The following is a 105,745-nucleotide window of genomic DNA, read 5'->3' as shown; positions in this document are numbered from 1 at the left end:
AGCAGGGCCTCCCCTCAGAGTAAGCTGCTGGGAGGAGTGAGGTGGCCTGCCCTGCTTCCCTGGCCTCTTGAGCCTCAGAGGCCAGCAGCTGGGGCTCTCAGCCGCCCAGGTGGCTGTGCAAAGTGGGGTGACTGAAGCCAGCAGGCAACAGCTGGGCCCCAGACGGCAGGCAGCAGCTGCAGCACAGAGCTGCCCTCATGTCTTGCAAGCCCCCAGGCTCAGAGCCCTGGGGCCCCAGGAGGGAGCCGGCCCGGCTGGTGGCATGGGGTAGTCCCACATCCAATCAAGGGCACTGGGTCTGGAGCTGCTGGATATCCTGAGGCTCTGAAAGCCAGGTTATCTGTCTGTCAGGCCCACGTGGGACCCCCCCTGTGCCACCGACAGCCCTTTGCCACACTCTCCTCCCTGTGCCCCAGCCCCCTCCAGCCAGCCTAGGCCCTCAAACCTGCCCCAGCTACATCCCAAGTTCTAGTTTCCTGAAATGTTCCATTTCTGATGCCCTTATTACAGGAAATGAGCACGTGTCCACACAGCTCCCATTGGTTAACTCTGTGCTCATCTGGGACCCTGGCTCCTTCCCACATAGCTTCCTCCCCAGAGGAACAGCCCCTCCAGCCCCATCCTATACCTGGGGGTGCCCCTCCTAAAGAGGCATCTGGGCTCTCATTTTCCCAGGCTCCCTTGCAGCTGGCAACGCATGGGAGCCAAGCTCAGCCAGAAGCACATGCACCTGCCGCTCACCTGAGTGGGAGCCAGGAAGCAGGGAGGCAAGAGTAATGCAGAATTCACCCTGGATATGGCCATAGGGGCGGGGAGGGTGGCAGAGAAGGGCAGGTCCCGTGTCCAGGGTCCATGGTCCATGGGACCACTGCAACAAGGCAATTTGGGACACTGTTCCTTGTCCTCGTCCCCCAGCCTGAGTGTCTGCCCACCAGACATTCCATGAGTCCCCTGTGCCAGGAACCTTGGTCTACCTTGGTCCCTGAGGAAAGGCCAGCATGTACCTGAGAGTGATGACATCACTTATCACACGCTCAGGGCCCCTACACATCCCACTTCATTTCATGCCGCCACGACCCTGTGAGACAGGTACAGATGGGGGACCTGAGGCTCAGAGACCCAGCCTTAGGCCCAGAGGGGGCAGGCTGAGGCCCTGCAGGGACAAGCCGGGCACTCGACATCCCCCGTGTGCTGCAGTTGGGGCACAAAACATCCCACATCCCAGCAAGGTTTACAGAGCGGGACCAGCCCACCTCACCCCACCTGGGCACTCCATTCACCTGCCCCCCCAATCGGCTGGTGCCCCGTGTCCAGCCCGCTGGCCATCGCTGGTCTGATACACTGGTGCTTTGGGGGTTTTTGATGGTAAAATTCACACAACGTGAAACTACCCATATAAAGTGTACAGTTCCATGGTGTTTAGTACATTTGCAGTGTTGTGAAACTAACACCGCCATCCATTTGAGAACGTTTCCATCACCCTGAAAAGAAACCCGTCCCATTGGCAATCACTCCCTATCCCTACCCCCAGCCCCTGGCAACCAGCAGTCTGCTTCCTGTCTCTGTGGAGTTGCCCATGCTGGACATTTTATAGAAATGGAATCATACAACGCATGGCCTTTTGTGTCTGGCACATTTCACCGAACGTCATGGTTTTCAGGTCCGTCTATGTTGTCGCCTGTGTCAGAGCCTCAGTCCTCTTTATGCCTAAGTACTATTCCATTGTGTGGCTGGGCCACATTGTGTCTATCCACTCATCCATCGACGGACAGCTGGGCTTCTCCACCTTTTGGTGACTATGAATAGTGATGCTATGAACATTCATGTACAGGCTTTTGTTTGAACACCTGCTTTTCATTCTTTGCAAGACATACTTCAGAGTGGAGCTGCCGGATCATACGGCAGTTCTGTGTGTACCGAATCGAGGAGCCACCACATCGTCGCCATGGCAGCCATGCCAGTTCACTTCCCATGCGCCACGCACGGGTCCCAGCTCTCCACATCCTTGCCAACACTTATTATCTTCCCTGCTTTTGATCACAGCCGTCCGAGTGTGAAATGGTCATTGCTGTTCAACCCAGGGGCCTCCTCCTCTCACTTGTCAGGGCCACAGTGGCTCCACAGTGGCTGGTGGCCCCTGGGCTGGGTGCAGGCAGCCTGGAAGTAGGGGACCAGCTCGAAGGTCCTGCTGTCCTCAGAGACCCCACCAGACTGATTGCGAGAGACTGAGGTGCAGAGGCAAAACTGGCTCCTCGGGGAACGGGTGGAGGGGTTGCAAGGACAGATCCGGTCTATCTGAATCCAGAGGAGGACATGGTGTCTGGGGCATGTGGGAGCTGCTGCCAAAGAAGAGAATGGGGAAGGCGGGACACAGGGCAGGAAGTGCTGGGGAAGGCTGAATTTGAGTGCCTCTTTGCTTCTGCTAGCAGTCTTGAATAAACCCAAACAGGAACTCATTGTGGTCCACTGTGCAGGCGAAATCTCAGTACACTGAATGCCGGGAATATAATATGCATGCCCTTCCCTGGTCCTGGGACTTCACCGGCAGTCAGCGGCTGTGCACATTCACGCATGGGCTCCCATAATCCCTCTGATGGAGGTACGGTCATTGCCCCACTTTAAAGAAGAGGAAACGGGGGCACAGAGAGAGGTCATGGGCCTTGCCCAGGACCTCCCCACCGGGAAACTGCTTAGAGTCAGATCAGTGTGAAGCATAGCCCTCCGCACCCATGCCATCCTGATGGGAGGAGAATTTCCCTGCCTGGGACTTGGAATAACAAGCATAGAGGTAGAGGGTTCTTGGGCAGGTGGGCGGGGGTGGGGAGAACACCTCTGGATGGGACACCTCTGGTCAGCCTCAAACAGGGCCTTTAAACTGACAAGAGTGTGGATTTCCAAATGAACCGAGGTCTGTCTCGCTCTTCTGTCAACTCCTGACTCTCATCGGGAAAATGGGCACTCAGCTGCCGGATGGTACCTGTGGGGAGGACCCACCCTCTCCTGTTCTGAGTGACCCCAGCCCAGGCTGCCCTCCAGGGCGCCTCAGCCTGATCTGACATAACAGCACCTGTTTCTCTCAGATGCTCACAGGACAGCTCTCAAGGGCCCTGTTTGGTCTCCCAGTATGTCCTCCAAGAGCCCAGCCGGAGCAGCCCCCTGGGTGTGGGCAGGGTAGGTGTGTGAAGCTCATCACTCATACTGGGGACAGGAAAGGATAGTGCTCAGGGCCAGAGGGGCCCTGCAACACAGGTGGACTGTGAAGAGGGGGCTGCCTGTAACTTCCTGCTCCAGAGGGGCTGCCGTGCCTCCCAGAGGACACAGCTTCCCCACTGCCCTGAATTAGGAGGGGTCTCAGGAAGGCCTGCCCCAGGTCTGGACCCCTGTCCCAAAAGGCGAGGCCTGTTTCCTGTCTTTAAAATGAGTGTAATGACAGCCATGGGGCTGCAGCTGGGAGGGGAAATGGGGAGAGGTCTACCAAAGTTGTCCCTGGCATTTCATGTGTGTGGAGGGAGAATAAATGCTTTTCTTTCTTTTGTCTCCCCACCCACCGGGTAGAGCCTCCTAAGTAAACACCTGCCTCCCCCATTTTGATTTCTGACAAGGAACCTCCTTCTGTCCCCAGTGAGGTGGCAGGGAAGGTGAGCTGAGCTGATGGGCAGATACAATGGTTAGTGCAGGTCACTGAGCAGACACCAGCCGGCAGCTCTTCTCCATCCTGGCTCCTACCCCAGTGGCCCTGGAGTAGGGAGAGGTTTTGGGGGTCCTCGGAGTGGCAAGCTGCAGCTAGAAGATCCACGGAGGGTAGGGTCCGGGACCCCACCCGAGGCCCACCGACCTCGGTAGGTGACAGGCCCCTCTGGCCCCACGGCATCCGAAGGCCTCCCAGAAGCTGTCCACCCAGGCGCGGGACAGGGCAATTCCCGCATGGAGCCGTGCAGGGGCGCCCAGCCCCTCCATAGCCTGGGTGTCCGCGCCTCGCGCCACACCTGTCCGCTCCTCCGGGAGGCCCCGGGCGCCGCTGCTGCCGGCCCCTCGGCGCGGAGCCCTATGTCCGCCGTCGCTTTGATCCCGGGGGCCCTGCTGGATAAAAGTCCCGGGCGGCTAGGCGCCAGCGTCAGAGGGGGAGGCAGCCAAGCCGGGCGCACCAGCGGGGTGGCGCAGGGCGAGCGACGCCAGGGAGCCGGGGCGCGAGGCCGCGGTGAGCCGGGGTTTTTGAGGCTGCTGGGGTGGAGGGTGCGGACCGGATCGCCCGCCAGCTGCTCTGGGCTGGGCAGCGGGAGTGAGGGGTACCCCGGCGGCTCAGGTGAGCGCTCCCACCCTGCGCCCCCAGCCCGTCGGGCCCCGGGCACCGTGCGGTGGGCGGAGTGCCGCTGGAACGGAAAAGCCCCGCTCCTGCCCCGCCGCCCCGGGGGCGGGGGCAGCGGCGCCGGGCTGGCCGCGGAGCATGGAGCCGCCCGGGCCGCGGGCCGCTCTGCCCCCCCACGGAGCCGGGCCGGGAGCGCCTCCGGCGGCCGCGGCGGGGTAGTCCAGGCCCCTCCGTCAGGCTTGCGGTTTGGGAAGAAAAGGCGATGCCTCCGCCAAGAAAAGAGCGAGCGCGGCCCCCTCCCCCTGCGCCGAGCCCGGGCGGCGGCGGCACATCTGACGCGCGGGCACCCGGGCCGCGGCGGCCCCGCAAACTACGCCCAGGCTCGGCCCCCGCCGCTCATTGGCGCGGGCCGGAGCCAGAGCACCCAGACCCTGCGCTGCACTCGGCCGGCCGCAAGCGCGGAGCCCGAGCTGTCCAGGCCACGGCGCCGGGCCACGAGCGCCTCGACGCCGACCGCCCACGCCTCCTCGGCCCGGCCCAGAGCGGGGAGCAGGGCGAGCGAGCAGGCGCGGCCGGCGCCCCGCCGCTCAGACGCCCCCGGCCCGGCGCCCCCACCGCTGCTGCTGGCTCACGGCCGCCCGCTCTCCGCAGGTGGCCGCGGGCGCGAGCGGCGCGGCCATGGCCCGAGGGGTGCGCGTGCTGCTGCTGCTGGGCCTGCTGCATTGGGCCGGGGGCGGCGAGGGCAGGAAGACCTGGCGGCGCCGTGGCCAGCAGCCGCCCCCGCAGCGGGCCGAGGCGGCGCCGGCGGCCGGACAGCCGGTGGAGAGTTTCCCGCTGGACTTCACGGCCGTGGAGGGCAACATGGACAGCTTCATGGCGCAAGTCAAGAGCCTGGCGCAGTCTCTGTACCCCTGCTCCGCGCAGCAGCTCAACGAGGACCTTCGCCTGCACCTCCTGCTCAACACGTCAGTGACTTGTAACGACGGCAGCCCCGCCGGGTAAGGCCGCACCCGCCTGCCCCGACAGACCTGCACACCCCCGCTAGTGGCCCCCGCCGGGCTCCTGGCCTCCTGGAAGCCAGCGACCCTCGTACATGCCTCCTTCCCGTCCTCTCTCCAATGCACGGAGTCTCTGAGCTGTACCCTCCCTACTGGCCATGGCAGTTCTCCTCCCCAGGGGAGAGGGCTCCCGTCGGGCTCCCGGAGGTGCTGGCTCCGGGAGAGCCTGGCTCCGTGACTCGAAGCGCGGGGGTCTGGGGCAGTGCTTCAAGCACCGGTCCCCGGCCAGCCCGGGCACTGACCCCTTGGCCACCCGTTGCCCAGCCCGCTACTCGCGTCATTTTGTCCCGGGGCGGGGAGATGGCAGTCTGCGAGTGGCCCTGGCTCCAGAAGGAAGAGGCGACACAGTGGGCAGGGAGAGTCCTGCGGTACCCTCACCCCCACCCCAGCTCAACTCAGGGTCTGCTCCCTGCTGCGGGGACTGCCAGGGATGCTGGCCAATGGAGGGCCAAAGAGGGGGCGCAGGTGGGACAGAAAGACCCGGGGTGCAGCAGTCCCCCTCTCCAGCCCTGAAGTAGATAAAGGAAGGATGCGAGGCTGAGGCTTGGGAAAGGGTCCGGGGAGCCCACACTCTCAGCGAATCCACAGCCCAGGAAACGGGATGTTCGGTCGGGCCTCGGTAGGACGGCTGCGACCCCGCCTCGGTGGCGCCCGCGCCCCTTCACACCCGCTGGGTTAGTCCCAGTGTCCCCGCCCCGTGCACACTCCTCTAGCGAGGGCGCTTTGCACGTCCAAGTGCCACTGCACGTCCCAGGAGGATCCTGAGCCCCGACAAAGACAACCCCCCACTCCCCCACCCCCGCCCAGCCGCGGCGCCGAGGTTACAGCTGGTCCCGCGCGGGGCGGGCCGTGGGGATTTTCCACGGACCACACAGCCCCTCGCGGCCCTTCACAGCCCTGCGAGCGCCACCTCCCGGGACCGGCCGCCGCGGGCCCGCCAGCGCGTTCTGCTGGGGCCTGGCCGCCGGCGCCCCCGTGCGGCCGCCGCGCGCCCGGCGACAGGTGGAATGACCCTTTCTTCCCCGGACCTGGGCCCTGCAGCCCCAGCTGACCGCCCCCTTCAACCGCCTTCCTTTGCAGCTACTACCTGAAGGAATCCAAGGGCAGTCGGCGGTGGCTACTCTTTCTGGAAGGTGCGTCCCAGGGGCTGAGGGGGTGGGGTGGGTGGGGGTCCCCTGGGCACGCGGGCCCTGAGGTGGTGTCTGTGCCCGCAGGCGGCTGGTACTGCTTCAACCGGGAGAACTGCGACTCCCGGTACGACACCATGCGGCGCCTCATGAGCTCCAGGGACTGGCCACGGACCCGCACAGGTCAGCAGGGCGCAGACCCGCCCAGGAGGCCCCACCTGGGGAGCTCACACTTTGAGGTCCTGGAAGAAGCTCCCCCTCCCTCCATAGAACCCCAGAGAGGCCCCACCCCATCTATGTTCACGCCCCCTTCTCTGAACTTCCTGAGATTAGGGAGCACAACCTCTCCACCCTTCACTTCTTTTTCCCCAGGTAACTTCCCAGGGCTTAGGAGAGGCTCAGGACGCCAGTCATCCCTAGGTTAAAGCAGCAGGTGGACAGTGAGGGTGGCCGAGGGCCACGTCCAGGTGTCACAGCCTGACTGGGCATCCTGACCATGGTGACTCTGTCCATTCCCCACTTCCCCAGCCACCTGGGTTCCTGCGGCACCACCCTTACATCCCAGACATTCCAGCAGTCCCCATCCCCACATACCCCTCCCCCATCAGAAGGACCCACTGCCTCTGTCCTCCCCACCACAGGCACGGGGATCCTGTCCTCCCAGCCAGAGGAAAACCCCCACTGGTGGAACGCCAACATGGTGTAAGAGGGAGCAAGTGGGTCCTTCCCAGGGGTCCTGTCCTGGGGTATCCTTCCCAGGGAGCGGGGTCCTTCCTGGGGCCGTGGGCAGTGGAGGACCACGGCAGTCTCACAGTGTTCCTGTGTCACAGCTTCATCCCCTACTGCTCCAGTGACGTCTGGAGTGGGGCTTCATCCAAGTCTGACAAGAGTGAGTCCCCTGCCCTCCCCTCTGCCCCTTCTAAGACAGGGCAGGGAGGACTGGGCTTCTGGGGAAACACAGACTTTCAGCCTTGTACTCCTCCCAACCCCTAACAGCCAGTGTGTCCCAGGGTGCCTGCCCCAGCGCCCATTGCCTGCTTGTCTGTGGCCGGCCTAGCCCCTGGGAGGTCCTCATGCCTGGCTCTTCCTTGGGGAAAGTCTCCCAGCATGGCCTTGCGCATCCACAGGACCCACCTCCCTCACTCTACTCAGCACCTGGCCCCAGCCCCAGGCAGACCCTCCAAACCCCAGCTAGAACCCTTCCTCCTTCCAACCTGGCCGTTGGAGGCCTTGCTCTCTGTCCAGGCTCCCTCTTGAAGCCACCCCCCTTCTCTGAGCAGATGAATATGCCTTCATGGGCGCCCTCATCATCCAGGAGGTGGTGCGAGAGCTCCTGGGCAAAGGGCTGAGCGGGGCCAAGGTGCTGCTGCTGGCAGGGAGCAGGTGGGCCATCAGGGGACTGGGGGGAGAGTATGGAAGGGCTGAGGGGGGTGGGGAGTGAGGAGGGGTAGGAGGTGGGGAGTATGGAGGGGTGGAGGGGGAAATATGGAGAGGAGGGAAAGGCGGGCGGAGCCTGGGCACACCCAGGGGCTCCAGCCTGGCAGGCCTGGGCCTGCGGACTGACGCTGTAGCTAGAAGCTGTCCAGAGGACGCTCCTGGGCTCCACAGCTATGCGCATGAGGGAAGCGGGACTGCAGTGCCCCAGTTAGCCGTGGGTCCCACTTACCCTCGAGTCCCAGCAGACAGGGGTCACACTTGTTGGTCACCATCCAAGCAGGCATGCAGAAGACCCTTGGGACATTGGTGGGCTGGATGAAGGAGCCCGAGGCCACAGAGTTCATCTTCATTTTCAGATAAGGAAACTGAGGCAGAAAGTGACAGAGAGGAAGGGAAAGCGGGACAGGTGGCCTGCCACTTAGCTCTGGGTCAGGGCCTGGAGCTCTGTGTCCAGGACCCCGAAAGGCCCATGGGTGTTGCATGTAAATGAGGGATGTGTTGGCAGGTCAGGACATACCAGGATCCTGTCCCTCCATGGGACATGGGCTTGGGGCCAGGCAGGCTCAGGGGGTTGAGTGTCCCTCCCTGTGGCCTGGCCTCATGTCCCACCTTGGTGCAGCGCTGGGGGCACGGGCGTGCTCCTGAACGTGGACCGTGTGGCCGAGAGGCTGGAGGAGCTGGGCTACCCGGCCATCCAGGTGCGGGGCCTGGCTGACTCAGGCTGGTTCCTGGACAACAAGCAATACCTGCGCACGGACTGCCTGGACACTGTCACCTGTGCACCCACAGAGGCCATCCGCCGTGGCATCAGGTGCCCTGGGAGGGAGGGCCTGGCCCTGACACCCAGCTCCCACGCAGAGGACCTGGGGCGGGGTGGCGACTGTGGTGCGAGAGCCTGGGCTTGGGGGCCCAAGGCGGCCTTACTAACTGGCAGCACGTGTCCCAGGTACTGGAACGGCATGGTCCCCGAACGCTGTCGGCGCCAGTTCAAGGAGGGTGAAGAGTGGAACTGCTTCTTTGGCTACAAAGTCTACCCCACCCTGCGCTGTGAGTGGGGCAGCAGAGCACACGGGCGGGGAACTGGGTGGGAGGGACCATCCAGGCTTCCTGCACCTCCTGAAAATCCACCCTGGAGTCCAGCCCCCAGAGGCCGGGTCCAGACCCCTGCCCCGCCTGGGAGCAGGGCCACAAAGCCATCCCAGTCTGCCTGGGACTGTCCCCGTCTTATCACTGAGACCACTGGGTCTCGGGCAGACCAGGACGGGGTCACCTTGCCCACTACCACGGTGAGGAATATGCTATGGAGCTGACACCAGGCTGCTTCTGTGCGGGGCCTTGGCTGTCCCCCCCTCCAGCCCCACATGCTGGGCAGAGGCCATGTCCCATGCAAAGGGATATCATCACCAAATCTCGGTGAACGTGAGTCCCTGGGAGCCAGGCCAAGGTGATGGGGGTGGGGGGGAGCAAGGTACTTCCTTAAGGAAGGGTGGCTGTTAAGGCACAAACTGGGGGGCGGGTGGAGGTTGGCTGCTGGCACCAGAGGGGAAAGGTCAGCTGCTTGTGAGCCTGCAGGGAGCTAGCCCAGACCTTGGGGCTCCTGAGCCTGGGTTGGGGGACAGAGTACGGAAGCGAGGCACAGCTGAGCCGTGCCCCCTAGGCCCGGTGTTTGTGGTGCAGTGGCTGTTCGACGAGGCCCAGCTGACTGTGGACAACGTGCACCTCACGGGCCAGCCCCTGCAGGAGGGCCAGTGGCTGTACGTCCAGAACCTGGGCCGGGAGCTGCGGGACACTCTCAAGGACGTGTCGTGAGTGTGTGGGGCCCCACCAGCCCCGCTCAACACGCAGTAATCACTTCCCTTAAAAACATAGAGGCTCAAAGATAGCACAACAGGAAGCAGCTGAGGTGCCCTTAGTAGGTGACGGATGAATATAGAGTGGTCCCCCCAGACAGTGGGACGTTACCTGGCACTAAAAGGAAAAGCGTGAAAAGACAGGGAGGAACCTTAGGTGCGTATGACTGAGTGAAAGAAGCCCAGCTGAGAAGCTGCATACTGGGTGATTTCCACCCGATGACATTGTAGCACAGACACAACTAAGGAGACAGTAAAAGGGTCAGGGGTTGTCGGCCTGGGGGGGAGGGATCAATGGAGGGGGTACACTTCCAGAGCAGTGAAAATACCCCCCATGACGCTGTAGTGGGGGGTACGTGTCACTCTCCGTTTGTCCAAACCCATAGGATGTACAACACAGAGAATGACCCCAATGTCAGCTACAGACCCTGGGGGATGGCGTGTCAGTGTCGGTCCACGTGCCATCTGGTGGGCGTGTTGATAGTGGGGGAGGGTACGGGAACTCTCTGTACCTCCCCTCAGTTTTGCTGTGAACCTAAAACTGCTCTAAGAATAAAGTCTATTTTTCTAACATTGGTAAAATACTCGCCGGTCCGGGATAGCCCCTCACCACTGCCTGGCCAGCCCTGCCTGGAAGAGGGAGACTGCAGGCAGGTTATAGAAGCAGGAAAGGATGAGGGTGAGCAGGGAGCGTACAGGCTGGTGGGGACAGGCCTGCGCCTGACAGCGAAAGGAAGGAGGTGGGAGCCAGGCAGGGGCAGGCTCCCGGGTACTGGGCTGGGGCTGCCTCCCCTGCGGGCATCCAGGTGGGGTGGGGCTGCTCACAGACGGTCTGCCTCCTCCCCACAGGGCCAGCTTCGCCCCCGCCTGCCTCTCCCACGAGATCATCATCCGAAGGTCAGTGTCCCCATGCCTGGGGACAGCTCGTGTTTGTGCCTCTCGCTCTAACATGCACAGCACCCGCACTTGTCCCCACCCTCCCTCCTCGCCAGGTGCTGTGGGAAGGGTTTCCTGTGTGGCAGGGATTCAGTCTCAGCGGCACCTGCAGAGCAGCAATGTTGTGACTGCTTCGGCCACATCCTGAGTGAGCCCCCCTGGGTTTCTGTCTGTAGCCACTGGACAGATGTCCAGGTGAAGGGGACCTCGCTGCCCCGGGCGCTTCACTGCTGGGACAGAAGCCTCCATGACAGCCACAAGGCCAGCAAAGCCCCTCTGAAGGGCTGCCCCGTCCACCTGGTGGACAGCTGCCCCTGGCCGCACTGCAACCCATCCTGCCCCACCATCCGAGACCGGTTCACAGGGCAGGAGATGAACGTGGCCCAGTTCCTCATGCACATGGGCTTCGATGTGCAGACCATGGCGCAACAGCAGGGCCTGGAGCCCAGTAAACTGCTGGGCATGCTGAGCAGCGGGAGCTAGGGGGTCCCCCAAGGCCACCCAGGCCCTCCTGGCCCTCCCAGGACAGACAGGGCCCCGGCCATCCCCCCTGCAGCCTTCACTGCCCCTCTCCCACTGCGTTCAGGAGGCCCAGTCGGAAGGGTGGACCTGCCGTTTGCCCCAGGGGTGGTCTCAGGGCCCCTGTCCCCCCATTCGCCTCGCCCGCCTCCAGCCCAGGGTGGGGAGCCAGAAGCACTGGATTCCTCAGCCCCTCAGCCCCAGCCTCTCCTGTCCTTTTCTATTATTTTATAAAGTGACTTTTTTATTACTTTAATTTTTTAAAAAAGGAAAATAAGCAAGAAATATATGATGAATGATATTGTTTTGTAACATATTTTTTTTAAATAATGAAAAAAAAGACAACAAACGAGCCTCCCCCTCCAGACGTGTTTATTTGAACGGGCAGTCGCCCACTTTGCACCCCCTCCCCCAACCCCATTGTAGCAGGGAGACTGGGCCACCATTGGGGCCCGCTGACCTTCAACCCCTTCCTGGACACAATGACCTCCGACCCCTTTCTAGACGTGCAGATCCTGTCCCAGGCCCACACCTCACTTCGTGTTCCATTCTAGGCCCTTCCTGAGGAGCTGAGCTTCTGCTCACCCACCCAGCCAACCCTCTGTGGCAAGGCCCTCAAGGCGGACAACAGCTCCACGTCTCCTTGTTTTGTTACTGAGGTGACATTCCCATGATGCACCTGTCGCCATTTGACAGTGCACAACTCTGCATTTGTACCCTCACGATATGTGTCACCACCAGCAACCTTCAGTCAAAACTTTATCACCCCAAAAAAACACTCTGTTCTCAGCTACCATTTTCTTAAAAGTTGGCACTGTGCGTTTTTTTGCTAGGTCACACGGGCACACTGTTCACTGTCTGAAAGATGCAAAGTCCAGCCCAGCCCCTGGCTCTGCATCCAAGAATGAAGGTGTCACAATCTTCCTGTTGGTGGTCCCGAAGGACCCAGACCCCCAGAAAACATGCACACACACGCACATGCACCGCTCTCCCTTCACACACAACGACAGTGCACCACCCATGCTGTGGTCCCTTCACACAGTGCCTTGGGGCCCACGAGAGCTGTGCTGGCCCCACGTGGCGGGTCAGCCGTGGCTTTCGTGCTTCACTCTCTCGTCTGGCACAAAGCAGGCGGCATGGACAAGCCGTGTCGACATCACTGCACGTGGGCCCGTGTACCATATCTGTGGGAGAAGCCCCAGAGCTAGGTTGCTGGAGGCTGCTGGCTGTGCCTCGCTTCCAATAGCCATGGCCGGGGTTTCCTGAGCACACCATGCAGTGAACACGGTGTGGTACTGGCACATCCATCCCTCCAGCTGCCTTGCAGGTGGCTTTGGTTTTAAACCCCTCTGCCCCCTTTAGTGGGGGTTATGGGAACTCTCTGTGAGACCCACAGAGGCTCTGTGATGATTGTAAGGGACAGAGGGAGGACCCGTGCCAGGTCAGCTGGGCTTGGCTCCCGTCCTCCCACCAGAGACATCAGAGCGCCTGCAGCCCTGTTCCCAGAGCTGCGACAATTGCGGGGATCTCGCACCCTCACCCTCCAATAAGACCCAGGGGTGTGTCCCGCGGTCTGACCAGCTCAGCCAACACATCAGGGCAGCCTGGGACCAAGAGGGACAGAACAGAACCCAAGGGTACTGGTGTCAGCTGGACAGCAGCAGCCCTGCCAGGCCCTGCCTAGGGGCCTGGGCCTCATCCCACCCCACCTGGGCCCACTCATCACCAATGTCGCTTCCCTAGGTGGAGCTAAGCGGCCCATCTGTGGTCTCCTCTATGGTCTCCTGGGGGATCCCATGGAACCCCAGTGGGCAAGGGAGACGGTGAGGCCAGGGATGGGGTGGCCAAAGGCTAGAGATGAGCGGAGGCGTGCCTGGGGGTGGCTGCCAGCTTAGGGGAGCAGCCTACTCCCCGGGCCTCGCAGAAGGGCCAGGGACAGAGCTCCCCATGGGAGCAGCGGCTGGGACCACCTAAAAGGGTTCTGCCTGTCACCTACCCGGGAGGACTTTGCTCTGAGGGAAGGGCCCGCCACACCGCGGTCAGAGCTGGGCAGAGGACTGGGAGCTGCAGCCTGGAGACAAACTCTGTGCGGAGAAGGGAGGCAGTGGTGACATTAGCACGATTACATAGGGTGGCACAGACAGTTTGCTCCGTCTGAGGTGGGCTGAAGGCTCAGAGGGCGTCTTTGTGTGTCTTCGGCGTTGCCAGTTCACAGAACATGACACTTGTGGGTTAGGCCCAACGGGATTTCACCAAATGAATAAACTCTTTCTGGCCACAGTCCTGACAAAGGAGGAGGCGCAGCCACCACAGACTTAAGCATTCAGTCCACATGGTGCTTCACTGCAGGGACCAGTGACAAAGTGAGTCCAAGACGCACAAGGACCCTGGACGTCACCAATTCTGCCGTGCTCAGCCAAGTGACCAAGCTCACAGCAGCACTCACGAGTACGTTGAGAGCACGGACTCTGACGTCACTTGATAAGAAGGGCACTTTGCCTCCGTGGTTTTCCTCCCCCAGGCCCACGAGGCCACACTAACCGTGAGAGACACGTCAGACAAATCCCAGCAGAGGGACAGTCTCCAGAACCCCCCCAGCACTGTCAGAACTGCCAAGGTCACCCAGAACAAGGGGCGTCTGAGAGACGTCCCAGCCCAGGGGAGCCTGCGGAGACATGAGGACTGTCATGTGGGATCCTGGAGCAGAAAGGGGACAATAGGTTAAAAACTAGGGAAATAAAGTGTGCACTTCAGTTAATAACAATATATCAATAATGATATATCAGCATTGGCTCATGAATTGTAACAAACATCTCTGAACCAGGAAGATGTTCATCGAGAGGCAGACAGGGGTGTGGGGTGTGTGGGGACTACTCCGTTTCTTTGGACATCTAAAACTGTCCTAAAAAATAAAGTCTTCTGAAAATATTTGTAAACGCGAGTTTTTTAATTCATACAAGAATATAAATCAAGCTATTTTAAAAAAAATTGTAGTAAGATACACTTCATTTATTTTTTTTATTTTTTTCATGTGTTGCCCTTCATTTATTTTTAAATGTATTCTTTTTCCTAGTTCAGAAAGTAATCGCTATTCCTTTTAGAAAATTTGGAAAGCCCAAAGCAACAGCAAAAAGCACCTGCTGCCCCACACCTGGGAGGTCACCACGGGGACAGCTCAGGCCCGCACCCGTCTTCCCGTGGTTCCAGAGGCCTATGTGTCCATGTATTACCTTTGATCTCAGACCAGGGACAGTCTGTGCCTCACAGCCTGGCCACAGCCCATCTCGTTCCCTGGCCCCTGGCCGAGTCCCCCCCCACCCCACCCCCCACGCATTCACAAGGCGATGAAAGGCAGCCTCGTTGCACGGGTGTGCCCTGTCCCTACTGTTGAGCTCTATGTGGTTTCCAGTTAATTCACTTAAAATTGAGTTGCCATTTCTGCAGTGCGAGAAACTGTCGCTCCAGAATCTCCGTGTTTTCGTAATTGTGACAAGGGAGCAAACAAACTTTTATAGGAGAAGGCCACCAAAGGGCGCCTGCCTCACTTACCACACCTGCCACAGGGAACCTGGGAGGCTGCCTCCTACTTGCACAGGTGTACTGGCCAACCCTGAGCACTAGGGACACCCCAAAGTGCTGGCAGTGCCAAGGCCAAGTCTCCGCAAAATGCCCAAGGCTTCAGGCACTAGGAGTTGAACCCCTTTGGTTGGGGGCATGGAGGTAACAGACGCAGAGGACAAGGGCGCTGTGAGGGTGGTGCCCCAGGGACCGTTTGTGCGGTTGGGAAACGTGGCTGGGTTCACTGTTAAGGTTCGCTGAGCTCTGATCTCCAGCTGAAGCATGGCATGTCTGCTTGAGATAAAGCGTCTTCTCCGAGCAGAGCCTTCTTTCCAGCTCCCATGGTCCCGAGGCAGCTGCTACAGACACCTGGAGGGCTGGCACAGAGGACCCTTCCCCAGGCCAAAGTCTGCCTCCTGCGTGTGACAGTGACCTGGTGGCCCCCCAGGGAGTGGGCAGGCCCCCCATGGAAGGTCCACTTTGCGAGGCTTGCTGCCCACTCATCGTGTCCAGACACTGTCCCCGAGGATGGAAGACCTGAAAACCAACGGGAATCCTGACTTTATGATTATGTTCACTGCTCTGGAAACATGTTAGATCAGACATCCGGTACAACTCTGCCTTTCGAGGAGGGGGGTTTCTGTTCATGGAAAACACTGCCCACAGAAGCGTCACAGAAGCTAGGACCCCAGGAGGACGTGAACCAGGGACTCCTCCAGCCAGATGGTCAGGCTGCTCGCACTCTGGACATACCCACCTCACGATTCTCTCAGTGGACACGCCGAGCAGTCCCCATATCTCCCACGGGGGTTTCCTGCCAAGATCATTTTAGCCAGTATCTGACCATGAGGAAACAGTCAGACAACACACACTGAAAGACGATGTAGAAAGCCACTGTCCTGGACTCTCCAAAAAGTCGGTGTTATAAAATACCAAGAAAAGTAGACTCTATTCTAGCATAAAGGAAAGTGGGAGACATGACCGCCCAGTGCAATGCATAATCCTAGTCAGATCCTGGTGCAAAACTTTGAAAAGCTATGAAGTGTATTAGGGGGCTGGGTGGGGAAAACTGAATGAGGACCAGTGTTATTAAATTTCCCAAGTGTCATCATCACGGTCAGGCTCTGTGGGAGGAATCCATGGAAGATGCTAGGGGCCAGCTCTCCTCCGGGTAGCTGAAGAATTGACATTCTTATTAATTATCAATGAGGGGAGCCAGATCACAGACAGAAAAGTATTAGTAATTCTTGAGTCTAGGTGAAAGATAAATGAATGCTCATAGTGCTATTTCGCAACTCTTCTGAGGACTGGGAATTTCTCTAAATGAAAAGTGAGAGGAAATACATCTAATGACACATACGTACACACGAGATGGCCATTGACAGCGGCTGAATCCAGGTGATAGAATCACACAGGCAAGTTTTCTCTCTGTTTCCCTGTACTGCTTGGGCCTAACCTTGTGCTGCTTGTATACTCAGAAAGAAAGTTTTTCATTTGCAGAAACATTTCATACGTTATCAATATTTTAGCCTGAGTTTATTCTAGGTGTTTACATGTCTAGGAGGGACCGATAAAGAGCTCCATAATGATCCCCCCAAAACATAACTAAAACTGTACCCCCAGGGTCAGGTTGGGGGCTGTGAGAAGAATGGGGGCACCTTTGCAAGTGGGGCACAGGGTCTCCATGCTCCACTTCTCTTTCCCACCATCTCCCAGGCATCAGAGCTGAGCATAGGCCCCAGGGACAATGACAACAGGGTCCTGAAACCATCCAAGCTCTGAAGCAAAACACCTTCTGGAACGACTGAAGGGAACCCACTCCTCACCCCGCCCCTTTCCATGACCCCCTGACCCTCTTCCCTTAACCCCCTGCTCTTCTCACCTCCCGGCACCCCTCCCCCAGCTCAGCTGGCCCTGGAGGCTGCCTGAGCTGGTCCTCTCTGCTCTCCTCTCCGTTCCTCCCCACTCCTCCCCTGCCGTAGTGCAGCCAACTGACTGACAGACACAGGTGCAGTGGAGGCAGGGGGGTGCCAGCAGCCAAGGGGTTAATGGTTTTGGCAGGGGCTTGGCATGGGACGCAGGGGTCAGGTGTCCCCCCACAATAGGGACAGGCTGGCCGGCTGCTATTCTGGGGCTCTGATCACGGCCACCTATTTATAGCACTGGGGTGGCCTTGGCCCTCCCCACACAAGCAGCGGAGAAGCTGCCTACTGCAATGTCACTGCCACTGCAGGCTGCCGGCACCTGCCACCACAGCCCAGCTGAAGGAGACAGGGGCTGCAGTCTGACAGGAACCCCAGGACCACCAGGCACTGTGTGAGGCAAGGACGTGGCCGGTCAGATGGGCAGCACCATGGAGCCCCCCGGGGGTGGGTACTTGTACCTGGGCGCTGTGACATCCCCGGTGGGCACAGCCCGAATGCTGCAGCTGGCCTTCGGCTGCACCACCCTCAGCCTGGTGGCACACCGGGGCGGCTTCGAGGACATCCAGGGCACCTTCTGCATGGCCGCCTGGGGCTTCTGCTTTGCCCTCTCGGGCCTGGTGGTGGCCTGTGACTTCACCCGGCTCCATGGCTGCCTGCGCCTCTCCTGGGGCAACTTCACGGCAGCCTTTGCCATGCTGGCCACACTGCTGTCGGCCACGGCCGCTGTCATCTACCCGCTGTACTTCACCCGGTTGCAGTGCCCACCCGAGCCCGAGGGCTGTGTGGCCAGGGACTTCCGCCTGGCCGCCAGCGTCTTCGCCGGGCTCCTGTTTCTGGCCTATGCTGCAGAGGTGGCCCTGACCCGGGCCCGGCCAGGCCAGGTGGCCAGCTACATGGCCACTGTGTCCGGACTGCTCAAAATCGTCCAGGCCTTCGTGGCCTGCATCATCTTTGGAGCGCTGGTCCATGACAGTCGTTACGGGCGCTATGTGGCCACTCAGTGGTGCGTGGCGGTCTACAGCCTGTGCTTCATGGCCACGGTGGCCGTGGTGGCCCTGAGCGTGATGGGCCACATGGGCGGCCTGAGCTGCCCCTTCGACCGCGTGGTGGTGGTGTACACATTCCTGGCTGTGCTCCTCTACCTCAGTGCTGCGGTCATCTGGCCCGTCTTCTGTTTCGACCCCAAGTACGGCATGCCCGGGAGGCCCCCCGATTGCTCTCGGGGCAGCTGCCCCTGGGACAGCCAGCTGGTGGTGGCCATCTTCACCTACGTCAATCTGCTCCTCTATGTCGCCGACCTTGCGTATTCCCAGAGGATCCGCTTTGTGCCCACCCTGTAGCCCAGCAGGCAGCAGCCCGCTCACCTCTGTCCTCCCGCGGCACCAGGCACTATGAGAGTGACCCAGGAGGACCCAGACCCTCTGAGAAAGAGACAGAGGAGGCAACCAGCACAGCCACTCCTGGACTTCTGGCAGCGCTGATAGCTCGGGGACGGGAGGAGTGGGGGACAGAGGGGCAGGAGGCCCTGAGCAGGACATGGTAGGAGACCCTGCCACGCAGCTCCCAGCCTTCTCTGTCTGTCACTCTCTCTCTGTCTCTCTGCCTTCCTCTCTTCTCTATCTCTATCTCTCTTTCTCTCTCTCTCTCTCTAGCTCTATTTCTCCGTCTCTGTCTCTCTCCATTTCCTGGCCCTCTCTGTCTCAGTGATGGTCACTGTAACACCTGAGAAACCTTTGAAGTAGGTGCTGTTGTGACCCATTTTGCAGATGGGGACACTGAGGCTCAGATTTAGGAGGCAGTCCGTGTGTCCATCAGTGTCTGGAGCCCACATTCAGGCTAGGTAACCTATGTAGCGTTGAAAAAGGGACAATTCTCAAAGGTGTGGAAAGAAGCCCAGGAAAGGGCCAGAGCTGGGCGAGTGGAGGGGTTTGGGGGCCGGATCCTCCTCCAGCTTTGAGGGCGGCAGTTCCTGGAACTCTGGACTGACAGCTATCAAAGCAGGACTCTGCTGGGGGGGTCTGTGCTCCCAGAAGAGAAGGAGCTGGGAATCGGAACCTCAGCTCGTCTGCCTTCGAGTGGCCACAGGTTCTGGAGTTGGAGCCAGGACTCCAGCGTGGTGTGGTCACACAGGGCAGCCTCAGAGGGCTGGAAACCGCACAGGTGGCCTGTAGTGGCCGGCAGAGAATGTAGCACGCTGAGGAGACGCTGGGTTCCCTCCCAGACGGGCCGCCCACCATCGACCCCCACTCAGCAGCTTCTGCAATGTCTGCTGTGGGCCCAGGTGACACCGGCCTGGGGCAGCCACTGGGACACGGAGCCTGGGCACCGGGTGCCTCCTGCTGTGCAGGCCCTGACCTCCACGCAAGTGTCTATCTGCCCGGCCACTGACCACCAGGGCCCACTTTCCAGCCAACTTCTGCTTAAGAGCCCATGGACTGGCCAGGGTCTTGAGCAGGAAATAAATGCCAACACTGATTTGCACCCTGGCTCTGGTGAGCAGTCTCTTTCAAGGAGGCAGTGGTCAACTGCACCACCTGGGCCAACCCCCCAGCATGCTCTGAGGAGGAGAGACTAGACCCTTCCGGGCTGAGGGAGGGGACAGCCATGAGGGAGCCTGGCCTACTCTGTGGTAAGGGACAGCCCCCAAGGAAGGGGCAGGCAGTGTCGTCTCCCTCAGTGGGGATGAGCATGGGGGAAGGTGGGTGATGCCGAACTTGTCCTGCCCCCTCCCTTAGCCCCCCCCACCCCTGGTGGGGCTTCCGGGGGAGCCTTGACCACGGTGGTGGACAGAGGCGTGCTACACCCAGGTGGGCAGTCGAGCCCAGGCAGCTTTCAGGCCTGGCTCCGAGGGCTCCCTGTGCTGGCATTGAGCAGAGTGTGAGCCACGGGGCCCCTGCCCGCTAGGGAGGGTGGGGTTTAGGGGACACATTTCCAGGCGACAAAGGAGCATATGGGCCACACCCTTCCCAGCTCACAGAGAGGCCTGGACACCTTTTTTAGCCAAACTTCTGAAACAAGTTATGTCACCAACTTCCCAATTTCCTCACTGTCCGTTGGCCTTCTATCCCCAGCGCTCCACCAACCCTAAATTTCCAAGGTCCAAAGGTGAGACAGAGGAGGGGAATGGATCCCGGGCTCAAGATGAGCCTGGCAGAGGTCCTGGGTGGCTCACGTGGGGACGCTCCTGCTGATACTCCATCCCTAGACCAGGGGACTCTCTTGCTGGATGAGGGAGTTATTTGCTGTTATTACTTAAAAACCAGTACTTTACAGAAGGAGTTCCGTTTTCTGGTTACAGACATGTGAAACACAGCGGGTTTGTGCGGGGGCCACTCCCCTGAGCAGTCCCTCCCTTGGAACATGAGGACTTATCACCAGGACAGACGACAGATGCGGAGGCCTGGAACTCTGCAGTGCACAGTCACCACACAGTGGTCTGGCAGTGGTCGTGGTGGCCGTTTTGTCACAGGAAAGCCACAGCCCTGCTTCTGTACCACAAGCATCCGAGTGATTCTGAAATTGTTTAGGTGTCTTTTAATTTACAGCATTGATGAAACAAAGAAGCTCATGCCTTCCCCAGGTGGGGATGGGTCATCCACAAAGATCACTTCTTACTTTGCCCTTGACCCTACTGCTGACTGGGACCCCAGACTCTGCTGAACCCAAACACAGCTTCAGCTTTGGTAAGCCCTGGGCCGATCCTCAGGGGGAAATGACTGAGGCCAAGTTCTCCCAAAAACTCAGTGCCAAAACCTTCCAGGGATCCTGCAGACAGGATGTCAGGGAACATGGGTTGGGGGTTGGGGGTGCTCTGTGGGAGGGGTGGGCAGTGTAGGTCACTTTCCTCTGTTTACTGGGTGACCACCAACCCCCCAGACGCCTATTGGGTAGGTTAACATAGCAACAGGCCCATGGCTTGAATGCCAGGCAGCTCTCTGAGGGCGCCTGGCCCAGGAGAGATGGTGGGACAGGGCCCAGGTGGACCTCCGGGAATGCTTAGACTCCCAGGTGCCTCCAGAGGCTGAGCTCCTCTCCTATTTCCCAGCCTCCTGATACAAGTTTCAAATGACAAAAGATAGCGTCAAAATAGTAATATTTTTAAAATGTTTCCATTTAGCAAAATGTTTTCACCCGCCCCACCCCATGCAAGCCTGGGTGACACGGGCCTGACATGTTCTTGTCTATGTGGCCCTCTACAGGGCCCTGCGTGGGGAGCCCCTGCGCAGGGCTGCTCCTTGAGGGCCTCACTCCCCCCGTCCCCTTCCCCGGCGTGCTCAGTCCCCACGCGTGTTCTCGGGGGGCGGGGGCGCAGGTCGAGGTGGGGCGCAGATCAAGGGACGACGGCCAAAGGTTGGGGTGCACTTATCCGGGGATCGGAGTGGAGAGTGCAGTTCCAAGCGGTGGAGTTCTGGGGCGAGGTCTCAGTAGGCGCGAATCAGGGTGCGTGGGTTGGGGGCTCTGGGGCGGGGGTCCTGGGGGCGCCGGGAGGCAAGGCTGGGCCTGCGGAGGCGCGAGTCGGACGAGAAGATGATGCAACCGCCCCTCCGCACCGCCCGCGCCCTCCGATTGGCCGGCTCCGGGAGGCCGCGCCGCGGATTGGCCGGGGCGTCGGAGGCGGGACGTACGGGGCGTGGATGCCGCGTGGCTGGCGCCGCGCTGTAAGCGAGGGGAAACCTGTGCTGGTAGCTCGGTAACTGGGCGCGGGGCTGGCCAGGTGGGTGGTGCTTCGGGGCAGGGGTAGATGCGTGTCTGTACCCCCGTCCCCCGGCTTCGGGCGAGGGGTGCTAGGACGGGATGGGCTTGACCCTGAGGTTCAACCCAGCGCTGGATGGTCGTCCCCCGCCCCCAGTCCTTCCCCCCGACCCCTTTCGAAGGCCGGCTCGCTCCGCTCTGCCCTGTGTCTGGGGCCCTGGGGAGCAGGTCCGGGACACCGCTATGGGTGGGAGATCGGAGCAGTTACCCGGCCCGGGGCTGTCGGGCAGCCGAGGGGAAAGTTAGACCAGCTGCAGGGCCGGGCGGGGGGGGGGGGCAGAGGACGCCAGCTGGCGGTGCCGGGCCAAGCCTTGCACTACCCACCTAACTTTTTGCGCAGGATCCTGCCCCATCTCCTCCCGCAGCTGTTCCTGCAGAGCCAGTGCCAGCTGTGGGCGCGCCTTTGGACACCATGAGCGTGGGCTTCATCGGGGCTGGCCAGTTGGCCTTTGCCCTGGCCAAGGGTTTCACAGCAGCAGGTAGGCCCCCTGGCCAGGAGCGGGCCCAGTGCCAGAGGGTGGACCATTACCCTTCTACAGTCTGGGGGATGAAGGTGGGGGTCTGTAGGAAATGGCAGACCCAGATGTTTAGGGTCTTGCCCTGGGTGGTGGGATTTCCACTTTCCTTTCTGGGAGTATGGGAGAGAGAGGCCAGGAGTGGCCTTAATGGAAGAACTGTGTCCCCTGCAGGCGTCCTAGCAGCCCACAAGATAATGGCCAGCTCCCCAGACATGGACCTGGCCACGGTTTCTTCCCTCAGGGTAGGTGCAGGGTGGCCCTGCAGGGGCTGGTCAGTGTGTCTGGGGCAGGTTTGTGACAGCCTTGAACCTGGAGGGCCAGGAGTAGAGGCCCCAGCAGGGGGCACCATGAAACAGCCCCCTACTCCAGCTAGAGGAGGGGCCCTGGGCTGGAGTATCTCACAGACCCTGCTCAGCTCTTGAGACCCTGGTGCATCTGATGGGGAGGGGGTGCTGGTCTGGAATGGGGTGCTGTTGGGGCCAGGCAGGTGGGGGCCAAAGTGTGGGGCCAGGTGAGACACACCCATGGCTGATACAACTTCGGTTTGTTATGGCAGAGTTAGGGCTCTAGATCCAAGGATGGAGACGGGCACCCCAGCTTGAGACTGCCACCCACACCCAGAAAGTAGAGGGTCTGAGGCCGCAGCCCAAAGTGGGTTGGGCCAAGGCTGTGGCATGGATGCAGTATCCCTTTTCTGTCTGCAGAAGGGGCACATTCCAGAGCGGAATGCTTCCGCTTCTAGGTGGGAATGGCAGTTGGGGGTATCAGAGCCCTTTGCCCCGAGCCTCAGCCGGCCATGCCCACACTCCCAGCAGCCTCAGTCCTGTTCCACACTGGGGCTCCTGGTTTGGGGGAGGGATCCTGCGGGTGCAGCCAGCCTGCGCACTCCCTGCAGAAGATGGGGGTGAACCTGACACCCCACAACAAGGAGACTGTGCGGCACAGCGATGTGCTGTTCCTGGCCGTCAAGCCACACATCATCCCCTTCATCCTGGACGAGATTGGTGCTGACATCGAGGCCCGGCACATGGTGGTGTCCTGTGCGGCTGGAGTCACCATCAGCTCCATCGAGAAGGTGGGCACTGCAGGTCCAGGCCCAGTGGGGCTGGGGGAGGGGTAGAAGTGTGCACTCTGGTCAGGAGTTCTGGCCCTCTCAGCCCTCCATCTGTGAAATGGGTTTGTTGGCCCAGTGCACAGTGAGAACTCAGGAATGGCTCAGGGCTCAGGGCCCAGGGTCCTGATGGATACACAGCCCATTTTTTCTCCAGAAGCTGATGGCATTCCAGCCGGCCCCCAAAGTCATCCGCTGCATGACCAACACGCCGGTTGTGGTGCGGGAGGGAGCCACGGTATATGCCACTGGCACCCATGCCCAGGTGGAGGATGGCAGGCTCCTGGAGCAGCTCATGGGCAGTGTGGGCTTCTGCACGGAGGTGGAGGAGGACCTGATTGACGCCGTTACGGGGCTCAGCGGCAGTGGCCCAGCTTATGTGAGCACTGGGGATGGGTGGGCGGCAGCTAGCAGCCGTGGGCTGAACCTCAGGGCACATCTGCCCAACCTTCACCCTCTTCCCTGCTCCGGACACTGTGGGCAGAGCTGCTGGACCAACCAACCGTTGCCCGGAGGAGAAGAGGCCTGGGACAGTGGCTTAGGCACCTTCTCCCTGCAGGCCTTCACAGCTCTAGATGCCCTGGCTGATGGGGGCGTGAAGATGGGGCTTCCCAGGCGCCTGGCAGTCCGCCTCGGGGCCCAGGCTCTGCTGGTCAGTATTTCTTCTGACCCTCTGTTGAGGGCCACTCCTTGCTAGGCAAGAGGCTGGTGCATGGGGATGGATGGGTGGAGAGTCAGTGGGTCCCACAGTGGCTGGGGCTGGGGGCAGCGCCCTGTGGACGGGGCTAGGGGCAGCGCCCTGTGGTGGGGGCTGGGTGCCCTCACAGCAATCAGCCTGTCTTCTCTGGCTGCAGGGGGCTGCCAAGATGCTACTGGACTCAGAACAACACCCCGGCCAGCTCAAGGACAATGTCTGCTCTCCTGGAGGGGCCACCATCCACGCCCTGCACGTGCTAGAGAGTGGGGGTTTCCGCTCCCTGCTCATCAACGCTGTGGAGGCCTCCTGCATCCGCACACGGTGGGCCCCTGCTGCTGCTGCTGCCCGCGCCCGGGCCTCCCGCCCAGTGCATCAGAGCCCTCAGCCTCACTCGCATCTGCTCAGTCATCCACTCAGTGGATGTTTATCGACCTCGGGCCTGGCTGTGGGCAGGGCACGGGGAGCCCCGAGGTTCCCTGGCATATGGTTTGCAGTGCCCATCGTCCTGCCTGGAGGGGCAGCCCTCTGGGTGCTCACTCTGCTCCCCATGTGGTTTCATCACCTGTGGCCGTCAGACTGGGGTGATCATCCAAGCTGGGGAGGTGGGCCCCGGGGAACCAGGAGGAATCTCTGTGAGCCTGACAATAACACCTTTCTCCCAGCCTGGCTGGGGAGGTTAAGCAAGTTAGACGAGCAGGACGCAGTGCAGTGTGCTGGCACGATGGCAGCTCATGAGAGCTGCCAGAAAAACCAAAGAGCACAGACAGACACAGTTTGGTGTCTCGGCTTGGAGTCACTGTCCCTCATTCAGGTCTGAGGATGAACAGGCATCATCCTCAGCCCCTGCCTGCCCTCCAGTCTAACCCCCCAGGCTTCTCCGAGTGCCACCACATGACAACAGGCCAGAACACAGTGCTGCCCTGCTGGCCCCAACCCGCAGGGGAGACAGACGAGAGGCACACGTCCTGTGCTCAGGACAGTGAGGGCTCAGAGTTTGGGGGCCTGACACCAGATTTGGTGACTGAGCCGATTTGAATGAGGTGAGAGGGAGCCAGACAGCAGTCTAGGGGAGGGTAGCTGGCAGATGGAACTGCAGGTGCAAGGGCCCTGAAGGGGGTATGACAGCACGGCAGCACCCTGGGATGGCAGGTGCCGGGAGCTGTGGGCCTTGACCCCTCTTCCCTCATGGGCACATGGGCTCAGGAAGGAGGCGGAGCCCTGGACCCAACCCTTACTGCCTCCCTAGGGAGCTGCAATCCATGGCTGACCGTGAGAAGGTCTCGCCAGCTGCCATCAAGAAGACTGTCCTGGACAAGGTGAAGCTTGACTCCCCTCCGAGGGCCCTGCTGGCTCCTTCTGGCCACGCCAAGCTGCTTCCCCGAAGCATGGCCCCGACCGGCAAGAAAGACTGAAGTATCTCACCTGCCTGCCAGGCTGCCCGCCACCTTCTCTCTCCTGGCTCAGAGTTCCTGTGCTGGGTGTCTAGCCCCGGGCCACATAGGGTGGCCCACTGCCCACGACTTTGGTCACCTGGGGTCAGCCAGCATCATAGCCAGGGAGAGGCCATATCACTTGCCAGTGGGATCTCCACAGTCCCCAAATGCTTCCTGGCCCAGAAAAGGGATGGACTCTGACCTCAAACCTGTACTTCCTCTGCCCCAAACCAAATCAGGACCACCATTCAGGAGCTCAGGAAGCGGGGGGTTGGGGGCTTCACCTTTCAACGTTAGCTGGTTTGAGGCTTGGCCTGAGCACAAAGGTCAAGGTTCCCCCTGGCCCCTGTGAAGGTCTAGCTAAAGGGGGGAGCCCCGCCCCACATCTGCTACTTCCCTAACCTCCACTCATGGTGGGGGCGGGGGGAACACCTCCTTCCTCAGTGTGGGAAGCACCAGAGGATCCCAGGCATCCTGAGTCCAATGGGAGGGACCACAGTTCTAAGCCAGCTGCCAATCACCCCTCATCCCCATTTGACATTTGAGAAAAGGGCTCCTCAGACAGTTGGCCTTCCAAGGCCACCAGCACTTTCAGGCCACTGTCCCCTATTCCTGACCTGAACCACAGACACTGTCACTTCTCTCCCTGACCTTTTAGGTTAAATAAATTGGTTTCCAGCCCAGTGCCCTAACTTCTGGCTTTGTCAGCACGTGTGGAGGGTGGCCCCCAGCTGCCACAGGGGGTCAGTGCTGTTGGGTGTACTAGTAAAGGCTGAACCAGTAGTCCCCGGGCCCAGAGCCCTTCGTTCCAAGGCAGCCAGGCTGCCGGGGTTGGAGTCTCCCAGTGAACAGAGGGGAGGGAGCCTCCAGGGAAGGGCATAGCTCCTCAAGCCCTAGTCGCCAGAAGTGTTGCTGGAAGCCGGCACCACAGGCTGGGCTTGCTCTGCTCCCCACTGGGGGGCACCTCCGGGCTTAGTGGGAGCATCTGTCGCCCCTCCCCCCCCAGGCAGAGGCAGTTGGAGTGGGAGGGCCATAGGGAGCTAGGTTAGGGTTCTCCAGAGAAACAGAAGCAGTAGGACACGGAGATAGGTATTAAGTTATATATAAGGAAGATTTAGCCACAACTCTGGAGGCTGGCAAGTCCAGTCTGCAGGGTGAGGTGTCAGGCTGGAGACCCAGGCAGCCGACGTTCCAACTCAAAGGACAACAGGCAGAGAGAGCCACAAGGCAGGGAACTTCTCACACCAGCGAGGGTCGGTCTTTTCATTCTATTTGGGCTTTCAACTGGTTGGTTGAGGCCCATTCACATTACCGAAGGCAATCTGTTAACATCTACCGATTTAAATGTTAATCTCATGCCAAAACACCCTCACTGAAACAGCCAGAATAATATTTGACCAAATATCTGGTCACCGTGTCCCGGTCAATTTGACACAAAATTAACCATCGCAAGATGAGAGGATTGACGGTGCGAACACTTGATGGAGCCAGAGTGCTTGCATTTGACGCCTCGAAAAGCAGTTACAGAGCAGGAAGACAGTAGGAGGAGGCCCCTTGCCTCGGAGGTTGACACCACTTACACCCACCCCTGCTCTGGTGGGTTAGGGGAGCTGGTCTGGGCAGATAGGATGTGCCAGGGGCGCTCAGAACAAGAGGTGGGGTCCCCCAAAGGGCAGGAGGGTGGTGGGGATCACGAGAGCTCCTGAGCGGGGGTTTTCAAGGAACAACATTGGCAGTGTCTCATCTCCAATTCTCCCCTCCTCCTGGGCCCACTCAGAACCAAGACCCCGTGCACGTAGGTGGGCAGAGGAGACACTTTGGGGACAAGGAATAGCCCTCCAAACGTAAAGGGAGACAGGAGGCACAGAAGAAAACGCACGACCGAGAAAACCAGCGGCAGGGCTGCGTTCCCGTGTCCGCCAGGGTGGCCTCGACGGGCCTGGTCCCTCCCCACGTACCCACTACGGCGACCAGTGCTGGGCCCGGAGTCCATGCCGGGCCCGCCTAAGGAGTGAGCCCCGGCAGAGACCCCCACCCTGGGCAGGTAGAAGCGGGCCTCTCGGACACATGGACTTTGAAAGTGTCAGCACACAAGGGTCAGGAAAGCGGCCGAACCGGCCCCAAGGCCCCACCTGGAAGGCCGGTGGGGGCGTGGCCGCCGGGGAGCGCGCGCCCGAGCCAGTGCCGCGAGACCCCGCCCGGGCAGGGGGCGGTGCGCGTTGCCGGGGCGACGGCGCCCGGGCACGCAGGCGCAGTCTGAGCGCGCTCCGCCTCCGCCGCCGCCGCCGCCGTCGCGCCTTCCCCTTTAAGCCCCGGCGGGTCGCGTCGCCGCTTCATGAATGGAGCCCACGTGACCAAACATCATGTGACGTCTGTGGAGCGGCGGCGGCGGCGGCGGCGGCGGCGGCGGCGGATACCGAGCCTGGTCCGGCCCAGCCTTCCCAGCGCGCACGGCCCGGCCCGCGCAGGCGGCGAGCCCCCACCCCGGGCCCGGAGCCCCCGCGCGGCCCAGCCCCGCGCGGCCTCGGAGCGCCCGCCGCCCCTCGCCCCGGCCTCGGCCCGCCCGGGCCCGCAGTGTGGTGGGTGAGTGCGGCGCGGGCCGGGCGCTCCTGGGTTCGGGTCTGCCCCGCGCGCCGCTGGCGGCCCGTGCCTCGATTTCCCCATCGGGCAGGGCCCTGCTGGCCCCCTCGCCCGGGTTCTGGGGGTGGGCCGCGGGGCGGCGAAGGGCGGGCGGGGCGTGCACGGGGCTCTCTCAGTGGAGGGAGGGGCGGCCGGGGCGGCGGGAGGAAAGGGTGGGGTCGAACTGGGCGCCCAGGGCTCCGAGGAGGAGCCCGGCGGCCCGGGCCCGACTGCTGATTCATCAGGTGTGTGTCGCCGCCTCCCCAGGTGCAGGGGTCCTTGGCGGGCCCGGGGAGGGCTGGCGTGGGGGCGCTGGGAAGACCCTGCTCGCGTCGCTTTCGCTCCGTCACACGCGGGCCAGAGCCCCGAGGGAGACTTGCTGAGTCATCAGCATGAGGTCACTCGATGCTCATCCCGGTGCCCGGGGGATCTGAGCTAGGGGCCTGGGGCCTGAAAGGCGGGGAAACGAGGGGTGGAAGGGAACGTGGGGACATGGCGAAGGAGCCGGGCCCAAGGGCTGGGGCGGCTTTTTAAGTTTGGCCTGAGGTGCGAGTTGAAGGTGGGGTGGTGGGGAGGAGCTGGAGGGGCCAGTGCGCGGTAGAAGGTGAAGCCCCGGGCCCGTCCATCCCTCCCAGGCTTGCTCTTCTCCAGCGGCTGGTTCCCGACCCAAGGCTGGGACAGTTCTAACCGGGAAATAGTTCTCTGAGTGAGAGGAGGGGAGGAGCTTAGGGGGGCCGTGCTAGGGGGCGGGAAGCAGGCTTTCCGTGGGACTCGTCTGGTCCGCCAGTCTGGGTGCCCCTGGGCAGGGAGCAGAGGGGTACACAGGCCAGACAGGGAGGCAGTGGGGCCTCCTGGAAGGAGGGGCAACGGGGGTGGGGTGGGAGGAAAGGGTGGGGTCGAGCCAGAAGCCAGGCCTCCCCCAGTGAGCCCAGTGTAGCACAGCCTGTACTGGAGTCCCTGGGTGACAGTGGACCGGGAAGGGGGCAAGCAGGCGCAGCTCTACCAGGAGACTGCACATGAGAGGGAGCTGCAGGACGTGGGCACTGGGGAGCAAGGTGTCTGGTGAGCAGGCCCTGCCCCCTCTTTGCAGCCCAGCCTTGGAATCTGGGTGGAGGCTCTGGGTGGTGGTAGCGTGGTGGGTGCCTAGCCTGCAGAGCACAGCAGGTGGGCTGGGGTGGAAGAGTGCAGTTCCCAGTCACCCCGAGCTGCCTCACTTGAGGTTGGGGCCCAGTGTTGTGCAGGTTAGCGGAGAACGTGGCCCTGATGGGTTCTGGGCCAGGTGATGGTGACTGTTGGGAAGTGACCACTTGAGGGTCGTGTGGCCTGGGCCACCTCTCCTGGGTGTGTGGGTGATTGCTGGCTCAAGGGGTAGGGCAGTGTTTCGTCTAGACCAGAGCTGACCCTTCTTGCCTCAGGTTCATGGCCAGGCTAGGCTGGCCTTGTGGTTTGTTCTCAGAGTCACACACACACAGTCAGCCCTGGGCTTAGAGATGCCAGATGTTTTAACGCTTCAGCTGATCTTTTGGCTGGAATTTTATGCCCTAGAAAAGTGCAGATTTCTGGAGGGGTGTTGCATTAAGTCTTCTCAGTACATTAGGCTTCGGTGGAAGTTAAGTTTTAGACTTTTTTCTAAGAGTGACTTTTAGTGGCTGGAGGCTTCTGGAGGAGGTGGTCTGATGGGCAGGGTGGGAGTGAGGCCCGGCTAGGTCGGGGTGCCAGAGTGCCCAAGGCCATGCCTGCCTGGAAGGTTTGGCCACTGGGGTTTGCAGGCCAGGACAAAGAGCAGAGGCTGGTTGTCTTGCCTCCTCCAGGGGAAGGGGCTGGAGCTGCCCAGACCTCTTGCCCCTTCCTGACTGGCTCCCGGCCTGAGTGGGTGGTCCAGGGTACCTTGGTGGATTCGGGCCATTTGGGCCTTCTCCACAAGGTGGACCCAGCCTGTGGGGGAGCTGAGGAAGGAGGATGACCGAGCCCCAGCTCTGGTCCAGCCTTCGGGATGGGGAGGAGAGTTGTGGGGGGCAGTTTCTTGATTTGGCCTCTAGGATCCCCTCCGCCTGGCTTCTAGGGGTGCCCTGAGCCATCATTCCCATGCCACCCCATCTCCAAAGCTGTCTCTGTCCCATCAGTGTGTGTCTGCTGGGCGAGGCCAGACCAGGAGGCTGGAAGCACTGGCTTTCCTGAGACCTGCCCCCCCTCCCCCCTGCTCACACACACCTTTGATTAGGAGGCAATTGGCTGCACTGTGCTGAGTTCAGGCCTTCTGCGGAGGGTGAAATCTGTTGAGGAAGCACTTTTCTGTGTGATCTCTTCAGGAAGTCACCGCTGTGCTCAGCACTCAGGGGTGGAGGGAGCATGGGGGTGGGAAAAGCTGGTGCTGGGGCTTTTCCTTTGGGCCGACAGTGGTAGGACGCAGAACAGGGCCCCTACACCCCAGCTTGTGCGCTGCCGAGAGGGCCTGGCCCAGGCTGGGCGTGGAGCCCTGAGGGCTTCCTCACCTCCAGCTGTGGTCTGCTCAGCCTCCTCTCTGGAAGACCTGGGCTCCCGGGCCTGCCTGAGTCCCTGGGCGGCCTGGCTGTGGGGAGACGCCTGTGGCCTCCTTCCTGCAGCCTCGCTTCCGGATGCAAGGCTGGGTAGGTGCGGTCCACCCTGGAGCCCACTCGCACCTCTACCTCCCCAGCCCACACTTTAGCTCCAGTGAGGGTAAGAAGGCGACCTGGCCCAGAGTTACCTGAAGTGCTCCTCCAGGAGGGAGGACACAATCTGTCTTAGCCCTGCATCCAACCTGGAAAATGGGGGGCACGGTGTGGCGGCAGCCATTGTAGCCAGGATCCCAGGACTAGGGGTACAAAATGTTTTTGGTGGGGTTTCAGGAAGCAGAAAGTGAGGGTGGGGTATGGGAACGGTGACCAAGCGGGAGGGAGGGGGCCCTGTGGCGCTGACCCTGGGCAGGGGGCTAGAGGGCCGTCCTTGGCCCAGAAGGAGTTGAGCAGGCCCGAGGGTGGCGGATTGTGGGCGCTCTTGTGAAATATCCTAGACAGGGAGGGCAGGGGCATGAGATGCTGCAACCCAAAGCCACAGGATGGTTACTCCATCGGCTGCAGCCGCGGCTCACCGAGGAGGGTAGGGGGACTCGTGCCAGAGCTAGTTGGAGGACCCATTTGCCACTCTTCAAAGTGAGAAGTCTCCGGGAGAATTGGGACTGCCCCACATCCTGCCTCTCCCTGAGTCCTCAGTGGGGTGGACCCCTAAGCCTTCATAGGAGCAGGGCTTTGTCCTGGGCGGTGGTAGGGGAGGTAGCTTTAGGAGACGGGAGACACAGGCGCAGGGTCGCTGGCCCTGGCCCTCACCTGCTGTTGGCCGGCTGGCCTTTCTGGCCCCGGCAGCTTTCTGCTCTGGCTGCTGGTCCCCTGGGGCTGTGTTGGCTGGCGGCCTGGGGAGTGCCAGGCCAGTGAGGGAGCGGGAGCAATGTGCTGAGTCAGCATGACTCGCCAGGAACAGCCGCTCTGGGGCTCGGGTGCGCACCGGCGTTCTTTTTAAAGCTCCAGGCTTCCTTCTAGGTTGGCCCCTCCAGCATTCTTCTAATCTCTCCCCCAGCCCCTTCTCTTGCCTCTGCCTAACAGCCCTTCAGTTCCCCTTCCCCCCTCAAACCCTCCTGACCCCCCCATCTGGTTCCCTCGGGCGGGGTAGACCGGGAGCAGCCCACCTCAGGAGAGGCAAGGGTGAAGGGAGGTCCTGAGGCCAGGTAACAGGAATGGGCAGGTGAGGGGCGTGACTCGGTGCAGAGGGAAAGGGGGGTGTTCTCCAGGGTTCTGACCTCTGCTCCCTGTCTCGCAGAGTGCCTGCTTGCTGTGCCCCCGGGTTATGACGACCCCCAATAAAGGAAACAAGGCCTTGAAGGTGAGCAGACAGGGTGGGCCGTGTCTCGGGGCTGCGGTGGTACAGGGATGGGCGTCACATTAGCCCGTGACCTCGTGCGCTGTGCCGCCCCCAGGTGAAGCGGGAGCCGGGCGAGAATGGCACCAGCCTGACCGATGAGGAGCTGGTGACCATGTCGGTGCGGGAGCTGAACCAGCACCTGCGGGGCCTGTCCAAGGAAGAGATCATCCAGCTGAAGCAGCGTCGGCGCACGCTCAAGAACCGCGGCTACGCCGCCAGCTGCCGCGTGAAGCGCGTGACGCAGAAGGAGGAGCTGGAGAAGCAGAAGGCGGAGCTGCAGCAGGAGGTGGAGAAGCTGGCGTCAGAAAACGCCAGCATGAAGCTGGAGTTGGACGCGCTGCGCTCCAAGTACGAGGCCCTGCAGAACTTCGCCAGGACCGTGGCCCGCAGCCCCGTGGCGCCAGCTCGGGGCCCCCTTGCTGCCGGCCTGGGGCCCCTCGTCCCCGGCAAGGTGGCTGCCACCAGCGTCATCACAATAGTAAAGTCCAAGACGGACGCCAGGTCGTAGGGACGTGCGCTTGCCCAGGCGGGTCTTCGAGGGGCCACTAGGCGCATGGCGAATTTGGCAGCCCTGTCCCCCTCTTTCTCCTCTCCTCCCCTCTTCCTCTCCTACCTCCTCCCTTCCCTGCAAAGCACAACCTGCACCCCAGGGGCACCGGGCTGAGCCCCTTGATCTCGTCGTTGTCATCATGTGTTTTGTATGTTGGGATTGGTCAGTTCGGTGGTGACGTGGGGCCGCCCCAGCCCTTTATACCAAGGCCATGTGGGCTTGGAGTCCAGAGTGGTCCTGTGCGAATGGGCAGAAAGATCGAGCAAACACTAGGGGCTCAAGGATCCCTGAGCAGGGGGCGTGCTAAGCTGAGTGGCCCACAGGCCCTGGCGGCCGCCTGCACTGGCAGGGGCCTGGGTAGTTCACAGCTCGGCCAGAGGTATAGATGGGCTCTGCTCTGAGGAGGGTGTCCTTGAGGACCCTGGACAGACAGTCCACCAGCCTAGGTGCGTGGGCGATGGAGGGTCGTGCGGCTATGGGTCCGGGGCCTCCGCACTCTCGCCTGACGCATTGCACTGAACAAGACCAAACCACTGGTTGTGAGCGTACGTGAAGGGTGTGTCCAGTGTCCTGCGATGGGTCCCGTGTCACTGTTTACATGACCTATTTGTGTGGTTACATAGCCCTTTATTTAAAAGAGAGAAGTTCCTTTTACGAAGTTATTAAATTATATGTTTAAAAGCTAAAGAAAAAAAAAAGAGCTGCAGAGTATTTATAAAACTGTCTTTTTAAAAAAAACAAAAAACAAGCAAGAACATTTGACCATATAAATGGAAAAGGGAAGAAAGTATAATAGAAACTGCTAGTTTAAAAAAAGAAAAAAAAAATCCCTTTCTTGTAAACTTACAGACAAGTCTTTGTGGCTGTTGGAGTTTAGTTTTTATATACACAGAGTTATCAGATGTTATTTATAAAACTTAGTTTAAAAAAAAGACAAAAAAAAAAGCCAAGCCGCGAGCGACCAGAAGGCACGTCCTGACGTCCTCTTTGCTCTCTCTTTTGCAATTGTACCGAAAGTGACTTACTCCTTTGCCCTTCCTGCTTCCGTCTCCTGTCTCCTGCCGGTGCAGTGGTGTCGTCCGTGCCTGGTGAGGTGTTGTGCAGCGTCACGTGCTGGTGCTTCTGGTGACCTTTGACCTGTGGGTGTCACTTCTCGTGTCTATTTTCTTGTGTTTGTTTTGGATTTGGTTGTGTTTTGCTTCTGCTGGCTTGCCAGGCTCAGGCTGGGGTGCCAGGCGGTACGTGCTGCAGCAGAGCTGGGGAGGGGGTTGGTGCCCACCAGCCTGGCCTCTTCTGCCTCAGTGTCTGCCCCAGACCTCCAGGAGGTCAGATTTCGGGCTCTGCCACTCCTATCCCCACTCCCCTTTGACCCTTGGCTTCGCATGTGTGTCTCAGGCGTGGGCTGACCCACTGGCAGGGTAGGTGAAACTGGGGGCCATCCCGGGGGCTCCCCATGCTGCTTCTGTGCCCACCGCCTCTGGCCCTGGGTGGGGGATTTGCAGGGACCAAGGAGTCACTGTAGGTGCCCACAGGGCCACGGCCAAGCTGTCCCCACCGTCTTCCTTCTGGTATCCAGTCACCGTGCTTGGGCTCTGGCCACTGACCCCAGCTTTGTTCTTCTAGGCTTCACAGGGGCCTCAGCAGGGGAACCCCAGGGGCCCACATAGGGGTCCGAGACCTGCTGCCCAGTTGTCCCAGGACTGTTTCCATGCTGCGGGTGGTGCTTCCCAGGCAAAACCAGGTGGTTTCGGGGCCCACCTGGGGCGGTCCTTTCTGCCTGCCTGAGGGCCTGGGGGTCTCCACCAGTGCCAGACAAGGGCTAGTGTCCAGGGCCGGTCCTGCCCCTCCTCGCCCCTGAATGTGCTGGCAGCTCTCGGCTTTGGGCCTTCTTCCGCCTCCCTTTGGGTCTGTGTCTTCCAGGGATCCACTGCCCAGCTTATGGAGGTGCTTCTCTTGGACTGAGCCCACACTCACCCCCATCCCAGCCACTCGGCAGACGCAGCCAGTCTCCCAGACTCGGGTGGGAAACTCCTCATAGGCACGTGACGGGCTGCCTGTGGCGTCCCTCCAGGAGGCTAGTGCCCCGTCTCCAGTCACATGGGCCTCATTTGGCCTCTCCTTGGGGTTGTGGTTGGCTTCTCTGGGGGCCCTGACCCCCTGAAAAGCACAGAAGTGCATCAGTGCTGCCTGGCAGGGTTTAACCTCCTGGGCAGCAGGATTTTCATCCCAGAGTTTGGCCCAGTGTGCCCATGGGATGGGAGTAGGATGTGCTGTCAACTTCTGCCATCTCGATGGGCTTCCGTGGACCCTAACTGCTCAGAGACGTTCCTAGTTGTACCGGAGTCAGCCTGCAATGGAGCTGTTGACTGTTGACTCCAGATCACGTAGTGGCTTCCTCCCCCTCCATTCTGTCTGTTTCGCAGGCTCCAGACGAGAGTTGTCAATGGTTGTAGCAGCAGTGAGTTGGAATTGCATCATAACAGTCCCTAAAGAGAGGTCATGTTCTGCCCTGGTGGTGGGAGGAACAGACCCTCCATGTCCATTTATGGTCCCGCTTTTGTCCTGGCTGGGAGGTCGTTGTCCATTTCGGCACACCCCTGCCAGGCTGTAGACCTGGAGAGTAGAGGGAGGAGGTGGGTGAGGAGGGTGAGAGGAGGGTTTGAGGGCAGGCATGTGCTAACACATATTGCAAGGCCTTGGTTTGGTTTACAGAAGCTTCTGGAGTTAGTGACGCCATGGTTTCTTTCAGGATTTTTGGATTTGGAACAACTGCTCCTTGGGTCTGGGGGAGCTTCCAGGTCCCATCAAGCCAGGCCTGCAGGGCCACTCCACCCCTTTCCCTCCCCTTAGTTTCTTGACAGTAGACTGTGTCCACATGTGACTGGTTGGTGTCTTTCTGATTCTTGTTAATTCGGTTTTCCTACTGTGAGGGTGTTGTGTCCCCTCTCTCCCCTCCACTTTTCTGACACAGCAAATCGAGGGCTTCGGCCAAAGCCAGGTCTCCCAAAGTTGTCCGCTAAGTAAACCACAACGTGCACCTTCGCTCCCACTGTGTCCTCGCCCCACTCCTCCCTGTCCCAACATGGACATTTCGATTTCAGAGAACCCTGTGGGAACAGGTCAGCTCCTTCCCAGAGTACGGCCCCAGGGAGAACTCCCCACAGCCCCTGGCTGCTGCTCCGGTGGCACTGCCCTTTGTACAGGTGAGAAGATGTGGCCGCTGCATGGCAGCTGGCGAGTGTGCTGGTTTCTGACGGGCTTTCCTCCTGTTGGTCCATTTTTCCGGTCTGTGTGCACAACCCTGACCGTCAGCAACAGCCTCAGTGGTCAGTGCCCGGCCCACAGCTCTGATCTATAGCCTGCTTTGGGACGGGTGGTCAGGCCCCATCCAGTCCCCGCTGCCTCCATCTCTGGAGTGGCCGCTTGGCCAAAGCTCCCGTCCACAGCTGGAAAGCCTGAGCCACAGGCTGCAGTGCTGTTTCCGCTCTGGGATCTTGTAAGTTACTTTTTTAGGCTGTGGTTTGGTGAAAGGAACCAACACATTAACGATTTTTTTCCCCAGAAGCCACTGAATAATTCTTTTTGGCGCGCTTTTGCCTTCCTGTTGGCTGTCTGGTTTTGGAGCAGATGGGGACAGAGAGCGGAGGACACACAGAGGCAGGGGTGTGCCCTCGAGACTGAAGGCCTGCCCTGCTTCTGGCCTGTCCTGGCCGTGTGCTGTACCTGTTGGGCCAGTCGCATACATTTCCACCCCAGCCTTGGTATGTGGGTGTCCCCAGTGAACTATGAGGAGCGACCCTTCCAGCAACCTCCTGTCCCAGCACCTCCCTTCTTCCCCGCCCCTCAATCTGCTCGTCCCGGAAGCCTTTAACCAAACGGGAGTGGGTACAGAAAGCCTTCTCCTGGCATCTTAGGGCCACAGGACAAGGGCTGCCAGTGTGTCCAGCGCTGCTGCTGTCCTGGCGCTGAGAGGCTGGGTCCAGGCAGAGGTGATCAGACCCTGCCTGTCCTGCCCAGGGCTGGAGTCCGGGAGGTGGGGGCGTCCTGGGAGCTGCCCGCGCGGCGGGGATCGTCGAAGCTCCAGGTGGGGAGGGGCCTCGCTGGGGCGGCCCGCTTAGGCGCCCACCCTGCCCTGTGCAGTATTTATTGCTAAATTATTGTCCAGGAGGGGCGGCACTGGGCCGGGCCCCGGGTATTTATTGCTGTACATAGTGTATGTTTGTGATATATAAGGTTTTCTTTATTTTGTATATGATCAATAAACACCTTTTAAAGAGACTTGGCAGGTGCTTAAATTGGGGCGGTGCGGGCGGGGCCGGAAGGGCGGGGCCGGGCCCAGCGCGCATGTGCCGGCGCGCGGCCTGCCGGGAGGCGGAAGCGGAAGCGTGCATCTCCTCGGGAGCGATGGCAGCCGGGGGTCTGAGTCGCTCGGAGCGCAAGGCGGCCGAGCGGGTCCGGAGGCTGCGGGAGGAGCAGCAGCGGGAGCGCCTCCGCCAGGTATGTCGCGTCCCGCCCCGCCCCGCGTCCCCGCCTCGCGTCGCCCTCCTCACCTGCCCCGCGCCCGCAGGTGTCGCGCATCCTGAGGAAGGCGGCGGCCGAGCGCAGCGCAGAGGAGGGCCGGCTCCTGGCCGAGAGCGAGGACCTGGTGACCGAGCTGCAGGGCCGGAGCAGGCGGCGCGAGGGCCTGAAGCGGCGGCAGGAGGAGGCGAGTCCCGCGCGGCGCCGGGCCTGCGGGCGGCTCGGCGGCAGGGGGCGGGGCTGACGGCCGGCCTGGGTGTCTCGGCAGGTGTGCGACGAGCCGGAGGAGCTGCGGGGCAAAGTCCGGGAGCTGGCGGCGGCCGTGCGCGACGCCAAGTACCTGGTCGTCTACACGGGCGCGGGCATCAGCACGGTAGGGCCCGGTGACTCCCGGGGCGCGGGGCGCGGGGCGCGCGCGCCGAGCACAGGGCTGCACCCTGAGCTGAGGGAAACCGCCGATTCGCCCAAAAACTCCCTTTCAAAGCCCCTCTGAGGGTCTTTCCTTTCTTCGAAAGGCTGACAGTGGCCCAATTTGAAACGTCACCAAGTAGATACGCCGTTTTTACAGATTGAAGTCTGTGTTACACCCAGTTAGAGACGAGAAACGACAAGGAATGAAAATGGGACGTAGTAGCTTAGTCCTCGCGGGCACCTCTTCGTTTAAGCTAAGCAGGTTCATTTACCGTCCCCAAGTCACGTGGGCAGAGGTAAGCCCCACGCCGCGTCCCGATCCCCCGTGCATTGTTTTTCTGAACGTTGAAGCGAGGTACCGTAGAAAGCAAGGCAGTAATGATTAAAGTACACCAGGCAAAGAAGGGAACCGTGTTGGGTTTTGAAAAGTTCCATCGAGATGTTCTCCGGGCCGTGGAGTGTGTATGACCTGCTTTGGCTACGTGGGTGGCACGTTACTTGTCTGTGTGATAGCGAGGATTGAGTGTGACCTGCGTGCAGGCCCCGCAGAGGTGAACACAGGATTTCCATCCTGGAGAAGCCCACAGATGACGTGATGAGGCGTATAGCATATAGCTGTCGTGTGAAGCTGGCTGTGTCAGGTCAACAACGGAAATCCAGACACACCCCTGTGGTCTCAGCTGGGAAATCACCCCAGCTGGGATTTTGTAGGAGGTGACGCTGAGTCTGGGCCTCCAAGTGTGGATAAGGTTTTACGGCTGAAGGTGAGATAAGACAGGAATGACTGCGGGGGCAGTAGCTAGAATGTGTTGGGTGGGCTGACGCGTGTGACTTACGGACCCTCTGGAGCCCTGGCAATCTGGTCTCCTCCCTCCACATTCACGGGTGAACTCCCATCGTGTGATTATTTAAAAGCAATAATAATACCCCTTAAAGAGCTTCAGGTGCCTACTTAAAGGTGTGTGCCGCTCATTAATTTGGTGTGAGTGTTGCTGTTTGAGCTTCCCCTTTGTGATGTGAGTCGGAACCATGGGTCAGGGTGGGCACTTTTCAGAGCATAAGCAGCAGGGAGGAGACGGGGCTCCACAGAAGGAGCACAGAACACCTGGATCCTGGCACACTCTCTCTCTCTGTCTTGGGTGGCTTTGTGCCACTGGATTGGGAACTTGGGCGATTCAGTGGTGTTTATCTCTCACCTGGAGAGGTTGGCCTGTCTTGGTGAAGGTAGGGCAGGAAGCACAGCATCAAGATGGAAGAATTTGGACAGAGGAGGGATCCCACCTAGGGGATCACCGCTGCATCTTTCTTGTGTGCTGGCTAGGCCCAGGGGACACACAGGTGAGGCTGACCAGTCCCACCCTCAGTGTGGAGGACAGGTGTGGCTGCAGAGCCAGGCTGTACTGAGGAAGGCTCCCAGAGGAAGTGTGGCTGGAAGGATGAGCTGGGACCAGGTGAGAGCGGGAGTCCAGGCAGAGGGAAGGAGCCACATGGGCTACTCTCCATCTGGGTTCAGGCAGGTTAGACTAGGAAATGCTGAGCCTGTGGAATGAATAGAGGCCGGTCTGCGGGTCAGCCTGCAACATGCTGGGAGAAACATACGCTTTTCATTCTTGGGAATTCTGCCAGTACCTTCTGTGATGCCTTTTCACCAGGCTTATCTTCTTTCTGAACATGCAGGCAGCCTCTATCCCAGATTACCGGGGTCCTAATGGAGTGTGGACACTGCTTCAGAAAGGGAGAAGTGTTAGGTAAGCAGTCTACACAGCCTTGCCACCAAGGTGAGCAGGGCAGCAGGGGCCTGACCGCTAAGCTCCCTTCACCTGTACTCCCTTTCACCTGGCAGTGCTGTCGACCTGAGTGAGGCCGAGCCGACCCTCACCCACATGAGCATCGCCCGCTTACATGAGCAGAAGCTGGTAAGAGCCCTGTGTAGCCAGCTGGTGTGCTTGCTGTGTCCACAGCGTGGGACCTGGAGCACCATTTTGGTGCTATAGTGGCAACTGCATCCTACTTCTGTTGGCCAGTGGACCCCCGTAATGAGTGCCCACCAAGCAGTTTAGAGTCCTGGTTTGAGCCTCCCTCTGATCCTCTGAGCTTTCTCTTCAAGAGGGCAGCTTCCCCTCTAAGTCATCACAATTAGAACTCATAGGAAATCTCTGGAGACCCTCTGCTGAGCACCTCCAACCAAGTGGGGAAGGGTTGATCCTCCTGGGCCTTCAGGGACCTGAAACTGACCCAAGAGGGCATCAGCCTGGGTCCGAGCCCCTTCCAGCCGAGGCTCACCCTCCTGGCCACTCCCAGTGTGTCAGCCTTTGTTGGGGGCGGGCCTTGCTGAGCCCTGCTCGGACCAGCCTGCTGCCCTAGTCTTGCCTTCGAGGCTTCATGTGAGGTTGGACTTGCCTCTGGTTTGGGGGTGCTGGGCTGGACTCAGGACAGGCCAGTGGTGCTGCTGAGTGGGTGCTGCTTCCCACGGCCGTCCTGCCAACTACCGCCCGCCTCCCCCAGGTGCAGCACGTGGTGTCTCAGAATTGCGATGGGCTCCACCTGCGGAGCGGGCTGCCACGCTCAGCTATCTCGGAGCTCCACGGAAACATGTACATTGAAGTGAGCACTTCCTCCGGGACTTGGGGGTGCCGCAGGCCAGTGCCTCCTGCTCACAGTGCCCTCCTCCTCAGGTCTGCACGGCCTGCACCCCCAACAGGGAGTACGTGCGGGTATTCGACGTGACGGAACGCACCGCCCTGCACCGACACCAGACTGGCCGGGTCTGCCACAAGTGTGGGGCCCAGCTCCGGGACACCATCGTGCACTTTGGGGAGCGGGGGACCCTGGGGCAGCCCCTGAACTGGGAGGCAGCCACCCAGGCTGCTAGCAAAGCGGATACGATCCTGTGTTTAGGCTCCAGCTTAAAGGTACACAGCCGGCACTGTGGCTGGGCTGGGAGTAGCCTGCTGGCAGCTTCCTATAGCCTTGTTCCCCGGGTGTGTGGTCTGTGTCCGTCTGTTCCCGCAGGTTCTGAAGAAATACCCGCGCCTCTGGTGCATGACTAAGCCTCCCAGCCGGCGGCCCAAGCTCTACATTGTGAACTTGCAGGTAACTCGGCGCTCAGAGCTGCCTCCTGAGACCTGAGCCTTAGGAGGCCCTACGACGTTCTGTCCTGAACTCATGCACCTTGGGGGGCTGGCCAAGCAGAGCCCAGGTCGCAGGGCATTAGGAAGGAGTGAGGTGCTGTCCTCATTCACCTTCCCTGTCCCCAGTGGACCCCAAAGGATGACTGGGCTGCCCTGAAGCTCCACGGGAGGTGTGATGACGTCATGCAGCTCCTCATGGATGAGCTGGGCCTGGAGATACCCTCGTATAGCAGGTGAGGGGGCGTGGGCCCGTCGCCCTGCTGCCCGTGTGGATGGGCCGTGTCTGTCTGCTCTCGGGAGCTAAGCGCAGAAAGCTCCGAGGTATCGAGAACTATCGGGCGTGACTGCAGTGTGCTGGCCTCTGCAGGGGCTGGCCAAAGCGCACTGATTGACGGGACTCCTGTGCAGAGAGGGAGTCCGCTAGAGTTGTGCCTGGAGGTCCGTCCCCCTTTGCTTCAGATGGCCTGGAGGGGAAGGTCCCTTAAGGGACATGCGCTTGGCAGTGCTGGGCAAACAGACTTCAGTGCATTTGGTTTGGGGAGCTGGCAAACTCGGGGGGAGCTTAAACTGCCTTAATACAGAATTTGTGATAATTTAGACGTGGTGTATGTATTGAGTAAAAAGTTTACACTTTCTCTCTCTGTGAATTTTCAGGGTCTTATAGGGGAAATCAATAACTTCTTTTAATCAAAGGGTTCGAGAATTAAGGATTCCTTCACCTTCTGGGCCTGGCAATTCTTGTATGTTATGTTTGTGGTGTTCTGTAATGTGGGCCTATCGTGTACTGTACTTTTTTTTTACATTAACTTAGCTCATTTTCCTTATCAGTGCTTATCTGTATCTTAAGTTGATAACATGTGCTTCTACATCTCAGTCCGACACATGATCTCTCACCCGGTAGCCTGTAGTCAGCTGGCCTTGCCTTTCATCAAGTGTCACAGTCTGGGATGGGGGAGAGGGTCTGGTCCACCTGCCCCTGGCCATACAAGTGAGGTGGGGCCCAGACTTGCTAGTGACTCGTCCCTGCGGAGGCTCCTGCCACCCCACTGTGTATGCCCGGCCGTTCACTCTCCGACGAGGACACAGCTCTGCCGAGGCCAAGCTAGTCTGAGAGCGTACCCCTCTTACAGCTGTTCTGTAGCACAGGAACAGTGGGGCTACCACTGAGCAAAGCCCACCACGGCCAAGATACGGGGAGGGAGCAGGGTCGCCTCCTCAGTCAGCCTTCCCATCCTGGGGCGCGTTGTGACCGAGAGGCTCCAGGCGCGCCCGACCCAGCTTTCCCTTTTTGGTAGGTGGCAGGACCCCATCTTCTCCCTGGCAACTCCCCTGCGTGCGGGTGAAGAAGGCAGCCACAGTCGGAAGTCGCTGTGCAGAAGCCAAGAGGAGCCTCCACCCAGGGACCGGGATGCGGCCCTCAGCTCAGCCCCCATCCTAGGCGGCTGGTTCGGCAGGGGCTGCAGCAAACGCACGAAAAGGAAGAAAGTGACATAACCTGGAGCTTGACTGAGAACAACAATCGGCACTTTGCAGATGGCTGGGACTTACTCAGGGGCTGGTGGCACCGAGAAGGCCAGCTGCCCCACAGGGTCTAGTGGGCATTCTCGGGGGTGATACTTGTCTGTGCGGGAAGCCCCTTGCACTACTGTGGTGCCCTGGCGTGGGCCTGAGTGTTGAGGACGCCTGGCCCACGGGCCTCTTGCTAGAGGTGGCGGCCACGCCTTCCGTGAGGACAGGACTCGGGCTGATTTCACCGCTGGCACCTGGCCGGCCAGGAGGAAGCACGCGCTGCCTTACCTTTCAGCAGGCTAGTCTCAGGGGCCTCCACGCTCTTTCTACTTCTTGCTAAAAATGTTAAGTTTGTAGGAACCTTTTTCAGTGTTGGTGTGCGGCAATACGTGCCGGCGTGATTGAGCCTTGGCTCTCAGCAGAAATGGTTACTGATATTAAATATCTCTGCGCTGTCTTTTCCACGTCCCCGAGCGACTCCTGGCGCTGTCTGTGGGAGCGGGTCCGCAGCTAGGCTGGCGGGCGGGACCTGCCCCTCAGGTGCGGGCGCAGGGCGACGCGTGCACGCCATTGGTCGCGCGTGCGCGGGGGAGGCGGGCCTCGGTTCTGCCAAGGCCGGTCGCCCGCGCTATTGGCCGCGCGCGGTGGGTGGGCGGGGCGCCGCTCGCCATTGGTTGGGTGCGGCCGGTGATGGCGCGTGCGCAGGGGAGGCTGACGCCTGCAGCTCGGAGTCGCGGAGCTGGCCGAGCCGCGCCGCCGCTGGGGCGACATGATCCGAAACGGGCACGGGGCGTTGGGCGGCGCGGAGCGGCCGGGCCCGGGAGGCAGACGTGACGTGCGGGTGTGGTGCGACGGCTGGTGAGCGCGGCGGGCGTTGGCGGGTGGGGGGCCGCCGCCTGCAGCCGGAGCCGCCCGTGGGCCGGCCTTCCCCGGGCCGGCAGAGGCGGTCGATGGCGGGGCGTTAGGGGCGCAGCAGGCGGCGGGCTCGGCCTGCCTGGGTCCGGAGGGCTCCTGGGACTAGGGATCACCCCCACCGGCCGCTGCCCATCGTGGGGGTCCCACGCCGGAGGCCGGGCCTGCTGGCCCGGCACAGGGGACTCTGGAGAGCAGCCTTTCCCTAAGGCGCTCCCTCCCTGACGTGCGCCACTGAGCCGCGCAGCCCAGCTCCTGGGAGGCCTGGGAGGCGCTGGCGATGCTTCTGTGCCCCTCGGCTGATGAGCTGACTTAACCGTTTCAGTGCCATCAGGACCGCTCTCCCTCGGAAGGAGCCGGGCACCCAAGTGTCTTCCTGGTGCCAGGCCCCTCAGCCTGCCCAGCACAAGACCAGAGAGGTGCTCTCGGGCGTCCAGGCAGTGTCCGCGCCCAGGAATTGCCTCTCCAGGACCCTCAGTGAAGCCCACAGCTCCTGGGACCCCCCACCCCCACCCCGCCCGGAGGGTTACATGCCCATCGCCCTGTTTCTGACAAGCCAGACAGCGGGAGTTGTTTGAAGATGGGTCGGGCTGCCAACTGATAACTTGTCACTTTCCATGCTTTCTCAGACCTTTACTTGAGGGAAGCAGAGAAAGAAACCAATTCCTGGACAGCCCAGGGCTTCAGAGGAGAGCACACGAGGCTGTGCCTGAATTACCTTGGGGAGAGGAAGCCTGGCTTCGTGTCAGTGGACTCTGACCTTGGCCCTGGTCAGGCCGCAGCCATAAGGCCACGGTGACTGGGACACACCCTGGACCCAGTGCCACCCTGCCTTCTGTGCAGCCCCTGGCCCAGCCCATCCATTGGGCACAGGGGTCAGCCTGGCTGCTGGATTTAGACTTCCCTCTTTCCTTATCCCAGGGCCGGGGCCCTCTGACCCGCAGCCTTCTCTGCTGGGGCCTGCTGTGCTGAGATAGGGGTAACAGATGGTGGTGAATAGGACGGCTCTGTACACCCAATGGCCTGGGTCCCCTGGAGAAGCAGGGACAGCTTTGCCCACTCAGAAGGGGCAGAGCGAGGACGGCCCATCTTGGAGCCTGCAGAGAAGTGTGTGGGTTCTCCCCAGGGCACATAGAGTACGTGGGAACCCACACTGCACACTGGGTTAAGTTCACCCTTAACCAGGCCTGATTTGAGGATAGAGGCTCTAGAACCAGGGGGCAGGGAGTGGCTGTTGGCCCCTGACAGTACGTGTCACTGAGTTTCTGGAGGCCGCAGCGGGTGAGCAGGATTTCCAAAGCTAGTGATTACCGTTGCTCATTGGCTGGACTTTGCTTCGTGTTGGCCCCAGGGACTGTCCACCTGTTTTCAGGGCAGTAAAGCATTTAGCCCACCCCTGAATTAATGCTAAATTAACACAGTTTCTTCTACAGCTTAAAGGGACTCCCTGTGGTGCTTTGCATGGGGGGTGGGAGCAGGGCGGCTACAGGCGAGCGCCATCCCCTGTGCTGTCCAGCCGTTGGATCCTCAGGCCTTGGCACTGGGCGCAGCCAGATGCCCGCCACGCTTGCTGAATCTGGCCCTGGGCCCAGGGAACAGTGGTAGGACAACTTAAGTGCCCGCCTCCCCGCTGAAAGCCCAGGCCCAGCCGGACCTGCGGAACAGTTCCCAGGGGCTGCTTCTCAGAGCTCTTAAGCTGCAGACGAGCCAGGCTGTGCCCTCTAGCTGCCCCGAGACTGACCCCGCCCTCTCCACAGCTATGACATGGTGCATTATGGCCACTCGAACCAGCTGCGCCAGGCACGGGCCATGGGCGACTACCTCATCGTGGGCGTGCACACTGACGGTAAGCTGGGGCTGCTTCGCCCACCCTCCGCCCCCCATGCCCACCTGGGGGCTGCCCTGCTGACTGAGACCCTGCAGGGCCTAGTTGTCAGAGGGAACCCTCAACCTGGAACTCTGGTTGGTGATGGGACTGTGTGGTTATCCAGCAAACTCGTACCGAGTGGCTGTGCTGGACCACGGACAGGGCGGTGGCCACTCGAGTGTGGGAGAGTGTTGCTAAGATGGGGCTGTAGCCCTGCCCTCCGTGGGTCACCGTTTCATTCTCGCCCTCTTCCCTGGCCCTAGAGGAGATCTCCAAGCATAAGGGGCCCCCAGTATTCACGCAGGAGGAGAGGTACAAGATGGTGCAGGCCATCAAGTGGGTGGACGAGGTGGTGCCAGCAGCTCCCTACGTCACCACGCTGGAAACGCTGGACAAGTACAGCTGCAACTTCTGTGTCCATGGCAGTGAGTGGGCCGGGCTGGGGCTCCAGAGGTCTGGGCACTCAGGGCGGACTCAGGATCAGACCGAAGTGCTGGGCCTCTACACGTTGGGGAGCACTGAGCCCTTTGGGGACCTGAAAACATTCTGGGTTCTTCCCCAGAAACGAGCCCACGTCCCTGGGGCAGACCTGAGATGTGGGCCCTGAGGGGCTTGGTGGCTTTGAGTTAACAATGCTTGTTTCTGCGTCGTGTCACCCCTTAGATGACATCACACTGACTGTGGACGGCCGTGATACCTATGAGGAAGTGAAGCAGGCTGGGAGGTACAGGTGAGCCCCACCACGGCCCCCTTTCTGAGCAGTGCGACTCAACGCTCCCCTCGAGCTTCTTCTGCTCCTTGTGACCATGGCTGGCACTGGGGGGCACTGCGCTACGTGGCGTTGGAGATGTGTGCTGTCTGTGTGGTGGCCTTGGGCCTCGGGCGGCTGGCCAGCAACAGAAAAGTAAGGATGCGACCAGAGCTGGGTTTTACTTTATTAACTTGAACTTAAAAAGCCAGTGTGGCCAGAGGCTCCTGCATGGGACAGTGCAGCCTGGAAGTCCCTTGGCAGAGAACATACAGTGGGGCTGGACCTGGGTGTCAGACAGTGGGCAGAAGGGGGACCAGCACCACCACCACCCCAACACTGCACGCTTGGGTAAAGCAATGCTTTCCCTTTGTCCGTCATTTCCTTTAGTTGATAAAAGGTTGGTGGCTGGCCCCACCCTCCTGATCCCGGTTTCCGTCGGAGCCGAGAGCAGTGAGGAGAAGCAGGCCTGTGCACAGCACAGCCGGGGCCTGGGTTGCCCTTACAAGGGGTCAGCTGAGAGCTCTGATCACACCAGTCACCACCTCTGTCCCCAGAGAGTGCAAACGCACCCAGGGTGTGTCCACCACCGACCTTGTCGGCCGCATGCTGCTGATGACCAAAGCCCATCACCGTGGCCAAGTGAGTGACAGGACAGGGGCAGGGTCTCTAAAGTCCCAGCCTGAGGACACTTGGGAGAGAAGGTGAGAGCACCCACCCTGCCTGCCTTTGCCCCTTCTGTGCAGGAGATGTCCTCAGAGTACCGGGAGTACGCAGACAGCTTTGGCAAGGTGAGTGTTGCCCAAGCCGCACCTACCACCGCGCTTCCTGCCTTCCGGGGGCTGACCAGGTACAGACAGCAAGGTTTGGCCGGCAGACCAATCCCAGCAGCCACTGCCCGGAAGTGGAGCAAGGACTGCCCACCTGGTTACAGGTGGTCTCTAACCAGGTGGCCTAACCCTCTCTCCCTTTTTAGCCCCCTCACCTGATACCTGCCAGGGAGACACTTTTCTCAGAAGGCTCCTCCCAGGTGACCACACAGTGGCCTCGGTGCGGGATCCCCCTGAGGGAGGGCTGTGTCCACTGGCCTTCCTCCTGGCAGGCCAGAGGCTGGACCAGGGTGCTGGTGGCTGCAGTGCCTGCTATGGCCACGGGGTGGAGCCACAGCCCCACCCAGCCTGGTGGTGGTGTGGACCCGGCAGGCACTGCCACCCAGCTCTTGGTGTCCCTGCCAGAGTCACTTGCCCTGACACACCACAAGCGAGTGAGGGAGTGAGTTGGCAGGCCGCAGCCTGGGGTGAAGAGTGCTGGCCTGTGACCCCGCACCTGCTCCCTGTCCCACACCGTGTCTGCCCAAGCAGACGGACAGGCCTGTGCAGGCAGCCCCAGGCTGAGAAGAGGGGCTCTGGAGTGGGCGCTGGTGAGGGCCGTGCTGACCTGACCTCTTGGCTTACAGTGTCCAGGGGGGCGGAACCCCTGGACGGGGGTGTCCCAGTTTCTGCAGACATCCCAGAAGATCATCCAGTTTGCTTCTGGGAAGGAGCCCCAGCCAGGCGACACCATCATTTATGTGGCCGGAGCCTTTGACCTGTTCCGTATCCTCCAGAACTGGGGGTGTCGCCCCAGACCTTTCCTCTCCATGTCCATACCTGCCCCAGAGGGCTGTGGGCCGGCGGGGCCCCGGGACAGCAGCGCGTGCAAGGGCACAGCCATTGGAAGGGGGGCTGCGGCAGGCGGGTGGAGGGCGGCTGCTCCTGTCCGATTACTTGCTCCTGAACCCAGACACAGACATCGGGCACGTGGACTTCCTGGAAAAGGTGCATGGCCTGGCTGAGAGGCCCTATGTCATCGCTGGCTTACATTTTGACCAGGTCTCAGCCCCCTCCCCGGGCAGCTGGTCATGGGGCCTCGGGGCTCCTCAGGTTGAGGGTGGGCACAGGTGGCCCTGGGGACGAGCCCCGGATGCTGACAGGCAGAGGAGATGAGCTGCAGCCTCTTCCTGGGGCAGGCTGGTACCGTCTGGGGCTTCCCCACGCTGGCGGGGGTCCCGCGAGGAACTGCTGGGAGGGTACCTGCTGACCTGTCCCCACTCTGGCCTTAGGAGGTCAACCACTATAAAGGAAAGAACTACCCCATCATGAACCTGCACGAGCGGACGCTGAGCGTGCTGGCCTGCCGGGTGAGCGCTGGGCGGCTGGGTGGGTGGGCAGCGGGGCAGGAGACAGCCGGCCCGCCATGCTACCTCGCAGAGTCTCTTCTGCACTGGCAGCCTTGGCTGGCGTTTAGGGTCATGTCCCACACTGTGCAGCCTGCTCGGGTCCTGGCTAACCTGCTGTGTTCCCTGTCCCCACAGTACGTGTCGGAAGTGGTGATTGGGGCCCCATACTCAGTCACAGCAGAGCTCCTGGATCACTTCAAGGTGAGACTCCTGATGGCTGGCCCCAGGGAGGGCTGGGCTGAGCCAGACGCCAGGCAGTGGACAGTGCCTCTGGTTGCCTCCTTGGTGGGGCCCTCTAAGGGGAAGAGCCATGTGGGGTGCGGGGAGGGCTCCTTTACCCCTACTTCCTCTGCAGGTGGACCTGGTGTGTCATGGGAAGACGGAAATCGTGCCTGACAAAGACGGCTCAGACCCCTACCAGGTGGGCATGCTGGGCCCGAGCCACTGGCACCTGTTGTCTGGGAAATGGTCTCAGGAGGCATGCTGCTGACGAGCGGGAGTAACTGCCCCACCGCCCCGGGATGGGGACCCAATGGGCCAGGGCAGCCAGGCAGTGTCCTTGGGGTCTGGAGGAGCGCCGTCATCTCCCCCTCCTCCCCGGCCTCCAGGAGCCCAAGAGAAGGGGCGTCTTCTGTCAGATCGACAGTGGGAACGACCTCACCACCGACCTCATCGTGCAGCGTATCATCAAAAACAGGTGAGGTGCCCTGGGCCGTGGGGCATGTGGAGCTGAGGCCCTGGGTGGGGCGCACAGCTCACCCTACACCCGGCCCCCAGGCTGGAGTACGAGGCTCGGAACCAGAAGAAGGAGGCGAAGGAGCTGGCCTTCCTGGAGGCCATGAGGCAGCAGGAGTCGCAGCCCGAGAGGGAGAGCGACGGCGACTTCTGAGTTCTGGCGGAGGGGGCCTGTCAGCAGGAGCCCTGGAGCGTGGCCCTCCCTGCTCTGCTTCCTGCCAGTGCATCCAGAGTTCGGCTCACGTGGTTTTGAACGGAGCTGCAGTGTCCCCTCTCTAACCAGCCTGGCCTTGGAGGGACTCACGTGGAGTACACCGCCTCCCACCCCTGCCTACGAGGCACCTGGCCTGCAGCGCCCTCACCCCCTTCCCGCTAAGTTGCGCAGGAGTGCAGCACTGGAGCAGCCCAGAGGGCAGGGTGAGCAGAGGCTCCTCCGAACAGAGGACGCCGCCCTGCGTGCCAGGGAAGGCCCTGCTTCCATCCTGGCCCCACTGTTTCTCCCCCAGTCTGCCCCCTGGGAGGCTCCTGCTGACCAGGATACCCCCTGCCACCTGGCACTGGGTGGCACTTCCTGCCCATCCAGCTTGGGGGGAGCCCATTTCAGGGAAACTGATTCGAAGGCCCCACATTTCCTCCTCAGGGTTCAGACCAGGCCGCCTCCTGCACGGGCACCCTCTGCCACACAGTGTGTTCCTGGTGCCCCAGGGCCTGGCTCCAGGACCCTGCACCCTTGTGCCCAGGCCAGCCTCGTGCTCTCCCCACAGACTCTTCTCGATTTCGTACATAACTGGCTGGTGTACAACTGAATAAACCTGGTGGTTGGCACTCTGTGTCAGGCGGTCATCCCTGCTCATGACCAGGGAACCCACTTCCTTGGCCCCTGCTCCCCACCACTCACCCAACAGCAAGGGCATCGGCAGACAGCCAGGCCGTGAGGAAGCACCCTGGTCTAAACCCCTGAGCCCCTCAGGCCTGAGTCTGTCACCAGGAGGATGAGGGGCTCCCGCACAGAAATCAGCCTGCATGGAACAGCCCTGCAGCTGTGTGGGGTTGACCCAGTCCCCTTGCGGGGTGGGGCAGGCAACGGCTGGGTTGGCCTCCTGTTCAGAAGTGAGGATTGCGCTGGTGTTTGTCAGCCCCTCCTCCTCCCCTGCAGAGTGGTCTCTGCCCTTCAGCTCCTGGGTCGGGCATCCGTAGCCTGGTCCTGGGGAGCCCAGGGCCAGCGTTCTCTCTGGTGTGATGTGGGCCTGTTCTTTCCGTTTCACTGTTCTGGAGGTTGAACTGAGAACCCTTGCGGGAAACTGAAGCAAGGAGCCCAGGAAGGTTGACACATCCTCCTACTGGGCGGCCACCACCCACTTTCCTGTCCTCCCTCCAAAGTTGGGGGCGCTACACTGTGAGGCTCAGGGCTCTCCCTGCAACCTGCCCCATCTGGGCTCCCAAACCTCAGGAAGCCTGTGCTGCAGGACCTGCCCACACTCAGACCCCTGTGCTGAGGGACCAGCCAGTCCCCCAGAGACTCATGGGGGAGGAGGAGGAGCAGCCAGCAGGCTCCTCATGATGCTAGTCAGCCCTAGCCCTGCTGGGTGGTACCCCGAGGCAGGGACTGCCCCCAAGCAGCAGCCAGTGAGCCCCGGCTGGGCCACAGGTGGAAGAGGTACGGGGCCAGGGGGTCTGAGAGGTCATCGCCCCAGGACACACATCTACCCAGGTGCAATGGACACACATCTACCCACAGCTGCTGAGCACAGGGCTCCCCCAGGCCCAGCTGGCCTTTGCTCCATGGGGTGCGTGGACACCCCGGCAGACAGGCCTGGGACCTCTGGGACCAGGGCTCCAGCTATCAACTAGCTGTTTGCCAGAGGGAAACTCAGAGGCGGCCTGGGTGGGGGTGGGGTGGGGCGGGGCAAGGATAACAGTAATTAGCCTGAGGTGGGGCCCAGTGCTGGGAGTGGTGGCCCACACAGCCCACCGCCCTCCTCCAGGCCGGGCAGCACCAAAGTTGTGGGGAGGGAGGAACACAGAGCTCCCAGGAGGCCCGCTGCTTGGCACCAGCTGCATCCAGCTTTGTCAGTTAGCAGGAGGGCCTCTGGGCAGCTCCTGCTCATCTTGGAGCTGCACCACTGGCTGCCCCTCCTGCCTGGCCCAGCTGGTTCACTGGGCACCACACCCAATGCATTGGGCTCTGCACAGTATTTTGAGGTAGTGTGGGGGGTGGGGGGGGTGTCCAAGAAAGAGGGACCCCAGGAGCTGTCCCTCTAGTAAGGGAGAGCTTTGGCCTCAAGAAACCTGGATTTGAGGCTGGGGGAGGCACCTGCATGGGGTGGTTAGGGGGTCACCTGTAGCAGGACAGAAGCTGGAGCTGGCTGAGTAAAATCGTGGCTAGTGGGGACAGGGACGGGACTGGAGAGGTCGGATGGAGAGCAGCCTCTGGCCGACGGGGTGGGGGCTCTAGAAAGCTTCCAGAGCGAGGTGAGGCTGGGGACCAAAGAACGTTCGCAGCAGCATTTCCGGAGCAGTGGGGTTTGGGGTGCTCCTGTGCAGGGTGTTTCAGGCGAGCTCCAGGCCCGGTAGGGGCCAGGCCCTGTGGTTTGGGGGCAGACTCGTTGTAGAGACTGACAGGGCCCTGCCCCCTCCAGCAGCGCCCACACTCAAGCCTGGGGCACTAGGCATTTATTCATTCAGCCATTTACTGTGGAGATGGGGTGGGCAGCGCTGGGCGCCATCTCGAGCCCCAGGGGGTTCTGAGGGTGCCGGGGATACCCGCAGGGAGACAAGCGACGTCCAGGTGTCAGGTGGCGCCTCACGCGCTGCGACAGTCCGCGGCTCGTAGCGACAGGAGGACGTCCGCCTTGCACTGGAAGGTGGCTCGTCCGTCGGGGAGCGGCTGGCAGCTACGCAGGTTGGGGGTAACGTCCTTGACGCAGACGGTCTGCGGGCAGAAGGACGCTGAGGGGCGGCGCGCACGCCCCACCGCTCACCCGCCAGCGCCCCGCGCTGCCTGTGTCCCCTTTCCCACCCTCCCGCACTCTGCCCCGCATCCTACCGTCCGCATCCCACCCTCCAATGCCCCGCGCTCCCGCACCCGCACTCACGGGGCTCCGCAGGCTGGGGCGCAGCTCCGGGAAGGCGCCGGCCCGGCCCACGGGGGGCTCCGAGCGCCGCGCGTACTGGGACCCACGGAAGCCGGACAGCAGCCCCGCAGCGCGGCCTACCGAGTAGGACTTGGGTCCCGCCGCCTGCTTGTACCACGCGAGGGTGGGCGGCGCCAGAAGCAGGCACAGCGCCAGGGCGGCAGCCACCAGCGTCGCGAGTCGGGCCATGGGGACGCAGCGGCACGGGCGTCGCGGCTCGGAGCTGCGGCTACGGCAGCCGTAGCCGGGGCGCCTTATACCTGCGGTGGGGACGGGGCGGGGCGGCAGGGGGGGCGCGGGGGCGGGGCCGCGCCGGACCGTCGGCCTCCCCAGGCCACTGCCCGAGGCGCGGGTGAGTCCAGCGCTTAGTGGGGGCCGGCCTCCCCATGCCCCCACCCCCGCCAACTGTCCTGTTTCCAGCCCTGTCTGCGCTACTAGGAGGGGGCGCCCAGGCCGCTCCCACCGCTCCCGGCCTGGTACCTGGGGCCTCAGAGCAAGGGCGAGTGGGGCTGCACGGAACCCTCAACCACCCCGAGGGCGCCCCAGCCCCAAGGGTCACCACTCAGAGGTCCCCAGGGCTCATGAAGCTGGAGAACCACTGACTACACTGTGCCCGGGGGACAATTTCTCCCATCCTAAAGTGGAGCTGACCCCAAGGGCGGGGCGTCTGGAGAAGAATCAGTGTGGGCTGGCCTGGGGGCCACAGTGCTTCACACCCAAGGGGGAAAGTTCTATCAACAGGGCTGCTGCTGGCAGGGGGGGAGCGAGGGTTGGGGGGCAGCAAGGCCAGGCCCAACCTCTGGAAACTGAGTCAAGGGGTGGCCCAGGAGATCCAAGGTCCCTGGGGTGGGTAGCCTCAGCAGCTTGGGGCCCCTCTGCATTCACCCCACACACTGGTCCACACTCCGGGACTGGCCTCAGGGAAGGAACATGTCACTGCCCGGCAGCAGCTCATTTACTGAAACTCCACTATGCGCCAGCATCCAGATGAACTGGACCCAAGTCCTGACTGAAGCCACAGCTGGGTGGGAGGACGGAGCTGGTGGCAGGGTAGGCAGGATGGCTCACTGGGGGACAAGGAGGGGAGGCCACGGGAGCGGTCTACAAAGGTGGGTGGTGTGACCCTGTCCTCTGGGGAGGGCGCTTCCTGGGAGAAGATAGATGGCTGGACTCGGTGTGTGTAGGGCCTGCTGGGGGCTGTGTCCAGCTCAAGGGCACCAAGCTGGCCCTGAGACCGGGCTGGAACCCAGGGAAGTTCTGAGGAGTCCCAGTGCAGGAAGTGGGGGTTGCCCCCAAGAGGACGCTGTGACCTGGGGCAGGCTAGGAACCCCTCAGGGCTGAGCACCTATCCCAAAGGGTGAGTGAAAAGCTGGGGAGGCTGGATCCCCATGGGCACCTCCTAGCCCAGGAATTCCCCAGGGAAGGCGGAAGTGCAGGGGGGCAGGGCAGGATGAGGTCGGAAAGCCGCAGCCACCCAGTGGGGTCCCCTGCAGCCCTGGCCTACCTCCCTCTCCTGAACCCCTAGTGACTCCCCAGATCTGGACACACTGTAGACAGAAAGGCTCAGAAGAGAGTGGCCGCCAGCTGCCCCTCAGCAGCTCACTCAGGCGCCCTTCCTCACGCTCCCCATATGTCCTGGTCACAAGGTGTCTTCCTTTGGGTGTGTCCTGCCCAGGACAGCAACCAGCAAGGGGACCCTGCAGCTGGGTTTCTGGACAAGGGGCACTTCACCTCAGGGTTCCGTGAGGGCCTCCTTTCCTCCGAGTACAACGTCCAGGCAGGAGGTAGGGCCTGCCCCTCCAATGAACTGCCCTCTCTTCTGTCCTGGCTGCTCAGGACAGGCGGCAGAAGGGATTACCATGGGGCACAGGGCAGCAACCCCAGAGGGCCATGGACAACGGACATGCTCACAGGACACGCAGCCTACAGCAGTCTCCCCCCAGAAGATGCCTGCCCAATTTGTGGGGCTGAGCCTGTGGCCGCCCCAGGGGGCTCCTCCCCACGTCCCCACGGCGCTGTGGACGGGCGCCTCCCAAGGGCTGTCCTTCCCAAGGCATCCTCACAGCCTGTGGCCTCAGCACGACCAGCGCCTGCTCTGGGCCGGCCTTCTGGCAGGAGGAACTGCGGGCAGTGGCTGCCAGCCGCGCCAGCCAGGGCCCCACAGACCAGCCTGGGGGGCGGTCCCCGGGGCCCCCACCTGGCTTCCATCAGGTGAGAAGCTGGCCGACGGGCCGTGGGTCTCCGCACCGTGGTTCCTTCGCTGTCCCCTTGGCTGAACATGGCGGGGCCTTTGCACGCCAGGCCGCCCAGCCCCCTGCGCAGGCAGCCACGCCTGCCCCAGGCTCTTCCGGTGGACCCTGCGCTCCTTCTCCTCCCACAGCGTGACTCAGACATGTTTATTCATGAGTTTTCAAATCAACGCACAGCACACACGGAGGCCACGTCAGCGCCGAGGCGACGGGCCTCGGGCGAGGCTGGGCAGTTTACTGAGTTTAATGAGCTTTACTTATTGGATGAGCGGCGGCGGTGGCAGCGGCGGCGGCGGTGGCGGCGGGCCTCTTCTCAGGGCGGGCGCGCTCACTCCTTGAACTTCCACTCCTGCCGGCACATGGGGCAGTGCTGCTGCACCTGCTGCGCGTTGAGCCACTTCAGGATGCAGTGCATGTGGAAGCAGTGCGAGCACTGGCCCCACACCAGCGGGCAGTCGTCGCCGGGCACCTTGCCTGCACGGGGACAGGGACAGGGCCACGGGGCTCACACACAGCCCGGGGCTGGCCCGGCCGCGCCTCCGCAAGGCCTCCCCGGGGGCGCAGCTCAGGGCGCCCAGTGGCAGGGGCAGCGCTGGCCTGCCTGCTCCTGGGCCACTTGACCTGTGATGCCAAGAAGGCTGCACTGTCACTGTCATGTTGCGGTGCCTGCTGAGGACACGCACACCTCAGCTCACTACTTCTCTTGATCAAGAGCAAGAGGGCCAAGAGGGCTGGGGCCTCAGGCCCGAGAAGGTTCCGTCCCCAGGCAGCAAGACACAGGAGTGGGCTGCACACACTGGTGTCTATGGCCTGGCCTGTGACAGGCTGGCTGCGAGCACAGCGCTACCTTCCATCCCTCAGCCGGTCCCACCTCCAAGGCCCAGACACACGCTGCCGGCACCTGGGAGCGCTGCATCTATGGACCGGACATGCCACACGGCCCGTGCTCCAGACACGAGAGTCTCTCTGATTTCCCAGATTCTAGAAAACCCTGTCAGTCAGAGGTGCCAGCGGCGCACAGTGACCTCCCCAGGTCCCCCGAGCAGGGTCCCCTCGGACATCCAGGAGCTGACGCTCGCTGCTTCCACCCTGTCCTGGGGTGCCTTTCCCCCAGGTCACTGCCTTGGGGGCCCTCTACACTTAGCGAGCGCTAGCTCCATCCAGAGGTCACTGCTGCACAAACACAAGGGACCTCAGAGACAAGCCAGGCCCAGTGAGCAGGGTCGTCTTCTCCAGGCAGCAGCTCCATTTGCAACACGTGTCTTAGGTGCAGAGGACAGAAACTGTCTTTGGACCCGTGACCACAGGGCCAGGCCTGGGCCGCCACTCTTGACACGGAACACGGGGTTGCGTCATCCTGCAGCACGTTCAAGAAATAACACTACGGCCGGGCCATCCAACAATGCTCTCGAAACCCCACTTAGCGACGGCTTGCACAGAACAAGGGGCTAGGAACACGGCCTGCACTGTCCTCCAGCCTCTCAGCACTCTGCAGCCTCCATGCACCCCATCTCAGACAGGCGGCTAGGGTGGGTGCTGGGTCAGGGAGAAACGGCTCCTAAGTACGCCGTGGCGTCTGCTGAGCACGCACAGTTCCCCACCCAAAGGGCACAGCCATCCACCAAGTCACGAGGGAGAGTGGCCACCGCTCCACCTTCTCATTCACTTGTTCAGGCCAGTGGGCCAGTGGTTCTCAACCTTTTAAAAATCCTTTCTATAACAAAAATGTCCCTTGCTTCCTGAGCTTTTATGGCAAAACCACCAGAAAATGATGTGCTCAGCAAATACAAAACATGTCACTCACTCTCCTTCCCAGGCCTGTGCCAGGAGCCCACAGTGTCTGACACCTGATTTAGATTAGTTCCCACCACCCGCCCCCCACGCCTTTCCAACCTCAGAAGAAAGAACGCCCCTTGGAATCACCGTATACAAATTAGAGTCCCTTACAAATAGAGGATGGAAAACCATGAGCAGGAGCATGCTAGCCGCCTGGTGGGGCACCCGGCCACCCAGCCACTGCTGCAGAGCACGTGATGAGCACACGAGCACCAGGTCGGTGACTCCCCCAAGGGCCTGCTCGTGTCTTGATGGAAGTCCTTTCGAGTTAAAACACTCCTCAACAAGACTTACTCCCAGAGCCCTCAGGGACACGGGTTGGGTTTATCAGAGGCTCAGAGGCTGTCGTTCCCCACAGGAGTTCCACTTCAGCCACAGAAACCCAGTGCCTCCTCATCTGTACAGAAAGCACCTCATGCTCATCAGGCGCCTTGGACTTTACCACTGGCTCACTCCACAGGGTGCAAGGATCAGACTCTGAACCCCTACTTCGCAGCTGGCAGGCCCACATGTGGACACGCCCAGCCACAGGCCCCGCTGGAGGAGTACTGGCAGGCTCCTCGGGCAGTGTGGGCCCAGTGGTGCCATCTTCACACAGGCTCACCAGCTCACACCCACCAAGGGCACGGCCACAAAAATGCTCTTGAGGCCTTTTCTGAAAGTAACAATCTGTTGCATAGAAAGGTGCAAGGATTGGCTCCTTCAGGCTCCCACTGCCTCTGTGGTCCCCTCAGGAAGGGCGTTTTAAAAACAGATTAAACCAAACCAAACCTTGTGCATCGCTGTTCTCATTAAGTGAAACTTGGTCAAGTTGAGCCAATCAATGATTTCCTAAGATTAAGTGCCACCCACTTGATTAAATCAGGATGGATCATTCCTGGGTAATGAGATCTCCTTTCATGCAAAGCAGATATAAAGATTAAGCCTAGAAGAAAAAAGTATTTGCACTCAAAGCCCGTGGTTTACATTTCACTGTAAGAAGCAGAGCACTGTTACTGTTCTGGGCACTCACGTAGCCCCACGAAGGCCTGGTCATTCACAGGGCAGTGAGGAGCGCCTCAGGAGCCCAGGCCCCCGTTTCCTCTTGGGACCGCCCTTGGACCCTAGACCAAGCCTTGACTCTTGCTTCTGCTTTGGGTTCACTTGGGTCTGACTGAAATACTCAATTCATTGGTGCAAAAATCTGCTTTTGACCTAAATATATAATCAAACATTTCTACTTCACGGAACATACTGACGACAAAGGAACAGGGCAAAACACATCACAAAGAAGAAATCCAACAAAACTTGATGGCAGGCACTCTGCAAGGTAACACGTGGGTTTCCTAAAGGAGTCAGGTGTCTTCAAAGGGGACAGAGGGGCGGGGGAAGGGCTGTTCTAAATAGCTAAGGAGCAGAGTAATGAAATGGGGAGTCCTGGTTCAGACCACTTGGGGAAGAAGACATTTGGGGACAACCGGAGAAATCTGAATGTGGACTAGGAATGGACACAGGTGACACTAAGGAATTCTTAGGTTGTCTGATGTGACAACAGTAGCGTTACATTTAAAGGCGACGGAGTGAGTGGGGGGAGGCACCGCACGCAGCGAACACGGAAACGTTATTGACTGTTACTCCGTGTGCTCCATGCAGGGAGTATCCTTCCAATATTCCTTTTCTTGTTGGCGAGTTTTCAAATGGAAAGTTTTAATGCATCTCTTTGTCCCCCGAGTTTCCCAGCCCACTTTGACCATGATAAAAGGCTGCACTGTTTCTCCTTAGAAGACTTTTGATGGTGTCTTTATACAAATTTGGGCCCCAACCGCCTCCCTTTTCTCTGCCAACTTGTCTTGAGAAAAGGGAAACCAAACCCCAGGGACTCTGTGCGGCTATTTCCGGGGGAGACAGCACTGCCAGGCGAGCAAACAGCTCAAGAGGCAGCGAGCACAGGGGACACTCACAGTCCGGGCAGCAGCCATTGAAGGCCATCCGGCAGATGCCGCAATTCTCGTCGTTGGCCACCCAGAGCCAAGTGGCCACGCCGTTCCAGCACTTAATCTTCACCTTCATGACGGCGGAGCCTGCGGGCGAGGGGAAGAGATCGCCTGCTGCCCTGGGTCTGCAGAGCGACAGCACTCAGACACCACACGGGGGACGCTGCCCGAGGCAGAGGGTCGGCTCCGCGGGGAAAGGCGGCCATCGGGGTCGCCCGTGGGAGGACCGGAGCGCCGGATGCTCGCCACGCACTCAGGGCAGCTGCAAAGACCCGCCAAAGGGCGCGCGGGCTTCCGTCACTAAGTGCCAAAACGCGCCACACAGCACTTCTTGAAGGAGGGGACCGGCTTGGGGGGACGGACAGAGACTCGAACCTCGCTCGCCGTGCGTTCCCGCGGGAAAGGACCACCCAGCCGAGTCGCCCGAGGGGAGGGGCGACGAGCCCCCTTCCGCCACGCCCCCGCGCCCAAGCGGATTTAATCGCGCGCAGCACCGCCCGCCTTCAGTTGGCAGAGCCGGAGCCCGCGCGCGAAGGTGCAAAAACCACCGCGGCCGCGGCCCGGGACCTGGTGGTGGAGCCCGCTGAGCCCCGCGTCCCAGCGCGCACGCGCCGCCCCGGCCCCCCCCCGCTCCGCCTGCCTGCAGCCAATCGGCGGCCGCTCCGAGAACGCGGCACCGGAAGGCCCCGCGCGGCGCCGGAAGTGACGCGCCGGCGTGCTGACGCGCGGGCTCGAGCCGAGGCCGATTCCGCGCCCGCCATGGCCGACAAAATGGACATGTCTCTGGACGACATCATTAAGCTGAACCGGAGCCAGCGAGGCGGCCGCGGCGGGGGCCGGGGCCGCGGCCGGGCTGGCTCGCAGGGAGGCCGCGGCGGCGGAGCACAGGCCGCCGCGCGAGTGAGTCGGGGTGGCGGTCCCATGCGGAACCGGCCGGCCCTCGCCCGCGGCGCGGCGGGCGGCGGTGGCAGGAACCGACCGGCGCCCTACAGCAGGGTGAGTGCGGGGGCCGCCGGCGGGCCGCGGCGGGGCAGCGGGGCGGCGCGCGGCCGAGCGGGCACGGCCGGGCCGGGCGGGTGGGCGCGGGCGCTGGGCCGGGCGGGAGGGCGCGCGCCGGCCGGGCCCGGAGGCGGACACCCTCCCGGCCTTTGTCTGGCCGCCGAGCCTCGTGGCGGCAGGGACTGCGGGGACGTTGTCCGCGGCCACACCGGCGGCCACGAGTTAGTGGGAAAAGTCGCGGAACGTGGGCCCCGCGGGCTCGGCGGCGGCTCGGCGCGGGCGGGGAGCGGAGGGCTCAGCCCCTCGCCCCGGCCCGGCCCGGCCCGGCCCCGGCGGGAGAGGGTCCTCCAGGGGCGGTGAGGGCCGGGACGGCCTGGAACGAGACTCACGGGTCCGCTCGTGCTGTGCTTTCCCCCTTCAGCCGAAACAACTTCCCGACAAGTGGCAGCATGACCTTTTCGACAGCGGCTTCGGGGGTGGTGCCGGCGTGGAGACCGGCGGGAAACTGCTGGTGTCCAACCTGGACTTCGGCGTGTCCGACGCCGACATACAGGTGAGACGCAGGCTGCGGCCGGTCGGTACTTGGCCCGCGCGGAACCGGTGCTGTTTGGGATGTGGCCCCGAATCCCTTCCCACCTGAGGACACGAGCCCTGCCAGACCCCCGGGGCTCGCCACTGTCCCCTGTCGGGCTGCTCGAGCGGAGAGCCAGGTCACGCGAGCGCTACCCTGCAAGGAGTAGGTCCGCTCGCGCTGGAAACGGGCCCCAGCTCAGTGTGAGGGCCGCTGCCCTCCCTGCTAAAACCTGTTCCGTGAGTGACGTCCTCTGCCAGAGCTTCCCGTTTCTAACAGGAAAAGACTGGTCAGACTCGCGTGGTGCCTGTGTTACTGATGGAGCTGGGCTGCTTGCTTGCTTTACTCTGTGCTCGTTCTCATGATCTGTTGAGAGGAGAAAGCCCTCCCTCTGTAGAGGTGGCAGCACAGAAGCAGGCCAGCGCGTCCTTCTGGCCGTCGGCCCTGAGCCCTGTGTCTGCTTAGTGTGTCGTTCCACTCACCACCACCCCCCAGGTCTTGTTAGCATGGTTCGCCAACCCGTCTTTGGTTGAAGCCTCCTCCGCCCCCCCCTTTTTCTTTTTCTTTTTTTTTTGATTGAACCTCAAAGGCATTTAAACCTATTTTCTGGTTAAATGACAACATCTTGGGGGTCAGTCCTGGAGATGGCCGGGTCAGGGTTCTGGGCCTTCCTGGGTTCAATTTCCCAGAGCCCAGCTGTGGGAGGACAGAGCAAGGCTGGTGAGCACTCACAGTGTCTCAACACTTTTTTTAAGGTGGTTTCTGGCATCCACTGGAAACCGCTTTTGGTGAACTCCACTTCCCGCTGTGTGCCTGCGGCCGGAGTAGCCCCACACTCTGGGTTCCCTCTCCAACTCCCAGCCTGCCTGAGGTCAGGGCAGTTTCCATGGCAGCGCTTGACTTCAGACTTTGCGGCAGGCTTGAGTAGGAGGAGAGGGAAAGGTGAGCCAGAATCTGCCCTGGGGGAGGGGCTGGGTCAGGGCTCCCGAGTCAGGGCCCTTGGAGCTGGTCCACATGTCAGACGGCGCCCCTTGAGCTGTGGTCTTGGCCTTTGCTGTTTGTTGGCACAGTCCTTGGGTGTGTTGTACACTTTCCTTTGCTGAAGGAGATAGTGACCTCATCTCGTGCCCTTCACTGATGGGCTTTGCAGTCCTTCACCTGCATCGTGGTACAGATGTCAGGTCCCCGAGTTGGCAGGAGCCCTCAGGCCCAGCTGCTCCTGGAGGGCGCTGTCCCACCTGCCCCATCCTTGCCCCCATTTCCCACTACCACTGCCCTGCCCCCAGGGAGATCCCCTCAAAGTAGCTCACACTTCCAGGGACTGTCCCTGGGCCGGCAGAAGGAAAGGAGCTCGCTGACAGTTGCTTTTCCGACTCCCAGGAACTCTTTGCTGAGTTTGGCACTCTGAAGAAAGCGGCCGTGCACTACGACCGCTCCGGCCGCAGTCTGGGGACAGCCGACGTGCACTTTGAACGGAAGGCAGACGCCCTGAAAGCCATGAAGCAGTACAACGGCGTCCCTCTGGATGGTGCGTTTGGGATCGGACCCAAGAAGACTGAGGGGCCACGCCCGGTTTGTGGAGTTGGGGCTGGCACCCGTCCATGCAGGAATATGGCTCTCCCCTCTGGCTGAGGACACTTTGCACTCGCCCCTTTGTCTCTCTCCCACTCTGCCACTTCTCACGCTGCCCCATACATGTGGACCAACCTCTTGTGAACCCCCACCAGCAAGCTACATCCCTCCCCTCGTTCAGCTCCTTCGGAAGACTCACTCCTGTGAAGCCTTCTCAGCCGCCAGAGTACACCTCTGAGTGCGGGGCTGTAGTCGTAAACAAAGGTACCAGCTCTCCTCCTGGCAGGGCGCCCACACCGTTCCACCCATGAGCAGCCTGGACACCTGACCAGACACCCTCCTAAGCTGGACTGAGGAGCGAGGAGGTGGTGGTGGGTTGTCGTCGTTGCCGTCTCTTGTCGCGAGCGATCGAGACACGCACGGCCCCTCCCAGTGCCTGCATGGAGACCGGGGCGTGATGCCCTGGGTGGGCGTCAGAGGTCTCTAACAGGAACGTGCCCTCTTGTATTCTTTGCCACAGGCCGCCCCATGAACATTCAGCTCGTCACGTCACAGATTGACACACAACGGAGACCGATACAGAGGTGAGTTCTGGGGCCTCGGGGCCGGGGTTGGCCTGTGGTGTGATCGCTCAGCCTGCGGGCCTGGCCACGTGTGTGAAGGAGTCTCCTTTCCCTCGCTAGTGTGAACAGAGGCGGGATGACTAGGAACCGTGGTTCTGGAGGATTTGGCGGCGGTGGCGCTCGGCGAGGCGCCCGTGGAGGCAGCCGGGGTAGAGGCAGAGGCACGGGCAGGAGTTCAAAGCAGCAGCTTTCCGCAGAGGAGTTGGACGCCCAGCTGGACGCTTACAATGCGAGAGTAAGTCCTGGACGGGCCAGAGTGTGGGCCAGCCAAGACTGGGAGGGGTGACTGGGACTTCCTTTTGAGCAAGAACCTCTTTCCTCTGTTTCAGATGGACACCAGTTAAACAGACCAGCAAGCCTGTGCACAGGACAGGCTCCAGGCGGCTCGTCCATGCTCCCTGGCGGGAGGGGCTGGCGGGCTGGGGCTGTGTGGCCAATGATGAAGTTTTCTCTTATGTTTTAAAATAGGATTTAAAACTCATGTAAAGGTTTTTTTTCCCCCCCTTTTTTTTTTTTTTTAAATTCTGAAACAGACCTGTTTTGTACTGAGTTATTTTTGGGATAAATTTTACTGGTTGCTGTTGTGGAGAAGGTGGCATTTTCGCCTTCGCCATAATAAAGTAGAAGTGTGTGTAGAACTGGAACCGTCCGATTTGTCCTGTTGGAGTTCTTGTCTAGGCCAAAACTTTGGTGTCGTCCCAGGCAGGAGACAGGCACGTGGGACTTGGGGGGTGGGGACCAGCCCCGCCTGGCATCTGGCGTCCTGGCATGGGGGTTGGCGTTAGTGCTCCAGAGATGGTGGCTGCCTCTGTGTCTGCCTGCTGATCCTCTGACCTGACAGGTAAGGGACACAGAGTGCAGTCCCTCTGCCTGCTCACTGGACCATGAGGTGAGGGGAAGGGCACCTCGTGTTGCCACCCGCTTGCTTTCAAGCGACCCTTTCCTCTGGCTCTTGGTTCCCAGAAGCCTGGCTTCAGCAACTGACGGCAGCATGCGGCGTCACATGCTCAACCTTTCTGTGGGCATGGAAGGAGCAGGCGGAGGGTGTGCTCTTCACTGTGCTGAGATCACTTTGGAAGCTCTGGCAGAGAACCGGAGGAGCTTGTGGTCACATCTGCCCATGTGGACAATCGAGCAAGCTAGGGCCACACGCGGGGTGCAGTTCAGGAGGGGCCGACAGCCCTGTGGGAGTCTGGGCTTATAGAGACCCACCTGAAGTCTCCTTGGTCTCCCGTCTCCCGCTCTAGAGGGCGAGCCTGGGGCCACTCACTTTTACCTACTGCCCAGCCAGAGCCAAGGGTCCTACTCTGGCTCCTGCACATTGCACAGCCTCGCTTCCAAGGAGGCAGTCCATGTGGGGCTCCCAAGTCCACCTCCACATTTGGGACAGGGACAGAATGAGTGACCCAGGAGGGGTGTGACAAACGGGTGGCCTTCTGTCAGTTCCAAAGCTGGCACTTGTGTGGCCTGTGCTATGCTAGGCACTGAAGGGTACGGTGAACAAGATGACTCATTTCGGTCCTCGGAGGAGCCCAGTCCAGCAGGCGAAGGGACCATCAGATCCTGCCAGTGGCCTGAGGGATAGATGTGACAGGTCGGATCCCTGAGGAGGTGGTCTTGGGCTGAGCAGGCACAGGCCAGCTGGGAAGCCTGGCTCCTGGAGAGTTGACAGGAGAGGCGGGTCACCCTCACTGCTGTCCAGAACCTAAAGAGTACCTGATGGGAGGGTTAGGTCAGCCCAGTCCAGAGGCCGTTGTGCTGGACTCCCAGCCACTCGGATGCAATGGCCAGGACTCAGCTCGCTGGGCAGTATGAAGGGCCAGGCGGGCGGATGTCATTGGTGCAAAGGGCCCAAGAAGAAACAAAGGGGAAGGGGCCACACGCTGTGTCGGGTGTCGGCGGCAGGTGGGCTTCTAGAGCCTGGCCCATGGGGGTTGGAATCTGATTTGCCTGTTGGTACGTGGAGACTAGCAAAGTGGAAGTGGGTGATGCTGAGTCGCAGGGAATGTCGGAGGGGACAGAAGGAGGGCAGGGTGATAGTCACGAGGACCCAGTGGTGAGCGGGATGGCTGCGTAGGAAAACCCCATGATTTGGCCAGCAAGTCTGGTGCGGTGGGTGGACCAGGTGTCCCTGGGCTCCTGGGGGAGGGCTCTCCAGCGTTCTCAGCTTCCTCCGGTTTGTGAAACAGTGTCCCGTTACTTCCAGGGCTAGAGGACCCTGTAGTGTAATGTCCACACTGGGGCGGCTTCGAGAGGGAAATGGGGTGGAAGCTGTCGAGTACAGAGATGACACCCATCATCCCAGGCAAGCCGGGCATCTGGGCCCCTGGAGGGTGGCACTGGGCATCCCTGCGGGTGGCCAGCACTGCTTGTCCCCCAAATACTGCCTGAGTGAGTGAAAGGGTGGAGTGCTACTTGGTTTGGCACGTTTCTGTCCTGCATGTTCTTTGCTCAGATGCTGAGTCGCAGGGCCCGTCTCCATCCGGCGGGTGACTGGGCGGCTGTGGTCTGAATGGATGTGCGGTGACCCCAGTGCCCTTTGACATCCTCTAATGTGCTGTGTCTGTGTTCAGCACCGCGGCTTCTAAGTGAGTGTGGATTTGTTCTGCTCTCAAAGCTGACAGTCTGATACCGGAATCAGACAAGAAACTAAGACCATCTCACAAGTACAGTGGGAGGAAGTCAAGCGGGACAGAGATTGCTTTTCTGTCACTGGCTGCAGAGTAGTCAAACACCCCCTCCCTCGTAAGTGTCCTGCTAGGTCTCGTTTCCTCCCGAGCATACTGAGGTAATCTGTACACTTCAGAGTTTAAAGAAAACGATGTTTGTTTACTCACCTGACAAACGTGAGTGCCTGCTACGTGACAGGCACCGTTTTCAGGTGCCAGAGGAAATAGCCACCAGCAAAACCAAGTCCCTGTCCGTGTAGAATGAGCAGTTCGATGGGGGCGTCAGATGGAGGAAAACGGTGGTGAGGACCGGGGAGGGGCCCTGCTGAGGAGGCAGAGGGTGGGAGCAGGAGCCTTGATATTTGCGGGGAAAGCTCTCCTGGCCAAGAACAGCAAGTGCAGAGGTCCTGTGGTGAGAACACTGGCTCGAACAAGCCAGGACCCCACTGTGGCTGGGCAGAGGGGCAGATGATGAAGGAACCCTGTGGGCGCATCAGCCAGAGGTGCAGCCTGGCCTGGGGAAGGGCTGCTAGGGCCCGGCATCTGGGGACACGGGGGGTGTTCATAGATAGCGGGCAAAAGGCAGACGATGGAGTGGGCTCTTGGCCTTGTTTCAGTGGTGTATGGAATGTGAAGTGCTTGTTTAACAACACTAGTTTTTAAGTTGGAAAACAAGCACATTCAATCAACACAAAAGGCGGACGACACTCGGGATTGCTTTCGCAGCAGTGGTCAGAGGAAACCCTTGTCGCCACAGGTGTTTACAAATGAGCACGTTGCTGAGGTGCGACATACTATGAAGTTTACCCAGTTAGTGTACAATGCAGTGATTTTACTAGATTTGCTGTCACACCCACCACCACATTGAAGTTCCAGAATCTCCTCATCACCCCAAGAAGAAGCCCACGGGGAGCTACTCCCCATGTCCTCCCTCCCCTGGCACGCGCCAGGCTGCCTTCTGTGTCTGCATCTGCCTATCCTGGACATTTCGTGTACACGTAATAGGACGATACATGACCTTTTGTGTCTGGCTTCGTTAGCATAGCGTTTTTGAAGCTCATCCATTTTCTAGCACAAATCAGTCCTTTTTTTTGCCAAATATTCTGTGATGAACACATCACATTTTGTGGATCCACTCATCAGTTCATGGACACTTGGGCCTCCACTTGGGGCTGTTAGAACAGCGCTGCCATGAGCAGCACTTACCACATTTTCGTGTGAGCGTGTTTTCAGTTCTCTGAAAGCAGAGTGGAATGGCTGGGTCCCAGGGCACCTTGGAGTTCGGGTTTTGAGGGACCGCCACTCTGTTTCCCCAACGGCTTCCCTATCATACATGCCCACTGGCCGCAGCCGGGCATAAGGACCTGATGTTTCCACGGCCTCGCTGCTTGTGTGTATTGACGAAAAATCACATCTCACCTCCTTTCAGATTGCCTTGGATTATTTACATTTTATAGAAGTACTCAATAATTTTAAATCTTCCTGAAATTGATACAGCTATCATCTTCCCTTATTTCTATTAAGGTCAGCCTACTTACTTAAATGTCGTGTCATTTTGTCATTTTGATATTCAGATTTATGGAAGAGACCAGTACACACCATTCCTGCCCGTTCCTCAGCTGACTCCCCAGGTGTTAACATCCCACCAGATCTTTGTTATTCTGTGTTTTTCTGAATGGATTGAGAGTAATTACAGCATGATACCACTTACCCCTAAGCCCCTCCACGTATATTTCTGTAAAAGCAAGGACAGCGTCTTACCTAATCAGACACGAACACTGATGCAATCCCACTGTCCCGCCTCATGCAGTATAGTCACACAACAGCCTAGCCAACTGTCCCTTCATGTCTTTCCTTAAGGAAAGAAGAGTTTGTGAGATTGTGCCTTTCTAGGACTCTGTTCCATCCTTGTGTTTACACCTTATGTCTCTCTGTCTGGTCCCCAAAAGATGGTTTGCAGCCAAAGACAGGTAAGATATCTCACGGGAGATACAACCTAAGCCAGGCGGAAACGAGTGGGGACCCCAAAGAGCTGCCTTGGACAGGTATGGGAAGGGGCCTTGCCTCCCCTTCCCCCGGCCTGGGAAAGTCTGTTGCCGGCTCTGGCTTTCCCCTTGTACCTGTTTCCATTTCTCTCAACGGAGTTGTTACAATGTGAAAGACTTGATCCTGAAAAGGTACATACTTTAGGTAAAAACATCCTGGGATCTTGTGCTTCTGCTGTTAACAGACAAAGGGTAATTGGAATAAACATTTTTCTGTTATGAGGTCTGAGCCTCACAGACCATGTAAGAAACAATGTTGCTTTCTTGTAGTTGTAGACCTATCACTAAAAACCTCCAGCTGGCTTTATTCTGGGCTCCAGTCCTCTGAGACTGAGAGACCCCTGGCCTCTGAGAGATTTAACTGCATTAAGTCTCCGGTTGTTTCTTGCTTAAAAACTTAACCCAAACTGCCCCTTCTCGCAGTCTCACTGCCCTTGTCGCGCGGGACGGCAATGCAGGGTTAGCCAACTGTCCTTGTCACCTGTGCTATGAGTACTTGTCTAGCCCACCTGAAAGGGGAGAGCCTCGTCCCGCTCGTGGACCCATCCTACACTGGCAGAGCTTTAGCCTCTGCGTGTCATGACCTTGGCACTTCTGAAGGTCAATTCCATTGGGAATTACCTCACTATGATTAGACCAGAGTTGGGTATTCTTGGCAAGTATACAGCAGTTGGCATGTTTCCATCTCCATCCGTCCCACAGGGTCCTTGATGGCGGTCGGTCTGTCTCGCAACTGGCCACGTGACTTGGCTCACTTACCTCAGGTTTCTCTACTGTAAAGTGGCTGTTCTCCCCTTCGTAACCCATAATGTCTTGGGGGAGAAACTTGGAGACGAAGTTCATACCAGTTTTGCCCGTCAGTTTTAGCTTCCTGTGATAGTAATTATTGTGGACTCCGTGGTGAGTGTTCACGTGTCCCTCAATCCTTCGACAGTAATTAGAATTCTCTTCTGGGAAAGAGCCATCCCTTGCCCCCCACCTATCCAGCCAGTTATGTCAGTGTGGACTCGTGGCTATTTGACTCTGAGTCAGAATCGGGTAACTGATTTTGTTGCTCAGACTATTTTAGCTTTGGCCGTTGGGAACTTTGAGGGTCCCTCCTATGCCCTTTTGACATGCCGGGTCCTTTTGAAAGCATTTCCTGACTTTCTGGTGCCAGGAGAGGCTCCAAGTTCACCTATTCCCCAGCTCCTTTCATGGGCACTGGTGTGCTGGGTGTGCTCACTGTCACCGGGCCCCTGGGGACAGAGCTAGGAAATGCACACACTAGCTCCTGTGCACACATCTGCGTTCATTTCTGTACCTCTCAGGCTGAAGAGATGCATGAAAAAACCGTGAGTTCACTGCGGTCTGACTCCAAGCCCGCAGCCCAGTCATTCTCTCCTCCCCTTGTTTGTAACGTTTTTCTCTGGCAGTATTCTCACTGCTCCCATCACCTACAGGATGTTTGCCTACATGTCGGCAATCGTTTAGGTGTCCACCTCACCTAGTCGCAGAACCACTGACCTATCCCCCGCGGGAGACCTCTCCTGACCAGGGCACAGCATTGGGTTCCGTTATTTCTGTGTCGGGCCATGGAGTCCCGGGGTGGTGCTGGTGCCCAAAATGTGAGTCCCTTTCTCCTCTTCCACCCGCTTCACTGTTAGTTGTGTCATTTGTACTGTACTTAGTTTGTCCTTACTGTTTATATTCCATGGTGGCTTCCCCAACACACCCTGCTGAGGTTTTTTGTTGTTACTTTTTATTGTTTTTTAATTTGCATATATTAGTTATTATGGAATTACATATGGTTGTGTAATTTTCATAAATGTTTATATGATTTACATTAATTAGCTGCTATTATGAGTCACCCTGGGATTAGTCACCCTGGGATTAACTGACTATTTGGGAGAAATTAGCAAGAAAGAATGTATCATTAAAGATTTTCATGTAAAAATAAAACCATGAGAGTACCAGGAGGTAATCTCATTAATTTTAAATACATCAACGTGTCTGTGGTCATTTACCCTAAACTAGACAGTTAGTTTGTATGTTACGTATGCAGGTTGTTGAAACAAATTATAAAATGTTTTAGCACATTCTTGAATTGTAAGATAACATCTATATGTAAAAATTAATGTGAGCATACCAGTTTCTTAGATGTACAAATCCATCATAAACAAGCCACTCAAGTTACCAGCAGTGATTTCAGAGACAAACTTTTTGTCCTCATTGAGGGTGGGGACTCCTTGGGCACGAAACGATTCATTCTGAAAATTGGCAAATGAAAGGAACAAATTTATAATCTCTTTTTGTTTTCGATACAAACTTTATTTCGAAGGGATTAAATCACTGACGGGGAGAGCTTTTTAAAAAAGAATTCCAAACAGTATGGAGGTATCTCAGGAATCTGAAAATGGAACTACCCTATGATCCAGTAATTCCACTCCTAGGCATCTACCCGGAGAAATCCAAAACTCCAATTCAAAAATCTGTATGCACTCCTATGTTTATTGCAGCACTTTACACAATAGCCAAGATATGGAAACAACCGAAATGCCCATCGGTAGATGACTGGATTAAGAAGCTGTGGTACATTTATACAATGGAGTATTACGCAGCCATAAAGAAGAAAGAAATCTTATCATTTGCAGCAACATGGATGGATCTAGAGAACATTATGTTAAGTGAAATAAGTCAGAAAGAGAAAGACAAGTACCATATGATCTCACTTATATATGGAATCTAAAGAAAAGACTATGCGAATGAACTAATCAGAGACAGTTTTGGGGACGCGGAGAAAAAACCGAGAGTGGTTAGATGGGTGTGTGGGAGGCGGTTGGGGATAAGGGGAAAGGTGAAGGGATTTGGAGGCAGCTGGTGACCACAAGATGGCCTCGGGGTTTTTTTTGTTTGTTTGTTTGTTTTTGTTTTTTTTTTTTTGTTTGTTTTTGAAAATTAATTTGGGGAAGGTATTCTATAATGTTGTGGAGATTTTGTTGGGTATCCGATGGGCATGCGTCCTGTTTGGGAGACCACCTCAGGGATGCTGTGGATACCTGATCATGGCATTGGACACCAGAGGCTGGACATTAATGAATGCCAACTATAATTTTATATATATAATGTGATGGTTCGGTGTGGGGTCGGAGGGATGGTGGATGGGGGGGGGGTTCACAGTGTGAGGGATATGGATGATGAACGTCTAAGTATTACCTTGTTTTGTACACCTGAAACTAATAAATAAATAAATTTATGAAAAAAAAAAATAAAATAAAATAAAATAAAAAAAAAAAAAAAAAAAGAATTCCAGCTAAGCAGTGCTGGCATATTAGGAAGTGACCACTTTGCAATGCCTGATGAAATACGCCTGCTGAGAATAATGCTGAGGGCGGCACAGCAGGCCAGCCTGCCAGCCTGCCATCCGGAGCCCATGGCACCTCTGAAAATTGACCTGAGGTTTGTCCAGCCTGAGACGTAGGACAGCACACCAAGAGGGCGGAGGCAGGCAAATCCGGAAGTGCTGGCAAGGGAAGTCTCAACCACAGTTGTCCCAGTTTCCTCTGCACCTGAGGGCATAAGCACAGAAAACTGACCATGGCACAATCAAGGTAGATTGGGCCTTTGTCCCCAGTCCTAGCCCAGAGTTCCAGCACTAGGAATGTCCTGACAGGAGTGGCTTTTGTTATCGTAACCAGTCCCTTTCAACCACAAGCAGTTTATAGTAATGAGATGATGACTCTGGGTGGTGTCAAGATGGATGCTGGTCACCAGAAAGACTAGGCATCATTAGAGGGCGGGCACTCTCAGCCCGGTCCCCTGACCTCTGGGAGGGGACAGGGCTGGAGGTTGAGTTAATCACCAATGATGATTTCATCAGTCTTGCCTTTTAATGAAGCCTCCATAAAAGCCCCTAAACAGTAGGGTTTGAAGAGGTTCCAGGTGGTGAACAGGGGTAAGTGCTGGGAGGGTGGAGCTCTACGGACTCCTCCCCCCCCCCACACACACACCTTTCCTGTCCGTTTCTTGCATCTAGCTGGTCCTGAATTGAGTCCTTTATAATAAACCGGTGATCACGGATGAAGAGCTTTTCTGAGTTCTGTGAATTGTTCTAGCGCATTTTTCAACCTGAGGGGGTGATCGTGGGGACCTTCAAATTTGTAGTCTGCCAGCAAAAATGTAAGTAACAGGCCTGGCTGAGCTCACTGGGCCCACAGGACAGGAGAGAGCAGGGACCCTGCTCTGAGCCTGTCCATGTGGAGTGATTGTCACGTAGTGGAGGACACCTGGACAGGTGTGGCTCATTTATCCAAAAAAAGAATCCTTTTCCTTAGGAATAAACACACGCTGAAATCCACATGGTGTAAACCACATGTGAGATTTGCTTCAAGCTGTGTGTGGGGAGGAAGAGGGACAGGTCAAATGGGACTGGCTGCCAGGGAAAGCCACTGAAGCCGCGTGGAAGGTCCATCGGGGTTCATGACACCACGCTTTCTACTTTGGTGTGCGGTGGGCCACCTCCTGGCACTCACACCCTGCAGTCCCATACTTCGCTGGACCAGGACAGATGTGCGTGCCGGTATAGTAGGGCAGAGTGATGGCGTGACACTTCTGAGATGACGTCGTAACAGGCGCTGCGGCTTCATCTGACTGCTTGCTGTCCCCCTTCTCTGTTCTGTCTGCCTCTGCCTGTCCATCTGTCTGTCTCTGAGGCCTCACTTGCAGGAAGCCACCTGCCCTGTGTGATCAGCTCTATGGAGGGGCCGGGACGGGAGCTATAGGTCGCAGGGAACTAAATCCTCAGGCCATCAGCCCATCGGTGAGGAACCGAGGGCCCACGCACGTGTGTGAACTTGGAATTCCAGCAGGTCTTGGAGACCGTGGCCCTACTCCACAGCTTGATCACAGCCTCATGAGAGACCTGGAGCCGGAACCGTGAACCACACTGCTACGCTGCTTCCCGATCCTCAGAAACCATGGGAAATACGTGTGGGGTGTTTTGAGCTGCTGAATTCCAGGCTACATGTCTACACAGCAAGAGATTACTAATACACGTGTTTAAGTTTTCTATAACAGAGTTTCGGTTTTCTTTTTAAGGTATGTGGGTCATCTGAAAGCAGATTTGTCCTCGAGCCGTGACTCAGGTGGCTGTGCAGCGGGATGGTCCCCGGTGAGATGCCTCAGAAGCAACACAGTGAACACCAATTAGGACGCTCTGCCTTTGGCCAAACTTTCTGCATATAAAGTTAATAGCACAACTTTCAGTTACAGAAAACTTGCAAATACACCTCAAAAAGGGAGAGAGATCTTTCCCAAACACACTGAGGTCAGTATTATGCATTTTCCTATCGCCCCAAATGCCCTCCTGCACACAGTGCAGAGGTGTGTGTGCGATGACTTCTGTCAGCCTGGGTTCCCTGCCAGGCAGCGTAGAGCAGACAGAAGGGCCCTACCGCCCTGGAGTTGACCCATCATTAAAGGAGGCATGTGTCCACTGTCATGTGATTACAATTTTACAAGTGCTTACAAGTGCTGGGGGGGTGAAGGTGGGGAGGCGCACCGCCCAGGTGGGGCATTTAGGGGTCTGGACCCCACGGGGAGGAGTGCAGGGCGAGGTTTTGGGTACTGCAGGCTCTGTATGAGGCCCCTGGGGCTACAGAATGTTTGTTTGGTGTGTGGACAAAGCTCTGAAATCCACACAGCTAGAACCCACAAAGGGAAATGCTGGGGTCTGTGGGAAAGAGGCGACTGAAGCAACTGTGGCATCTGTGCCAGCAGCTTCCTCAGTGACCAGCTCCCCTGAAGTACTGCTGCCAAGGTAGCCGAGTGTGCTGGGCCCCAAAATACTCCTTCAGCCTGGAGGGGACCGTGCCGGCACAGGACGGTGGCCAGACCCGTCCAGGCGGGCCCTGGCCACTGAGCCCCGTTCATCTCGGGATGGCAGGGCAGCGGGTCCCGTGCACAGGCTGCAAGCGAGGCGTGCGGGAAGAAGAGAGGACTCAGAAGGCAGGTCCTACAGTCAAGCCGACAAAAGCGGTTCGGTGCAAACGAGCTGAGCGTGAGGAGTGGGTTTCATTTAACCAGCCCGAGGGGGCACCTCAGCTTTGGAGCTTCCGACTTGCGCGTGGATGCCTGGAAATACGTCTGGATCCCACCGCCAGCCGCGGAAGGGCTCGGAAGCGTCCCCAGGGCCAAACCAGCGACACCGGCAAGGCTGTCACCCCAGGCCGGGCCTCCCGGCCGCTGCTTCCCGGAGAGCCGCGGCGTTCCTTCCTCCGAGCCCTCGGCGTCGCCGGCCCGCAGGTCCTCGGCCAGGCGCATCCCCCTGTACCCGATTCCAGCCGGAGCCTCCCGACGGGGCGCGGGGCGCGCGCGGCACCGGGAGATGCCCCGCCCCGACTTGGACAGGACGGGGACCCAAGGACGGGACCCTGCGAGGGCGGCTGTGAGGTCCACGGGCATCCGTGGGAACTTCCAGGAGGGGAGGCCACGGCCAGGGGCCGACGGGCCGGCTCACTCGGGAGAGCGGCCGCAGCGGACCTGGGGGCCCCGGGCCCCGGCGCGTGGGACCGGGCCTGCGCCGGCGGCGAGAGCGAGGCCCGCCGGGCCCGACGTGGGCCGCGCGTTGCAGACGGCGGCACAAACGCACGACGTCCCGGTGGGTGCACGCAAGACGGCGACACTGCCCCGTCCAGTCCGAGTTCGCGGGCTGAGCCCCGGGGACGCCCGAGCTGAAAAATGCCCGCAGCCAGGGGCGCAGAAGCACCCACCACACCGGCCTCCGCGGGCAAACCGGCCTCGCGAGCCGCCCACGCGGGACGCGCCCACGAGGCTGGCCCCGCAAGATGGCGGCCGCGCGCTCCCGGCAGCCCCCTCGCTGCGCATGCGCCCTCCGTCGGCCCGCCCGGCCTGAGCGGAAATCGCGTGACCCCGGAAGTGGCCGGCAGGGCGCGCGCGGGCGGGGCGCCGACGTTCGTCATTTCGTGCGGGAGGGAGCGCGAGCGCGGCGCGGTCGAGCCTCCGGTGAGCGCCAGGGGCGGCGGCGGAGGCGGCGGAGGCGGCGGAGCTGGGAGGGGGCGGGGGCCGAGTCTCTGTCCGCCCCTCCCGCCGGGGGCATCTGCGTGGGGCGGGGGCACCAGTGACAGCGGGCGGCGGCCGGGGCGCAGGGCGGGTCCCGGGCGCACGGCGTCCACGTGCGGGCGGGGGGCGCAGGCCCGGGGCGCGGCCGGTGCAGGCGCCTTTGTGGCCGCCGTTCGTGCGCGGCGCCCCCTCGCCGGTGCGCCCGTCCCGACGCCCGTCCCCTGCGGAAGGCGCGCCCTGCCCCCGGCGGTCTCCGGGCTCCGCTCGCCTCCCCTCCCCTCCCCTCCCCTCCCCTCCCGTCCCCTCCCCTCCCCTCCCGTCCCCTCCCCTCCCCTCCCCTCCCTTCCGCCGGCCCTGATTGCGGGTCCTGCGGCCCTGCGGCCGCCCGCGGTGCGCTTGGAGGGCCCTTCGCCCGCGTCCGCACTTGCTGGCGTCAGGGCGTGAGCTTTCTAGAGGAATTCCAGAGGAAGCGCCTGGGAGGCCTGGAAGAACTGGCGGCCCCACCCCGCCCCAGGCGGCCGGCCGGCCCAGAGAGGCCCAGCGGCCCTTTGTGGGATCTGGTTCCCGGGCAGATCCCGGCTGCCAGGCGTTGTTTCTCATCCCGTGGCAACTTGAGGTCCGGGGTCAGCTGGCCCTGACCCACCTCCCACGCAACGAGAGGGCTCTGCGGGGGTTTCACAGACACCGTCGGGGCTCCTAGGGGGTGCTATAAGGATCCCTAGCCACCTGCACTGTTCTGTTCCTGCTCCAACAGTGTTGCTCCAGGCTCTTCTAGACGAGGGTCCTGAGAATACCCAGGAGCTGCAGCAGCTCCCAACTCGAGGTCACAAACCATCACAGCGGGACAGAATGTGGGCAAACACTTAAGAGTTCCCCATGCGCTTTTGGGACCTACCTGTGGGATTTAGGCTGGGCTAGCTCTAGGAGAGCCCTGTGTTTGCAGGGTGAGGCAGAACTGACCTGTGTCGTGCATAGAGGTCTTGCATTCTGGCCAGGACAGGGCCAACGGGTGTCCCTGGTCAGAGCAGCTCCCGGAACCAGCGGGAGGGGTACCTTGGGGTGAGGACCTGTGCACCTCAGAGCAGCAGAACTTGAGGTGACTAAGTCGGGCCCTGCCAGTCCAGCCTGGGGTTGGTGCCACCCCCTGGGGATGCCTAGTCCCCTGAGATGGGCAAGGCAAGTTAGTGAGGCCCCTCTTGGCCCCAGGAGCCTGTGTCTAGGCCCTTTGCAAAGGTCTGCCTGCAGCTGCCCTCCCACTCTAGAAGGTGCATCACCCCTTGGCTGCAGCTACAGGGTCTGGCCACCTGCAAAGATGCCTTCAACACAGCCCCCCTGCTGCCAGGCAGCGGGAGGGGGAAGGGGAGACACTGGGTCCCTCCAGCTGGCCACAGCCCCTTCCACCCCCCTACAGGTGTTCCGGACCCAGCTAGAGGTGAGCATGGCAGAGCAGGAGCCCACAGCTGAGCAGCTGGCGCAGATTGCAGCTGAGAACGAGGAGGATGAGCATTCAGTCAACTACAAGCCCCCGGCTCAGAAGAGCATCCAGGAGATCCAGGAGCTGGACAAGGACGACGAGAGCCTGCGCAAGTACAAGGAGGCCCTGCTGGGCCGCGTGGCCGTCTCAGCTGGTGAGTGGATGGGACGGCACTGAGACTGAGGGGACACCTGTGACTCTTCTGAGTTCCCAGTGCTGCTCCCTCACCCCAGGCAGCAAGTTGTGTGCTTGAGGTGGGACGCCAAGGGATGGAGCTCTAACCTGCTGTCACTCCACAGACCCCAATGTCCCCAACGTTGTTGTGACCCGCCTGACCCTGGTGTGTAGCACTGCCCCAGGCCCCCTGGAGCTGGACCTGACAGGTGAGTGGCGCCTCTGAGGTCCCTGGCTGAGGCTGTCTGACACCTTGTTGCTGCCCCTAAAAGTGGTTTCCTGGAGACCGAGCGCCCTCTCGTGGGGAGCACAGGAAGGGCCGCCCAGTGGTCAAGGCTCTGGCTGTGTGTGTGGGGGGGGTGATGCAGTCTCAATGGGGTTGCCCAGGAGCGGCTTTCCCTGGCTGAGCCTCCTAGCCCAGTGTCTTCCTGAACACAGGCGACCTGGAGAGCTTCAAGAAGCAGTCATTTGTGCTGAAGGAGGGAGTGGAGTACCGGATAAAGATCTCTTTCCGGGTAAGGTGGGGGCCCTGGGAGCGAGGTGCTAGGAGGGGCTGGGGCTGGAGAGCCCAGTTGAGTTCCGCTTGGGGTCCTTCCCTGCAGGTGAACCGAGAGATCGTGTCTGGCATGAAGTACATCCAGCACACATACCGGAAAGGCGTCAAGAGTGAGTGAGGATGGGCGCCAGACCCCGGCCCCAGAGGGAGGTGGCCCCCGGGGCCAGGATCGGGAGGGAGGGAGGAAAGGCTCCCTGACGGCCGCCTGCCTGCTCTGCAGTTGACAAGACTGACTACATGGTGGGGAGCTACGGGCCCCGGGCGGAGGAGTACGAGTTCCTGACCCCCGTGGAGGAGGCGCCCAAGGGCATGCTGGCACGTGGCAGCTACAACGTCAAGTCCCGCTTCACAGACGACGACAAAACTGACCACCTGTCCTGGGAGTGGAACCTCACCATCAAAAAGGAGTGGAAGGACTGAGCCCGGCCTGGGAGGCGGGCAGGGCGATGGACGGAGGGATGTATGCTCCCCACCCCACCCCCACCCCCACCCGACCCCATACCAAAGTGCTGACAGGGCCCCTGCCCACGCTGCCATCTCCCCTGGTTTGCCTCCTGGCCGGCCCGGCCCGCCCCAGCCCGCAGGCCCCAGCCTCCCGGTGATGTAGTGTCATTGCTGCTTCAGCCTGTGCTGTGGGGGAGGGAAGCTGAGCCCAGGCCTCCGCCTCCCCCTTGGTTCCTTCAGACCGCCCCCCCCCCAGCTCTAAGCCAACTTGAGGCCCTGGCTTCTCCAAGGGAGTGGGGCATTGAATGGGGTCTCGGGGTGCTCAGGTCCCCCAGGGCCTTTTCAGTTGCCCTGACTCTGCTCGTCTCCCCCGGTGGGGTGGGGTGGGGTGCACGATGCAGGGCCTAGGAGCAGATCATCTCCAGCCGTCACCCCTCCCTGGTCAGTTCATCTGTCGCTGTCACTGTCTAACCATGATGCCTTAACATGCGGAACGTGTGTTCTGGGGTCGTCACTAACCTCTGACCCTGTGTCTGCATGAGCATGTGGTCTCCCCAGCCCCCGCCCCACCCGCAGTCCCTGGGGCCCAGGGCAGTGGGATGCTGCTGCTGCTTCCCGGCCTGCCAGGGCCTGGCCAACCCCCCCACCCCCGCCCCAGCCAGGGCTGTGGGGACAGCTCCAGGGGCTTGGAGAAAGCCAAATTGCCAAAACTCCAGTCATCTCCAGTCCCATCTGCGAGGCTGGGAGTCCTCATGCCTCGCCTTGTCTGTCATTTATCTCAGCGGGCAACACCCAGACCCAGTGCCCACAGCCCCCCCAGAGCCCTCGGCAGACAAAGCCAGCGGCCGAGCCTTACTTGGCCCACGTGGGCCTGCCAGCCTGGAGTGGCATGCCTGGCCTGTCAGTATTTATTGCCTCCACATGTGCCGTCCTCTGGGCCTACTGGCCTGCCATCTCTGCCCCCAGGCTCGGTGCCACCATCCCTGGCAGGCCCTCCCCAGACCCAGCCAGGACAACTGTGGGACCAAGCGTGCACAGCTGGAGCCGACCCCTGTGCCTCCCCTCCTTGCCCCTCCCTGGTCGGGCCCTGGGCTGGACCGCACAGGAACCTGTCCCTGCTTCTCCTTTTCTGACCAGGAAATAAACTTCCCTGAAGGAGCCAGGGTGTCTGCTGCTTGTCTCAGTGGGGAGGAGGGCTGGGCCCATTCCTCTGCTGCCCCCAGGAGCCAGGTGTGATCCCCAGCGTCCTGCAACTGTTGAACAGATATAAAATCCTGGCCCAGCCTGTGTGGCCAGTGTTGGCCTGTGCAGAACTCAGACGTCCCAAAGGACCTCCAGTTGGTGTCCTGCTGTCTGCAGTGCGCCCCCTGGCGTCTGCCTGGTCTGTCCCCACATGGCCACTGTCCAGCCTTGAGGAAATGCCCGGACTCTAAAGAAAGAACCTTGAGCTGTGCCTGAGGCATTACATGGGAAACCAAAGAAATGACAGTCAGAGACATCCCGGGGACAACGTCCCCAGGCTGTGGGTCCACTGGGTATGTGGGTGAGCCTGAGGTGGGGTACCGGCGTGGAGGGGAAGGCTAGGCCAATGGAGAGGGCGGTGTGAAAGGCAGGCCAAGCTCCAGCATCCAGCAGGGCCAGTGGTCCAAAGGTGGAACCAGCAAGGTGGGGCAGAGGGGAAGTGCCAGAGTTCAGAGGAGCCCTCAAGGGCAGCCAGGGGCCAGGCGCACTTGACTGCCAGTCCCTCTGACCAGCAGGGTCTCTGCAAGACCTCAGGCTGCCAGGGAGAGCACTGCTTGCTCTCTGCACCACCCTCCAGGCACCCAGTAAATGCGCCCCCTTCCCAGCCCTGTAGCCCTGGGATGGGGAAGAGCACGTGGATAACCCAAGCTCTAGGTCAGTTCCAGAAACCCCTTTTTCTGGACTGATACGGGTTTTGAAACGTGTCCTCTGTGGTCTGAGCCCCTTAAAGTGGTTATGTGTCATGTAGGCATTGGGGGCAGGACACTGCTGTCCAGGAGCCCCCACCCCACCCCCTGACTATCAGTGGAGGCCTGCTATTGTGCCCAGCGCTTATCCGCAGGGTGTGCCCTGCCCTCTGGGGTGGACCAGGAGATGCCCTCTTGCCCCCCAGGGCAGTGATCACTTGTCCTTGTCAAGACAGCTCCTACAGGGCTGGTCACCCCCTCAACCCTCCTTACCAGGTCCCTGGGGCATCCTGGAGGCTGGGCCCTGTGCTGGATGACAGGATGATGGCCCAGACACAGATCCAAGAGCCTGGGAAGCAGCCTGGGCTCTCAGCTCCCCACTGCACTGGGGCAAAGACCCTATCCGGACACTCCCAGGACCAGTTGTCCCACACTGAGAACGACAGCTCAGGCAGGGAAGGCAGTGAGATCGCGCAGCCCAGGATCCAAGGCCCCGGCCTTTCCCACTGAACTTAGGGCAGCCACCTCTGAACCACATCCCTGCTGGTGAAGCCAGGCTCTCCAGCAGCCGGCCTGTTGCAGCCACTCCAGCACTCCCATTCACTTCCTAAAGGTCCTGTGAACATCATGAAGGGGCAGCCTGTTCTGTCAGCAGTTCAGTTTGCTGGGCAAGGGCGTTCTCACGCTCCTGCTGCTTTCGCTCGTGGATTTCCCCAGCTGTAGTTTCACATGTGAACTCGGACCCTGAGTGCCAAGTTGTATAGGCACACTGCCAACAGCCCGGACTTTGATCTGGCTCCTCCCCGGTGAAGGGTAGCATGAGGTGGCACCTGCAGGAGCTCCATGACGTGCCTCTCGGGTCCCAAGTCTAACCTGATCCTTCTGGTCCCACCCCAAACCCCTCTGTAGAGCCGGGTGCTCCTGAGCCTGGCTTCCCCACCCCAGTGAGCCAGAGCTTGCAGTCCCCTCCACTCCCCTCCCTGTCCATGACCCCCAGTCATCTCCCAGCTTGTCTCCTCATCCACCCACAGATGGACCCTTCTTCCACTGCAGGGGCAGAACCTTTCACGTGACCACCTAATCACCAGTCACTGATTTACAAGAATCTGCTCCATGCATAGCGCTGACCCACTCGTCGTCAGGGTCCACGTCTGTCCACTGGGGCCACACTCACCACAGCGCCTGTGTCCCAGTCCTGCTGTCGCCTGTGCCCAAGCTCGCCCACGTGTTGGCTGCATGGCCCATGGCACAGCCCTCCATCCCTTATCCCCACTGCTACTCGGCAGTGGGGACCTGCAGTCAGGAGTTGGCCTTCAGCGGCCACATGAGCACTTCCCAGGTGTCCACGAGCTCGCTGTTCACCCCTCAACACCTCCAACCCAGGTGGGAAGGAGCTGTTTTATTCTGGGGACTCTTTTTTTTTTTTTAAACCTTATCTATTTGTGTTTTTCCAGGATCCATCAGCTCCAAGTCAAGTAGTTGTTTCAATCTAGTTGGGGAGGGCGCAGCTCAAATGGCCTATGTGGGGATCGAACCGGCAACCCTGTTAAGAGCATCACGCTCTAACCAACTTAGCTATCCGGCCGCCCCCTCTGAGAACTCTATTTTTGAGAATAGTATTTATCAAAACATTTAATCAGTAGCTCAACCGATGCTTAATGGGCACCTTCTCCAAGCAAGAGAGACTCCTGGATGACGTCCTGAAACAGTTATGTGGGTCCAGATGTCGCAGCCAAAAGGGCGGGCGGCCCTGACCTCCAAGGGAAACTCCAAATCAGGGCCGGGTCAGCAGGCCTCCCCGAGGGCTGAGGCTGCAGAGGTGTTCAGTGAACCCGGCCTGTGTTGTGGGGGGCTGGATGCACCCTACAACCTCCCTCACCCAGCCTCTGACCAACCCGAGACGGGGTCTCAGGCCAACCCCAAGCCAGGCTTCCCCCCAGCTTTGCTGCTTCCGCATGGTAAGTGCGCGAGGTCAATTCAAGACGGGCAGAGCGGCCTTGAGAAGGCACATCAGTACAGCCAAGGCGTCAAAATGCCATGACCCCTCCAAGCTCAAGCCCTGCTCAGGCCCTGGTTTTCACAGAATGATGAGTTGTTGGCTGTGGCCACCTGGGCTGCAGAACAGTGGCTTGTTGTCGTCTGCATCGGGGCATGACAACTGCCCTCAACATCTGGCCATGGAGGCCCAGACGCACCAGAGTGAGGCTAAGCACAGCCAGCAGCTTGGGTCCCCGACTGGTCTGCTCCCCCGTTGGTCCCCATGTTCTCATCTTTGTAGATACTCTGTGCTCTGGGGCTACACTGCCTCCAAACCATCACAAACTAATCAGCAGCATGTGTCACAAATCCCTTCACTCTGTCCCCATCAGCCAAAAAAGCTCAAGCCCCAATACTTAGGCATCTGAACTCTGAGCTCATGCGCTCCTCTGAAGTCTAGATGTGGTTCAAATGTCCCTTGTCTCAGGTCCCTAATGATGGTCTATAGAACAGGGTCATGGCAACTATAAATGGTGGGGGTTAGGGTAGTAGACATGAGGCAACCCCGTCCTCAGAGAGCAGAAGGGACTGTATCTGCAAAATTACCAGTTATTAAGAGCGAGCACCCAGGCCAGGGCCCCCCGTGGGGGTGGAAGTGGGCACCTGCTGAGGCAGGTTTGCAGCCTTTCTATGCAGCAAGTCCCAGCTCCTATAAGGTCACCCCAGTGAAGCAGACAGGTGCCCCAGCAGGTAAAACCACCTCTGATTGACCCTTGCTCTACTGGAAGTGAGGGAGGCACACCGAGAACCTGGTCATGACCTTCAGGTGTTCATATTCTAGTCGGAGTCCCCCGTAGCAGAGATGAGAAAACATGCCTTCAAGAGCAAACTAACAGATGCAAACTCTCCAAAGTACACAAGCACCTTTTTTCTGCGTCTCACCATTTCTGGAATCAGGATGTCATTTGCCGACGTGTACATTTAATGGGGGAGTGTTTCCCTGTTCCCTGCCAAGTTATTAAATTGACCAGTCTTCAATTCTGTGGTGGTGCCATTTCAAATAAGGAAGTGAACACAAATGAAGAGGACCGGGGGCGGGGGCGCAGAAGAAAGGAGTGTTGAAGTCCGGGTGGGGAGGGCGGCTGGGGGAAGGCAGAGGTTGTGGAGGCACTGAGCAGTGACACGGAGCTGATCCCTCCAGAGCCACGTGTTACTTAAAATCTTCTAGGAGCCACGTTAAAAAAACTCAAAAAGAAACAAGTGAAATTAACTTCAGTATTTGTACTTAACCCAAGGTATTTCATGTTTTTAGCCCAAAATACTGGACCATGTGAAAACATCGTACATCCTTTTGCCCGTATTCTTGGTTTTGAGTCGGTGGGTGTTACCCTCAGGGCCCGTTTGAGCAGCGCCAGCCGAACTTCAAGCGCTCGGCAGCCTCGGGGGCAGCCAGGGACCACCGGGTGCGCGGCGCGGGCCTGGAGCTGCGTGGGCTCGGGGACTCTTTCGTGGCTGCTACCCAGCGCCTGAGAAGCATCGCACAGCTTCGTGCGATCCGGCAACCACGGGGAAGGGCCAGCGTCGCCGCTGGGGCCCTTCGCTCGGGCGGGTGCCCGGGCGTCCTCCCGGGCCGCGGCCGGCTCCAGCCCTTACGCAACGTCTGCGTGGGGCCCTGGGTCTGTTTCCTCGTTTCTGGACCTTGAGGTGGATCCGCCCAACCTCCCCTTTCTCGGCCCCACTCCGCGCAGGCTCCCGCGCTGAAGCCCGGGGCTCTCCATTCCCAGGACCAGCTCCCGCAGCGCTCCCCGCGAGCTTTCCCGGCCCCATCGCATCCTCCCCGGGCCCCTAACGACCCACCGGCTGCCGCTGGGAGCACCCCAGCCCACGAGCCGCCCACCGCTCCCCAAGCCAGACCCCGGGGAGGTGCGGCACGAACCTCACGCGCACCGGAAGTTGCGTCATCCCAGATTCCGCCCCGCGAGCCGGGAGGGTGGTGCCAGCTACGGGTACGCGGCCCAGTCAGAATGCAACACGAGGGGTTTCGGAGGCGCAGACGCAGCTCCGCCCCTCGGCTGGGGACTCCTCCCCACTGCCACGTTCGACGAAGGATTGCGCGGGGGGTGCGGGCATCTCTTGGCCAATCAGGAGCCGCAGAGCTCGGGCCTCCGAAGGTGGCAGCCATTCCTGACCCGCAGAAAGTGTGGGAGAAAGCCACCAGTTACAAGTCGAGGGAGAGAAAGTTCTTCGCCGGAAGCCAATGAGAGGCTGGGGAAGAGTGCGAGCGCGAGCTCCTCGGCCAATCCCGGGAGAGGGCGAAGGTGGCCTCCGTAGCTATTCTGAGTCGGGGGCCGGGGCTAGTGTGGACATCCAATCCGAGTGCGGCGGAGGCGAGCCCCAGAGTCCATCGGCCAATCAGGGGCGGACGCGGGCGGGCGCGCGCGCGGCGGCCGGGTTTATAAGGGCGGGGCGGACTGCGCGCGCTCTCGTGGCCTCGCTGTCCGGCGGCGCCGATCGACGCGCCGCGCCCGCATCCGACATGCTGCGCCGCGTTCTGCTCTGTCTGGCCCTGGCCTCGCTGGCTCGCGCGGGCGCCGACCCCGACGAGGAGGACCATGTCCTGGTGCTCCACAAGGGCAACTTCGAGGAGGCGCTGGCGGCTCATAAGTACCTACTGGTGGAGTTCTGTGAGTGCTGCCTGGGCCTCGCCGCCGCCGCGGGGTGGGGACGGGGACCGGGACAGAGGGGCGCAGGGGGCGGCGGGTCCAGGGGACGGAGGGTTCGGGGCGCGGGAGAACAGGGCGGGACGGAGGGGGCGCAGGGGGGCAGAGTGGGGACTGAGGGGGGCCAGGGGACAGAGGGCCGCGCTCCCCTTTCCACCCTACCTCCCCTGAGCCCCGCAGCAGGTTGGGGGCCTCAGGGCTGTCAGCGTGCCGGCCACCTGCGGATACGCTGACTCCTAACCCCTAGGGAGGCTCATCCTGCGCTGAAACAGCCCACAGACTTGCTGTCAGTGTCCCTGCACTGCCTGCGTTCTGGAGACGCCCTTCCTGAGGGAGCTGCATCCTAGGGTGACCGTGGGCTGAGACCCAGGGCTGATTTTCTGCCCGATGTCCACATGGCAGGGTTCCTCTGTTAGCCTCAGAAAGGCCGGGTTGATTGTATGAGCTGCCACAAATAGAAGGAAGGGGCCAGGGGCCAGCCCCCTAAGTGCGCCCCAGAGCGTCCTGCTTCTGCCTGCACCACCTCCAACCCAGGACAGCCACCTCCTGGCGATAGTGTTGCCCACCAGCATCCCAAGCTTGGTGTTTATGAGTGTTTAAGCCCTGACCGTCTGGGCTGAAAAGTCTTAGGCCCGACGCAGCTGCTAACCTTGGTGAGAGATAGTCTTGTTCCCACAGTGTAGAGAACAAGTTTTAATGAGTTGCAGGACGGATGTGTGTCCCCTGTGACTAGGTCTATCTGAATGCGAGGGCATTGGCTTGTTCTCGGCCTTCCTAAAGTGAAGCCCCAGGGACAAGGCCCTGATGGCCTGCATGCAGGTAATAGGAAGTTGCTAATCATTAAAGAGCTTGTCTTCCTGTGCTGAGTGGTGACAGAGCTCGGTAGGAGGTGGTGCTGCTTTGTCACTTGTGCCCTCCCGTGCTGAGATTGCCCAAGAGCACCAAGCTATCAGCTCAGCCTGTGCGTTCAGAGGGTTATCTTGGAGAATAGATAAGTGTTTCAGGAAGGCAAGCACCCAAGCAGAAGGGGAGGGGAGCTGGGGCCAGTGCTGCTTTCTAACATCTCGCCTTCCTTTTCAGATGCCCCTTGGTGTGGCCACTGCAAGGCTCTGGCGCCTGAGTATGCCAAAGCAGCTGGGAAACTGAAGGCGGAAGGCTCGGAGATCAGACTGGCAAAGGTGGACGCCACAGAGGAGTCTGACCTGGCCCAGCAGTATGGCGTCCGTGGATACCCCACCATCAAATTTTTCAAGAATGGAGACACGGCTTCCCCCAGAGAGTATACAGGTACGACTGCAGCTCTGCCCTCCACCAGCCGGCAGACGGGTTTGCTTGTAGCCCCTGGAGGATAATGTGTGGGGAGGCCCATTTTTAGAGGCGTGCGGGGGGGAACCATTCCTTGGGCTTCATTCTCGGTCTAGTAAAGCCTCTTAGGGTCATGGGAGGAAAGTTGTCATTCCGGAAGAACTTCTCAAATGGGGAGGGACATCTGCGGGTGGGTAACAGGCTGAAGTTTATCCTCAGACTGAGCAGCGACACCACGTGCGCTGGCCGCTGTCAGCTGTGCTGGCCACCAGGCTGAGTGCTGAGGGCTTCCACGTGCAAGGGCTGAGGCTGAGAGCCGAGTCACACAGCTGTCATGGCAGAGCTTGAGTTCCAGGCCAGCTCTGTGTGCTCCACAGCTCTCAGCAGCCATGTGCTCACACCGAGGCTGCTTTCATGGGGCTGGGCCCCTTTGGAGGCTGGGCAGTACCTGTGACCAAAGGAGAATCTTTTGTCTGAAACCGGTTCCGTGGCTCGTCTCTCACAATCCGCTTGAGCAGCCTGTCATGTTAATTCTGACGTCACAGCCTTGGTCTGCTCACTTGGCTGCTGTTTTCGTTATTCCCATTTTTCTTGTGTTCACTTTGGGAGCAGGAAGCGCCTTGTCCAAAGCTACCAGGATCCTGTCACTAAGCCGTAGGTTCTGTAGGTGAGACTGTTCTCAGTTCCACCTGTGACTGGTGTTTCAGTTTTCTGCTGTCATTTGGCAGAATATCTTAAACGTGAGGTTTGGCAGCCTTTCCCACATTGGACCAGTCAGTGAGACCCTGTGAGGGGCGAGTCCTCGGCCTGCAGCAGGAGTGGGCGTCTTCCTGTTCATTCATTGTCTGCTTTGGGCGGTGCGCAGGTGCTGACCTGGCGTCTTACTAGTCTAGGTGGTGCGAAGGCCAGGGCTGCTGACCGGCTTGGGCACGGGAGGCAGGGCAGAGTTGGGCCTGTTTCACTGGGAACATTGGCACCGAGGTCCACTTACTGACCAGCTTTTCTTTTTTCATGTTACCACATCTCCGATTAAGACAAAGCCTAGTGTGAGGGGGAGTGTGTGTGTTTAATGAATGCAAACATCAAGGAAAACTTAGGAAATACAAAGGGCTTAGATGGGAAAAGGGAGTCTTTATCCTATCCCCAAGAGGTTACCACTGCCCTTCCTCTGCTTTAACACGACCACAGTCTCCCCCACACAGAAAGACTGTTGTAGCTTGGAATTCAGACAGGTACGTGGACAAGGTGGCCTTTCTGTAGCACGAGGCTGTCTTGGGGTGGCTTTGGTGGAGAGCTTCGATGGGGATGGGCAGGGAGGGTGTGCCCTGGTTTCAAGTGGCCCCTGCCTGTGTTCGGGTGCAGCTGGCAGAGAAGCTGACGACATTGTGAACTGGCTGAAGAAACGCACGGGCCCCGCTGCCACCACGCTGGCCGACGTGGCTGCTGCAGAGGCTTTGGTGGAGTCCAGCGACGTGACGGTCATCGGCTTCTTCAAGGTAAAGGCTTCGGGGTTCATTCGGGTCCTGCCCGGCTACTGGGGGACAGGTGACCGTGGCCCGGGCACTGGTGTGCCCTGCTGCTGAGCCGGACAGGGCTCCTGGGTGGTAGGCTGTGTACCACCTGTGGCTCTTCTCTCCAGGACGCGGAGTCAGACTTTGCCAAGCAGTTCCTGCTGGCAGCAGAGGCCACTGATGACATACCCTTTGGAATGACGTCTGCCAGTGACGTGTTCTCCAAGTACCAGCTGGACAAGGATGGGGTTGTCCTCTTTAAGAAGGTGAGTGGCCCTCGGCTGCTCAGCTCGCTCGGGGTCGTCAAGGTGTTGCACTGTGGGGTGGTGTCACTTTCCTTATTGCCACACCTGGAGAACCTTGCCCTGATCGCTGGACCGCCAGCCTGACTTATCAGGGCCCGTTTTGCAACGTCAGGCTATCGGAGCCATTTGGTGGCCTTCAGCCCTTCATTCGGCTTCTGATAGCGCTGGGTGCTATGTTTTATGAGGGCGGAGCTGCTTTGGAGAGGTAGCTTTTTTGGGGGAAAAAAACAATTGGTGAGACATGTAACAATTTGTTGTAACCGTTTCCAAGTCTAGCATTCTGGCTGCATTGACTATGTTGTGCAATGTGGTTCCAAAAGTTTTCTTCACCCCAAACAGGCTTCAGAGTGTTACTTGATGGGGGCGCGTGTCCCCACACTGCTGGCAAAGCCCCGTTCCCACGGCTCCTGCAGCCCCTCGTTCGGTGTCCCTCCTCTTTGTAAAGGGGCTGCTGGCGAGGAGTTGTGTTGGCACAGTACTGATGCGGTGATGGGGTGATTGCCTTTCATCTCAGCCACCAGGCCATGGGATGGGGCCGGCCACGCATGTATGTTCTTGGGCTATCCCTGGATGGGGGGCCAGAAAGCACGGTGCAGACTATGGGAGGTGAGGGGCTGGGAGAGGAGCCGGCAGGCAGGACGCCGTCCTGCTTTCTCAGCAAGGACAGTGTTTGGCGAGGCGTCAGCCCCTCGCCGTGTGTGTGTGAGTGTGTGTGTGTGTGTGTGTGTGTGTGTACGCTGCAGTGATGGTGAGCTGAGGAGTGGGCGTCTTCGTGGAGTAACTGCCTGGCATCTAGCGTTTTGCTGGGGCTGTCGACAAGGGGCGAGGCCCCAGCAGCGCTCCTGAGAACATAATCACCAGGGTGCCGAGGTGGCTCCGTGTGGCTGTCTTTCTGTGTCCTTGTCCCTGGGGTACGTCTGTAGCCCCTTCCTTGACAGCACTCAAAACATTGTGTGTGCTCTCTGCAGAAGTCCAGTGTTCCCTGAAGGGAACCGATCAGTGAATTAGTCACTTGTCATTGCAAAGGTGTCCGAGAAATTGTAATTAACATCCGATGAGGAAACCCATGAGTGTTCATGAAGCTGCCTGGGTGTTGAAGAGAAAGGCCTGGGTCTCGTCCTGAGGTCTAGATGGACAGTGTCCCAGTCCTTTGAAGCTTTGGTCCACACCATCCTTTCCCGTCACCCTCGACATCGAGAGTACCCGTTGTCATAGCCGATCGCAGATCCTCAAAGGTTGAAGCACACGTTTCTTGTTCTGCAAAGACTCGTGCCAGCTGATCTCCATGTGTCCAATCAGGACGGGCATAGCAGAGCCCTCAAGTCTGGTCCAGTGAACAGGTAGCGCTTCCTATCCACACGATGGCTCTCATCTACTCAGGCAGCAGCCTGGCCGAGCCAGCGGCCTCTGCTGTGGGTCAGTGGGAGTCAGAGCTGCAGTCAGACACAGAGCCCCACAGACGAGAGGAAGACGGCTCTGACCCAGAGCCCCTCAGGTTTCTGCCGTGCCTGTCGTCCCTGCTTTCTCAGCTGTCACACTCAGTTTCTCATTTTCTTTTTCAGTCTTTCTTATCCCCTTCCTTCAAGCTGTTCAGCCCAGTTCCTCAAAGTGAGCCGGGTTTTCCAGGGCAGCCTGGCCAAGCCAGCCGCTTCCCCAGGGGCCCCAGCACGCAGGCTCCCCGGCGGGGCCAGCGCTGCTTGCTGGGCAGGACAACAGGAGGGCACTGAAGCCCAGTCCCGGCTTGGGCACTGGTCACCGGGGTTGGACCATGGGTTTGAGAGCTGAGCTTCCTGTGTCTTTGTTCTGACACTTATTCTTATTTTCTTTCCTGTTCTGAAAGCTGGGGCGTTAGGAGTGGCCTCTCCAGCGCCTGCTGTGTTGAACCTTTTTGTGATGTTGCCATTGGGGCCTGGCAGGGCTGCCTCCGCTGCCAGACGAGGGTCTCTGCCCAGGGCACCGGGCCTCCTGCCGTTGTCCCCAGCTAAGTAAGGGCTGGCTGGCTGCTTTTTAACAAAGTAGGTGGTGAACACAATGTAATGTGGCAACATTACCAAAAAGATTGTGGCTCGACAAAGTGGCAGGCCAGCGTGAGGTTGGGCAGACAATGCTGGCTGCTCGGGCAGGGGGCGTGTGGATGGTGGCTGTGTGTGTGCCTGTAATGGGGCGAGGGGCCTGGCCCGCTGTGTGCCTCATGGAGCCGCCCAGCTGGCTCCTCATTTTCTAAACAATGTGCTCTTGGCCTTGGTTGTTCCTCCTTTTTTATCCATGTTTGCGCTGTAGGGAAGATGGGGCAGGTTTCAGGCTCGGCTGGGGGGCCGAGGGGGCTTAGGGGCCTGTGCTGTGGTACCTGACCCTCAGTCTGTTTTTTTTATTGGGGACAGTGTGTTCCTCCCAGGGCCCATCAGCTCCAAGTCATTGTCCTTCCATCTAGTTGTGGAGGGCGCAGCTCAGCTCCAGGTCCAGTCGCCGTTTTCAGTGTTTAGTTGCAGGGGGCGCAGCCCACCATCCCATGCGGGAATTGAACCGGCAACCTTGTTGTTGAGAGATGGCGCTCTAACCAACTGAGCTATCAGCCGCCCCGACCCTCAATCTGTCTTAATGTGATGTGGGGTGGGAGCGGGGAGTGGCCACCTGCTCTCCTGGAAGTTAATTTGGGGAATGGGCCAGAAAGAAAGGTGAGTCGTTTCTCTCCAGTTCTCACTTGAGAGCTCGGGAATGACAGCACTCACCTGGACTGCCCGCCGGCAAAGGCTCAGGCCCCACCTCATCAGGCGGCATCTGTGCAACCTGGCCGCAGGGCGCCCCGCCCCATTGGCCTCTGGCCTCCACCTTTGTGCCCCAGGACCTCTGGAATCCTCATGTGTCGGCAGCCCAAAGAGCTTGTTGCTGTGGGTTCTACCTGTCGGTTTTTGTTTTGTTAGAAAGTAGGCTGAGAAACTTTAAAAACTTATTCATTCTAAAATAACACTAGTAAAGCCATTACATGTTGTCAGAAATAATTCTTATGAAAATTAATTTTTCACAGGCAACATGTTAGTGATAAGAGTGGTATCTCCTGCTTCCTTTAATGCTTGCCTAAACAGAAGACAGTATGGCTCTCCTGTTTGCTTTCAGTCTGCTGCAATGTCACACGTGCCACCTCCCTAAAATTACCCTGCACACTTGACAGAAAGCGTCAGAAGGCACATGGCATCCGAATGTGATGGTGAATGTCACTTTTACCTTGTGACCACCCACGGGGGTGTAGCACCCACCCTGAGTCCTGCAGCTTTAGGGACTTGGAGATGAGGAGGGTTCCCGGCAGCGGGATATGGGGTTCATGACTAAAGGGCACATAGGTCCACAGCCCCATGGGGCAGGGTCTGGGGCCTGTGCTCCTGGGAGCCCACGCTGTCCCCTGGGGACGTAACTGTTGCCTGGTACTCAGAAGGACGCTGGTCCTTGCAGGCCCCACGTGGCTTTGTTTGCTGGACAGGCACGTGTGGTCTGGTCTGCCCCAGTGCTGTGGACCCCGCACAGAAGGTGGGGCTGCCGGGCCAGCTGGGGACTTGGCGCTTAGGGCCCTCTCTGTTCTGTCCACAGTTTGACGAAGGCCGGAACGACTTTGAGGGGGAGATGACCAAAGAGAAGCTGCTGGACTTCATCAAGCACAATCAGCTGCCGCTGGTCATCGAGTTCACCGAGCAGGTCCGGCTGCTGGGTCCCTCTGGGCCTGCGCCGGGGCGGGCGGTGCCCTGGGGCCCCGGTCCGAGTCCCCATTGTCTGGGCGTCCAGGGACGGGGGGCCATTGAGCGCACACCTACGCCAGTCATTTAGCTCATGGCTCAGGGCGAGTAACCTGTTTCTAACAGACGGCCCCGAAGATTTTCGGAGGGGAGATCAAGACGCACATCCTACTGTTCCTGCCCAAGAGTGTGTCCGACTATGATGGCAAACTGAGCAGCTTCAAGAGCGCCGCTGGGAGCTTCAAGGGCAAGGTGCACGGCGCCCCCTACCCCACCGCCGCCTGTCCTGGGGCCTGGGGGCCTGGGGAGGGCTGGCGGGGTCCACCTCCGCTCCCAGCTGCCACGCGGCCTGGCCGTGCCTGTGCTGAGTACGCAGAGCAGACACGTCACCTTGAACATGCCGCCTTCCTAGTGCCGCTCAACGTGCCTTTTCTCCCCCAAGATCCTGTTTATCTTCATCGACAGTGACCACGCCGACAACCAGCGCATCCTCGAGTTCTTTGGCCTGAAGAAGGAGGAGTGCCCGGCCGTGCGTCTCATCACCCTGGAGGAGGAGATGACCAAGTACAAACCCGAGTCGGACGAGCTGACAGCAGATAAGATCACGGAGTTCTGCCGCCGCTTCCTGGAGGGCAAGATCAAGGTGTGCGGCGTGGCTGGGCGGGCTGGCCTGCGTGGCTCTGGTGCCTTCGTGTGGCTGCATCCGTGAGCATAGGCTCCTGGGGACAGGCCCCCGGGCGGTGTGAAATGGCCCCACTGCGTGGGGAGCAGGGAGCAGCCCCGACCAGCTTCGTGGGCTTGGCCCTCCTCAGGCTCCATGGGTCTTGCAGTCGGCCGAGGGTGGCCGTGCACCTCCGCACGGTGGGGGGGGGGGGCCCTGGCGGCCGTGCCCCTGACCCTCTGCCTGCTTTCCAGCCCCACCTGATGAGCCAGGAGCTGCCGGAAGACTGGGACAAGCATCCTGTCAAAGTGCTGGTCGGGAAGAACTTTGAAGAGGTGGCTTTTGATGAGAAAAAGAACGTCTTTGTGGAATTCTGTAAGCGAAGTCTCATCTGGGTTTGTGGGCTCCCCGAGGGGATTCGGGTCAGGGCGGGTGGGAACGGCTTCCCAGCCCATTGAGCCTCAGGCCTGCCTCCTTCCAGACGCCCCGTGGTGTGGCCACTGCAAACAGTTGGCTCCCATTTGGGATAAGCTCGGAGAGACGTACAAGGACCATGAAAATATCGTTATCGCCAAGATGGACTCGACGGCTAACGAGGTAGAAGCGGTCAAAGTGCACAGCTTCCCCACGCTCAGGTTCTTCCCGGCAGGCGCAGGCAGGACGGTGAGTCTCGGGCGGGGTTGGGGGCGCCCACTGGGGAAGCCCCGCCTCTGCAGGGAGGGGGCACTGCCCGGGGTTCTGCTCATCTCCCCTCCTCCCCGCAGGTCATCGACTACAACGGGGAGCGGACGCTAGACGGCTTTAAGAAGTTTCTGGAGAGCGGTGGCCAGGACGGGGCAGGGGACGACGATGTAAGTGTTTGTTGTCCAACCCCAGCTGGCCTCGGGCCACAGCCTGTACCCCAGCCTACAGGCTGATGCGGCACGTGTGCGCCCGGGAAGCCCTCCCTGTGCGTGCGTGTGGATTGCTCTCCCCGTCAGCATTTCTGCGTGCTTCTATTTGGAATTGTCTCCATATGCCAGCGTTTACTTATGAAACCTCAGACTCGCCCCACGCGGTTTCTCCCTGGGACCCAAACATCCTTCCCTCGCCCCTTGGCTGAGGCGCCCTGTGGGTGTCAGCTGTAGGGGAGCAGAGGGCATGTCAGACGTGCGCCAGGGCCCAGAGGCTGTGGCGGGGTGGGGCTGCTGGATAGCAGGACATTTGCATTGGGGAACAGGGAAGGTCAGTGCAGGCTGGCAGGGCCCATCCAGAAACCTTGGGAAGTGGGTGGGGGCAGGTCTGCTGAGGGAGCCCATTCTGGTTGCTCAGCTGGGTGGGGTTGGGACTGTGAAGCGCCTGAGCCGCCTGTGGGCTATGGTCCGTGTGCTGCCACTGGCCCCACAAACCCTGAGGGCTGGAGGGGGCGGCCCCGCTGCATCTCCGTGCTGGGCTGCCCTGCTGCTCACCCACCTGACAGCGTGGCTGCCATCCATCTGGGAGGGGCACCAGCACCCAGGCTTCTGCACACAGAGCCCAGAGTGGCCAGCCCGTCCCTGGTGTGCGAGGGGCCCCGGGCTCTCACGGCCTCTCCTCTTCCTCCCCACGCCCCAGGATCTGGAAGACCTAGAGGAAGCAGAGGAGCCTGACCTGGAGGATGACGACGATCAGAAAGCTGTGAAGGACGAACTGTGATGTCGCAGCCAGCCCTGGGCACCCGCCTCGCCCCCCGAAGGCTGCTCCCCCGCAGCCCAGCTCCGGGGCCCGGGACCCTCACTCGGAGGAGGAGCGGCCACCAGAAACACAGGGAACTTCCGAGGCAACACTTCACTCTAACACACATAGATTTAGACCCGTCTCTTCCTTCCGCTTTTCAGTCTCTGGAAAGGGATTCCTCTCCAGGCCAGCCCACCCTGGGGGCCGTTTCTTTTTAATTGTGATGTACTTTTTCGTACACGGTTTTGTCCAGAGCGCTCGCTAAAATGTTTGGGAATCTCACGCTGGCACTGTCTCCTTCCTGTTAGGTTTATGCTGTCACTTTTCAAAAGTTTCATCTGTGGGATTTTCAGACATTTTTGGACGCCAGGGTGTCTGTGCACCTTGGCCAGGCCGCCCTGGAGACTGGTGTCCCCTGCGTGGAGAGGGACCAAGCCAGGCTGGACGGGTCATTCTCACCTCATGCCAGTGTTGCCGTGACTGAGCATGGCTCTCGCACTGTTTGGTGAAATGGAGACTTCAGATCTCTGTCCCAGGGCAGCAGGGCCAGCCTGGTCCCCTCCCCAGCCAGGCCCTTCACTGCTTTGCCCTGTGGGTGGCCTGAGGGGTGTACTGGACAGAACCAGGACCCTCCACCTCCAGGCCGGAGACGCCCGGGACACTCGAACCCCATCGATCGGTGACAGTTCCTCAGGCATTTCTGTCACATTGGAAATTGGAACTGAATACATTGGCCAAATAAAGTTGAAATTCTACTGTCTGTCTTCACATCTGTTTTATGATCTCCACAGTCTCTGGAGTGGGGCTGGCATTCCAAACTGGGAAAGAAGCTGGTCTTGGTGGGGCCTCTCGTGTGCAGACACCTCGGAGTAGGGTGTGAGCATGAAGCACACGGGGCTGGGGTCACCAGGTGGAGTGTCGGGGGTGCTGCCTGGCCCCACTCAGTGACGTGGCTTACCTGGTTCACCTGTGACGACTGTGGCTGGCATTACCCTCCCGGGGCATCTGGTAGTCACAACGTGGATCTTGCTCGAGTTCCGTATCAGGACACTAGTACATGGAGCCAGCCCCAGCCCAAGTTCAGCTGGTGTCCTGTGTAATGGGGAGGACCCTTCCCACCCAGGCCAGGAACCACTGCGGGTCTGATGGGAACAGACCCTCCGGCTTCAGGGATGGGTAAAACGACACGTTGCTATGCCGTTCACCAAACGTTCATATAAAAAGGATCTGGTCTTAAAATCGCGAGTCACTAAGTTTTTAAAATTAATTTGACTCTGGAAGCTCAGCTTGTAGTTTGCACAGAGAAAAGGAGGAGACAGGTTTTTCTGCAAACTCGTTAGCCTGGCTGCGGTGTGGGGCGGATGGTACTAATGAGCCTGGATTAGGGGTACCTCTTGGGCCTGCAGTGCCCATGGTTACCTCTGAGGGCAGGAGGGGAGCCCTGCAGGGGCAGTGGGGCTGGGACAGCACTGCGAGGGGACTAGCTATGTGTCTGCAGTGGCCGGTCAGGCAGGAGGGCTCCCCGTGACATCCTGGAAGGACACTGGAGGTGGACACACTGTCCACCTTAGGAGGCCCAGGAGCACTGGAGCCCTGCTTGTCACTCCATGCGTCCCGTCGAGCCTCCACCTCTGACTTGCTCCCCGAGGTGGGAGGCACACGTGTTTCCAGTGTCTGGGCCCCCAGTTCTGAGGCTCACAGTTGGAGCTTCCAGGGGCCAGTGGCATGGCCAGAAGACGTGACCATGGTGCTTGCTGGGAATGTGGTTCTCTCAATGGTCACAGCCGACGGGAAGGTGGGGGGTGTCATCTCCCTAACGACCAGAGTCACGCTCCCAGCAGGAGGCCATGTGCCCACCCTGCCCTTCTCCCTGTGGTCTGGTCAGCCTGCCATCCGGGTCCTCACCAACCCCAGGGCTGCTCCTGTCTGACCAGGACAGGTGGTGTGCAGCCGGTGTGCGGAGAGTACCTGGTGTCAGAGCTCTGGGCAGGCCTCACCTGGCTGGGACTTGTCCACGGTCGCGGGCGTCCTGGCATTGCTCCTCTAGCTCAGTGGGGAGTGGACAGCTGCCCATGGCCGGCATCCTTCCCTGGTTCTGGGGGGGCGTGTGCCGGGGCTGCTCCAGCAAGTCTGCTCCAGGGTTTGTGTGTCTTCCAGGGCTGTCAGGAGTCACAGAGACAAGGGGTGAGCTGTGCCCGAGCCTGCCCTCCCTGCCCCAGCGACGTGCCATCAGGCTAGTGACCCTGCGGACCAGCTGTGGGAGCCTGGCTCTCTGCACAGACGGCTGGGACTGGGCACAGCTGTGGGAGCACTGCCATCACGTGCTCCTGGGAAGGGGTGTCACCGATACCTGTCCCCTTTTGCAGATGCAGGTGATGAGAGCATTCTTGGGCCTGGGTTGGCTGGGAGATTGCAGGGAGGAGTCCAAGACCTGTCAGGGCTGGTGGATTAGCCAAGAGACTGCAGGCTCTGGGTCCTGCAGCTAAAGCTTAACAGCCTGGGACATCCCAATCTCTCCTTCCCTCCCTCCCTCCAGGTGGTTGGAAGCCGCTGGCCTGGAGGTGCTGGGCCTGTGCAACACGCCCCCAGGCCCCTGGACCCAGAGCCTGCGCCTCCAGGGAGGGAGGGCCCTGCAGTGCCTCTAAGCGCCCCCTGGGTGTTTCCTGGTGGAGGCCCCACCGCTGGGCGCATGCCCCTTGAACTTTTCAAAGTTAAGCTTTCTATAGTATGTGTTTTTGTTTGTTTTAGTCCTCTAGAGGCAGAAACTTAAAACCATGCAAACCGGATCACTTCATAAATTCACTTGGGCTGAGAAGGACCAGGGACAGAACTCCCTGAATACAGGCTTGGTTCTGATGTGGCTGCGTGACAAGCACCCTGTGACAATGGTGGCAGGTTACACAGCTCTCGGCCAAAGCGCTCCAAGGTGCCATTCTGCAGGTCGTGTCCCTGGTCCCGTGTCCTCCCTGGAATAAAAAGCACAGAAGTGCCTTTCAGGGAGTCTGTAGAGACGGAGGAGGCTTTGAGCCCCAGTCCCTTCTCTGATCCTAACAGAACCCCCCACCCCCGGCGGCTCTCATCTTGCCGTTAGCAGAGGGTCCCCTTGAAGCCGCCAACACACTCACCCTGACGGGCTTGCCCCGGCCTGTCTCTCCCGCGAGGCCTGGTCACTCTAGGGGAGGGCCATGCTGTTGGTGCAGCTTTCATCTGATCCTCATCTGAGTGGGGAGGGCAGAGAGAACTTTCCATAACATCAGAAAAGGTAATCTTCACATCAAAGGAAAGTTCTGTCTCCTCTGCAGGGTAGAACTTTTAGTCTCTGGGCTTTCTGTAAATAAGCCAGAAGAAAGGGTACCTGACTCCTCCCCAGTGGCCAGGAGCTCAGACCGCCCAGCGCGGTCTCTGAGCCCTGAAGTGCAGGAACCCTGAGGCCTGCGGGGCTGGCGGGGTACAGGGGCCGTGGCCACTGAGGCAGGGCTGGGAGGCCATGGTAGACATGCCCTGTTTGTCCACAGCACTGGGCCCATGGCTTTGCACCTAGAGGGTGTCAAACACGCTTGATTTGATTGTGTTGGCCCCGGACCAGCTTGGCAATGCAAAGGTAACCAGCTCCCTGCCCCACCTCTGTGAAGAATGCTGCTGAGTCTTGGTTCTGTTCTCAACCAGGCCGTCAGTGACTGCTGGGGGATTCTTGTCAGTGCTAGGGGTTGAACTGCGTTCTCCCAGTTTTCACATGTGAGGCCCTAACCCCAGGACCTCAGAATGGGGCCTTATGTGGAAATGGGGTCCTTGCAGATGTCATCATTTAAGAGGAGGTCATACTGGGGGATGGTGGCCCCGATCCATTGACTGGTGTCCTTATGAAAAGGGGGATTTGGACACAGACCCACACTTGGGAAGCAGTCCTGTGAACATGAAGGCAGAGATGGGCTTAACTATCTGCAAGCAGAGAGCACCAATGACAGCCAACCAGAGAGAGGCTTGGGAGAGACCCTCCCTCAGAAGGAACCGACCCTGCTGACACCTGGAACTCCAGCCTCCAGAACCTGGAGAGAATGAAGTTCTGTTGTTTCAGGGCCCCAGTCTGACTCCTTGTTATGGCAGCCCTAGCAAACCAACACAACCAGCTTCAGGTGCTGTGGGGGGGGCTGCCCTGCCCCCATCGGTGCGCTCCTGGCCCGGCTCAGCTCCTGTGTATGTCCCGTGCTCACATCTTGTCCACTGGTTCCTCTGCCACACCCAGGCCTAAGCCCCACCTCAGGCCTTGGCTGCTGCAGTGAATGCAGGTGGCAGTGGCCCAGCGTGCTGGCATGTCTTCTTAAATTCCACTGGCTGCACTCCCACAGGTAAGTCTGTATTGGGCCAGGTACAGAGTGCACATACCACCCGTGACGTGATGGCCTGTTCTTGGAGCGCAGACTGATGCCACTTGAAGTGTGAGCGCATGTCCAGTAAGTGACAGGAGCCTGGAATCAGGAGAAATGTGTGGGGGCAGGAACAGGTTTGGGGTGGAGGGGAACAGGCCATTGTGAGTTCCTGATAGGCAGGGCGGGATGGCCTGTGTAGGAGCTGAGGCATTCAAATTCCAACCTGGGAGGTTCCCAGGCAGGAGGGCAGTGCCATCAAGGCCCACGAGCATGATGCAAGCCATAATGGAAGGTGAGAAGTGACAGGGAGGGAGATGGGTAGGTCTGGGCCTTGCTCAGCTCGGTCAGGACCCTGTGCCTCCTGAGACGTGAGCGGCCCTAACTTTTGGGGAGGTAGAGGCAGCCATCCTCATGGCACACCATGTCTTCTCCCAGAGCTCCAGGACTGGGGTGCCGAGTCCTCAGTACCTGTGTGCTTTCCGTATAGGTAGGCCCTGCCCTTCTAGTGCCCTCTGCAAGGCACCTTCTAGGTCCAGCGGTGGGGCTGGGTGCGAGAGCCAGGAAGGATCTGACCCTTTTGGCCGGGCACAGCGACAGGTGTGCTGAAAGACGAGCCAGCAAACATGATCTGGACACGGGGCGGAGGGCGGCTCGGTTTCAGCCCCTCGCGGTGCGAGCATGACCACGCAGCTTTATATAGCACTGCAGGCCTATATAAGTGGGAGGTGCCCTTGCCAGAGGGAGCTGTACTGGAAGCCAGTCCTCAGCTCAGGGAGCCTGCACACGTGTCTGATCAGGACTGGGCACCTTCCTCTCTCGAGCAGTGGGGTTCCCACCGGCCGGCCCACATCACAGCCCTTGGCATGCCCAGCAGAACTGTCCCCTATTCCCGCTTCAGCCCACGGCAGCGGCGCCGTCGTCTGCTGGCCGAGCGCAGCGTGCACTTCCCCAATGATGTCCTGTTCCTGGACCACATCCGTCAGGGTGACCTGGTGCAGGTGGGTCGTTTCATCCGGACTCGCAAAGTGGCCCTGGATACCATCCACCCCTCAGGTGAGTGACTGCAGGGCCAGCCCAGGGTCTGTGGGGTGGTAGGGGAAGGGCTCCACCGTGACCCCTCCTGCCCTGCCCGGTCCAGGCCTGGCGGCCCTGCATGAAGCTGTGCTCTCTGGAAACCTGGAGTGCGTGAAGCTGCTGGTCAAGTATGGGGCTGACATCCACCAGCGCGATGAGACAGGCTGGACGCCCCTGCACATTGCCTGTAGCGACGGGTACCCCGACATAGCCAGGTGAGAGGGTGAAGCCAGCAGCCTTATCCCAACCCCTCCGGCCTCAAGTGGCCGGCAGGACGCGGCTGGCCCTGGTGGTGTAACTCAGAACCCTAAGGGCTCCTGGAATCTCCTGCTGTCCTGTTGTCCTCTCTAGAGCAAACTGGAAAGTCACCATAGTTTCTGAAGGGTCAGGTTTCTTCCCCCTCACCCCACCTGAAAAACGGAAAACCAGGTTGAGGGCTCCAGCCCACAACCGGAGGGGGAATTGTCCCCCAGGCCGGCTGTCCGCTGCAACCAGGGCTGCCCTTTGCACCCCAGGTACCTCATCTCCCTGGGGGCAGACAGAGACGCAGCCAACGACGACGGCGACCTGCCCTCCGACCTGATTGACCCAGACTTCAAGGACCTGGTGGAGCTCTTCAAAGGGACCAGGATGGACTGAGCCAGTCCAGCGCCTGCCTCCCCCGAGTGCCAGGACGCGCCCGCCGGGGCCGGAGCCGGAGCCGGCCAGGACCCCGTCCCCGGGCGCGACCGCCGCCCCACACCTCTGCCCTGGCTTTTTCTCCAGGTGAATTTTTTATTGTGACACTTTTTACTTTTTCAATAAACGTGGTGCCCAAGCCCGTGGTGGTGGCCTGATTAGTGGGGACCGGCCCAGTCCCCCGGCTCCGGCCGCTTCCGGCGGTCAGCGGGCCGCGCCGTCCACGCGGGGCTGGGGGGCCGGGGTGGCGGCGCGGGAGCAAGGTGCCGGAGCCCCGCGGCAGCCGACTCTGCGGCCTCGGGCCGCCGGGACCGCACACCTCCCACCGCGACCCCCGCCGGCCCGGCCCCGACGCGCAGCGCGCCGGCCGTCACGTGACCCGGCGGCGCCCGCGCCTGCGCGGCGTTGCGTCACTTCCGGCCGGGCCCCAGCTGGCGGCGGCGGCGGCGGCGGCTGAGCGGCGAGGTGAGTCGGCCGCGGGGGCGGAGCGGGAGCGGCAGGGACCCGCCCTGGCGCGGCGGCCGCGGGGGGAGGGCCTCGGGCGGGGTCGCGGGCGCCCCGGGCCGCGCCTGCTGGGGGCGCCGGCCGCGCGGCGGGGCGGGGGCGGGGGCGGGGGCGGGGCGGGGCGGCGGCCGCCGGGGCCCGGCCTCCCCGCCTGGAAGCTGCCGCCGCCCAGGTCGACAGGTGTCCCGCTGTCCCCACTTACTCGGCGCTGCCCGTGCGGTGCGCCCTGGTTCCTGCGGCGCGGCCGGCCGGGCCCCCGCAGCGTCCCTGCCCGGCCACCGCCTCTCGCGGACGCCCGGCCTCCCGGCGCCAGCAGCCGGCGGGCGGGTCCGGCGCGGCCCTCGGCGGGGAGCGGCTCGCAGGGCTGACCCCGCCGAGCGGGCTGCACGGAGTGCGGTCCAGCTCCGTGCCCAGGGCGGCCCGCAGCCCAGGTTGTGAGAAGTTTCCCGCCGTACGCACGTGCGCAGGCCGTGTCCCCCACGCTGTCCCGGGGCGACCTGCGAGACACGGCCTTTGGGCTGCACCCGCGAGGCCCAGCGCGCTCGTTTCGGGCAGAGGACACGGGCCGCGGCCGTGTCTGTGCGGAGCAGAGCGCACCTCCGGGTGGTCGGTGCTGAGCGGGGCGGGGGGTGGGGGGGGCTCGGGCCCCGGTTCCTGAAGGTCTGGGCTCCATTGGGGGTGAGGTGAAGGGATGCTGGGATTTCCAGGTGACGTGGCGGGGGGGGGGTGCACGCGCTCGGGTCCGCTGCGGGGGAGCGGGGAGGGGAGCGGCTGCGGTCCCCCGGAGGTGGCTGCGGTGGCGCCTCGCCTGAGGGTCTTCCGCGACTGCCAGCCCCGAGTGGCATCTAGTTCAGCAGCGTCCTGCTGGCACTGCTGGATTTTCTGGATGTCTCAGTGGCTGGAACTAGGCTGTTGAGAGCCCCGCGCCCACACGGAATGTGACGGGAAAGTGCAATCGAAGAAAATTTGAGTCGCAGAAATTCCAAAAGAACACAGAACAGCCAGCAATTGCGTCGTGGATTCTAGATTCTAACTACGGAGTAGTCACTGTCACTTTACTGGGCAACAGAGTATCTTCTGTCCTGTGTGTGTGGGGGGAAGTATGAGACTGGGGGGCCAGGGGCTGGCATCGGCTCCCCGTGCCTTGCCTCTCCGGAGGTCTTGAGCCCTTGGTTCCCTTGAAAGAACAAGGTACTGCGAGGCCCCGTCAGGTAGGGCCCCTCCACGTGCCGGCACTGACGTCAGGGCGTCCACCCTGCCGGGGGTGGCGGCAGGCAAGGGGCAGAGGCGGGCTCTGGGGCGCTCAGGCCGGCTGAGCCGTCTGGGTGCGGCCCGGAGGCCCAGAGGTTGGGGTCCAGACCCCACTGTGCTGGGTGGCAGGCGGCTTCAACCGCTGAGCCGCTGAGATGGGGGTCAGACCCCTTCCTGGCCCCATGTGGGATGGGAGCTGAATCTGTACAGCGCCCCAATGCAGTGGCGCCTGCAGGTAGCCTTGGGCAGCTGTTGGCCTTGGCTGGAGACGCCGCAGCCTTTCCGCAGCGCCTCCTTCTGAGGGGGCTGGCTCCCTTTGGTTTGCCCAGAAGTGTCTTGGGTCTCGCTTCGTAACCAACAGCTTCCCTTTCACTGTCACAAGTGCCATGGGACGGTGTGCTCTGTCTGTGATCACCCTGTCGGTTGTCACGTTGTATAAGGAGCCACGGAGGTTTCATTTGAGGCAGTGGCTTCCCATGGCCGTGGATGGGTCCCTGTTGAGCGGGAGGACTTAGCACCTTGACGGCTGCTGTGGCTCAGATGAGGACACCAAGGCCCAGAGAGGGAAGGGACTTGCCTGCGGGCAGCACAGAGTGGTTCTGGAGCCTGCGGTGTGCCCAGCATGCCACCCACCAGGGGCCGTGGGTTAGGCAGCTGTGGACAACAGTCAAGGCCTGCAGAGCACAGCAGGGGCCGTATGTGGTTCTCTGTGCTGATGGCAGCAGGCAGAGGTGGCTCTGTGGCAGGCTGTGTTTGGGGGATCCAGGGGCCCAGCAGCTGGTGGCACTTGATGAAATAGATTCTGGCCAGACTGAGGGCTTGATGGAAATAGAGCGCTGGGTGGTGTCTGGGTGGGGAGTGACTTGGGGAGGGGGTGTTGGGAAGAGCACGCTGCCATCGGCATGCCCAGGGATGAGGGAAGACCGTGCTGGAGGCTGTCCCCACAGGAAGGGTGGTCCCCACACCAGTGGTGGCTGGGAATGGGCAGAAGTAATGAAGAGCACGTGGGCAGGCTGTGGCAGGGAGGCCGCTGGGCTTGCCGGTGGTGGGGCCTGTGGGCTGAGGGGAGACTGTCCTATCACCAGATCTGAGATGCCGGTGATGGGAGCACATCGTGTCCCGTGCATTAATGGAGACAGGCGGTCCGACTTGGGCATGCTAGAGGTTGTAGATGCAGTCTAACTGCAAAGCCACGAGAGCCTGAAACAGGTCTCTTAGAGTTGATGGCGCACAGTGCATGTGGGGAGGTTGTGAGCACAAGCGTTGCAGCTGTGATGGTGCCCGATAATCACTGTGGGAGAGAGGTGGTTTGAGACGTGCCGTGCCCTCGCCCGCTCTTGTCTCCGGTGGCCCAGGCACGAGAAGGCCCAGTACCTTCACAGTCCGAGCTGCCCTCTCCCTGGGCCTCACCCTCCTCCCACCCCCACCTTTACCTGAGCTGCTGAGCTGCAGGTCTCTGTCCTGCCAGACTTCAGTCTCTGACCACAGCGGAGCCCTCAGTGGCCTGCTGGGTCTTCTCAGGTGTCCCCGCACTTTCGTAGGCCTGTGCCATTCTCCCCAGCCCCTTGTCACCTGGCCGCTCCATATCTTCCTCCTCAGTGGCCCTGCTCAGCCAAACACACTGCTGTCAGCAGGTGCCGAGCACCACATTGCGGACGGCCAGTCTGGGGACTGTCCCACTTTCTTCCCTTGCTCCACTGACACTGTTCTTGCTGAGGTGGGTGGAAATTTTGTCACACTTGTTCAGTGGTCACCTTACTTGACTCCAGCTGTGCCCCTAGATGGACCGGAATGGCTGTCATAGGGCGTGCATGTTTATTTGGTATTTAATGGAAATTTCCTTTGGGGTCAGAATTGGGGGCTAGCTCCTTGGAGGAGCCCCAGGAGGTGCTGCGGGCAAGCGAGCAGCAGGCCCCTGGCCTGTCGGGAAGCTGCGGGTGCACCCGGGAGTCCCGTCCGTGACCCTGAGCCCTGTCAGTAGCAAGGGTCCCAGCAGGACTGAGCCAGCAAAAGGTCTCAATGAGAAGGACCTGGGGACGGAGGCCCAGCTGGAGGGGACGTGGGGAGACTCAGGTGCCCCATGTCTCGGAAGGCCAGTTGGTAGGACACAGGCCGTTCAAGTCAGGCCCGGTGGGGTGTGATCCCCCTACCGGTGAGGAGGCAGACGAAGGCTCCTTTGGAAAATGTCATTTTACTTGTCCCGAGGATGTGAGAACCTGCTGAGTGTCTGGCGCCTGGCAGAGGTGCTTCCTAGTGCACTGACCAGACAGGTGAACTAAGTGAAGTAGGACGTGCGTGCGTGCATGCGTGCCGGAGGGTGCTTGGTGACCAGTACACAGCCCTGGCTCTGGAAACTGCTGGGACCTCAACAAGCTCCTGGTCTGCTCAGGAAGCCCAGCCAGTGGGGGTGGCATGGGGTGGGTCCCCACCGTAGAGACCAAAGGCTCCAAGGACCTGGGGTTCAGCTCGAGGGCCCAGCCCAGCCAGGGCTCGGGACTTCAGAGGTGAGGGGAGCAGGCAGGCGCCCAGAGAACCCCAGTGTGGGCTGTGCAGGCAGGGCGACGAGGGCCCTGAGGGGGCAGGCACCTGAGCGAGGCCTGAGATGCTGAGCAGGGACCCAGGTGGAAGGCGCAGGCTCCGAGACGGCTACGCTGGGAAGAGAGGCCGTCGGGGCGGGCGCGGCTGGCGAGACGGGTGCCCTGAAGAGTGGTTGCCAGGTGGAAGAGGCCAGACCACAGGAGGGCCGAGGGCAGGCAGGAGGGGGTCGGGCTTCCTGACACCCCTTCCCTACTTCGGCCCACTGCCCACGGTCCTGGGGCGAGCAAGTGTCCCCAGGGCGCCCTCAGGTGCTCTGGCCATGGGCAGGAGAACCACGGGCTAGAGATCCCCCCGTCCAAGAAAGAAGTCACTTGGTGAGGGCCCAGACTCCACAGGCCTCCAGGAGGCTGGTAGTTTTCTTTGTTGTTGTTCTTGCTTCAGCCTGTGGGCTTCTGGACAGGAGTTTAAATACCAAGTCATTTATGTGAGCGCTGAGCAAGCCTGAGAACCCACGCCCATCCTCGCCCTCTGGGAGGGGCTGCTACTCTTACTCTAGGCAGTCTGGGGCCCCCAGGCTCCTGGGCTGGTGGGGGCGGCTTTTGTGCTCCAGGCCCCTCCCAGGGTGCTCCCCCCACTCCCAGCACCTGGGATTGCCCTGCTTTGGGGCAAGGCCAGGCCTGGGACTGAACCTGTGCAGCTGGTTCCCTTACCCTGTGGGGTGCAGAGAGGGGACACTGTCCCACTGGTGAGTTTAGGGGTGAGCCGACCCCGTGCTGTAAAATCCCCTGGGCAAAGAGGCAGTACCCCAGGGTCTCCGTCACTGAGTCAGGCCCACCAGCTTCCTCTGGGCTCACACCCTTCCCCAGCCCTCCGGCCCTGCTGGCTTACAGAGGGCACTGGCTCACTACCCAGCCTCTGGGACCCAGAAGTGGGCCAGTTCCATTCCCCTGCTGGGTTCCTCACCACTAGGAAGCATGTTCCCATTTTACAGACAGGGAACTGAGGCTCAGTGGAAACAACAGGCCAGGGCCTGCAGGCCGTGAGGGCAGTTAGGGTTCACCAGGAGGACTGCAGCCCTTTTCCGCAGATCCAAACCGCGACTCATCTTGTACCTCTGACTGGGGAAGGGGCTGGGCTGTGCTTGTCACTGCCCTGCCCGTGGCTCCCAGCAGCTGAGCCTCTGGCCAGCCTCAGCAGTTCGTCCTCAGCTTACGGGGAAGAGGCAGATGCCCCACACCCCTCCCCTCTCTCTGCAGCCCCTCTGGAGAGGTGACGCTCTGTCCTCCTTTGGGGCTTGCCCTTTCAGAGGCCGAGGGGATCTGGCAGCGGAGCACGAGGACCAGACGCCCCAGCGATGACCAGGTGGGTCTTAGGCGGTGGAGTGGCCTCTGCCCCTGGGTCGAGGGGCATGGGGTCCCCCCTACCCCCCAGCCTCTCCTCACATGCTGCCTCCCGCCAGTTCCCCGGTCTCCAGGGTCGTCTACAACGGCAAGAGGAACAGTAGCCCCCGCTCCCCCCCCAACAGCAGCGAGATCTTCACCCCGGCCCATGAGGAGAATGTGCGCTTCATTTACGAAGGTTCGCTGGGCGGTCCCCGCAGTCCCCCTCCTGCCCCTCCAGGGTGGGGGCTGCACCTTACTCTCCCCAGCCCTCAGGTCCCAGGCGCTGGGGTGACACAAGGACCCTGTCTGGTGAAGACAGGTTCTGGTAATGGGGTGGTCCACACTGCTGTTTCTACTGGGCAGCTCCCCAGAAGGGGCAGCACCCGAGAAGGGGCAGCATTTGGAACTGGTTGGGTTTCTTGGAGGGAGGGGGATCGCCATGGAAGACAGATGGTGCGCTCTGGGGGGAACCCAGGAGTGTCCCAGGAGTGGGTGGCTGTGTGCTGGGAGGTGGGGGATGGAGGAGGCAGGAAAGGCAGGGGCCACTGGGAGGAGGAGACGCGTACCCCAGTGGGTACATGTGCCCCTGGCCACAGCCCTGGTCAGTACCGGTGGGAGCGTGGCTCTGGCAGGGCTCCCCGTGGGCGTTAGGGAGTTGGGGTATGCTGGGGACAACTTCAGGTCGAGAGCTGGCTGGTCTGGGGGTCAAGTGCTGTGAAGTAGGAGATTGGTGGGGCTGGGGAGGGTCTGAGAGGACACTGAGGGGAGGGGGAAAGGATGCTCTCCTGCCCGGGGCTCCGTGCAGTGGGTGGGTGGGCTCTGACCAGCCCCTCCTTCCTGCAGCCTGGCAGGGCGTGGAGCGGGACTTGCGGAGCCAGGTGGCGGGCAGCGAGCGGGGCCTGGTGGAAGAGTACGTGGAGAAGGTCCCTAACCCCAGCCTGAAGAGTGAGTGGGGGTGCTGCGTGGATGGTGGTGGGGCTGGGGGCTGGCAGGGCCCCTGACTTCCTGTTTCCTGATGGGGAGACAGCCCAGCAGGGTGGGCGGGTCCCAGGGCTGACAGAGGGTGAGGCGAGATGGGGGCGGGAAGCTGCCTGTTGGGTGCCCACCGCTGACTGTTGTGGCCCCCACAGCCTTCAAGCCCATCGACCTGAGTGACCTGAAGCGCCGGAACACGCAGGACGCCAAGAAGTCCTAAAGCTGGGCCCCTCCCTGGCCTCGGGGAGATCCCTGCGGCCTGATGTTGGCCTCCTCTCCTTGGGGTGGGGTGGGGCAGGGGGCCATGCTTCCAGTGGGCCGCAAACCCCAGGACCAGGAGGCGTGATTGATGGCCAAGGCCTGCCCCTCCTCCCCGAATCCCCTCCTTTCATCTGGCCAGTCTCTAGCTGCTCCTGTCGCTGAGAGGGTCTGGGCCCTACCATTCCCGGAGTTCTCTGGGGCCTATCTGTGTCTCTGGAGCCTCCTGGCCCCGCCTGCCCCCCCCAGAGCCTTGACCCTGACTCTGCTCCCCTCCATCACCTCTACTGCCCCACCCCGGCCACCTCAGGATCAGGATGGAGGCCGGGGGCCTTTCTTGTCTCCTAGTCCTATGGGACTGGGCCAGGTTTGTCCCCGGGGTGGCCAGGAGGCAGGACAAGGGCAGCTCCACCCACAGGCAGCGTGGGTCTGCCATTACTGCTGCTTTGGCATGGACACACTGGGGAGGGAATAGTCCCCCACCACTGTCCAGCCTGGCCCCACCCTCCCTGCGTCAGCTTCTGGATGGCACGAGCTCCCTGGGCCTGGGACACCACACGCCACTCACAGGGTCCTGGGCTACCAGGCCTGGCCCCTGGTGTCTGCGGCCCTGTGCCCACAGCAGCCCCCTTGGGCTGGGCTTTGAGGTTGCTTGGTGGGTCCTGGCTCTGTGCAGTGTGCTGGGACATCAGCAGGGCCCCCTTTTCTTTCTGTGCTCTCCACAAGTGTCTGCGGTGAGCCTGAGGACCAGTGAATAAAGGCGGGCTGCACTGCATCAGCCTCTTGGTGGTCTGTCAGGTCTCCACCCCTCCCGGCAGTTCGTACAGGGCCGGAACCCGAGGAGTCCGAGGTCGTGCACAAGGCCCCTGAGCTCAGAAATTCGAGGGGCTGCTTGGCCTCTGGGGGCGGTAGGAGGTGGAGGTGGGGCCTCCTGGAGCAGAGAGGCTGGGGTGGTTAGTGTGGGCTCCTGGGGGGCCTTCCCTCTGAGCCCTGGACCCACCCAGACAGACCTGAGTGCACTTGACCTTCAAACCTGGACAGCCCTGGCAGGGCAGACCCAGACAAGCCAAATCAGAATTTATTTTGGGAACACCCTTTCCCAGAAGGGTATTTTAGGGCTTGAGTGGCCCACAGG

General features: G+C 60.4%; 13 protein-coding genes across 34 annotated transcripts; 11 read left to right on the top strand and 2 right to left on the bottom strand.

Moving 5' to 3' along the window:
- Window positions 1-4,136: 4,136 nt before the first annotated feature.
- NOTUM (notum, palmitoleoyl-protein carboxylesterase) lies at window positions 4,137-11,534 on the top strand. 2 transcript variants are annotated; one of them, XM_081030047.1, is made up of 12 exons: window positions 4,137-4,198; window positions 4,958-5,304; window positions 6,445-6,497; window positions 6,579-6,674; window positions 7,133-7,193; window positions 7,322-7,380; window positions 7,772-7,874; window positions 8,548-8,739; window positions 8,875-8,975; window positions 9,586-9,733; window positions 10,628-10,675; window positions 10,891-11,534. In XM_081030047.1, the coding sequence occupies exons 2-12, from the start codon at window positions 4,985-4,987 to the stop codon at window positions 11,195-11,197; spliced, it is 1,488 nt and encodes a 495-aa protein (XP_080886173.1). In that variant the 5' UTR covers window positions 4,137-4,198; window positions 4,958-4,984; the 3' UTR covers window positions 11,198-11,534. The 2 variants fall into 2 exon arrangements, 1 of the variants encoding a protein (XP_080886173.1); XR_013992072.1 differs by lacking the exons at window positions 10,628-10,675; window positions 10,891-11,534 and having other exon boundaries at window positions 8,875-9,347; window positions 9,586-9,715.
- Window positions 11,535-16,981: 5,447 nt separating this feature from the next.
- MYADML2 (myeloid associated differentiation marker like 2) lies at window positions 16,982-19,196 on the top strand. The gene has a single exon (XM_081030105.1). The coding sequence runs from the start codon at window positions 17,133-17,135 to the stop codon at window positions 18,054-18,056; it is 924 nt and encodes a 307-aa protein (XP_080886231.1). The 5' UTR covers window positions 16,982-17,132; the 3' UTR covers window positions 18,057-19,196.
- A 2,136-nt stretch (window positions 19,197-21,332) lies between these two features.
- PYCR1 (pyrroline-5-carboxylate reductase 1) lies at window positions 21,333-25,917 on the top strand. Of its 7 annotated transcripts, none has more exons than XM_081030083.1 (8): window positions 21,333-21,374; window positions 21,809-21,947; window positions 22,158-22,228; window positions 22,882-23,061; window positions 23,255-23,476; window positions 23,657-23,749; window positions 23,952-24,115; window positions 25,041-25,917. In XM_081030083.1, exons 1-8 carry the CDS (start codon window positions 21,351-21,353, stop codon window positions 25,204-25,206), a joined length of 1,059 nt encoding a protein of 352 aa, XP_080886209.1. In that variant the 5' UTR covers window positions 21,333-21,350; the 3' UTR covers window positions 25,207-25,917. The 7 variants fall into 7 exon arrangements, with proteins under 7 accessions (XP_080886209.1, XP_080886210.1, XP_080886206.1 ...); XM_081030084.1 differs by having other exon boundaries at window positions 21,338-21,430; XM_081030085.1 differs by having other exon boundaries at window positions 21,348-21,406.
- A 1,763-nt stretch (window positions 25,918-27,680) lies between these two features.
- Window positions 27,681-33,253, top strand: MAFG (MAF bZIP transcription factor G). Of its 5 annotated transcripts, none has more exons than XM_081030127.1 (3): window positions 27,681-27,810; window positions 31,678-31,740; window positions 31,835-33,253. In XM_081030127.1, exons 2-3 carry the CDS (start codon window positions 31,705-31,707, stop codon window positions 32,285-32,287), a joined length of 489 nt encoding a protein of 162 aa, XP_080886253.1. In that variant the 5' UTR covers window positions 27,681-27,810; window positions 31,678-31,704; the 3' UTR covers window positions 32,288-33,253. The 5 variants fall into 5 exon arrangements, with proteins under 5 accessions (XP_080886253.1, XP_080886254.1, XP_080886255.1 ...); XM_081030128.1 differs by lacking the exon at window positions 27,681-27,810 and adding an exon at window positions 27,982-28,091; XM_081030129.1 differs by lacking the exon at window positions 27,681-27,810 and adding an exon at window positions 28,797-28,908.
- A 3,436-nt stretch (window positions 33,254-36,689) lies between these two features.
- SIRT7 (sirtuin 7) lies at window positions 36,690-42,368 on the top strand. 2 transcript variants are annotated; one of them, XR_013992075.1, is made up of 11 exons: window positions 36,697-36,826; window positions 36,897-37,034; window positions 37,116-37,220; window positions 38,936-39,006; window positions 39,102-39,174; window positions 39,764-39,862; window positions 39,934-40,170; window positions 40,271-40,351; window positions 40,516-40,622; window positions 41,044-41,129; window positions 41,685-42,368. XR_013992075.1 is itself a non-coding variant. In XM_081030094.1 (10 exons), exons 1-10 carry the CDS (start codon window positions 36,734-36,736, stop codon window positions 41,881-41,883), a joined length of 1,203 nt encoding a protein of 400 aa, XP_080886220.1. In that variant the 5' UTR covers window positions 36,690-36,733; the 3' UTR covers window positions 41,884-42,368. The 2 variants fall into 2 exon arrangements, 1 of the variants encoding a protein (XP_080886220.1); XM_081030094.1 differs by lacking the exon at window positions 41,044-41,129 and having other exon boundaries at window positions 36,690-36,826.
- Window positions 42,369-42,588: 220 nt separating this feature from the next.
- PCYT2 (phosphate cytidylyltransferase 2, ethanolamine) lies at window positions 42,589-49,208 on the top strand. Of its 6 annotated transcripts, none has more exons than XM_081030092.1 (15): window positions 42,602-42,636; window positions 42,707-42,756; window positions 44,568-44,656; window positions 44,941-45,102; window positions 45,341-45,407; window positions 45,983-46,067; window positions 46,172-46,216; window positions 46,402-46,455; window positions 46,882-47,020; window positions 47,214-47,296; window positions 47,527-47,604; window positions 47,779-47,844; window positions 47,999-48,064; window positions 48,252-48,340; window positions 48,421-49,208. In XM_081030092.1, exons 3-15 carry the CDS (start codon window positions 44,575-44,577, stop codon window positions 48,530-48,532), a joined length of 1,128 nt encoding a protein of 375 aa, XP_080886218.1. In that variant the 5' UTR covers window positions 42,602-42,636; window positions 42,707-42,756; window positions 44,568-44,574; the 3' UTR covers window positions 48,533-49,208. The 6 variants fall into 6 exon arrangements, 4 of the variants coding, with proteins under 4 accessions (XP_080886216.1, XP_080886217.1, XP_080886218.1 ...); XR_013992074.1 differs by lacking the exon at window positions 46,402-46,455 and having other exon boundaries at window positions 42,612-42,636; window positions 48,421-48,795; window positions 49,019-49,208; XM_081030090.1 differs by having other exon boundaries at window positions 42,589-42,756.
- Window positions 49,209-51,036: 1,828 nt separating this feature from the next.
- Window positions 51,037-52,493, bottom strand: NPB (neuropeptide B). The gene is made up of 2 exons (XM_081030132.1): window positions 51,474-52,493; window positions 51,037-51,310 (listed from the first exon to the last, which is right to left on the bottom strand). Exons 1-2 carry the CDS (start codon window positions 51,699-51,701, stop codon window positions 51,182-51,184), a joined length of 357 nt encoding a protein of 118 aa, XP_080886258.1. The 5' UTR covers window positions 51,702-52,493; the 3' UTR covers window positions 51,037-51,181.
- A 1,426-nt stretch (window positions 52,494-53,919) lies between these two features.
- On the bottom strand, window positions 53,920-58,181 carry ANAPC11 (anaphase promoting complex subunit 11). Its single transcript, XM_081030136.1, has 3 exons — window positions 57,946-58,181; window positions 57,538-57,657; window positions 53,920-54,235 (listed from the first exon to the last, which is right to left on the bottom strand). The coding sequence occupies exons 2-3, from the start codon at window positions 57,644-57,646 to the stop codon at window positions 54,090-54,092; spliced, it is 255 nt and encodes an 84-aa protein (XP_080886262.1). The 5' UTR covers window positions 57,647-57,657; window positions 57,946-58,181; the 3' UTR covers window positions 53,920-54,089.
- Window positions 58,182-58,293: 112 nt separating this feature from the next.
- On the top strand, window positions 58,294-61,977 carry ALYREF (Aly/REF export factor). The gene is made up of 6 exons (XM_081030109.1): window positions 58,294-58,566; window positions 58,991-59,122; window positions 60,521-60,668; window positions 61,233-61,296; window positions 61,396-61,570; window positions 61,665-61,977. The coding sequence occupies exons 1-6, from the start codon at window positions 58,330-58,332 to the stop codon at window positions 61,677-61,679; spliced, it is 771 nt and encodes a 256-aa protein (XP_080886235.1). The 5' UTR covers window positions 58,294-58,329; the 3' UTR covers window positions 61,680-61,977.
- A 10,970-nt stretch (window positions 61,978-72,947) lies between these two features.
- ARHGDIA (Rho GDP dissociation inhibitor alpha) lies at window positions 72,948-76,914 on the top strand. 3 transcript variants are annotated; one of them, XM_081030116.1, is made up of 6 exons: window positions 72,948-73,051; window positions 74,520-74,736; window positions 74,882-74,965; window positions 75,195-75,271; window positions 75,359-75,422; window positions 75,533-76,914. In XM_081030116.1, the coding sequence occupies exons 2-6, from the start codon at window positions 74,547-74,549 to the stop codon at window positions 75,730-75,732; spliced, it is 615 nt and encodes a 204-aa protein (XP_080886242.1). In that variant the 5' UTR covers window positions 72,948-73,051; window positions 74,520-74,546; the 3' UTR covers window positions 75,733-76,914. The 3 variants fall into 3 exon arrangements, with proteins under 3 accessions (XP_080886242.1, XP_080886243.1, XP_080886244.1); XM_081030117.1 differs by lacking the exon at window positions 72,948-73,051 and adding an exon at window positions 73,187-73,724; XM_081030118.1 differs by lacking the exon at window positions 72,948-73,051 and adding an exon at window positions 74,052-74,204.
- Window positions 76,915-81,820: 4,906 nt separating this feature from the next.
- Window positions 81,821-92,351, top strand: P4HB (prolyl 4-hydroxylase subunit beta). The gene is made up of 11 exons (XM_081030045.1): window positions 81,821-82,345; window positions 83,462-83,668; window positions 85,049-85,182; window positions 85,326-85,463; window positions 89,085-89,189; window positions 89,354-89,479; window positions 89,670-89,870; window positions 90,143-90,263; window positions 90,370-90,551; window positions 90,653-90,739; window positions 91,482-92,351. Exons 1-11 carry the CDS (start codon window positions 81,919-81,921, stop codon window positions 91,560-91,562), a joined length of 1,809 nt encoding a protein of 602 aa, XP_080886171.1. The 5' UTR covers window positions 81,821-81,918; the 3' UTR covers window positions 91,563-92,351.
- Window positions 92,352-96,695: 4,344 nt separating this feature from the next.
- PPP1R27 (protein phosphatase 1 regulatory subunit 27) lies at window positions 96,696-97,839 on the top strand. Its single transcript, XM_081030131.1, has 3 exons — window positions 96,696-97,003; window positions 97,089-97,239; window positions 97,540-97,839. The coding sequence occupies exons 1-3, from the start codon at window positions 96,814-96,816 to the stop codon at window positions 97,661-97,663; spliced, it is 465 nt and encodes a 154-aa protein (XP_080886257.1). The 5' UTR covers window positions 96,696-96,813; the 3' UTR covers window positions 97,664-97,839.
- A 254-nt stretch (window positions 97,840-98,093) lies between these two features.
- MCRIP1 (MAPK regulated corepressor interacting protein 1) lies at window positions 98,094-105,385 on the top strand. 3 transcript variants are annotated; one of them, XM_081030134.1, is made up of 5 exons: window positions 98,094-98,167; window positions 103,252-103,357; window positions 103,455-103,573; window positions 104,221-104,322; window positions 104,508-105,385. In XM_081030134.1, exons 2-5 carry the CDS (start codon window positions 103,350-103,352, stop codon window positions 104,570-104,572), a joined length of 294 nt encoding a protein of 97 aa, XP_080886260.1. In that variant the 5' UTR covers window positions 98,094-98,167; window positions 103,252-103,349; the 3' UTR covers window positions 104,573-105,385. The 3 variants fall into 3 exon arrangements, with proteins under 3 accessions (XP_080886260.1, XP_080886259.1, XP_080886261.1); XM_081030133.1 differs by having other exon boundaries at window positions 98,108-98,167; window positions 103,302-103,357; XM_081030135.1 differs by lacking the exon at window positions 98,094-98,167 and adding an exon at window positions 98,537-98,637 and having other exon boundaries at window positions 103,302-103,357.
- The last annotated feature ends 360 nt before the right edge of the window (window positions 105,386-105,745 follow it).

Source organism: Rhinolophus hipposideros, assembly GCF_964194185.1.
Source record: "Rhinolophus hipposideros genome assembly, chromosome: 20".
Taxonomy (NCBI): domain Eukaryota; kingdom Metazoa; phylum Chordata; class Mammalia; order Chiroptera; family Rhinolophidae; genus Rhinolophus; species Rhinolophus hipposideros.
This window is presented reverse-complemented; position numbering and strand designations above follow the sequence as displayed.

Coding starts and splice junctions, on each gene's coding strand:
- NOTUM (XM_081030047.1), top strand. CDS start 4,985: ATGGCCCGAGGGGTGCGCGTGCTGCTGCTGCTGGGCCTGCTGCATTGG. Junction 5,305..6,444: donor AACGACGGCAGCCCCGCCGG/GTAAGGCCGCAC, acceptor CTTCCTTTGCAG/CTACTACCTGAAGGAATCCA. Junction 9,734..10,627: donor GACACTCTCAAGGACGTGTC/GTGAGTGTGTGG, acceptor TCCTCCCCACAG/GGCCAGCTTCGCCCCCGCCT.
- MYADML2 (XM_081030105.1), top strand. CDS start 17,133: ATGGGCAGCACCATGGAGCCCCCCGGGGGTGGGTACTTGTACCTGGGC.
- PYCR1 (XM_081030079.1), top strand. CDS start 22,735: ATGGCAGTTGGGGGTATCAGAGCCCTTTGCCCCGAGCCTCAGCCGGCC. Junction 23,062..23,254: donor CCATCAGCTCCATCGAGAAG/GTGGGCACTGCA, acceptor TTTTTTCTCCAG/AAGCTGATGGCATTCCAGCC. Junction 23,750..23,951: donor TCGGGGCCCAGGCTCTGCTG/GTCAGTATTTCT, acceptor CTCTGGCTGCAG/GGGGCTGCCAAGATGCTACT.
- MAFG (XM_081030126.1), top strand. Junction 31,741..31,834: donor AAGGAAACAAGGCCTTGAAG/GTGAGCAGACAG, acceptor TGCCGCCCCCAG/GTGAAGCGGGAGCCGGGCGA.
- SIRT7 (XM_081030094.1), top strand. CDS start 36,734: ATGGCAGCCGGGGGTCTGAGTCGCTCGGAGCGCAAGGCGGCCGAGCGG. Junction 40,171..40,270: donor GTTTAGGCTCCAGCTTAAAG/GTACACAGCCGG, acceptor CTGTTCCCGCAG/GTTCTGAAGAAATACCCGCG. Junction 40,623..41,684: donor GAGATACCCTCGTATAGCAG/GTGAGGGGGCGT, acceptor CCTTTTTGGTAG/GTGGCAGGACCCCATCTTCT.
- PCYT2 (XM_081030090.1), top strand. CDS start 42,668: ATGATCCGAAACGGGCACGGGGCGTTGGGCGGCGCGGAGCGGCCGGGC. Junction 47,021..47,213: donor CGGAGCCTTTGACCTGTTCC/GTATCCTCCAGA, acceptor ACCCAGACACAG/ACATCGGGCACGTGGACTTC. Junction 47,297..47,526: donor CTGGCTTACATTTTGACCAG/GTCTCAGCCCCC, acceptor CTCTGGCCTTAG/GAGGTCAACCACTATAAAGG.
- NPB (XM_081030132.1), bottom strand. CDS start 51,701: ATGGCCCGACTCGCGACGCTGGTGGCTGCCGCCCTGGCGCTGTGCCTG. Junction 51,311..51,473: donor GCCCCAGCCTGCGGAGCCCC/GTGAGTGCGGGT, acceptor TTCTGCCCGCAG/ACCGTCTGCGTCAAGGACGT.
- ANAPC11 (XM_081030136.1), bottom strand. CDS start 57,646: ATGAAGGTGAAGATTAAGTGCTGGAACGGCGTGGCCACTTGGCTCTGG. Junction 54,236..57,537: donor CAATGGCTGCTGCCCGGACT/GTGAGTGTCCCC, acceptor GTCCCCGTGCAG/GCAAGGTGCCCGGCGACGAC.
- ALYREF (XM_081030109.1), top strand. CDS start 58,330: ATGGCCGACAAAATGGACATGTCTCTGGACGACATCATTAAGCTGAAC. Junction 58,567..58,990: donor GACCGGCGCCCTACAGCAGG/GTGAGTGCGGGG, acceptor TTCCCCCTTCAG/CCGAAACAACTTCCCGACAA. Junction 61,297..61,395: donor CAACGGAGACCGATACAGAG/GTGAGTTCTGGG, acceptor TTCCCTCGCTAG/TGTGAACAGAGGCGGGATGA.
- ARHGDIA (XM_081030116.1), top strand. CDS start 74,547: ATGGCAGAGCAGGAGCCCACAGCTGAGCAGCTGGCGCAGATTGCAGCT. Junction 74,966..75,194: donor CCTGGAGCTGGACCTGACAG/GTGAGTGGCGCC, acceptor TCCTGAACACAG/GCGACCTGGAGAGCTTCAAG. Junction 75,423..75,532: donor ATACCGGAAAGGCGTCAAGA/GTGAGTGAGGAT, acceptor CCTGCTCTGCAG/TTGACAAGACTGACTACATG.
- P4HB (XM_081030045.1), top strand. CDS start 81,919: ATGAGAGGCTGGGGAAGAGTGCGAGCGCGAGCTCCTCGGCCAATCCCG. Junction 85,464..89,084: donor GGGTTGTCCTCTTTAAGAAG/GTGAGTGGCCCT, acceptor TTCTGTCCACAG/TTTGACGAAGGCCGGAACGA. Junction 89,190..89,353: donor TCATCGAGTTCACCGAGCAG/GTCCGGCTGCTG, acceptor TGTTTCTAACAG/ACGGCCCCGAAGATTTTCGG.
- PPP1R27 (XM_081030131.1), top strand. CDS start 96,814: ATGCCCAGCAGAACTGTCCCCTATTCCCGCTTCAGCCCACGGCAGCGG. Junction 97,004..97,088: donor GGATACCATCCACCCCTCAG/GTGAGTGACTGC, acceptor TGCCCGGTCCAG/GCCTGGCGGCCCTGCATGAA. Junction 97,240..97,539: donor GGGTACCCCGACATAGCCAG/GTGAGAGGGTGA, acceptor TTTGCACCCCAG/GTACCTCATCTCCCTGGGGG.
- MCRIP1 (XM_081030134.1), top strand. Junction 103,574..104,220: donor TGTGCGCTTCATTTACGAAG/GTTCGCTGGGCG, acceptor TCCTTCCTGCAG/CCTGGCAGGGCGTGGAGCGG. Junction 104,323..104,507: donor CCCTAACCCCAGCCTGAAGA/GTGAGTGGGGGT, acceptor TGGCCCCCACAG/CCTTCAAGCCCATCGACCTG.